The 125,509-nt window shown below is 33.7% G+C and overlaps 9 protein-coding genes and 1 pseudogene across 24 annotated transcripts; 7 read left to right on the top strand and 3 right to left on the bottom strand.

Moving 5' to 3' along the window:
- Positions 1–2,479: 2,479 nt before the first annotated feature.
- LOC100262551 (transketolase, chloroplastic) lies at positions 2,480–6,600 on the top strand. The gene is made up of 7 exons (XM_002280724.5): positions 2,480–3,086; positions 3,735–3,825; positions 3,923–4,028; positions 4,137–4,419; positions 4,638–4,786; positions 4,885–5,038; positions 5,210–6,600. The coding sequence occupies exons 1-7, from the start codon at positions 2,592–2,594 to the stop codon at positions 6,167–6,169; spliced, it is 2,238 nt and encodes a 745-aa protein (XP_002280760.1). The 5' UTR covers positions 2,480–2,591; the 3' UTR covers positions 6,170–6,600.
- A 12,858-nt stretch (positions 6,601–19,458) lies between these two features.
- Positions 19,459–25,243, top strand: LOC100257425 (3-phosphoshikimate 1-carboxyvinyltransferase 2-like; annotated as a pseudogene).
- Positions 25,244–29,792: 4,549 nt separating this feature from the next.
- Positions 29,793–34,839, top strand: LOC100232912 (5-enolpyruvylshikimate-3-phosphate synthase). The gene is made up of 8 exons (NM_001281247.1): positions 29,793–30,134; positions 30,847–31,091; positions 31,727–31,880; positions 32,799–33,013; positions 33,091–33,208; positions 33,478–33,688; positions 34,462–34,523; positions 34,621–34,839. The coding sequence occupies exons 1-8, from the start codon at positions 29,793–29,795 to the stop codon at positions 34,837–34,839; spliced, it is 1,566 nt and encodes a 521-aa protein (NP_001268176.1).
- Positions 34,840–37,511: 2,672 nt separating this feature from the next.
- LOC100247175 (UDP-glucuronate 4-epimerase 3) lies at positions 37,512–39,702 on the top strand. Its single transcript, XM_019225776.2, has one exon. The coding sequence runs from the start codon at positions 37,960–37,962 to the stop codon at positions 39,259–39,261; it is 1,302 nt and encodes a 433-aa protein (XP_019081321.1). The 5' UTR covers positions 37,512–37,959; the 3' UTR covers positions 39,262–39,702.
- A 3,828-nt stretch (positions 39,703–43,530) lies between these two features.
- LOC100242036 (UDP-glucuronate 4-epimerase 3) lies at positions 43,531–45,718 on the top strand. Its single transcript, XM_059743098.1, has 2 exons — positions 43,531–43,926; positions 44,025–45,718. Exon 2 carries the CDS (start codon positions 44,065–44,067, stop codon positions 45,346–45,348), a length of 1,284 nt encoding a protein of 427 aa, XP_059599081.1. The 5' UTR covers positions 43,531–43,926; positions 44,025–44,064; the 3' UTR covers positions 45,349–45,718.
- A 16,966-nt stretch (positions 45,719–62,684) lies between these two features.
- LOC100264319 (UDP-glucuronate 4-epimerase 3) lies at positions 62,685–64,603 on the top strand. The gene has a single exon (XM_002280971.4). It carries the CDS (start codon positions 63,087–63,089, stop codon positions 64,386–64,388), a length of 1,302 nt encoding a protein of 433 aa, XP_002281007.1. The 5' UTR covers positions 62,685–63,086; the 3' UTR covers positions 64,389–64,603.
- Positions 64,604–65,997: 1,394 nt separating this feature from the next.
- Positions 65,998–78,634, bottom strand: LOC100259142 (uncharacterized). 9 transcript variants are annotated; one of them, XM_010663371.3, is made up of 12 exons: positions 78,405–78,634; positions 77,227–77,316; positions 76,541–76,608; positions 76,390–76,467; positions 74,763–74,960; positions 72,969–73,185; positions 72,748–72,870; positions 70,103–70,320; positions 67,840–67,983; positions 67,226–67,443; positions 66,543–66,801; positions 65,998–66,378 (listed from the first exon to the last, which is right to left on the bottom strand). In XM_010663371.3, exons 6-12 carry the CDS (start codon positions 73,042–73,044, stop codon positions 66,250–66,252), a joined length of 1,167 nt encoding a protein of 388 aa, XP_010661673.1. In that variant the 5' UTR covers positions 73,045–73,185; positions 74,763–74,960; positions 76,390–76,467; positions 76,541–76,608; positions 77,227–77,316; positions 78,405–78,634; the 3' UTR covers positions 65,998–66,249. The 9 variants fall into 9 exon arrangements, with proteins under 9 accessions (XP_010661673.1, XP_059598942.1, XP_010661677.1 ...); XM_059742959.1 differs by having other exon boundaries at positions 76,552–76,608; XM_010663375.3 differs by lacking the exon at positions 76,390–76,467.
- Positions 78,635–79,929: 1,295 nt separating this feature from the next.
- Positions 79,930–91,385, bottom strand: LOC100245349 (uncharacterized). 7 transcript variants are annotated; one of them, XM_059742964.1, is made up of 14 exons: positions 91,172–91,385; positions 90,518–90,816; positions 90,353–90,433; positions 88,686–88,884; positions 86,868–87,084; positions 86,340–86,769; positions 85,847–85,963; positions 84,556–84,703; positions 83,420–83,509; positions 81,809–81,863; positions 81,570–81,692; positions 80,609–80,665; positions 80,345–80,480; positions 79,930–80,205 (listed from the first exon to the last, which is right to left on the bottom strand). In XM_059742964.1, the coding sequence occupies exons 6-13, from the start codon at positions 86,528–86,530 to the stop codon at positions 80,356–80,358; spliced, it is 906 nt and encodes a 301-aa protein (XP_059598947.1). In that variant the 5' UTR covers positions 86,531–86,769; positions 86,868–87,084; positions 88,686–88,884; positions 90,353–90,433; positions 90,518–90,816; positions 91,172–91,385; the 3' UTR covers positions 79,930–80,205; positions 80,345–80,355. The 7 variants fall into 7 exon arrangements, with proteins under 7 accessions (XP_059598947.1, XP_059598948.1, XP_059598949.1 ...); XM_059742965.1 differs by lacking the exon at positions 90,518–90,816 and adding an exon at positions 88,350–88,469; XM_059742966.1 differs by lacking the exon at positions 90,518–90,816 and adding an exon at positions 88,350–88,399.
- A 3,157-nt stretch (positions 91,386–94,542) lies between these two features.
- On the bottom strand, positions 94,543–101,909 carry LOC132252505 (uncharacterized). Of its 2 annotated transcripts, XM_010663366.3 has the most exons (9): positions 101,558–101,909; positions 101,067–101,180; positions 100,062–100,209; positions 98,107–98,196; positions 96,477–96,531; positions 96,238–96,360; positions 95,260–95,316; positions 94,997–95,132; positions 94,543–94,857 (listed from the first exon to the last, which is right to left on the bottom strand). In XM_010663366.3, exons 1-8 carry the CDS (start codon positions 101,737–101,739, stop codon positions 95,008–95,010), a joined length of 894 nt encoding a protein of 297 aa, XP_010661668.1. In that variant the 5' UTR covers positions 101,740–101,909; the 3' UTR covers positions 94,543–94,857; positions 94,997–95,007. The 2 variants fall into 2 exon arrangements, with proteins under 2 accessions (XP_010661668.1, XP_019081195.1); XM_019225650.2 differs by having other exon boundaries at positions 94,543–95,132.
- An 11,529-nt stretch (positions 101,910–113,438) lies between these two features.
- On the top strand, positions 113,439–116,522 carry LOC100267664 (scarecrow-like protein 27). Its single transcript, XM_010663377.3, has 2 exons — positions 113,439–113,738; positions 113,846–116,522. The coding sequence occupies exon 2, from the start codon at positions 113,910–113,912 to the stop codon at positions 116,160–116,162; it is 2,253 nt and encodes a 750-aa protein (XP_010661679.1). The 5' UTR covers positions 113,439–113,738; positions 113,846–113,909; the 3' UTR covers positions 116,163–116,522.
- Positions 116,523–125,509: the final 8,987 nt, after the last annotated feature.

Here is a 125,509-nt window from a genome sequence, read left to right as displayed (position 1 = left end):
AACAATAAGATTATAATACCCAGATTGAAGTAACCAAAAGCAATTTCAAAACCAGTTTTCAAAAAATAGTTTTCAAAAACAGTCCTTTATTGAGTTATAGAATAAAAGTTTTGGTAATTTGGAATGTCATCAATTAATTTTTTTGTATTTTCAAATATTTCTTAAAAATACTTTTTTTTATATATATTATTTTATATTCAATCATTTTTTAAAAAATACAAAAAAAATAGAAAATTAGTAAAAACAATTAAAATATGTTTTCAAAAAAGATCCTATTCAAAATAATTCTCAAAAACACATTTTGGGAACAGTTGATCTCCAAACATGTTTTTCACGTTTTTTGATTCTGAAAACATAGTGTTCTTAGGGAACCGTCTGTTGGTCTCTTATTATTTTTTTTTCTTTTGCTTCTAAAGTTCATGGGAACCTTTTCAAATGTTTGGGAAATTTACCTGTGGAACCAATCTTTGTTTAGAGATGACATTTCATATTCGTTACCACATAGTTTTTCCCTAGGGTTCTCAACTATTATTAATAATTATTTTTTGAGGATTGTTTTTGAAAACAATCCTTAACAACTATTTTTTTAAAACCGTTTCAGAAAACTTTTCCAAACGGTCCTAGCGTTTGAATGCAAATTAGAAAAAAGTGACTTAAAAGAAACACTTTTCAATTGGCATAATTTTGCAATTCCTTAAAAAATTTTCAAACCCTGGGCAAGTGCTTTCAAATCATATGAAATGTGTCTGAAGTCTGACTTTATTTTAAAAATACTTTTTGGAAGAAGTGTTTTTTAAAAGTGATTGTGAGAGATTCATATATATCAAGTATCTTTTAATAAAAAATTATACTTCAATTTTTTAAAGATATCTTTAAAATTTCATAAAAAATAAAAAATAAAAAATAAAAAATTGTTTTTTATATTTAAAGTATTGTGAAACCGATTCTAACTGGATTCCAACTCCGCTGCAGACATTTAAGAACTCATCTCATTTTTATGCATGTGTATATATTAGGCGGAGAAGAATGGAATCTGAGGATTTGGGTGAGGCTGGTTTTGGAGTTGTCTGCAATGCTGAGGTGGAGGTGTGTGTTGAAAACGAAAAGCCAAGGGAAATGGCATTAAAAAAGTAAATAGGTTGTGTTTTTGGGGTGGATAGATTATCATATTAATATTAAACGACAACGACAATGAGTCATGTACGTCAGATGGGCGGCCGCTATAACAACTAATTAATTGGGTAAAACATGGGGGATGAGTAGAGAGGGTTGAAATTCTGGAATGACATAAGCGATACACCTCCAAACATTTTTTTTAGCTAACTTTTGGAGTCAATTGTTTTGAACAAATCTTCAACTCAAAGGCTTGGCCTTTTGAGTCCTTGACCATGCCACCAACAACAAACTCTCGTCTCATTCTCTTCCACCAACCCACCACCCCACCACCTTTGCTTTTTCCAATCCTCCAACTCCATTTGGGTTCCATCTAAATATGCACCAAAATAAAAATAAAAATATAAGCTTTTAACATTGTCTGTTTTAGACCTAAAAGATTAAAAGGAGTTTATATTTATATAGCGATTCGATATGAGATGTTACAAATACCTCTTATGTGGACACAACGTGTCTCACAGGATTACGGGGTCAAACAGATGAACACCCCTAGGTTTGATAAACTCGATCCTCACATCGAGGTCGAAAATCGATTTTGATAAAATTTATAACAACTAGTTCTCAATCGTATCTACTTTGGACCCAAAAAAGCCCTAATGACTTTAAAAAGCATTTATAAGATTAAAAAAAATCTATATTTATATAACGTCAAAAACTTTATTCCTTATCCAATATAGCATGTCACAAAAAATCATTCTATCAAAAGTAAAAAAAATGAATGGGTCTTGACGTCTCTTGTGGAGAGAGCAATACCCATGTGACAATGTCATATTTTGTTTTTATTTGCTGCATGAAAACAATTTTGGCTGACCATGAGGGACTGTTTTGAAAGCAATTAGTGAGAGGTCACCCATAAATGAAAGTGGGACTTCGCCTTTTTGACGGGGTAGGTGAGCGAGTATGTAACATAATTTCCCTGGAATTTCTGTTATTAGTTATTACAACTTACAACCCACCCTTTCAATCCCTCTCTTTCAGCCAATACATTCCAAAATTCAAACAACATTAGCCTTATTTTATTTGGGTATTTTCGATATTATTAAAAAAAAAAGAAAAGAAAATTGTAAAATGTTAAATCATTGCATATATAATTTGGGTAGAAAAAAAAAAAACATTTGGCGTCATCATTGTATGGATTAAATTATTGATTGAAAAGTGTGGGGACGGACAGGCCAAAGAAATTGAAAAGGATGGAAATAGAATTAATTGATTGAGAATTAAAAAATTGAAAGGATTGCATCGCCTACTTTCGGTCAACGGTTCCGATGCATCTTTCTTTTGATCTAACGGTCAGATTCTGAGATGCGGACCTGGGAGTTGTTGGGTGTGTTGGACCCTCATAAATCTCGAGGAGGCACCTTTCGATCTTCTTCACAACTCGCTCTCACTTCTTTCTGTTTCTCTCTGTACAATCGACGATGGCTTCTTCGTCTTCTCTCTCCATTTCTCAAGCCATTGTCGCCGGAGCCCTCAACCACCGCGGCTCCACTAATTCCTCTGATCGCCTACCCCTGCGGTCATTCACTATTCCCACCTTCTCCGGCCTCAAATCCACCACCTCAGCTGCTTCATGCCCTTCTCGCCTCGGCTCAGCTCGGCGGAGGCTGTGCCGGAGATTGGCGGTGCAGGCTGCTTCGGTGGAGACCTTGGAGAAGACGGAAACTACCTTGATCGAGAAATCGGTGAACACCATCCGGTTTCTGGCCGTCGATTCGGTGGAGAAGGCGAACTCGGGTCACCCGGGTTTGCCAATGGGTTGTGCTCCAATGGGCCATGTTTTATACGATGAGTTCATGAAGTTTAACCCCAAGAACCCCTACTGGTTCAATCGTGATCGCTTTGTTCTCTCTGCCGGACATGGATGCATGCTTCAGTACGCTCTGCTTCACCTTGCTGGCTACGACAGTGTCAGGGTTTGTGCATTTCCTTAACTTTCTTTGGGAGCTTGCTCTGTATGTGTTCGGATCTTTATGTGGTTTTGCCAAAGTACGAATCAAAAATGGATCTCTGTTTTTTTGCCTATGGGGAAAATTTGCATTTTGTTTTTGGATCAGATTATGAAAAGCATTTTCCAACAAAATGCTTCAGAAAATTTGTTGGGCACTCTATCAATCTGAAGTAAAGTTGATAATTCTTCTGGGTTTTTATTCTAGGATTCTTTATATATTATTGTTTAGTATATATATATTTTTTTTTGGAAACACCGGTAAAGGATAGATAAGTAGTTGTTTGCTTTATGGACAACAAAGTAGCTTTTTTTAGAAACCAAAGCAAATGGGGTAGAATTTTTTAACTTTTCTTTTGATTGATGTACAAGTGATCCCATTTTCAGCAGTTTTTTTTCCTTTTTTGTTTCATACTGACTACAGTTCTCTCTCTACATGGGGATGAAGCAAATTGTTTGTGGTGGAAATGACGTTTTCTTCCCTTCTTATTTTAATTTTTGAGTTAGATGTGGTTATTTATTTATTTATTTATTTTTCTGAGCTTAGTTTTGTTGCTATGAGATCCATTTGAGGTGTCTTCGTTCCTGAAATTTTGTGTTTTGGATGAATTAATAGGAAGAAGACTTGAAAAGTTTCCGTCAATGGGGAAGCACAACACCTGGTCACCCAGAAAATTTTGAGACACCTGGTGTTGAAGTCACTACTGGTTAGATTCTAGTCTTGAATGTTAAATCTGTTTTGTTTGCTGAACCATACAACAGAGGCGTTGTTGTTCATCTGGGCACATCCTTCCCTTTGTGTAGGTCCTCTTGGTCAGGGTATTGCCAATGCTGTTGGCTTGGCTCTTGCGGAGAGGCACTTGGCTGCTCGATTCAACAAACCAGACAATGAGATTGTTGATCACTACACGTAAACAGCTTATCAAATGTTGTTGTGTTTTTCAGTGCTCTTTAGATAGATCTGAAATGTACGTATGCTCTTATATTGTTTGGCTCATTGGTATTGGCATTTCCTTAGATACGTGATACTGGGGGATGGTTGTCAAATGGAGGGTGTTGCACATGAAGCTTGTTCACTTGCTGGACATTGGGGTCTTGGGAAGCTGATAGCTTTGTATGATGATAACCACATCTCTATTGATGGTGACACTGAGATTGCTTTCACGGAGAATGTTGACTTACGTTTTGAGGCTCTTGGTTGGCATGTTATCTGGGTGAAGAATGGAAATACTGGCTATGATGAGATTCGTGCTGCCATCAAGGAAGCAAAGACTGTCAAAGACAAACCCACTTTAATCAAGGTCTAACAATTTTTACATACGCGTAACATTACGTTTCTGGAAAGCAACATTAAGGAGGGTTAACTTTTAAAGTAAAGACTTGGAACAATATAGTCTCTTTATAAGAAGAGATATGATTCTTCATTCAAGTTGTTTTTAGACACAATATTAAATTATTGGGTTTGTTCTCTTCCAAACCAGTGCTATCCTTTTGCTAACTTTTATATTACCTTTAACAGGTGACTACAACCATTGGTTATGGATCCCCAAACAAGTCAAACTCATACAGTGTACATGGAAGTGCACTAGGTCCTAAGGAGTTGGATGCCACAAGGAAGAACCTTCGATGGCCATATGAGCCTTTCCATGTACCCGAGGATGTCAAGAAGTAAGGGCATTAACAAAAGACATAAATTTTCTTGCTTCACTTCTTGGATTGAGCTTATGGATGATTGCTTGATGAATTGGTTTGCTTTTGTTCCTTAGGCATTGGAGCCGCCATGTCCCTGAAGGTGCAGCTCTGGAAGCTGAATGGAATGCCCAGTTTGCTGAATACGAACGCAAGTATAAAGAAGAAGCTGCAGTATTGAAGTCTCTCATCAATGGTGAATTACCTGCAGGTTGGGAGAAGGCACTTCCGGTAAGTAGTGATTTAATTGTTTCGGTTTTCTTTGCAATTTTATTTTTCATTTTTTAGTTTTATGGTCATTTGGAAATTTTGCATTTGGACATATTTGAAAATGTCAATACGGATGCTGTTATATATTGGAATATAGATGATTTTTAAGGTAATTTTCTTGCTTTGATATAGACGTATACTCCAGAGAGCCCAGCAGAAGCCACGAGAAATTCATCACAACAATGTCTAAATGCCCTTGCAAATGTTCTCCCTGGTCTGCTTGGTGGCAGTGCTGATCTTGCTTCCTCCAACCTGTCGGTGATGAAGCAGTTTGGGAACTTCCAAAAGGGCACACCAGAAGAGCGCAATGTCAGGTTTGGTGTTCGGGAGCATGGAATGGGAGCCATCTGCAATGGGATTGTCCTTCACTGCCCCGGCCTTATTCCATATTGTGCAACTTTCTTTGTTTTCACTGACTACTTGAGACCTGCCATGAGGATTTCTGCCTTGTGTGAAGCTGGAGTCATCTATGTTATGACACACGATTCAATTGGGCTTGGAGAAGATGGACCTACACATCAGCCTATAGAGCACTTGGCAAGTTTTCGGGCTATGCCCAACATTTTGATGCTTCGCCCTGCTGATGGGACTGAGACAGCTGCAGCTTACAAGATTGCAGTCCTTAACAGGAAGAGACCCTCAGTCCTTGCCCTTGGTCGGCGAGATGTCTCCCAGCTTCGTGGAACATCCATTGAGGGAGTTGAGAAGGGAGGTTACATCGTAACAGACAACTCTTCAGGCAACAAACCAGATGTTATATTGATTGGAACTGGTTCGGAATTGGAAATTGCTGCCAAAGCAGCTGATGAACTCAGAAAGGAAGGGAAAGCTGTCAGGGTTGTTTCCTTGGTTTGCTGGGCGCTTTTTGATGAACAATCAGATGCTTACAAGGAAAGTGTTTTGCCAGCAGCTGTATCAGCCCGGGTCAGCGTTGAAGCTGCATCAACATTTGGGTGGGAGAAGTTTGTTGGGAGCAAAGGGAAGTCAATTGGTATTGATCGGTTTGGGGCAAGTGCACCTGCACTAAAGTTGTACAAGGAGCTTGGCGTAACAGCAGAGGCTGTTATAGCGGCAGCTAAATCAATTTGCTAGAACTTTTTACTAGTGGCTGGTGCCACTCAAATGTTTGTTGGCCATTGGCATTTGGGTTCTGGTTTTGGAGGTTATAGTGAACAATCCCCTCTTAAGAGCTTTGGGTTGCTGCACACTGCCTTCTTGCCACGTAATAAACGCAGATAAAAATTTTCATCTGCTGCATTTATCTTCTTCAGTGGAGCAGCTGAGTCTGCAACCTGAATCTAGACTGTTCAATGAATTTGTACCACCTGCTAGACCTTTTTGAGTTTTTGTAATGTCATGTGGTTGTTTCTTTAGCCAGGTTTTGATTATCCTCCATCACAATGTCTTCTTTTAGTTTGAGTGTAGAGTCTATGATATTCCCTTTGTAATCCTAATAAATTATAGTTCTGTGATTGTAAAACTCGATTGAGCTTCTAAGTAAAGGGGATGCATTTGAATGTAAACTCAGTTCTTGACAACCCAGTTGCCTCTATGATGGTATTGTGTGAACAATTAGGTGTGCCAATGGGTAGGTGGGTTGGGCAAGGGTGTCAACTTACATTTTCACCAGAGTACGATTGGCTGGTGGTTTCAAGCCATTTCAAGAAAGGTTAGTGCAATCCATTATTCTTATCATTTTTGGGTTAGAGAGGCCCTACCAAAAAAGGAGGTAGGGCAAATTTAATTATGGGGAATGGGAGATATGGACCTACTAAGGATTATGTGGTTGTTAAAGCTTTCCACTCCACCCATCCACGTTGTCCTCTACTCACTGTTGCTTCCTTTCAGGAAGGTATGGTGGGCAACATGGAGGTTTGGTACACATCTTCCCTGATCTACATCTTCAATGCTGGTATGGTGGGCAACATGGAGGTTTGGTACACATCTTCCTTGATATACATCTACAATGCTTTTATTTTTCTGGGAAGCAGGAGGATTGAAGCTTAAGTTACGTCCACATTTTACAAAGAAAGATGGTAGCATTTTCGCATATGCTCTTTCACTCTCTGGGTATGGGCTAGCATTTTAGCATATGATCTTTCAGACTGGGTATGGGTGTGGATATGGGTAGGTGTCCCAATCTGCTATTTAAAGGCATTTGTGTCAAACCCTAGGGTCCCTTTCCAATATTTTTTAAAACAGTTACAAAGAGAAACTGTTTTTTCAAAACAGTTCCCAAAAGCAGTTTTCAATTATTTTCAGAAAAAAATATATATATTTGAAAACTCAAATATGAAAGAAAGTTTTTAATTTGTATCGGGTTTTCAATTTTTTCTTTTCATTTTACTTTCACCCCTATTAAAAACTCTTATTCAGCATGAAATGGACCACCTTTTTGACTGGTTGGAGGGGAACGCAAACAGCCTTGACATGGTCAGAGGGTTTTGGGTTTGGACCTTAAAATAACCTCACAGCTTGACCTGGGCTTTGTTAAAGATCCCAAAATCTGGGCCAGGCCTGAGACGAGGATTCAACCCATCCTCAAAATCATTCCCTCCCTTCACAATGGATGAACCAAAGTGGGCTTGGATTGAATTTGTTCTTCAACTTTTATATCGAAATCCTTCTCTTTGGACATATGTGAATGTCGCTGAACTAATATGTCAAGAACTATTTGAGTTTGCCTATCCAAATATATTCTAAATCTTTCAATCCATTTCTTGGGTATATACCACATTGGGCATTACCCTTCTTTTCTCTAATGCCAAGTGATTAACGGGAACTTGTCCAAAACTCCTCCTTTGCCTCATTGTTCTCTATTTTTGTGTGATCTTTTATATTGGATGGGATAAAAAATTTCAACACTATATATGTATGTACGAATTTTTCCTAATCATATAAACGTATTTCAAAGTCGCGAGAACCATTTAAATTCAAAGTGAATAATTTATATATGATTAGGAATAAATCATTATAAAATGGTATTAAAGTTAATCATCAATCCCATTGCGAGAGTTTATTTAACTTTATAAGACGTGTTTGCTTGTTTGATCTCATGATCCAACAAGACATAATGATGAGGATGAGATTGTGTTTTATATAAGAAATGATTGTGTTATTCCTTCCATTGGAGAAAAAGTTATTGAAATTATATATGTATATATGAGTTTTTTTTTTCTTTTTTTTTAAACTGTTGACACTTTTTAGGGCTTTTTAGATTCGAAACAGATAGTATTTAGATGATTGAGAATGAATGTTATATTATCAATGACTTATTAGGAGTGAAAAAGACTGGAAAAAAAAATTCCTATCACATAAAAGATAGAAAGGTCAATTTCCAATTGTTTTACTGGATCGAATTGGGATTCCTCAACTTAGGTGGTGTTTTTTTTTTTTTTTTTTTTTTTTGTACTTAATTTTAAGTAGAATTTAAAGCCAAATAGTATTTAATAATGTTAAATATTAAATTATTTGCTTTTTATATTTTATTTTTATTAAATATTAAGAAGTAAAAAAAAAAATTATTTTTAGTATTTAGAAAAAACTAAATATTTTGATTTTTTTTATCAATAAAAAATTTAAGAAATAACTAATAAGTTAATAAAAAGAAAAAAAAAAGGACAAAAAGTAAAAAAAAAAAAAAAAAAACTAACACCTTAGTTTATTAAAAAGAAAACAAATCATACATAGCCATTTGGTATTAACATTTCAGCCGGGAGCAAGAGCTGAAGAAGGGGCTGATTAATGTTCCATCACTCCACCAGAAAAGCTAAATGTGACAGCAATAGACATAAAAATCACAGATCAATGACCATGGCATTCTCCCTTGCTGCCTCCATCAAAGATCCAGGCTGCTTGTACTCAGAATATCACAACCTTGAAAAATCCCAAGTTGCACATGCTGCTTGGAGGTAGGTAACATGGGATGTCATGAAAGGTCAGGTCTTATTACCTGTATGGGAGCCAATTATTTTTCCAGTAAAATTTTTACATAATAAGTAATATATGGATTTAAATCATAAAAGTGTTTGAGAGTCTTTGTTAGTAATTTTAAGAAACATTTTTTTTTTTTACTAAAAAGTGTTTATGAAAAAAAAAAAAAGTTATTTGACAAATCTTGAGAAACACTTAAAAAAAAAGTCACTTATAATATTAAAAAATCAACTATAATGCTGTTAATTCTCCTAAAAATATTTATAAAAAAAACATTTTTATTAAAAATATTTTAAGTAGAAACGTGTCAAATCAACTCAAGATCATGTAGGGAAAAAGATTATTAAGTTTAAAAATAATATTGTTTTCCCTAAAAATTATGGCTGAATAGGGTGGTGTTTGGATAGAATTATCCGGTTTTTTTTGTTTGATAGACAAAATCCTCTGACTATAAAAATATGATAACTCTTATAAAATAAGTAAATACTTATCTTATATTTTTAAAATTTTTAAAAATTATAGAAATTCTTTAAAATTAAAAAACAAGGAATAGAATTACGATTCATTCTCCTTCCAAAAGTTAAAAAATTATTTTTTTTAACTCATTTTGGTTGAAAATTAAATTGTTTATAAAATATGGTCTATCGACTTTTAACAGTATTTTGATTGGGTGGGTTATTATCAAGGAGGGGCTATATATAGATATATTTTTTCCCTCTGCATTTTGAGTTACTTCTCATACTTATTCAAAAAAAATAAAAAAACATGATTTTGATGAATGATGTGATTGTCATGGGCTAGAATTTGTTGGTCAATTGGAATAGGGACTCCCCTAGGCCCAATAATAAGCATGGATTGTGAACCACGACTGGTCTACCTAATTCAGGAGGCGGTCTCTCACCAAACCACATGGCTTACTACATACCTACTCCCCCGTTCGAGTCGCACACCAAAACTCCAAGTCTAAACAGAGCCTCCACATCGTACCATGTGACTAAGCAGCATGGAGAATCCACTACATGGTCAGAAATTACAACTTTCTCAACCTTGTCATCGAGCACATCCTTTATCGCCTTGCGGAGACACTCAAACTTCTCCTTCAAAGCTTCCTACTTCTTTTTCTCATCCTCACTCTCATCAAATTTCAGTCCCTCATTGGTTGCAGGGACAAGCTTCTTCCCTCAAACTCTTTCAGATGCCCCACTGCATACTCATCAATGGCGTCAACCATGAATAAAAATTCATAACCTTTCTTCTTCAGCTTTTCAAGAAATGGAGAACTCTCAACAACCTTCTTGCTTTCTCCTGTGATATAATCCCCAAGACTGGTCAACTCATCTCCACTCTTGGTGGAGTGGGAGCACAGCCATTCAACAAGTTTACCTTTGTCCTAGGAATCCTCAACCTGTTCACACTTTCTGGGTGTTTTTAAAGCATATTTCTTAGATGCTCTGAACCTATTCCATGAATAAGGTGCTTATCCTCATTCACCTCCATAGCTCCATCAATTTCATTCATTTCAGGAACCATCCCTCCATTTATTTCTACCCATAATGGAGGATGGTAAGCAAACCATGCAATCATAGAGATGAAAAAGATAACCGAGATGTCTGGTAGAGGCTTGGGTATGGGTGGATAGCAGTGATTGAGAGAGCTTCCAGATGGTAAGGGCGTGGTATGGCTGTGACCCACGAGATGTGAGTGGCACAAACCCGACCATAAAGAAGTCCTCATTCATGGTGGCGGGATTCATATGCTGCAGGTGAACGAGATGGCCCCAATCCAACTTAGTCATTTTAAGACCTTTTTTAGTACGGTCTCGGGTGACTTGCTTCATGGTGGTTTGTTTCAGCTCCGACAGTGGTAGTAAAATAGGTAAAGATCATGCCCGCCAAAAACCTAAGCAATGCCCAGAATGCCAAGGCTCGAGTTACTGACATATTAAAAGCTGTTGAAGTGAATGAACCCAAAGTTGAGTTTTGTGCCATCTGCGGATCATCCGACTTGGCACCAACATCAGACGCCACCATCACCGTCGTCGCCTTCACCTTCTTCTTGGCCCCAAACTTCTGCTTCTGGGCTTCAGAACCGAGAACAGTAGTCGGAGTGGCAGCGACGTTGGATGAATTGGGAAGCTCCTTTAAGACCACACGCTTCTTGTTGGGTGGAAGTTGCAGTGAATCTAACACAGCCATGGCAGCAGTGACCCTCTTCTTGGCTGCCCTTGTGATCCGCACGCAGTTCTCTTGATCCGCCATAACCTCGTAGTTGGAGAATTTAGGTGGAAATGGGAAGGATGATGGTAGGAAACGAGTGGGGTAAGGTTGAAAAAATGAGGGTAACCCGCGGGTATGAAATGCATGGGTTATGATTAGTGGGATGGGTAGCGAAAGATTGTGAGAGAAATGGGTTTAGTGGGTATGAAAGATAGTGAAGTGGTAGTAGGTTTTGCAAAGGTTTGATGGGGAGGCCATGCATGGCCATGCAAAAGTGGGGGGAGTTGGTGGCTACATCTGCGTTCGCGTCCTTAGGCACCACATCACCCTTGTACATCACTCAGCAAGCTGCATACTTGCCATGGTGTGGGTCACATTTGGCCATTATAGACGGGGGCTCAAAGACACTGTTGGTGATCTCCACCACAAAAAGTTGTTCATGGTATGCCTTCTTAGAACTTAACTAATAGAGCTTGATTAATGACGGGAGAAGATCCCCGACAAGCTTTTATTTCAGATTCTACTAAAACACTCAGAGGAGAGTTGAAGTCATGCGTCTACATATAACCAATATCTGCCTATTAGGGTTGCTAGCAATACCATTTTTCTCAGAAATGTCCAAACCCTGGCAACTCTTTTCATATAACGCGTGCCTATTCACAATGGACTGCACCAATTTAACATTGCAACCAACTTGCCCACCATGAGGATCATTAGTCTGAGCTCCCCATTTCTATAAGCCTATAATGGAACAGGTTACCATGCTACATTCCCGAACCTTAAATCCTCATTATTATTGCCATATCCACCCAACTCCAAAATGATTCTGGGAACAAGCCATCACTCATATTCGGTTTCACAGAAGGACTTTCTTATCACATTCATATGACTCATTCCATCATGGCATAGAACTGAGATTTTCTTTGGCATCTAGAAATGGTCTCCCCAAAGGCCCTGATGCTAGATTCAACAAGGAACTATTAGAGAATTCATTACAATAGATTTTCTTTATATTTTCAAATTCTTGTAATTAGTTGTAACTTCCTATTTTTGTTGTAATTCCTTAATTCTAGGATTGTTTCCTATTTTTGTGTTTTAGGCTAATTTTAGGATTGTTTCTTATTTTTGTTGTAATCCCCTAATTCTAGGATTGTTTCCTATTTTGTGTTTTGGGTAGATTGTTTCTTATTTTTGTGTTTTAGATTTTGTGTATATATATTTATTCTTAATCAATGGAAAAGCCAAGCCATTGTTTCTCACAATAATCATCTCTCTACTTCAACATGGTATTAAGAGCATAATCTTCTTGGGTGTATTTTCTTCATTTTTCTTTTCCTTCTCCTCAATGGCTTTCGGTGCATCATTATCTTCCACCAACAATCCTATCACCATCCAAAACTCCCAAGATCCTTAACATCCCCTTCTTACAATCGATCTATCCAATATCACCAAATTGTCATCCACCAATTATCTCACATGGAGCATTCAAATTCAATCTCTTCTTGAAGGTTATGATCTTCATCATTTCATTGATGGCGCTCATACTCCACCACCATCTACAGTCACCGTCACTGGTGTTGCATCCTCAAATTTGGCATACACAACTAAGAAACGTCAGGATCGTCTCATCTTTAGCGCTCTCCTTGGTGCTATCTCCATTTCACTACAACCACTTATTGCCCGCACCACCACTTTCCTTGATGCATGGCAAACCTTAGCCAATACCTATGCCAAACCATCTCGTGGTCATATTAAACAATTGAAGGAACAATTAAAGCGATGTACCAAGGTCTCAAAATCAATTAGTGAATATATGTAGATGATAAAAACTCGTGCCGATGCACTTGCCCTTTTAGAGAAACCAGTTGATGATGAGGATCTTATTGATCGGGTTCTTGAAGGAATAAGTGATGAGTACAAATCCGTCATTGATGCAATTAATGTCCATGACACGTCAATTTCTTTTGTTGAGCTCCATGAGAAACTTCTCAACAAAGAAGCATCTCTTCAGACCGCTCAACCATTTCCTCTATACCAGCAACGAAAAATCCTACTGCCTTCTGGAATCGTCCAAATTGGCGTCCACCAGCCACCGTTCCACAACAACCAGGCCTTACCACTGCGTTTTCTCCTCATAATCAACGCCAACCCAAACACCTTATTTGGGTCGTTGTCAAGCATGCGGTATTTAAGGACACACTGCCAAGCGATGCCTGATGTTTCTGATGTTAACTAATCAACAATCCCCGACACCTCGTCCTTAAGGCACTCAGGGATATCACTCCTCCACACCCTGGCAACCACGAGTCAATCATGTTGTTCTCGGCAACACTACTACTTGGCTTCTGGATAGTGGAACATCTCATCATGTTATGTCTGACTTGAGCAATCTTTCTCTTCATAGCCCGTATCAAGGATTTGATGATATCATGATCGGCGATAGATCAGTCATTCCCATCACACATACCTGTTCTACCACCATACCTACTTCCTCTCGCACCTTTACTTTACAAAATGTCATTTGTGTCTCTTCCATGCAAAAGAACTTAATTTCAATTTATTAATTTTGCACTAATAACCATGTTTATGTTGAATTCTCACCCTTTGCCTTTCAAGTGAAGGATCTAAACACGGGGACAATCTTTTTGATGGGTGAACTTAAGGATGACGTATATGAGTGGTCAACTACATTCCCTTCTGTTACCTCTTCACCGTTGCTTGCATTTTCTAGTGTCAAGACCACTTCGTCTGAGTGACACTCTAGACTAGGTCATTCATCATTTACTATTATGAAAAATATTGTCTCTAAGTTTTTTTTTATCATTGTCTAGTCCGTTATCCTCTTCCACACATTATAATGCATGTTCATGTAATAAAAGTCATAAAATTCCATTTTCTTCTTCTACCTTAACCTCATCTCATCCGTTTGAACTTCTATTTTCTAATGTATGGACCTCTCCTGTTTCTTCTGTTGATAGTTTTCAATACTATGTTATTTTTGTTGATCATTATACACGATATATTTGGTATTATCCACTTAAATGGAAATCTCATGTGTATGATGTCTTTGTGTGCTTCAAGGCATTAGTCAAAAACCAATCTAAACACCGAATTGTTACCCTTTATTCAGATAATGGTGGCGAATATCAAGCCCTTGATAATTTTCTTTCCACCAATGGTATATCACATCTTACTATACCACCACATACACCTGAACATAATGGTTTTTCCAAACGACGTCATCGCCATATTGTTGAAACCGATCTATCTCTTCTCACTCATGCATCGATGCCTCTAACTTTTTGGACTTACGCCTTTGCCACTATTATATATCTCATCAACCGTATGCCCACACCCACACTACATCTCTCATTTCCTTTTGACAAACTCTTTGAGTCTCCACCCAACTACACTAAACTTCGGGTGTTCGGTTGCTTATGTTATCCGTGGCCTCGTCCTTATTCTCAACATAAACTTGTTTCTCGTTCCACTCCTTATGTTTTTCTTACTTACTCTTCAACACAAAGTGCCTATATCTGTCTTGATCTGTCCACCTCTAAAACCTATATTTCTCATCATGTCAAATTTCTTGAAAACACTTTTCCCTTTACCACTCACCAATCTCATCTAGCTCGTCCCACCCTACAACTCATTCCCAATTAGCTTCCACCGGTCTAAACTCTAACCATTTCAAATGGCTCACTCAATACGCCTCCACAAAGGGATTCCTCGTGTCAACATCCGTCCTAAAATGCCCAACCGGTCAATCGCCCCTCTTCACCAATCGACCGTTTACCACTAGAACCACACAATTCTAAGATCTCTTCTACTTCAACCACATCTCCATCCACCCATCAAAATACCCATCCCATGAACACTAGAGCTAAAAACAACATCCACAAACCCCTAACCAAGATGAATCTCATTGCTGTCATTTCTCAACCATCAGACATTGAGCCTCATACTATTAACCAAGCCCTCACCGATCCCAAATGGAGACAAGCCATGAATGATGAATTTGATGCTCTTGTTCGGAATGGAAATTGGGAGCTTGTTCCATCTACTTTTATGCAAAATCTTGTTGGATGTAAGTGGGTTTTTCGTATTAAACGGCTTCTTGATGGCTCTATTGATAGGTACAAAGCCAAATTAGTTGCCAAAGGTTTTCATCAAAGACCTAGCGTGGATTATCATGACACCTTTAGTCCAGTTATCAAACCGACAACAATACGGTTTGTTCTAAGCCTAGTAGTCAGTAAAGGCTGGCAATTGCGGCATTTGGATGTTAATAATGTCTTTCTTCAAGGCCATCTTTCCGAAGATGTCTACATGACACAACCTCCGGTATTTGTTGATAAAGACAATCCAACACATATGCAAATTAAAGAAGGCTATATATGGACTCAAGCAAGCCCCACGAGCTTGGTATCTTGAACTTCACCAATTCTTCATTAAGTCTAGGTTCACAAACTTTCATGTAGACACTTCTCTATTCATTCTTCACTCAGGTGACATTACTATATATTTACTTGTTTATGTAGATGACATTATTATCACAAGTACCAACACCAATATTATTCAGCACTACATTGATCTCCTAGCACAAAGATTTTCAATCAAGGATCTTGGCACCTTGTCCTACTTTCTTGGCATTGAGGTTCTTACCTCTCCATCTGGTGTGTTGCTTACTCAAAGGCGCTACATCTCTGATCTTCTTGCCTAGACAAAAATGTCTAGTGCAAAATTTGTTGCTACACCACTTGTTACAGATGGAAATCTCACACTTCATTTAGGTACAACTCTTACTAACTGCACAGAATATAGAACCCTTGTTGGCAGTCTACAGTATCTTTGCCTCACTCGCCTAGACATATCATATGTTGTTAACAAGCTATCCCAATTCATGCATCACCCGATGTCTGAACATTGGAATGCTGCAAAACGACTGCTTCGATATCTATATGGCACATTGACTCATGGATTATTTCTTCATAAGGCAAATACACTTTCTCTTCATGCCTTCTCAGATGCAGATTAGGTTGGCAACAAAGACGACTATACCTCTACGAGTGCTTATATTGTCTATCTTGGTCGTCATCCAATTTCTTGGTCATCCAAGAAACAACGTATAGTTGCTTGGTCATCCACAGAGGCTGAGTATCGATCAGTTGCCGCTACTACTTCAGAAATCAATTGGATTTGTTCCCTTCTCACATAGCTTGACGTCACTCTACCTACACCACCTGTTATTTATTGTGACAATGTTGGTGCCATCTATCTTTATTCTAATCCAATCTTTCATTCACGCATGAAACATGTGGCAATTGACTATCACTTTATTCGGGATCAAGTTCAATCAGGTGCTCTTCGTGTTACTCATGTTTCCTTAGCAGATCAACTTGCTAACGCTCTTATTAAACCGCTTCCACGAAGCCGCTTCCAAGAATTACGAGTCAAGATTGGCGTCTCCTCTAGAACTCCATCTTAAGGGGGCGTATTAGAGAATTCATTAACAATAGATTTTCTTTTTATTTTCCAATTCTTGTAATTAGTTGTAACTTCATATTTTTGTTGTAATTCCCTAATTATAGAATTGTTTCCTATTTTTGTGTTTTAGGTTTTATGTATATATATTCATTCTTAATAAATGGAAAAGTCAAGTCATTGTTCTCAATAATTCTCTCTCTACTTCAACAAGAACATTTCCTCAAAAGACCAAACAATATCAAGCTGTAGCAAATCGCTTCAATAGAGCTCCAATCTTTGACTTCTTCCACAATTGAATCTACTGGACTGACTTGAGCTTTCCCAGAAGCACCCCAACCAAGATGGCCAGCCTAGACATGATACCCAATACTCCAAAAATACCCTGACTAAGATGGCCAACCCAAACATGATAACCAATACTCCAAAAATACTAAAAACATAGGAGAAAATGAAGAAAAACAGAGCATGTACAAACAAAGATGATATTGTTAAACCTAGCTCCTTCATAAAGATCAATGGGTTGGATATAGGTGGAATCAAGAGGGAGCAAGAGCATGATTTTGATACATCAAGTTTAGGGAAGGAGCAGCAGAGCATCAGATATTTATAAGAGAAATAAAAAACACCAAAATAAAACCAAAACATAGCATGTCTATAAAGAGTAGATCTAACAAGGCAAACCAGTGGCCTAGTAGCTGTTAAAGGCTGGCATTACCAGGATCACTCCAGTTTCCTGATTGACTTGCCTCCTCAACTGAAGAAGATGCTTCCTTCCTTTGATCTGCAAAAAATGTCCGGATAGGGGGTCCAGACACACCCTCCGATGCCTTTGTTAGTTTTGCTCTCTAGCATATTGATATTTTTATGGGGTCCCTTTCCTTAGAAATGCTTACCTTGTTTGACTGTGTGGGGGCCTTTTATAGTGCCAGGAGCTTTGTCCATTTGAATGGTGGGAAGACTTTTTGGCTGTCATGATGGTGCTTAGAGGGTGACAAAGCCATCATTATCCTGTAGGCGGCTATCAGAGATTGCTGGAGGGATGGTTTTCCATCATCTTTGTCTTTTCACTCTACAGGCGGCACATGGCAGGTCATGGCAGGCCGCCTGAAGTGACCCAGTAAGGTCTTGTTGAGCATGCTTTTGGCAAAATGAGTAATGATTGACCGCGAAGTGTGGTCAAGAATCTTGTTTGAGATGTTAGCCACTGGATCCGGACAGAGGGTGTACGTACCGCATGTCAGTCCATGTGGTCGTCCAGACAGAGGGTTAGACGTGCCACGTGTCCAATGGAGGAGTGCCTTGTGAGGTCGCCACGTGTACGCTTAGGGATGGTCCCTACAGTAGCCATACCTGGAAAGCTCCCTTTAAGCAGAGAGTTGTTCTTCTTTAAGTTGTCTTGCCTCTCTTTGCTCCTCAGTTGACTCTCTGTTTTTGCTCTCAAAAACCGTTCTCTGTTTTTTCTCCCCCGATCCTTCTCTCCCCTCTCCCTAGCTGGTTTTCCTTTTTTTCTCTAAGCTATCCCTCTTCTTAGTTTTTCTTTTTTTGCTATCTTATCCTTGCTCCTTTTTATCGTCCCGCTTCAACACAACTCCTCTTTTTTTTTTTTTTTTTTTTCTCTTTCTTTTCTTGCAAGCTTCTACCGGCTACACTATTCACCCTTCAGCAAAGATGCCACCAAGGGTGAAAATATCGGTAATCACGGATATATCGGTAACTTGATTTTATGGATATATCGGAGAAATATTGACGGATATTTTGGAAAAAAAATTTGATAAGCAAAAAATTGATAAAAACTCATGAAAATGTAAAAAAAAAACCTCATATTAATGTAATTAAAAGTATAATAGACAATTTAAAGTTGTTTTGGTGAAGAATTTGATATATATATATATATATATAATATGATTTGCGATATTAAACATAATTATATTATGTCGGTTGTACTTATACACTCATTATGAAGTTTCATGAAAAACTTATTTTTAGTAAATATCAATAATTTATACATATTATCACATAACTTAAGGTTCAATTTGGACCATCAGATGCACTGGGTCCAAATTGAAATATCAATAAAATATTTTATTTGAGATTTAATTTCTAAAATTTTATTAAAAATGTATGGTAACAACTTTTTTTATTAACATTAATTTATTTAAATAATTAAAATTATTAATAATTTATCTTATCAAATTAATTTTAATTTATAAAATATCATCTATAAAAACCAAATTTTAATCCAGATTTAATCAAAATAAAGATGGATAATTAATAATTATTTATATAGAGAGAGGAAAATTGTTCTCATGATATGTTTCCTTTTTTTTTTTTTTTTTTTTTAATCTCTACTAAATCTAAAAATAAAAAGGGCCTCCCACTTCTCTCACTCGGTCATCAAGAAGCCCTTTTCTGAAGTTGCCCTCCAGACGAGAGAATCCCTAAAAAGGCCCTATTTTCCTCTGCCACTCTCAATCCTCCCAGGTACTAATCTAATCTTGTTATTTATTTTTATTTTTCTGCAACCCCGCTTGATTCCCAAGAAAATCCATCCCCCATTCGATTTCCGGGAAAATTCATCCTCGTTTGATTTCCGAGAAAATCCATGCAAAACCCCCAAGGAAAACCAGAAAGATTGCTGTTTTTTTTTTGCTTCCTGTGTTTTCTGGATCTGTTCTAGGGGTCGCTTTGCTTTTGTGCCATTGGATTTAAATTTCACAAACCCTAAATCCACGATTTTTGAGCCAGGCTAAAAAACACAATCTTTGCCTGCAAATCATGATCAGATTTTGTATCCTCTGCGCGGGCTGGACTGGTAGGAAATATCGGGAAATTTTCCGAAAAATCGGAAAAAAATAGGCGATACAAACCGAAAATTCGCCGATAAATTGCAGTGTCCGGCGATTTTTTGAAGATTTCGCCGATTTTTCGCCTGCATCCATTTTTCGGCGATTTTTTCGCCGATTTTCACCGAAATTTGGCGAAATTTCTCCCATCGACATTTCGCCCCCCTCTTTCTATCGCCGGCCACCGAAACCCGAAATTTCGGCCAAAAAATTGGAAACTTTCATCCGTGGTGAGTTGGCCATATGTCCCATGCAGCCTGCCTAGGGAAGCCGGTCCCCCACTCGTCCAAGGTGCTGCCGCTCCTCCCCGGGAACCATTAAAATGTAAAAAACAATGCAAACTCCAATGGTCTAAAAAAAAGGGGTCTACACCCATCTTATCAATACCCACTTTCATCAGAGCCCTCTAGTTTAGAGAGAGAAAAATGGCTCAAGTTACCAGAATTATCAGTGGTGGTGTCCAGAACGGCCCTCTCTTGCCCAATCTCTCCAAGCCTCACAAACCCACTCCTCCATTCACTACTCCCTTCTTGAGATCAGGGCCTAATGTTTCTTCTTTTTCTTTGAAGCATGAGAGGGCAGTTAGCAATTCGGTTGTTTCTGTTAGGGCCCCGTTTAGGGTTTCGGCCTCTGTTGCCACTAAGGAGAAGCTGTCGACGGTGCCGGAGATTGTCCTACAACCCATTAAAGAGATCTCCGGCACCATCACGTTGCCGGGTTCCAAGTCCCTTTCCAATCGGATTCTGCTTCTTGCTGCTCTCTCTGAGGTATGAGGATTGTATTCTTTTCTTGTTGGGTGAAGTTTTGATTTTCAATATATGATTTAGCTGATTTGGTTTTGTATTGGAAATTGGGTAGCATTACGATTTGCTTTGTGAATTGTGGCTATGTGAATTATTTACGTGTAGAGACTTCCTTTCAAATTCGATTGTGAATGATTGCTACTCTTGATGCAGTTTGTTCATATTTCTTAGCATCATATATTGAATGAAAGGCTGATTTTTTTTAAATAAAATGAAATATAGAACTGGGAAAATCTATGCATCTCTTTTTGAAATTGGAATGACGAATAATGCTTTTTCTAAGAAAAGATTGGTACCAAAGAAAGGTACTTGTGTCTGTAGTGTTGGAAATCAGGCTTTGAAGTAGATGAATTTGGAAAAATATGGATTTGTATGGGTGAAGGTATAAAACTTAACACTTTAGATTGATGTATAAACCTTAGAAAATGGTTGGTAAGCAAGTCATGAACTCTTTTGATGCACTATCTAAAAGAAATCATGTAGTTTCAGGAGAATATACTTGGAGTCTATAGCTATAGAATGTAGACTATTGTATGGGTGATTAACTGGTGTATCTCTCAAGCTGGAAGACATATTTTAGAACATCCAAGTTTATGGTCTTTGCTTTTGGTGGGGTGAATTTTCCATGTAGAATTCAGGTTCTAAAAACTTTTGATGTCAATTATCTTGTCAGGGAACTACTGTTGTGGACAATTTGTTGAATAGTGAAGATGTTCATTACATGCTCGGAGCACTGAGAACCCTTGGGCTACAAGTGGAAGAGCAAAGTGAAAATAAAAGAGTTATTGTGCAAGGTTGTGGGGGCCAATTTCCAGTGGGTAATGGATCAGTAGACCAAGTCCAACTTTTCCTAGGAAATTGTGCAACAGCAACGCGTGCATTGACAGCTGCAGTTACAGCTGCTGGTGGAAATGCAAGGTTTGTGAAATGTTTTATCATCCAACTTGTGCAAGCAAACTTAGGGATCACTCTTTTACAAAGAATTTTGGGTTGTTTTTTTCCAAGACAACCTTTTCTTGTTTTTCTATATATTTCTTCTGTTAAGCTTGGACTTTAGCTTGATTCAATTCTGATACTAAAATGAAATTGACCTACAATGACAAAAAAGGTTGACATTCTTGTCTTCATAAATCACTTCAACTAAGTAGGAAGCTACAAAGAATCCAAATTGTGCCATAGAAGTGGCACACATGTTCAGCATTGCTTTTTGATAATTTCAATTAGCTAGTTAGATCCTAAAGTTTCCAGATTAGGATATTATAATCAAGTTACTCAACAATGTCATCTGATTCATTTTTTAATTTTTCTTTATTTTACTTTTAAAACGTATGTGACAATAATGGATGCCAAAATTATGTGACACCTGCTTATCAAAGGGAAAAGAAAAAAAAAGGGAGGTACAATAAAAAGATTGGATTTTGATTGGATTCTGTAACTGTTGTGTTCATGCCACTCCCTGCTATTCTCTCCTCCTAGAGCTCCTCAACATCATCCACTCATTTATTTGTGTTACTCTTCAAGCTGACACCTCTATGCTATTTAATAACTTTTCAGCTATGTACTTGATGGGGTGCTGCGCATGAGAGAAAGACCAATTGGGGATCTAGTCACAGGTCTTAAGCAGCTCGGTGCAGACGTTAACTGCTTTCTTGGAACAAATTGCCCTCCTGTTTATGTTAATGGGAATGGAGGCCTTCCAGGAGGAAAGGTAATATTCATTTCACCTTTACACTGGCACTCTAGCATGCAATGGCATATGTTTTATTTCATTTTTTTTGGAATAATAAATTTTAGGTCTTACTCCAAAGTTGCACTTATATTTGCATATCCTGTTCTTGACTTTATGATTTTTCTAGCCATTATTTATGCACAATATCCTGGCAAGTTGAAGCATTTTGTCAACAAACGTGACCCACTTTTCTTTCTCTCATTTCAATTGTTTTTCATTTTTAAAAATGAAACTGTTAAAACCATGGAGGAACCAGCATTGAGTAAAATCTTTGAAATATTATTGTTGTTTTCAACCTCCATAAAATATTGTTCCAGCCATGGTGTCACCATAAGGAAATGTGTCATATGATATGTTTTAGTTTATAACTTTCACTTTCATGAAGCCTGTTTGGTTGAAAATGAAAAAAATTGTAAACAGATTATAAGCCTCTCTGGTTTCGAAAATGAAAGAGAAAAAGAAGAAGAAAGAAAAAGAAAAAAGAAAAATCATAGAAGACATGCTTATTGACACTTTTCCAAAACGTGTTGTAAAATTGAGATGTGATCATTTTTAGAAAATATAAGAACAAAAATTGTTTCACATTTTAAAAATGTAAGCACTTCATTTCAAAAAAGAATATTTCCATTGTTATTTATCATTCTAGAAAAGGAACAAGTTGCTGAAAAAACTGTTTGATACTAGAAAATATAATCGTCATCATTTTTCTTTTTCCTCTTTATCTTTATTTTTAATAGGTAATGCTTTGTGCAAAATGTATAAGACAACTAAACTTGGAAGACTTTACCTGTATGTTGTTGCTTTAGGCACCAAAAAGAGAAACAAAAAAAACAAAAAAGGGTTGATTGGCCTTTTGCTAATCAACCCCTGATTTGTCCACTCTCAACCCACTTTTTCTATATTTCTACTTGCAGGTGAAGCTCTCTGGATCAATTAGTAGTCAATACTTGACTGCTTTGCTTATGGCAGCTCCCTTGGCTCTAGGAGATGTGGAGATTGAGATTATTGATAGACTTATTTCCATTCCTTATGTTGAAATGACCTTGAAAGTGATGGAACGTTTTGGGGTTAGTGTAGAGCACGGTAATACATGGGACCGCCGATTCTTGATCCGAGGAGGTAAAAAATACAAGTCGGTTTTTTTTCTACATAGTTGCATGAGTTTGTGAAATCTAGTCCATTGAGAGTGATAGGTTGAAAATCCTTCTGGTCTCCTGGAAATCCTTTTGTTGAGGGTGATGCTTCAAGTGCTAGTTACTTCCTAGCCGGTGCTGCTGTAACTGGTGGGACTGTCACAGTTGAAGGCTGTGGGACAAGCAGCCTACAGGTAAACTAATACTAATTTTCCAACTTTCAAGTTATTCCCAAATTGCAATGTATGCTTTTATTTCTTCACCTGCTCTAATTTTACTATTGTGTTTTCTCCAATGTTTCCTAGTGCTTCTTGATTGATTCCCAGATTCCTGAACTCCTATTGACAGATGATTTCCAAATTTGGCTTTGTTTTTATGATTTAGATGAGTTTGGCTGTATCTGTATTATGTTCTCCTTAACCAAGTGAAGTCACATTTTCCCCTCAATTTTCCTTTTACTTAGGGGGATGTAAAATTTGCTGAGGTTCTTGAGCAAACGGGTGCAAAAGTTTCCTGGACGGAGAACAGTGTCACAGTCACAGGCCCACCCCGAGATTCTTCTGGAAGGAAACACTTACGTGCCATTGACGTCAACATGAACGAAATGCCAGATGTTGCCATCACTCTTGCTGTAGTTGCCCTTTATGCCGATGGGCCGACTGCCATAAGAGATGGTATGTTTTGCCTTTTGGTTGTGAAAGATGGGAATGTCGTTATTCAATTTGTTTTTGCCTATCACAAAAAAAAACTAACTATTTACTGGGCAAGTCAAAATTCCCATTCTTTGGGCCCCTGGACTTCTCAAATGTGTGTAGTTCATAGAAATGAACTGGTGTATACCATATGCTGGGTCCCTAGTTATGGGATTCCCATTTCTTGGAATCCTGTACTAAGATATGCGATTCCCATTACTTGGCCTCTATTACTTCGGAATTTGTGCATGGCACATAGATGATAGTGAATTGATTTCATTATGTCCTTGGAAATGGGAACGAGTTAGCCTCTACTATTGGTATTAAATGCAGTTTGATTTAGCATTTTGGCTGCAGAAATGGCAGTGAAGATAGCTGGTCTATACATTGAGAATCACGGAATCCCCATTTCTATCTGGAGTGGGGGGAGGTGGGGTGGGCATTTGGTGCTTAAAGTTTATGTAAAGGCATAAGAACAATGTAGCGACTACTGATTATCACAGGGGAATCAGAAACTTTACTGCAAACCCTTACCAATGTTTTAAAAAAGAAAGAAAAGAACATTTTCTTGCACTAAACTAAATGTTGGAAGGAAAACTTTCTTTCCCATTAGGATCAGCTGACTTGAAGTATTTCTTTTTTCATCAGAAAACAAAGATCTTATTAGGTAGATTATTGAATCCATTTTCTTAGAATTGCATGTGAACAAATCTGGTTAAAAACTCCTCCACTGATCTCTGTTCTCTTATTTAACAGTGGCTAGTTGGAGGGTGAAGGAGACCGAAAGGATGATTGCCATTTGCACAGAACTCAGGAAGGTCAGTTCCCAGCGGCATTTATATGCAATTTAAATTCCATAACCTTGTCTACTCTGTTGGCATTTTCCATACTGAGCCATTCAGTTTTAAATTTCAGCTGGGAGCAACAGTTGTAGAAGGGCCTGATTACTGTGTGATCACTCCACCAGAAAAACTAAACGTGACATCAATAGACACATACGACGATCACAGGATGGCCATGGCATTTTCTCTTGCTGCCTGTGCAGATGTTCCAGTAACCATCAAGGATCCTGGTTGCACCAAGGAAAAGCTTCCCTGACTACTTCGAAGTCCTCCACCGTTTTACCAAACATTGAAGTACCATCAACCTTTAAGCTATTAAAAAGAAAGACTATCACCACTGTGACAGCCACAGCAGTGGGAAATGGAAGCCACCCTTTTTTATTGCCTTGTATTCTTGTAATATTTTAAGATTTATGCCGGCCAGGGCTCATAGATGTTCCTGAGCTTGTAATTTTATTTTGAGTTAATGAGTAGCTTGGTTGTTTTAATCTCTTTGATGCCAGTGGAATTGAAGTCATATTGAATTGGATGGATCTTGAGAATAAGTTTTTCCATAGTTTTTTTTGTCTTTTATGGTGGGGATCTCAAGAATAACACAAACTTAATTTGTTCAACAATTGAGATTGTCACAGACTACTTTAAAATAGAAAATTTCCCAAATAAGTTCTCTCACTGCATCATCTTTGAAAAGCACCAAATATATCTTTTAATTACAAAAACTGAATAAGCTGGAAAGATTGTCACAGACTACCCATATGATCAAACTGTAATAAGCTGTTTGGTTGCTGACCAACTGGAGGAGAATAAAAACATAAAGGCTATGCTTGATTCTAGAAAAGTACCAGAAAAGATGTAAAGAAAAATGATTTTTTTTCATGTTTGGATGCCATGAAAAATAACAAAAAAAAAAAAAAAATCTGATATAATTAAAATTAGTATAAAATTTATCTATTTTGAAATTATTTAACTTTACGTAAAAGATGAAAAATAAATAAAATGAGTTTGAAAATAGATATCAAAATAATTTATCAACTTCAAATCTATAGTTTTAGTTTAGGTGACATTTTTGTATTTTGGATAGCACAATAACATAGAACATTGATTTCAGCTCTTATTTCCTTTTCTTTTTCCTCAGTTTCCCTGCATGCAAACAAAGTTGGAATACAGGATGGACATAACAGACCTAAGATACACATATTATTTCCCTGCATGCAAATATGAAATTATTTTTCACATTTTCATTTATTACTTGAAGCACTTCACACAAAATAATTAAAACGTCTATAATTTGTTTTAAAAATAATTTATTTTCAAAAAACTATTTTCTATTTTAAAAATGTTCATCAAATAATGAATAATTATATATAAATTTTATAACGTTGATTTCGTTTGATTTTTATCGGTTATGAGACTAGAAAAATCATATGACCTTTATGGTTATTAAAAACTTGAATTGATATGAACAGTTTTGATTGATTTGTATCGGATTTTCAATTTTTTCTTTTCATTTTACTTTCACCCCTATTAAAAACTCTTATTCAGCATGAAATGGGCCTTTTTGACTGGTTGGAGGGGAACGCAAACAGTCTTGATACGGTCAGAGGGTTTTGGGTTTGGACCTTAAAATAACCTCACAGCTTGACCTGGGCTTTGTTAAAGATCCCAAATTCTGGGCCAGGCCTGAGACGAGGATTCAGCCATCCTCAAAATCATTCCCTCCCTTCACAATGGATGAACCAAAGTGGGCTTGGATTGAATTTGTTCTTCAACTTTTATATCAAAATCCTTCTCTTTGGACATTTGTGAATGTCGCTGAACTAATATGTCAAGAACTATTTGAGTTGCCTATCCAAATATATTCTAAATCTTTCAATCCATTTCTTGGGTATATACCACATTGGCATTACTCTTCTTTCTGTAATGCTAAGTGATTGACGGGGACTTGTCTAAAACTCCTCCTTTGCCTCATTGTTCTCTATTTTTGTGCAATCTCTCATATTGGATGGAAGAAAAAATTTCGACACTATATATGTATGAACTTTTCCTAATCATATAGACATATTTTAAAGTTGTGAGAACCATTTAAATTCAAAGTAAATAATTTATACATGATTAGGAATAAATCATTATAAAATGGTATTAAAGTTAATCATCAATCCCATTGTGGGAGTTTGTTTAACATTATAGAGATGTTTGTTCGTTTGATCTTGTAATCCAACAAAACATAATGATGAGGTTGTATTTTATATAAGGAATGATTGTGTTATTCCTTCCAAATAAGAGAAAAAGTTATTGATACTATATATATATAAACTTTTTTTTGAATGTAAACACTTTTTAAAACTATTAGGGCTTTTTAGATTTGAAACAGATAGTATTTAGATGATTGAGAATGAATTTTATATTGTAAATGACTTATTAAGAGTGAAAAAGACTTGAAAAGAAGATTTCCTATCTACATGGAAGTTAGGAAAGTCAATTTCCAATTGTTTTGTATAGATCGAATTTCCAATTGTTTTATATAGATTGAATTGGGATTCCTCAAATTAGGTGGTGTTTTTTTTTTTTTAACTTAATTGTAAGTAGAACTTAAAGTTAAATAGTATTTAATAACGTTAAATATTAAATTATTTACTTTTTTATATTTTATTTTTATTAAATATTAAGAAGAAAAAAAGAAGTCATTTTTAGTTCCATCACTCCACCAGAAAAGCTAAATGTGACAGCAATAGACATATAAAATGATCACAGAGCATTCTCCCTTGCTGCCTCCACCAAAGATCCAGGCTGCTTGTACTCAGAAAAGCTTCCACACTACTTCAATCCTTTAACCTTGGAAGACAATGGAATATCACAACCTTGAAAAAGCCCAAGTTGCATATGCTGCTTGGAGATAGGTAACATGGGATGTTATGAAAGGTCAGGTCTTATTACCTATATAGAATCCAATTATTTTTCCAGGGATGCTGCTAAATTTTTTACATAATAAGTAATATATGGATTTAAATCATAATAGTGTTTGAGAGTCTGTTTGTTAGTAATTTTAAAAAGCCTTTTTTTTGTCTTTCTAAAAAGTGTTTTTAAAAAAAAAATTAACTATTTGACAAATCTTGAGAATACTTAAAAAGTTTTTTAAAAAAGTCACTAATAATATTAAAAAAAAACCACCTATAGTGCTTTCTATTCTCCTAAAAATATTTTTAAAGAAAATATTTTTATTAGAGATATTTAAGTAAAAACATGTCAAATCAACTCAAGATCGTGTAGGGAAAAAGATTATTAAGTTTAAAAACAATATTGTTGTCCCTAAAAATTATGGCTGAATAGGGTGGTGTTTGGACAAAATTCTTGAATTTTTTTGTTTATCAACCTTGGACTATAGAAAGATAATAACTCTTATACAAAAAAATAAATACTTATCTTGTATTGTCAAAAAATTTTAAAATTATAGAAATTCTTTAAAACTTGATTTTTTTAACTATTTTTAGCATCTTTAAGGCTCATATAAAATCCCTTTGCATTTTTTTGGACCATTTGAAAGATAAGAAATAGAATTGTCTTTGAAGATGATGTATTATCCTTTCAAAAGTTGAAAACTTATTTTCTTATTCTGGTCTAGGGATGACAACAGGGCGGGGTTGGGACAGGTCGCCTCCATCCCAACCCCGTCCCGTTTATTTGAAACAATTCTTATCTTCGTCTCATTTAAAAAATTAAACGGGGCGGGCAGGTATGATAAATTCTCATACCCGCCCCGTTTAACTTTTTTTTGAATTTTAATTTTTTTTTTAAAAAATTACTTTTAAAACTTTTAATTATATTAAAATAAATATATTTTATAAATAATTAAATTATTAAATTTTTTATAACTTATATTATTAAAAATATTTTATTATTATCTATATATTAAAAATAATAAAATAAAAAATAAATTAAATTAATTTTAAATTTTAAATTAAATTTAATTAAAATTTTAATTTTATATATAATCGGGACAGGGCGAGGCAATACCTGAACCAGCTTCCGGTTTTAAAAAAAAATCCCCAAACCTATTCCCAATTCGTTTATTAAAATTAAACATAGGACGAGGCGGAGCGGGTACCCGAAAAATCTCACCCCATTATCATCCCTATTATGGTTGAAAATTAAACTGTTTATAAAAGATGGTTCTTTACAGTTTTTTTATTGGGTGGGTTCTTATAAGGGGGCTGTATTATTATTATTTTTATATATCATTATGGAAAGCTTTTTATTTGTCTTAGTAGGGGGTGAGTATTTCTCTTTATATATATATATATATATATATATATATATATATATATGTACGTGCATTTTGAGTCGTTATTTTAGCGCTTTCAGAATCCAATACTTCTCATACTTATCAAAAACAAAAAAACAAACATGATTTTGATGAATGATGATGATTGTCATGGGCTAGAATTTGTTGGTCAATTGGAACAGGGACTCCCCTAGGCCCAATAATAAGAATGGATTGTGAACCACGACTGGTCTACCTAATTCAGGAGGCGGTCTCTCACCAAACCACATGGCTTATTATACCTACTCCCTGGGTCCCACCCCCGCCTACTCCCCCATTCGAGTCGCACACCAAACAGAGCCTCCACATTGTACCATGTCAATTTTGAAAAATTAAATTTATTTTAAATTAAAAAGAATAAAAAATAATTGCTTTCCCTTTTCTTTTATTTTTTTCCTCAGGAATGGAAAGGATGAAAGCATTTCTAAATGTGTAAAAATCTTATACTAAAATAATTAAAATTTGAGGATAAATGCAATTTTCAAATGAAGTAGAGTGAGTAAAACAATCAAGGGGTTGGTGGGAGAGAAGACGGTCTGCGTCAATAATTTTGATGGCTGCTGCCGAAGTTGGTTGGTGAGCTCTGAATCCTACCACCTCCACTTCCTCCTCCTTCTGCCTCAGGCTCAATACCAATACCCAAAACCCATCTTCATCAATACCCACTTTCATCAGAGCCCTCTAGTTTAGAGAGAAGTTGGTTTTCTAGAGTGAGAAAAATGGCTCAAGTTACCAGAATTGTCAGTGGTGGTGTCCAGAACAGCCCTCTCTTGCCCAATCTCTCCAAGCCTCACAAACCCACTCCTCCATTCACTACTCCCTTCTTGAGATCAGGGCCTAATGTTTCTTCTTTTTCTTTGAAGCATGAGAGGGCAGTTAGCAATTCGATTGTTTCTGTTAGGGCCCCGTTTAGGGTTTCGGCCTCTGTCGCCACTAAGGAGAAGCCGTCGACGGCGCCGGAGATTGTCCTGCAACCCATTAAAGAGATCTCCGGCACCATCACGTTGCCGGGTTCCAAGTCCCTTTCCAATCGGATTCTGCTTCTAGCTGCTCTCTCTGAGGTATGAGGATTGTATTCTTTTCTTGTTGGGTGAAGTTTTGATTTTCAATATATGATTTAGCTGATTTGGTTTTGTATTGGAAATTGGGTATCATTACGATTTGCTTTGTGAATTGTGGTTATGTGAATTATATACGTGTAGAGACGTCCTTTCAAATTCGATCGTGAATGATTGCTACTCTTGATGCAGCTTGTTCATATTTCTTAGCATCATATATTGAATGAAAGGCTGAATTTTTTTAAATAAAATGAAATATAGAACTGGGAAAATGTATGCATCTCTTTTTGAAATTAGAATGACGAATGATGGTTTTTCTAAGAAAAGATTGGTACCAAAGAAAGGTACTTATGTCTGTAGTGTTGGAAATCAGGCTTTGAAGTAAATGAATTTGGAAAAATATGGATTTGTATGGGTGAAGGTATAAAACTTAACACTTTAAATTGATGTATAAACCTTAGAAAATGGTTGGTAAGCAAGTCATGAACTCTTTTGATGTTGCACTATCTAAAATAAATCATGTAGTTTCAGGAGAATTTACCTGGAGTCTATAGCTATAGAATGTAGACTATTGTATGTGTGATTAACTGGTGTATCTCTCAAGCTGGAAGACATATTTTAGAACATCCGAGGTTATGGTCTTTGCTTTAGGTGGGGTGAATTTTCCATGTAGAATTCAGGTTCTAAAAACTTTTGATGTCAATTATCTTGTCAGGGAACTACTGTTGTGGACAATTTGTTAAATAGTGAAGATGTCCATTACATGCTCGGAGCACTGAGGACCCTTGGGCTACATGTGGAAGAGCAAAGTGAAAATAAAAGAGTTATTGTGCAAGGTTGTGGGGGCCAATTTCCAGCGGGAAATGGATCAGTAGGTGAAGTCCAACTTTTCCTAGGAAATGCTGGAACAGCAATGCGTCCATTGACAGCTGCAGTTACAGCTGCTGGTGGAAATGCAAGGTTTGTAAAATGTTTTATCATCCAACTTGTGCAAGCAAACATAGGGATCACTCTTTTACAAAAAAATTTGGGTTGTTTTTTTCCAAGACAACCTTTTCTTCTCCTTTCTATATATTTCTTCTGTTAAGCTTGGACTTTAGCTTGATTCAATTCTGATACTAAAATGAAATTGACCTACAATGACAACAAAGGTTGACATTCTTGTCTTCATAAATCACTTCAACTAAGTAGGAAGCTCCAAAGAATCCAAACTGTGCCATAGAAGTGGCACACATGTTCAGGATTGCTTTTTGATACTTTCAATTAGCTAGTTAGATCCTAAAGTTGCCAGATTGGGATATTATAATCAAGTTACTCAACAATGTCATCTGATTCATTTTTTATTTTTTCTTTATTTTACTTTTAAAACGTATGTGACAATAATGGATGCCAAAATTGTGTGACACCTGCTTATCAAAGGGAAAAAAAAAAAAGAGGTACAATAAAAAGATTGGATTCTGTAAGAGGATGCATCAACTGTTGTGTTCATGCCACTCCCTGCTATTCTCTCCTCCCAGAGCTCCTCAACATCATCCACTCATTTATTTGTGTTACTCTTCAAGCTGACACCTCTATACTAATTAATAACTTTTCAGCTATGTACTTGATGGGGTGCCGCGCATGAGAGAAAGACCAATTGGGGATCTAGTCACAGGTCTTAAGCAGCTCGGTGCAGACGTTAACTGCTTTCTCGGAACAAACTGCCCTCCTGTTCGTGTTAATGGGAATGGAGGCCTTCCAGGAGGAAAGGTAATATTCATTTCACCTTTACACTGGCACTCTAGCATGCAATGGCATATGTTTTATTTCATTTTTTTTTTGGAATAATAAATTTTAGGTCTTACTCCAAAGTTGCACTTATATTTGCATGTCCTGTTCTTGACTTTATGATTTTTCTAGCCATTATTTATGCACAATATCCTGGCAAGTTGAAGCATTTTGTCAACATATGTGACCCACTTTTCTTTCTCTCATTTCAATTGTTTTTCATTTTTAAAAATGAAACTGTCAAAACCATGGAGGAACCAGCATTGAGTACAATCTTTGAAATATTATTGTTGTTTTCAACCTCCATAAAATATTGTTCCAGCCATGGTGTCACCATAAGGAAATGTGTCATATGATATGTTTTAGTTTATAACTTTCACTTTCATGAAGCCTGTTTGGTTGAAAATGAAAAAAATTGTAAACAGATTATAAGCCTCTTTGGTTTTGAAAATGAAAGGGAAAAAGAAGAAGAAAGAAAAAGAAACAAGAAAAATCGTAGAAGACATGCTTATTGACACTTTTCCAAAAAGTGTTGTAAAATTGAGATGTGATCATTTTTAGAAAATATAAGAAAAAAAAAATTGTTTCACATTTTAAAAATGTAAGCACTTCATTTCAAAAAAGAATATTTCCATTGTTATTTATCATTCTAGAAAAGGAACAAGTTGCTGAAAAAACTGTTTGATACTAGAAAATATAATTGTCATCATTTTTCTTTTTCCTCTTTTTCTTTATTTTTAATAGGTAATGCCTTGTGCAAAATGTATAATACAACTAAACTTGGAAGACTTTACCTGTAGGTTGTTGCTTTAGGCACCAAAAAGAGATTGATTGGCCTTTTGCTAATCAACCCCTGATTTGTCCACTCTCAACCCACTTTTTCTATATTTCTACTTGCAGGTGAAGCTCTCTGGATCAATTAGTAGTCAATACTTGACTGCTTTGCTTATGGCAGCTCCCTTGGCTCTAGGAGATGTGGAGATTGAGATTATTGATAAACTTATTTCCATTCCTTATGTTGAAATGACCTTGAAATTGATGGAACGTTTTGGGGTTAGTGTAGAGCACAGTAATACATGGGACCGATTCTTGATCCGAGGAGGTCAAAAATACAAGTAGGTTTTTCTTCTACATAGTTGCATGAGTTTGTGAAATCTAGTCCATTGAGAGTGATAGGTTCAAAATCCTTCAGGTCTCCTGGAAATGCTTTTGTTGAGGGTGATGCTTCTAGTGCTAGTTACTTCCTAGCCGGTGCAGCTGTAACTGGTGGGACTGTCACAGTTGAAGGCTGTGGGACAAGCAGCCTACAGGTAAACTAATACTAATTTTCCAACTTTCAAGTTATTCCAGAATTGCAATGTATACTTTTATTTCTTCACCTGCTCTAATTTTACTATTGTGTTTTCTCCAATGTTTCCTAGTGCTTCTTGATTGATTCCTAGATTCCTGAACTCCTATTGACATATGATTTCCAAATTTGGCTTTGTTTTTATGATTTAGATGAGTTTGGCTGTATCTGTATTATGTTCTCCTTAACCAAGTGAAGTCACATTTTCCCCTCAATTTTCCTTTTACTTAGGGGGATGTAAAATTTGCTGAGGTTCTTGAGCAAATGGGTGCAAAAGTTTCCTGGATGGAGAACAGTGTCACAGTCACAGGCCCACCCCGAGATTCTTCTGGAAGGAAACACTTACGTGCCATTGACGTCAACATGAACAAGATGCCAGATGTTGCCATGACTCTTGCTGTAGTTGCCCTTTATGCTGATGGGCCGACTGCCATAAGAGATGGTATGTTTTGCCTTTTGGTTGTGAAAGATGGGAATGTCGTTATTCAATTTGTTTTTGCTTATCACAAAAAAACTAACTATTTACTGGGCAAGTCAAAATTCCCATTCTTTGGGCCCCTGGACTTCTCAAATGTGTGTAGTTCATAGAAATGAACTGGTGTATACCATATGCTGGATCCTAAGTTATGGGATTCCCATTTCTTGGAATCCTGTACTAAGATATGCAATTCCCATTACTTGGGCTCTATTACTTCAGAATTTGTGCATGGCACATAGATGATAGTGAATTGATTTCATTATGTCCTTGGAAATGGGAATGAGTTAGCCTCTACTATTGGTATTAAATGCAGTTTGATTTAGCATTTTGGCTGCAGAAATGGCAGTGAAAATAGCTGGTCTATACATTGAGAATCACGGAATCCCCATTTCTATCTGGGGTGGGGGGAGGTGGGGTGGGCATTTGGTGCTCACAGTTTATGTAATGGCATAAGAACAATGTAGGGACTAATGATTATCACAGGGGAATCAGAAACTTTACTGTAAACCCTTACCAATGTTTTAAAAAAGAAAGAAAAGAATATTTTATTGCACTAAACTAAAAGTTGGAAGGAAAACTTCCTTTCCCATTAGGATCGGCTGACTTGAAGTATTTCTTTTTTCATCAGAAAACAAAGATCTTATTAGGTAGATTATTGAATCCATTTTCTTAGAATTGCATGTGAACAAATCTGGTTAAAACTGCTCCACTGATCTCTTGGTTCTCTTATTTAACAGTGGCTAGTTGGAGAGTGAAGGAGACCGAAAGGATGATTGCCATTTGCACAGAACTCAGGAAGGTCAGTTTCCAGCGGCATTTATATGCAATTGAAATTCTATAACCTTGTCTACTCTGTAGGCATTTTCCATACTGAGCCATTCGGTTTTAAATTTCAGCTGGGAGCAACAGTTGAAGAAGGGCCTGATTACTGTGTGATCACTCCACCAGAAAAACTAAACGTGACATCAATAGACACATACGACGATCACAGGATGGCCATGGCATTTTCTCTTGCTGCCTGTGCAGATGTTCCAGTAACCATCAAGGATCCTGGTTGCACCCGGAAAACCTTCCCTGACTACTTCGAAGTCCTCCAGCGTTTTACCAAACATTGAAGTACCATCAACCTTTAAGCTAAAAAGAAAGACTCACCACTGTGACAACCACAGCAGTGGGAAATGGAAGCCACCCTTTTTTATTGCCTTGTATTCTTGTAATATTTTAAGATTTATGCTGGCCAGGGCTCATTGATGTTCCTGAGCTAGTAATTTTATTCTGAGTTAATGAGTAGTTTGGTTGTTTTAATCTCTTTGATGCCAGTGGAATTGAAGTCATATTGAATTGGATGGATCTTGAGAATAAGTTTTTCCATAGTTTTTTTTTTCTTTTCTACTGGGGATCTCAAGAATAACCCAAACTTAATTTGTTCAACAATTGAGATTGGTTCTTCAAAAGTACAAGATTATTAAAAGCCCATCCATGTTTTTCAGTGTGTTTTCGATATTTGTGAGGGCATGAACTTGATCTCATATCTGCTGAATGTATGGGTGAATTTACTGGCACTAGGGAACCATTTCACTATTATCACTAAGCAGCATTTCCAGGAAAGCCTCCTAATCTTAAGGGTGTCATGCCCAATGCATATTATTATATAAGATAATTTGTTCAGGTCCAGCCTATATTAACTAGCAAGGCATGGAACATGATGCCTGTGTATAAAGAAAGAACAGCAAGGACATGTCTCCCCTCACCTTTTCTATCAGTTTGTCACATGGTGCAGGTGGCACCTAGTCACAAATTTATTTCTTTTCCCTTCTTCTCAAAGTAGTTTATTCATTTATTTTCCAAGATGGAAAATAAGAGTTCAGGCCATACCATCCTCTCAAAGAACCAGTCTCAGAAGAAACAAAGCTATCCCTCTCAGTCAAAATTTGAGTGCCAAACGGTCAAAAATCATCTCATCCTCGTTTGGGTATCCTTTGACCCATTAAGGATGAAGGGTATGAAGGTTATTATGATGATGAGTCTAATATAGAGAAAGTGGGACACACACTATTGGGTATATTTTCCTTGAAAATTACTACTCTTCATTTTAAGAAACTAGGTGTTTGTGTCTCTAAAATAATTTCAAGTACAAACCCATATGATGCTAGCCTATAACATAAATTGAAATGTAAGGTATCTAATAAAGGGTCCTTGGAAAAAAAGGGATTTGCCTTCTTTCCAAGTTTGTTTTGCACTACTAGCACTCACTAAATGTGACTTTTCTCTCTCTCACATGCACTGTCTCCTCTTGTATTTACTCATCCCCTCTGCCCATATCTCTCTCACTCACACATCCACCCACAAAGAGACAAAAGGGTTAAAAAAAAGCCTCACACAAAATCCAAAAACAAAAAAGAGAAAAAGAAAACAGACAGCTTTTCCCTTCCAATACCATAGTAATAAATTTTAAAACAAATCCCCTAACTTCTTGAACCATTTTCCCTATTTTTTTCTACCATGTATAAGGTATAAAAAAAAACAAAAGGGAGAAAAAGTAAATAAATAGCCTTTTATTATTATTATTATTAGCTTGAAAACATAAAATTCTTTCAAGTTTCCTGCAGCATATTTCCACTTTTCTTTCTTTCCTGTGATCCCCACATTGTGTAATTGCCAACTGTTTTGTAGTTGAGTGAAGACCCTTTTTTTCATGATTGTTCTAACTCTGTGGATCCACCATTGTTGTCTACTTCTTTGTTGCAGTCCTTTGCCTACTTTAAAATAGAAAATTTCCCAAATAAGTTCTCTCACTGCATCATCTTTGAAAAGCACCAATATAGCATAGCTTAATACAAGTATAAATAAACATTCAAATTTAGCCATAACCATACTTTATATTAATCATTATAATGTGCACAAATGTCAAGCATTCATATTCCCCTTTAAATTGGAATAATTAAATAACATCCTTATCAAACATAATCATAATGTGGATAATCATTAGAATCACTTGGAAAAAACCACTTAAAAAATAGGTGTGAATGGTGATCACACAATAGTCTAATATATATACAATAGTCTTCTTGTTGTATGCTTTCAAATTTTAAAATTTATCCTCTTAGATGAATTATTAAACATTTAGCATTCTCTTGCACTTTACACTAATGACTTATTTTTAAAATTATCTTATCATTGGTATCTTTTAATTGCTTAAAATTCCACTACCCACATTCCCTCAAGAGTTCCAACAAAACCCATCTAAGATTTTTAAAAATTTTGTATTGCTCTTTTATAAAAAGGAAAGAAAAAAAACAAAGAACATAATTTAAGTGATTAATTTCAACTTTGACTAATTTATTTAGAGTTGATAGCTTGATCATCTTCATCATAATAAATAAGAAATTGGCGTGGAAATTCCAACTCCCAAATCCCCACAAATTTCTCCATTTTTAATGGTCGAAAAAAGTATAAATCCCTCCATTATTGGAGCTTCAAAATCTCATCCACACCCATCTTCATCACTCCTTCCCTAGGCAATAACCCCCACACAATCTATGTTAAATAAAGAGTGTTTAAAAATGGAGGTAGAAGAATTCAAGGCGTCTCAATCAATCAAAGTTGAAATTTTGAGAAAAAAAAAAAGAAAAATGAAAAAGAAAAGGGAATCTCATTTTTTTTTTTCTTTTGTTTTTTTCCTTTTTATTATGATTTAAAGGTAATGACAAAACCCTAGGTTGATATGAATAAATAAATATGAAAATATCTCTTGAATTTGACCCATTCCACGCTGTTTTAACTTTTTACAGTTCATTTTGAGTCTTCTAGATCTCCATTACTCCATATGAGTATTGGCTTCATAACAGAGAATCAGGTTTCTCTCTCTAAAAGCTGTCATTCTCTCCCTAGAAAATCACCATTTGCTTAATCATTCATTCACGATCAAGTTTCCATCTTTTCTCTGTAGAGCTACAAGCGCGTAAAAGTGACCACCGCCACCAACCAACCCTTCCAAGAAACCATAGGATTCCAAATATACATATGTGTGAACAATAACGTAAGAGAGGTCAAGGAGAACAAGCCCTTTTCTTTGATTTCTTTTTCTTCAACAGCAACACCAAGGATTTCTCAAGATTCATTCCTGAAACCCAAACCCTAGATTTCTCCTTTCCTCTAAATTTCACTCACATTCTGAGGAATCGCAAGAAAAGAAAATCTGGGTTTGTCTCAGGGTCCATTATTTTCTCTGGAAAATGTCTCAGCTCAAGCAAATGTCCCATCTTGACAACATCCCTTCTACCCCAGGAAAATTCAAGATGGAGAAGAGACTCAGGTGGCATTCCTCTCTTGCCAAGCTAACGTTTTGGTCCTTCGTCTTCTTGGGCTTGATTTTCATCTTTTTCTTCCTATCCCCGTCATCATCATCTCTGCCGTCCGACCCCTCCCGCCGGTCCCTCCGGACCTACAGTTGGGGCGGTCCTGCCTGGGAAAAGCGGGTCCGATCATCGGCCAAAGTGCGTGCTCGCAATGGGATCTCTGTGCTCGTCACCGGCGCTGCCGGATTCGTTGGAACCCACGTCTCCGCCGCACTCAAGCGCCGCGGCGATGGCGTTGTCGGGCTTGATAACTTCAATGACTACTATGATCCCTCCTTGAAACGTGCCCGGCAAGCTCTTCTTGAGCGTACCGGTGTGTTCATTGTGGAGGGTGATATAAACGATTCAGAGCTTCTCCGGAAGCTATTTGAGGTAGTTGCATTTACCCATGTAATGCATTTGGCCGCTCAGGCTGGTGTTCGGTATGCTATGGAAAATCCAAGTTCGTATGTTCATAGTAATATTGCTGGTCTTGTTAATCTTCTTGAAGTCTGTAAATCGGCGAATCCACAGCCTGCAATTGTGTGGGCTTCTTCGAGTTCAGTGTATGGACTCAATACAAAGGTACCCTTTTCCGAGAGAGATCGGACGGATCAGCCTGCCAGTCTCTATGCCGCCACCAAGAAGGCTGGCGAAGAGATTGCCCATACTTATAATCATATATATGGCCTTTCGCTTACTGGGTTGCGGTTCTTTACCGTTTATGGACCATGGGGAAGACCTGATATGGCGTATTTCTTTTTCACGAAGGATATTTTGAAAGGGAAATCGATTCGCATATTTGAGGCTCCAAATCATGGGACGGTTGCCCGGGATTTTACCTACATTGATGATATCGTGAAGGGATGTGTGGCAGCATTAGATACTGCGGAGAAGAGCACTGGTAGTGGTGGGAAGAAGAAGGGGCCAGCCCAATTGAGGGTTTTCAATTTGGGCAACACATCACCGGTTCCAGTCACGGATCTTGTGAGCATTTTGGAGAGACTCTTGAAGGTGAAGGCAAAAAGAACGATGATGAAGATGCCAAGGAATGGGGATGTGCAGTTTACCCATGCCAACATCAGCTTGGCTCAAAGGGAGCTCGGATACAAGCCCACAACAGATCTGCAAACAGGTTTGAAGAAATTTGTTAGGTGGTACATCAAATACTATTCAGCAGGGGAGAAGAGTGCTCAGTAAAAACATTCTTTGAACCGTGTGGTAGGATCCTTTGCATTCTTGTTCATTATGATTCTTATGATTGTTTTCAAGTCTCTCTGTTCTTTGCCCAATTATCAATTATTTTCTTTTCATATATCTACATGTTGTCGTATAAGGAGGGAGGATATTTTGTTGTTGGTGGATATTGTTTTCTGGGTACTTCGAGTCCTGAGCTGTATTGAAAGAAAACTTGAACCATCCTTTTCCTTTCCTTTTTGGGGTTTGGAAAGAGGGGTTGGAGTTGGAAGGTGGAAAGTGGGTGATGTAATTGTTGTAGTTTCAGCATTTTAGAATTAATGGCCAATAGATCATAATATGCTGATTGGTGGACATGTATCATCTCTGTGCAATTTGAATAAAATTAGCACATGATAACTTGATTTCTATTTTCTTCGTGGTTTAATTGAATATGTTGAAAAAGGTAGAGTGCATCAATAATTTCATTTGCCATGGCTAATCTCTTGAACCTTAAGAACCAGCCTACTTGTGAAATACAACTGCAGAAGGCCACAATCCCGTCTTTCCTGTTGGCTTCTTAAATGAATGATTACTGAACTGTTGCACTTCCCATTCTCACTTTCTTAAGATTTATCTGTTTTTTATCCAGACAAAATATGCTGACAAGTTGAAAGGTATTAGGAAGTATGATAATTTGGCTGTCCAATCATAGTTGTTTGGCAGAAGTTGTTTTGTTTAATTTCTGAATCAAATGATTGGTTATGAATAAAAGTTGGAGTTATTGATTTTGAGTTCAAATTAACTTTGCAATTATGGATTTGTTGAACTTCTGCAACTATGGATTTGTATATGTCCTTCTTTCACAACTTACACTGGTCTTGACCTGGTACCGACTTCTTCAAAAATTTTAGTTTTTCCCCTTGCCCTCAACAACCTTTTGTGGATGTAGCCTTAAGTGTTCTTGAAGGTTATTCTCAAATGGAGTATCAACAGCATGGAGTGATTGAAGGGGCTTATTTTGACTCTTCCTAGGTTGCTGTAATTATTTTGGTGTCAAAATTGAGTTACATGTATCTAGCCAACCCTTAATTGTCATATGGGATATGTGGTTTAGTCCTTTTTTCTCAGTGTCTCATGTTTTCTCATGTTTTCTTTTATAACATTTGAGTGCTTCCAGTTGTTTAGTAGCATATTTCATTCAGGAAATACTATAGAAATTTATAAATTCTTGTGTTTGTTACACAGAAAGGACAATTGTTGTACTGTGGTTAAGTATGACGAAGATAGAGCTCTAGTTGAGAGTTGCTCTGGACTACAGAGATGTATTCCTGGTTCTAATTTCTGCTTTGTAAACTGTGTGAACATGTAGAGGTTCTAAGTCATGGCTGATTTGGGGATGGTTTTTAAATCTTGAAGACTAGAAAGACATACACATGGTCTTCTATAATCCTTCTGGTGGGTATTTTTTTCTCTTTTTTGACATAAAATTCTAAATGACACCCTCCTATTCTGCAAGCTCGTCTGGGACAGCTTGTAGTCCTGTGTGTCCTTAATTGATTAATTTTGTGGAAGAAGATGGAACCTGATAGTTTGGTATACAGCCTTTAGGGTGGTGGGTTAGTTTTTGTGTAAGCATTTTTCTGGCAATATTGGTTAGAACAGGCTTTTAGGAATGGTGGGGGTATTCTCCTTACTAGATCTTTCTCCCTTACAATCTATATGGAACTGGTAGCTCCACATTCACTATTTTGGTGGCATGGCTGCATGAACCTTAGCTTTTTACCATGGAAAGTTGATAGAAAGTTTGAGATGTGATCATCGAAAGTTGCTTTCATGTCACAAGGTGAGGTGATTCCAAAGACAAACCAGGCGGCTTACCAAGGAGGCCGCCTCTTCTGCTGTGTTAATACAAACATATACATGGTATCACTCCTCTTAGTTGTATACGTTTAGAATCCTTTTGACATCATCTTTTTGTCTATGCATGTGCTCTGAACTTGTTCCTTCTGTCATTGGAATCTAATATCTCTTCACATCGGGCATATATTTTAGCAGCTACAAACAACCTATTTGATTTGTAATGTCCTAAACAACAGTGATGTTTGGGTTTGCATAAATCAGATTTCATTCCCATCGTGGAATATATTTGAAATGAAGGACAGATAAATGGGATGTTTCAATCCGGGAGGAAAAATCAATACATGGGTTGTTCAAAACACCAAGCTATAGAGTTAAAAAAAATAAAGAGAAATTGCTACTAAGAATACAATACTCCTATCAAGCACCATGAGAAATTCAAATGCTACTGTTCCTAGTTTTAAGTCTGGGCCGGTGACATCAGGCCACAAATAGTCCCTCTTCCTCTATTATGCCAAACCTATGAAGCACCCATAATGCAAGTATTTCTTACCAAATATTACTGTCAACTGAATTGCTATAAGACAATCCAGATGCTTAAGCTAAACCAAATGGACCGGTTTCATAAGGTTCTCCTACTCATATCTGAAATGTCAGAAGAAAAGGAAATGAAGAAAATTCCAAGATTCTAGTCTCTAGCATTAGGGGCTTCCTTGATTCTTTCCAGCATTCATGTATCTGGAACTGTGAACTTTCAGAACTTCTTGTAGAACAAGCTTTGCTTTGCACTCACTTGCACGTCATGATTCTTTAAGAGTGAAGAAACCAAATATAAGAATTTTCATTACTTGTTGCAATGCTATCAATGGAGAGGTGTTGCTGGTGATGGCTTGGTAATTAAATGCGTTTGTTGGTATTTGTAGTGGCTAGGAGGGATAGATAGTATACTCACAATGGAGGATAACATTAAGATTTTCATTAGGAAGAAAGAAAACCCTTATGAACCAAGTCTTGCGTGGACTAGGATATGGGTGCACACTATATGATTGCCATATATTGTTTGATGGAAAAGGATATTTGGAAAAATATCTTCTATGTATTGAAAATTGCACACATAAACTCATCTTTGAACTGCGCGAGGGTGCACCATTCCATTCTCCCTTAGAGAATTAGACATTCTCTTTTTGACACAGAGTACCTTATAATAAGAATGTGGATGAATGTATTCATGCTTTCTCATTGTGTGAGCCTTGAGGGTCATTATTTTTTACCTAAACTTCATGTCTTAATATGACTTTTTGACTATGATATGAGGTAGAATTATCACATTTTGTACTTGCTCCTCTAGGAGTAAATGACAGTGCTTGGAGCATTAATAGGGTCAAAAAAGTAAAATTTTAATTTTAAAAAAAAATACGTATATTAAAATATAAAATAATACTAATATATAAAAATATTTTAATCTTGAATATTTTAATAAAAAATAAAAAATTAATTACTAAATAATAGATTATAGAATGATTTTTAAGTAATACTGAACATGACAAATGTTTCATATTTTTTAATAACAATGTTGGAAACAATATATTTTTTATATACTTATCAAAATATAATATGTTTTCTTATTCGATATTTTATAAATTCAAATATATAACATACATTCTATTGGATATAATACCTTATGATATTATTATTTTTATTAATATCATATTTAATTAACAAGAATATTTTAGATTATACATATCTTTATAACAACTCGGTCTCAATATTAAATATGAATTATAGGTAATATTTTGTGTCTTATCTGTAATATATTATGATATTTACAAAGTGGGAATGTACAGGGAATGAGAGACAAATGAATATCTCTTTTTTTGGTAATTATTTTTTTAAAACAGTTTAAAAAAATAATTTTTAGGAATAGTTTTTAAATTTTATTTTTAATGTTTTATAGAATAAAAATTTATTTGAAAACTTAAAATAATTTTCATATACCGTATTTTGATTTTAATTATTTTATATATTTATATAATTATTATTTTTAAATAATTATTAAAATAAATAAATGAAAACAACTCAAAAATATTATGACATTAAAAAAAAAAGTATAATATTTTTTTATTATTAAAATAAATAAATAAATAAAGTAGAAAACTCTTCTTCAAATAGTTGCCAAACAAGGTTCATAATAACTTGAAATCTCATCCACACCATCTTCATCACGCGGAAGATAATAAGCCCCACACAAAATAATGTTAAATAAGGAGAGTTTAAAAATGGAGATGTCAAAAGTCATGGGCCCCTGTCAATTCAAAGTGGCAAAAAAAAAAAAGACAGATAGATTTGTCGTTTTACAACATTTGTCCATTGTTAAGTACTGTTTTTTTTTTTTTTTTTTGCTTTTTTTTGGTATGATTTTAAGCTCATAATGAAACCATTGCTTGATATAAAATATATAAACAAATCTCTCTTGAATCTGAGCTATTCCACACTGTTTTTGTAGTTGCTTTGACTCTCATTGATCCCAATCCACTACTTCATTTTAAATTCATCAAACACATTCATGTTTCTCTCCATTAAATTCTGTCATTTTCTCTCTAGAAAATCAGTATTTGCTTAATCATTGATTCACGATCATGTCTCCATCTTTCGTCTGTAGAACTATAAGCCCGAAATGTGACGACCACCACCAACCAATACTTCCAAGAAACTGCAAGATTCCATATGTGCATATGTATGCTCAGTAAGGTAGAGAGGTGAAGGAGGGCAAACCCTTTTCTTTTATTTCGTTTTCCTCAACAGCAACAGCAACAGCAAGAATTTCTCAAGGTTCATTACTGGAACCCAAACCCTAGATTTCTTCTTTCCTCTAAATTTCACTCGCATTGTGGGGAATCACAAGAAGAGAAAATCTGGGTTTGTTTCAGAGTCCATCATTTTCTCTGGAAAAAGTCTCAGCTCAAGCAAATGTCCCATCTTGACAATATCCCTTCCACCCCAGGTAAGTTCAAGATGGAGAAGAGACTCAGGTGGCACTCCTCTCTTGCCAAGCTCACATTTTGGTCCTTCGTCTTCTCGGGCTTGATTTTCATCGTTTTGTTCCTATCGCCGTCATCTTCATCTCTGCCGTCCGATCCTACCCGGCGGTCCCTACGGACCCACAGTTGGGGCGGTCCTGCCTGGGAAAAGCGGGTCCGATCATCGGCCAAAGTGCGCGCTCGCAATGGGATCTCTGTGCTCGTCACCGGCGCTGCCGGATTCGTCGGAACCCACGTCTCCGCCGCACTCAAGCGCCGTGGCGATGGCGTTATTGGGCTGGATAACTTCAATGACTACTATGATCCCTCCTTGAAACGTGCCCGACAAGCTCTTCTTGAGCGTACAGGTGTATTCATTGTCGAGGGTGATATCAATGATTCAAAGCTTCTCAAGAAACTATTCGAGGTAGTTGCATTTACCCATGTAATGCATTTGGCCGCTCAGGCTGGTGTTCGGTACGCAATGGAAAATCCAAGTTCATATGTTCATAGTAATATTGCTGGCCTTGTTAATCTTCTTGAAGTCTGTAAATCTGCGAATCCACAGCCTGCAATTGTGTGGGCTTCTTCGAGTTCAGTGTATGGACTCAATACAAAGGTACCCTTTTCCGAGAGAGATCGGACTGATCAGCCTGCCAGCCTGTATGCCGCCACCAAGAAGGCTGGCGAAGAGATTGCCCATACTTATAATCATATATATGGCCTTTCGCTTACTGGGTTGAGGTTCTTTACCGTTTACGGACCTTGGGGGAGGCCTGATATGGCGTATTTCTTTTTCACGCGGGATATTTTGAAGGAGAAATCGATTCCCATCTTTGAGGCACCAAATCGTGGTACGGTTGCCCGGGATTTTACCTACATTGATGATATCGTGAAGGGGTGTGTGGCAGCATTGGATACGGCGGAGAAGAGCACTGGTAGTGGAGGGAAGAAGAAGGGGCCAGCTCAATTGAGGATTTTCAATTTGGGCAACACATCACCAGTTCCAGTTACGGATCTTGTGAGCATTTTGGAGAGGCTCCTGAAGGTGAAGGCAAAAAGGAAGATGATAAAGATGCCAAGGAATGGGGATGTGCAGTTTACCCATGCCAACATCAGCTTGGCTCAAAGGGAGCTCGGGTATAAGCCCACAACAGATCTACAGACAGGCTTGAAAAAATTTGTTAGGTGGTATCTCAAGTACTATTCAGCTGGGGAGAAGAGTGCTTGGTAAAACATTCTTTCAATTGTGGTTTAGGATCCTTTGCATTCTTGTTCATTATGATTCTTATGATTGTTTTTAAGTCTCTCTGTTCTTTGCCCAATCATCAATTATTTTCTTTTCGTAAGGAGGGAGGATATTTTGTGGTTGGTGGATATTGTTTTCCTATTGCTTCTAAGTCCTAAGCTGTATCAGAAGAAAACTTGAACCCTCTTTTTCTTTTCCTTTTTTGGGGAGTTGGGAGGTGGAAGTTGAGGGATGTAATTTTCGTAGCTTCAGCATTTTAGATTTAATGGCCAATAGATCATATGGTGATTGGAGGACATGTACCATCTCTGTGCAATTTGAATAAAATTAGCACATGATAGCTCGATTTCTATTCTCTTTGCGGTTGGAACAGGTACAGTGCATCAACAATATCCATGTTTAATTTCATTTGCCATTGCTAATGTCTTAAACCTTCAGAACCATTCTACTTGTGACACTTAACTGCAAAAGCCCACAATTCTGCCTTTCCAGTTGGTTTCTTAAAATGAATGATAAATCTTACTAAACTGTCACACTTCCATTCGTAGTTCTTTCCTGACTTGAAGATTTATCTATTTTTTATCCATACAAAATATACTGAAAAGTTGAAAGGTATTAGGAAGTATGATAGTTTGGCTGTCCAATCAGAGTTGTTTGGCAGAATTTGTTCTCATTTTATTTCTAAATTGAATGATTGTTTATGAATGAAAGTTGGAGTTACTGATTCCAAGGTCGAATTAACCTTGCTAATGTGAATTTGTTGAACTTAGATTTGTTTATTTCATGTTATCTCGTGCTTTGATAACTTACACTGGTTCTGACTGGTGCTCTATGTGACCAACTTCTTCAAAAAAAGATTATTTTAGTTTTTACCCTTACCCTCGACTTTTCGTAGATGTAGACTTTAGTGTTCTCGAAGGTTATTCTTTAATGGAGTATCAACATCATGGAGTTATTGAAGGGCCTTATTTTGGCTCTTCCTAGGATGCTGTAATTATTTTGTTATGAAAATTGAGTTGCATCTATTTCTGCCAACCGTTTAGTGTCACATGGGATATTTTGTTTAGTCCTTATTGCTCAGAGTCTTATGTCCTCTTTTATAACATTGGAGTGCTTCCAGGTGTTTAGTAACATCTTTCATTCATGAAATACTAAAGAAATTTATAAATTTCTTGTGTTTGTTACACATCAACTACAATTGTCGTACTTTGGTTGGGTATGACAAAGATGGAGCCATAGGTAAGAGTTGCTCTGGACTATATGGAGATATGTGTTCCTGGTTCTAATCTCTGCAGTGTAAATTGTATAAACATATAGAGATTCTAAGTCATGGCTGATTTAGAGATGGTTTTCGAATGTTGAAGACTCGAAAGGTATGCACATCTATAATACTTTCTCATGTGTATTTTTTCTCATTTTTGACATAAATTTATTGATCATATGTCCTTCCATTCTGCTAATGTCCTTGATATTTTGTTAAAGATGATGGAACCTGATAGATTGGTATATTACTGCCTTCAATCATGGTGGGTTATAGTTTTCGTGTAGGCTTTCTAGCAATCTTGCGTTCACTTTGTTGCAGATTAGAACGGGCTTTTAGGAATGGGAGTGCATAAACAGGGTTTCACTCCTCTTAGTCATGTACTTGTAGAATCCTCTGAACTCTGTTCCTCCTGTTTTTGGAATTTACTATTTCGTCGCATTGGGCATATGTTTTAACAGCTACAAAACAACCAATTTGCTTTTTCTTGAACATGGTCTTTTTCTATGGGCTTGTTCCTCTCTGCAGATGATTTCACCTCATTATCATGCACGGCAAGTAAGTAGGGTTTGAAGGACCATTTGATTTGTAATGTTCTAAACAACAGTGACGTTGGTGTTTGCATATATATCAGATTTTACCAACCACAAAATTGATGGAGAAGATTCCCAGTAAGTCCTTGTGTACGAAATCACCTTTGCTGTCGACTGAATTGCAATAAGAACCAAATGGACCAATTCAAAAGTTCGTACTTGGTTCACCCACTCTTGTCTGGAATGTCAGAAGTGGAAAGAAGAAAATTCCAGGACACTAAGGGGGGTTTCCTTGATTCTTCCAAATGAACAACCGTGTCCAGTAAACAAAGCTTAAAGCACAGCCTATTGACCAAGGTCAATGTGAAAAATCGATTTTAGGAACTAATGTAAAGAACTTCACGTCAAAGGGCATGTCATGAAATTGACCAAATAGTAGTGAAGCAGAGTTTTGGGTCAAAATGTCCCATTTATATAAAAAAAAATATTGGATGTAACCATTTTATGAAATTTATGTTTAAATTAGTCTCTTTGATATTTGATGTTACATAGGAGGCATGTCATAAAAATATTTTTTTTTTTTTAATTTTAGTTAAAGTCTCAATTGGCAACTGAGATTTCACTTTTAAACTAAAGTCACAGTTGTTAATTGAGACTTTAATTTTTGAACTAAAGTCGTAATTGCTAATTGAGATTTCATTTTTTTAATTAAAGTCTCATTTGACGACTAAGACCTTATTTTTGAACTAAAGTCTCAATTGTCAACTGAGGTTTGAGTTATTTTTTTTTTTAAAATTTAATTAAAAACTATTAAATTATAATTTATTATTAAAATTTAGAATATATACTTTAATAATAAATTGTTTATATTTAAGCTTAAGAATCTAGTATTATGTCAACAAATATAAATTGATAAATAGAAGATATTATAAATCAATATTTTATTTATTAATAAATTTATATAACATATAAATAAGATATAAAATTATATAATTTATTAATTTAAGATATTTAATTTGTTGTTTTTTAAGATATTAATTTATTTATACTATGATAAATTTATTTTTATCGAAATAATAGTATACTCCTAAACCGCAGTTGCCAATTGAAGTTTCAGTTAATATTTTTTTTTTACTTTCAAATTTAATAAAAAAACTATTAAATTACAACTTATTATTGAAATTAAAAATATATACTTTAATAATAAATTATTTATATTTAAACTTAAAAATCTAGTATTACTTCAATAAACATAAATGATAAATATAATACAATAAAATAATAATCTTAAAATAATAAAATTATATGACATACAAATAAGTTATCAAATTTTATAATTTATTAATTTAAGATATTTAATTTGTTATTTTTTAAGATATTAATTTATTTGTATTATGACAAATTTATCTTTATCGAAATAATAGTATACTCTTAAGTTTTCATATATAGATTTTTTGATAAAATTAGTTAATGAAATTAATTAGAAAAAGTCTACTAAAAAATAAAAATTTTAGTAGTTTCATCAAAGTCACAAAAAATACTCACTAAACATTTATATGCTGGAAAAAAAAAAACACATATAATCTCATATGCCTCCACAAATAAAGAACCCATGGATAAATTTGATATAATACAAATAAATTAATATATTAAAAAAATAATAAATTAAATATCTTAAATGAATAAATTATACAATTTTATATCTTATTTATATGTTATATAAATTTATTATTTTAAGATTATTAATAAATAAAATATTCATTTATAATATCTTCTATCTATCAATTTATGTTTGTTGAAATAATATTAGATTCTTAAGTTTAAATATAAATAATTTATTATTAAAGTATATATTTTTTATTTCAATAATAAATTATTAGTTAATAATTTTTAATTAAATTTAAATTTAAAAACAAAATTAACTAAAGTCTCAATTGACAATTGCGGTTTTAGCTCAAAAATGAAGTCGTAGTTACCAATAGAGATTTCAGTTTAAAAATGAAGCATCAGTTGGCAACTACAGCTTCAGTTCAAAAATGAAGCCTCAGTTATCAATTGAGGTTTCAGTTAAAAAATAAAGTCACAATTGTCAATTGAGGCTTCACTTAAAAAATGAAGTCTCAGTTGTCAATTGAGACTTTAACTAAAATGATTAAAAAAAATATTTTTTGTGACTATGGACCCCGCATTTCGCACGATGCGTTCCCACTCAATGGTGCAACTCGCTTTTTAATTGATTTGGTGAAAATATGATTTTTAGAAAAGACTTGGAGTCGCCACTTATTTTTGTTTTATTTTTTTAAGGGAAAAACAAAATCCTAAGTGTAACTCTTGAAGAAAAAACAGGTCTATGAAAAATCGAGTCTAGGTCCAGGGGTAAGGCTACCTATTGGGAAGGTACGGTGGTGAGCCGTAGCACCCATCTAAGCCCCAAAAAACGGGTCTCTACTAAATAAGGTGAGGCAAGTGTGGCAATTGATAAGGAAATCGATGAATACTAATGAAATGATCGAATAATAAAATAAATCATACATAAGAATAAGCTCAGTGGGAGTGAAATCGTACCTTAGAAGCAAGTAATAATGCGCTATCATAGAAACATGGTTAGCTCAAGTATAAAATTATCACATGAATATCAAAGAGCAAGACAAAGATCAAGCAATATTCATTAAACATAACAATCGACAATCAGAAAAGAAAATTCATATGTAAGGCCCCCACCAAAGCCCAAATGATTTTGCATGAATTAATCCCACAAATTCCATTGTTTTGGAATTATGAAAATTGCATATTCATGCTTATTTAAAAAAATTAAGGAAAACAAAAGATTATTTGAAAATGAAAGAAAATTTGTGAATCTAAAATATTTGAAAAATGGAGTGGAATTAAAACTATTTGAATGAAAACTGGAGTTTTGAAATTTATTTGAAAATTGAAGTCTCGAAAATTAAATTTAAAAATTTGAATTTTGAAAAAATTATTTGAAAATGGGAGTTCTGAAAATTCAATTTGAAAATTGGAATTTTGAAAATGAGAGTTTTGAAAATTGGAAAATTAAATGTAAGGATTCAAATTTTGGAAATTAAATTTGAAAGAAATTGGAATTTTGAAAGTTATTTAAGAATTGGAGTTTTGAAAATTAAATTTAAGAATTGGGGTTTTGAAAATTAAATTTAAGAATTTGAGTTTTAGAAATTAAATGAAAATTGGAGTTTTGAAAATTAAACTTAAGAATTCGAATTTTGGAAATTAAATTTGAAAGAAATTGGCATTTTGAAAATTATTTGAGAATTAAAGTTTTGAAAATTAAATTTAAGAATTGGAATTTTGAAAATTATTTGAGAATGAAATTTTTAAAATTAAATTTGAAAGTTGGAGTTTTGGATAATTATTTGAAAATGGAATTTTGAAAGTTAAATTTAAGAATTGGAATTTTGGAAATTAAATTTGAAAGAAATTGGAATTTTAAAAATTATTTGAGAATTGGAGTTTTGAAAATTAAATTTAAGAATTGGAGTTTTGGAAATTAAAATTGAAAGAAAGTGGAATTTTAAAAATTATTTGAGAGTTGGAGTTTTGCAAAATAAATTTAAGAATTGGAATCTTTAAAAATTTAAATTTGGAAATTTGAACTTTGGAAAATTATTTGAAAAATGAAATTTTGAAAATTGGATTTGAAAATTGGAATTTTAGAAAAGTACTTGAAAATTGAAGTTTTGAAAATTAAAATTTGAAGAATTGTTTGAGAATTAAATTTAAAAAAAATAAATTTAAAAATCAGAATTTTGGGAAATTATTTTAAAATGGAAGTTTTAAAAAATTTTAAGTTGAAAATTGAAATTTTGGAAAATTATTTGAAGATTAAATTTAAAAGTGGGAATTTTGGAAAATTGAACTTTGATATAAAAAAAAAATGGAGAATTAAAATGGAAATGTGGGTTGCACCCGCATGATAGCGAATTGAAATCAATTTAAGTGGAGGAAATAGTGAGAAAAAAATAGGTTTGGTGGCCGTATGAGAAAATGGGAAGAATGGAAAATTGGAAATGAGCTAATAGTATTAGGACCCATCATTTAGTTGAGTTTTCCATGCTATGTTATGCCCATAGCCTCAATTGTGCCATTTCTAGGTGGAAAAACTCAGCTGAGCAAACCAAATTTTCCAACCGTCATCATGATGATAATAAGTCAAGAACTCAAAAACAAAGATGGGATTCCAAAACAAAGCAGAAATTCTCTAACCTACCATCACAAAATCCCAACAAAAACGAAACTCAGAAGATGTATAAATAAATAGAAAAATATCACCTTTTGAGAAGGAACCCAAATGGAAAAAAACCTGAGGAAACCCCACTGCATGTAATGACTTCTTCACAACTTCCTAATAAAAAACCATCAGACTCTCAACACCCAGATCTTTTCTCCCAGTCTCATCTTATCCTACACTTTACCTCTCCCTCCGGAATCCACTTCCACTCATTTTCATCCCCTCTCCTCCCTGGTTTCCATGCTCAGCTCACCCATTTTTTTATTTTTCTTCCAAGCTACCACCCGCATAAGTCCAACTCTCTCTTTTCCTCTCCCGAAAAGCTAGATCTCCACTTCTCATCTCTCTCAAGCTATTCACGTTTTCCAGCACTCCCCCCAACAGCTAACTCAACTCCCCTGTTTTTCTTCCAAGCTACTACTCTTATATTTCCTTTTCCCTTCTTTGCTCTAAAAAAAAACTCTCACCAAAAAGCTCTCTCAGCCTATTTCCTGCAGCTACGGTTCAAAAATGAAGACCCTCACTCCCCCCAATTGTCCCAAGAACCCACTCTCCAGATTTTTTCTTCCCCAAAAAAACTTCACCCAACTCTGTTTGTTTTTTCTTTCTCTCCCAACCGTCTCTGTTTCTTACAGCTCTCCCCCCCCCTCCGGAAAACTCACCAGTTTTTTCTTTGAAAAACTCTCCCCTCACCCGTTCCACTGCTCCCTATCTCATTCTCTGTCATCCGTTCAAAACCAATCCCATTTCAACCACCACCATGGCGAGATGGTGGTGTGTTCTTGGTCATGCGTCCCATGCATGTGGCTCCAAAGGAAACCGACCCCCACTCTAAATCATGCTGGCAGCAAAGTACTTCAAAAATAATAAAAAAGACTTACGCCAAAATGAGGGTCTACAGTGACAAAGCTCCTACTTGGTACCAAAATATCAATTTGAATATAAGTTTCATAAAGTGGTTATTTGAATATAAGTTTCATAAAGTGGTTATTTGAATATAAGTTTCATAAAGTGGTTAGATCCTATATATTTTTTTTAATAAATGGGTCATTTTGACCCAAAACTCAGTGAAGCACCACTTGTGTTTTACCGGAAAAGCTTGTGGTTTAGAAAATCTCTTTGCAACAAAGAAGGATGAGACTTTGGGACCCAAGCATCCATGCGCATGGAACTGTGAATTTTTAGTTGTTGCATTAAAGGCTTTGCCCTCCATTCACTTCCACACATGATTCTTTGATGTGCACGTTTATTTGAGTTTACAGCCAAAGTAGTATTTCTTTGGAAAAAAAAACCCAAACTAATCCAATTTTCAAACTATTTGCCAAAATACTCTTTTGAATCTACATCAGCAATCCACATCAACAAGCCATCTTCGTCAAACTTGTTTTTTTTACTTTGGAGACCCAATTTTTTCCCGAAATCAACAATCCAGAAAGTATTCTCTTTTCTACGGCTCCATTTTCTCTCTTCACCGGTTGCGGCTCCCACCAGTGGCTCCCACCAGCAGCTAGGTAAATTTTTTTCGGGTTCATGAGTTTTTTCCCACTCATTTTCCTTAGCTTTCTCACCAACCAAATAGAGGAAAACAAGTTGTTTTGAAAATTTTAAAAATCTCAAGTTGTTTTCAATTTCATAGCTATCCAAAAAACTTGAAAAACCCTTTCCTCCACCTTGTATTCCTTTTATCCTGGAACCCGAAAAACCCTAACCTTTGCCTCATTTTCCTCTCATCTCGGAATCCTGATAACTGTTGATCTGCCCATGATTCATCTTCATCGTGATCCAAAATATGGATTTCGGATTGGATGAAGGTGGGGGAGAGAGAGAGACTTGGAGAGGTTAAGGTTTTTTCGAATTGGGGTTTCGAAATGGAGAAAAAAAAAATTCTTTTTTCTATAAAAATGGAGTTAATATGTTGGAAATTAACATAGTTACAATGCATCAAGTGGCTATTAATTTTAGAAAAGAATATGTTTCAATGAGTTCCTCAAAATTGGGACAAATGGTCTATTGCTATCTGGCTTTGATTATACCTGGAATAATGATGATGTATTACAGGACAGGGCCACCCCTGATGAATTTGTGACTACACTATCATTTGGTTTATTATTTTCTGTTATCCCTGCACATGAAGTGTAAATTTTTCTTTTTAGCCAATTCCAATCACAAATTGGATGATGATAACTGTTGATGATGTTTTTTCCTTTTAACTTTTCTTGGATAAGTATGTGAAAGATGTTATTATGCCTTGGTTATTAAAATGAGAGTTTACTGACTGAAAGTTGAAGGGTTTGAAATTAAATATGGCCTTTAGCAGGGTGCTTAGGGGAAACCTATGAAATCCCAATATGGAATGGAAATACACTCCTGCTTAATGTATAGCTTAATGTACTGGTCTTTGCTTTACACTGATCAAAGCATGCTCTTCACATTAGTGCTAATTTTTCATATTTTTTGTGGCATATTTTACATGTTCAACTTTCTCAACCATTACTACTGGTCAATTACAGGTATTATGGGAACCATATACAACAGATTTGATTGCACATCTTCCGGCTATATGTCAGGCTGATGAAGAAATTTGGCGAACTATGTTACCTCTAATTTGCTTTGATATTATCGAGTGGCATAGACCAGAGCGAGTTTTACGCCAGTTTCGTATGCAACAAGGGATACCTCCACCTTGTTTGATAGATATGGAGCTACATTTAGTGGATAGGCGAGGACGACATCAGTACGATTGGGTCACATTCCATGCTCAGTATATTTCTCTTTGGGCTACTCGTTCTGAGCGTATTGCGACAGCACCACTTGCGATTACTACCATGTCTTTTTATGATCCATATATGCAGTGGTATCGACGTATCATGCGACGCCTGATCGCACCTGTTTTGCATAGAGATCATATGAGGTTCCATAGTGCAGCTTCTGCCACTGAGTTATTGGTGAAAGCATTTGAGATACAAAACCATTTTTTAATGAATGTTAAACTTAAATTATGTGCAAATGCCTCATGTTTCATTTTCTTATACAGATCACCGTCGTATCGCAGATGGCTATTTCAAATGATTTAGAGGAAACTCATTGAATTGCTATTGATGTTTTACGTGCTATAGGAGAGGACCATCATGTACACTCGACACATGAGCCATCCACATCTTCAGGGTCATCCATGAGAACACCATCATTGATTACGCCTGTTAGGGTACCACCCATTAGAGGTCGGGGGAGAGATGGTCGTCGAGCTGGTCACCGACATGTACCTTTGGCATCTACTTTGGTACAACCCTCACATCCACCAATCACATCTACCTTTCCTTTATTTCAGCCATCTGCATCATTAGAGTCGCCACTTTCTCCCCCTGATGTATCCATACCAGCCTATTCACCTCGACCCGAGACTACCATACCATCTACCCTTACCCCTGTTCAGCCATCTATATCATTGGATGCACCCCCACCTATTGCAGAGTCTATTGCACCCCCACCTGTTACAGAGTCTATTGCACCTCCACCTGTTATAGAGTCCATTGCATCTCTACCTTTTCTTCAGGGGACAGCTCATGCTACACGATTACATGTACTGGTACCTAGAGGACATCGAGCTCCACGTGTACGTCGAGTTCTACCTCCATCAGTTCCATCTATCTCAACAACTCATGTAGATGACGTGTCACAGTCTATAGAGATGGAGACTTTTCATATAGCACAGATGGATACAACAAATATGGCCATCTACCGTAGATGTTCACAACGAAAGAGAAAGATTCCATCATGTGGGACACATTGAGATAATTTTTCATGTTTGTAGAACTATTATACTTTGGTTTATACATTTAAGGTTATATAAAGTGTTAATTCAAATTAGTGATGTTATGTTATTCACATGTTTCCTTGATAATTTAAACAAATAAAACTCAAATGTATCCTAAAGTCTAAATGAAAGAAATTCTAACTAAATAAATTATTACAACCATTACCTATTTTTCTTTCATATAATTAAAAAATTATACATTTTAACCAAGACATAAGTTCAAATCATACTTAATAATAAATAACCTAAAATCATAATCATTGGCATTAATTTTCATATGAAAATATAAAATTTTAAAATAATATAAACAATTTCTTTAGTTATTTTAAATTTTAAAAATAATATGAATAAATAATTTTCTTTAGTTCATATGTGAAAATATTTGTAAAACAAATAAATATTTTATTTACCATAAATATATAAACTTTTATGGGAATGCATGTAGACCAAATTATTTTCTCAAATTTTCAAGGAAAATATGAAAAAATAAAGATAAAATATATATATATATATATATATATATATATATATATATATATATATATTTTAAAACAGTCATAATAAAAAAATTTGTGAGAAGCAAAGTTCTAAAATCCCATACTTTTTTACACATGAGTTCCCCTTAAAAATATTTGTGAAAATTACAACATAATTGTAATTTTGATAAAAAAAATATTTTAAAAATAATATTAAAATTACAACACCATTAAAATAGAGTATTGAAAATAATTGTAAAACCACAGTTGCTAACTGTGGTTTTATGGTTGTTTTGATAAAAAATATTTTTAAAATAATATTAAAATTACAATACCATTAAAACATGTGTGGATTAAAAATAATTGTAAAACCACAGTTACTAACTGTGGTTTTAAGGGAAATTGTAAAACCATAGTTTGTAACTGTGGTTTTAAGGATACTTCTTTTAAAACCATAGTTATAGTAACTATGATTTTATGGGTATTTTGATAATAAAAAATATTTTAAAAATAATATTAAAATTACAACACCATTAAAATAGATGTGGATTGAAAATAATTGTAAAACCACAGTTACTAACTGTGGTTTTATAGTTATTTTGATAAAAAATATTTTAAAAATAATATTAAAATTACAACACCATTAGTAAAACCACAGTTAGTAACGGTGGTTTTATGGTTGTTTTGATAAAAAAAATATTTTAAAAATAATATTAAAATTATAACACCATTAAAATAGGGACGAATTAAAAATAATTGTAAAACCACAGTTTGTAACTGTGTTTTAAGGATACTTCTTTTAAAACCACAGTTACTAACTATGGTTCTAAGATAAATTGTAAAACCACAGTTTGTAACTGTGGTTTTAAGGAAATTTCTGTAAGTTTTAAAACCACAGTCACCAACGGTGGTTTTTTACACTTAAAATCCATGTGGATGCTTACGTAGATAAAGAAGACTACTTTGACAAATATTTTGAAATGGATACTATTCTTATCATTTTTTTTTACAAATAAATTATTTTGGTCTTAAACTCCGTTTATTTCACTTGGTGTTTTCAAATCCAATCAATCAAGACAATTAGGGTATTAGAATTTTTTCTTTTTTATAAAAAAATTTGAAAAATGTATTTCACAATCAAAAATTGTTTTTTATTTTGAACATTGAACAAGATATTTTCAAAAACTATCTCTTAATTGTTTTTACTTGTTTTCATTTATTTTTTTAGAGTTATTTTAAAAATTAATTATAAAATATGTATATTAATTAAAAATAAAGTTTTAGACAAAAATTATTTTTAAAATATATTTAAAAATATTAAAAACATGTTGAAAATATTTCAAGTTCTGAATAAGTTTTTGTTTTAAAAAGCAGTTTTCAAAAACTATTTTTTAAAACTATTTTAAAAAATATTTATCAAATAGAACATTTTTTCTTTAAACTTTGCACTTCTTTTTCCACTAAAATCACCTATTTTGAATTATCAATTGATCCATCGTTATGGTAGACTAGATTTCATTCTTGTTTTTAAACCATTGAGTAGTGAAAATTATTCAACACATAGTAGAGCCATGGTTATGCCTCTTAAGTTCCAAGTAAAGAATTAGGTGTATTAATGGACCGACAAAAAAGCAACAATCCGCGATAGTTCACATTTCAATAAACTGCTTCGCTACAACAATATTTTTAACAATTATAACATTATGTTCAAACACACTAAATTTTACCATATTAAAAAGTTTTTTTTTTCCTCAATTTTTAAGGTGTCCAAATCCTTAAGTAGATTACCATTTTCAACTTTTAAAGCATGATAGAGGTGTGGACCCATGTTTTTCACGTGTGTTCTCATTCAACGACGAATCTCGCTTTAATTTACAAAAATAGTTTAAATATAAACATAAAAAATGTATAAAATCCAAAACTAATATTCAAATCCGAATTCAAACTTTAAATTAATATAATAAATTTTACCAATTAAAATGAGTCTAAATTAACAAATATAACTCAATAGAAATATCCCACATGCTATAGGTTTTAGCCCAAGATTTGTAAATTAATAATCAAAATGCAAGCACAATTAGAAGAAGGGGGGTTTGGGGTCTCTCACGTGGGGTATGGGGAGACAGAAGGGAAAAAATAAAAGCAAGCAAGAAAAAAAAGTAAAATAAAAAATAAATGAATAAAATATATAATATAATATAATATAAAATAACATAACATAACAAAAAATAAGATTTAAAGGGTATGAGTGAGCCAAAAAAATCAATTGTGATCGCATTTAAAATTTAAAGATAAAATTAGACTTAAAATTAAAGTAAAAATAAAATTAAAACAAATTTTAAAGTGTACAAAAGACCTTTTACAAACAATGCATCATAGGTAAAATGAATATCATCAAAATTAAACTTACTTTTATAATTTTGATTCATTTTAAAAAAGGGATCACAATATGAAACAGTCACAAATACAACATAAGTAACTAAATTATTTTTTACTTTACTTTTATAGGAATCAGGAATCATCACACTCACAATCATCAAACTTGGTATAATTTCAAGTCACTTGCATTGCTTTTTTACTATTTTAGGATTTAAATGTCATATGTGCTATTTTGCTACAGTTGAAGCATTCAAATTTCTTGCTTTTTAGACAAACCCTTCTCTTTTTCCATCTTTAATTTTTGGCCATTTCCCTTTTTTCAAGTTTGATTTTGTAAGAGATTTTTGTAAGCTTACATTATTTTTTAGCAAAAAAGGAAAGTTGGTCAAAAGATCAACATGGATCCTTTGGTTTGTCAAACTCATTACCTTCATTTATAAAAGCTTTTCGGACTACACACTTCGGGTTCTTATAATTAAGTAGAAATATCTCGCAAATTTGAAGAAACCCTACAAATTTATCAATTCTCATGAGTCAATATTCTTACTTTCCTATATGGTAGTTACCTTAGGTCAAAATTCCCGAGGGAGATACTCAAGAATTTTTCTTACTACCTTATATTTAAGGATTTTCACCTAGATCGAAACTAGAGTTGACAATATCACACAACTCAACATAGAAATCAAGAAAATTACATCATCTTGCATTCTAATCTATCAAACCTAATAGTTAACATTTTAATTTTGAACGAACTTCATCCTAAAAGTGCCCCTATAAGTAAAAGATGTTTTGAATATGCTAAATTTTACCGTGTAGAAGTCAAGGATAACATTGATAAAATAACTTAAAGATGATTTTGGATTTCACTTGCTTTGATGAATCCTCTTCACAATATATGTGAAATAATTTAGCAAAGGAAGCCAAATTGAAATTTGTAAAACAAGACAGGTAGAACATTTTAGAGTTAACCAATTCCAATGTGTGCACTAGGATCATGTTGACATATTAATATGATCAAGTTTTGTACTTGCTCTCATTAATAAACAATAGTGCTTGGAGCATTAATATGATTAAAAAAATTAAAATTTTAATTTGAAAAAGAAAAGAATTATAAAATGTGTAATAATATAATATGTAATATGTAGAAAACATTTTTATATATACGTCAATATAATTTAATATTTTTTATTTATAAAATTATAAAATTTTAATCATGAATATTATTAATATAGAAATAAGAAATAATTATTAAATGATAAATTATAAAATAATTTTTAAATGATAGTAAAGATGAAAAAGATTTTATATTTTTTAATAACAAACATTAACATATGATATATTTTTTATTTAAAAAATATCAAATATTAAAATTTAATATATTTTTCATTCTATTTCTTCTACAAACCATGCATAAACACGATGCAACATATCTCATTTGATAGTCCAATGTGCTAAGGAGTGAGAACAAATGGAAAGAAAACTACTCCATAATAAGAGGTCCAAGAAAAATCCCATCTGAAATTTCAATTTTTTTTATCATTTGACTAAAAAATTACTAAGACACGCATCTATATCTATTGAATTTCAAATGTAAGTTACTAAAAGTGTACAAAGCAATTCGGGGTTTTAAACAAAAATGTGAATACATGATATTAAAATAGATAAAATCAAGTATAAATAAATGAGTGTAGACCCCCTCTCGGGGAGGAGTTAGAGGCCATTTTATTTTTTGCTGATGACTATTCGGACCATCCCGGGATTTTAGCTGAAGGAGACGGCGAGATGGGACGTCTAGTAGTAGGCAGAATGGCTTGCCCAAGAAGGAAGAAAATATTATCTTAGAGGGGGGGGAATCAGGAGCGGCTGGGAGCTGGGTGAAAGAGAGGAAAACGGGTAGCAGTTGGGAGGTTTCTTTGAAGAGAAAAAAATCTGGAGAGCAGAACAGAGGAACGGGAAGAGAGAGAGAGAGGAGCTGGGAAAGAGGGGTTGAAAAAGGATTTTCAGCAAAAGGGATTTTCGGGATTCTCCAGGTGCGAATCAGAGTGCATATTTGACTGATTCGTGAGTTGCATTAACTGAGCTATAGTTCATTTCGTTTTCTTCATTTTGGTGTTGGAATTATTTTTGTCTCTGTTTATTTGAGTTTGATGCCCGAAATCATGCTTTTCGCTTCTGTTAATTCCACCCACCTTGGCCACGGATGTCGCCTGAAAATGGGTCTCTCCATCCATAACCAGTCATACCCAGAAATTTGAGCTCTGTTTCAAAAAAACTAGAAAATGGGCTTATCTACTGTGAAGGTCTCGCAAAGGCTGAAGCCAAAACAAATAAATAAATAAATTAAAAAAACAAAAGTCAACAAAGTAGTACACAACCCATTATAAAATATTGAAGCCTGCAGACAATGGACCCATTTTCTTTTTTTATTAAATGCTTTCATCTCTTTCTTAATTTCCACTTCACGTTTTCAAATAAAATTTTTAAAACTTAGGTTTTTAAATCTAATTTCCAAAATCTTAATTCTCAACTAATTTTTCAAAAATTCCAAATTGTTTTCAAATAAGTTTTAAAACTCCAATTTCCAAATTTAATTTCCGAAACTTTAATTCTCAAAATCTAATTTTCAAATCCAATTTTTCGGAATTCCAATTTTCACATTATTTAATTATTCATTATTATTATATCCATTTATTTGTTGATTCATTCATTTTTAAAAGAATTCCATTTTTAAATAATCCCTCAAAATTCCATTTTTCACATTTCTTTATCTAATCATTATTATTTTCGCTATTGTTATTATTTTATTCATCTTAATTATTTATTTTTGAAAATTCCAACTTTAAATAAATTCCAATTTTTAAATAATCCTTTAAAGTTCCGATTTCCAATTTCTTTAAAATCTAATTTCTAAAGTTCCCATTCTTAAATTTAATTTTCAAGACATCAATTCTCAAATCCTTTTAAAAATTCCAATTTCTTTCAAATTTAATCTCAAAAATTCAAATTCTTAAATTTAATTCCCAAGACTCCAATTTTCAAATAAATTTCAAGAAAATCTGGTTTTCTCTCCAACTGTTTTAATTCCATTAGGTTTCAAATAATCTTTTGTTCCTCTTGACTTTGCATAAGCATGAATGAACTTTTCATAATTCTTGAGTAATAGAATCTGTGATATTAATTCATGCAAAATAAACGGGCTTTGGTGGGGGCCCCACATACATGATTTTATGATTGATTGATTGATTGATCGATTGATTGATTTATTTGCCATGCGTGATTGATCTGCTATGTTCCGTGATATGTACATAATCAACCTGTGTTTGTCCACTAACCCTATTTTGTGATAGCGCGTTGTTGTTTGCTGAACAAGTACACATCCACTTCCACTTTGGTTATTCTCTATGCATATTCTGATTCTCATATGTGCATGATAGTTCCGGGTATCCATTGATTTCCTAATTAATTGCTATGATTGCTCCATTTTATTAGTAGAGACCCATTTTAGGGGCTTAGAGGGGTGCTACGGTCTTTACCGTACCTTCTTGATAAGTAACCTGACCCCCGAACCCGATCCGGTTTTTCACAGACCACCTTTTCCAAAGTAAGGAGTCACACTTAGGGTTTTTCTTTCTTATTTTGTTTACCCTTTTAAAAATAAAACAAAAATAAGTGGCGACTCCAAGTCATTTTTCCTAATCAATAAAATCAATTTTTCAAATAAAAGTCGAGTTCGCCATCGAGTGGGAAACGCATTGAGCCGAAAATGCGGGGGCCACAATGAGATTAAGGTATAAAGTAATAAAACCCGATATGAAATATAGATAAATAAGATTTGATGCAAAGTAATGAGTTTGGAGTAAAAAAAAATAAAAAAAAATTAAGATATAAACAAATGAGATGAAAATAAAATGGAATAAAACCAATCTATAAAGTAATAATATCTCATATTTGGTACAAATGAATTGGAGTCAAATACAAAAACCTAAGGAATGTTGATTGTTTTTTTAAGTGTCTTAAATACACAATAACACTATATTCTATGTTGAAAAAGAAATGCTTTGGTAAAAGACAAGAAAATAAAAACAAAATTTGATTGGGTACTTGCAACTTTGGTTAGTTGATTACAGTTGTAACCTTGAGCATCTTCATCATCATAAATGAAAAACTCCAAAGAAAATTCCCATTTCCAAATCCCCACAGATCTCTCTCCATTTTCAATGGTGAGAAAACTGTAAACCCCTCATTATTAGCGTCAAAATCTCATCCACACCATCTCCAAAAACTCCTTCCAAGGATAATAACCCCCACACGAACTAATGTTAAACAAAGAGGGTTTAAAAATGGAGAGATCAAAATTTAAGGCCTCCCAATCAATTTAAGGTGGGAAAAAAACTAGATAGTTAGATTCCCATTTTACTATATTCGTCCATTCTTTAATTTCTGTTTTTTTTTTTTTTTTTTTGCTATGATTTTAAGGTGATAATGAAAATATAAAATAAATAAATAAAAATCTATTGAATCTAACCCATTCCACACCGTTTTTAGACTTTTTACAATTGCTTTGACTCTTGTTGATCCCCGTTACTTCATTTTAAATTCATCAAACGCGTTAATGTCTCTCTCTACAATTCTGTCATTTTCTCTCTCTAGAAAATCAGTATTTGCTTAATTATTAATTCAAGATCATGTCTTCCTCTTCCGTCTGTAGAACTACAAGCCCTAAAAGTGACTACCACCACCAACCAATATTTCCAAGAAACTGTAAGATTCCATACATACATATGTAAGAACAATAAGGTAAGAGAGGCCAAGGAGAACAAACCCTTTTCTTTGATTTCTTTTTCCTCGACAGCAACACTAGGAATTTCTCAAGATTCATTCCTGAAACCCGAACCCTAGATTTCTCCTTTCCTCCAAATTTCACTCACATTCTGAGGATTCACAGGAAGAGAAAATCTGGGTTTGTTTCAGAGTCCTCCATTTTCTACGGAAAATGTCTCAGCTCAAGCAAATGTCCCATCTTGACAACATCCCTTCTACCCCAGGAAAGTTCAAGATGGAAAAGAGGCTCAGGTGGCACTCCTCTCTGGCCAAGCTCACATTTTGGTCCTTCGTTTTCTCGGGCTTGATTTTCATCTTTTTCTTCCGATCGCCGTCATCGTCATCTCTGCCTTCCGATTCCTCAATCCGGTCCTTCCGGTCCTACAGTTGGGGCGGTCCTGCCTGGGAAAAGCGGGTCCGATCATCGGCCAAAGTGCGCGCTCGCAATGGGATCTCTGTGCTCGTCACCGGCGCTGCCGGATTCGTTGGAACCCACGTCTCCGCCGCACTCAAGCGCCGCGGCGATGGCGTTGTCGGGCTTGATAACTTTAATGACTACTATGATCCGTCCTTGAAACGTGCCCGGCAAGCTCTTCTTGAGCGTACCGGTGTGTTCATTGTGGAGGGTGATATCAACGATTCAGAGCTTCTCAAGAAGCTATTTGACGTAGTTACATTTACCCATGTAATGCATTTGGCGGCTCAGGCTGGTGTTCGGTATGCAATGGAAAATCCAAGCTCCTATGTTCATAGTAATATTGCTGGTCTTGTTAATCTTCTTGAAGTCTGTAAATCCGCGAACCCACAGCCTGCAATTGTGTGGGCTTCTTCGAGTTCAGTGTATGGACTCAATACAAAAGTACCCTTCTCCGAGAGAGATCGGACGGATCAGCCTGCCAGTCTCTATGCCGCCACCAAGAAGGCTGGCGAGGAGATGGCCCATACTTACAATCATATATATGGTCTCTCGCTTACTGGGTTGCGGTTCTTTACCGTTTATGGACCTTGGGGGAGACCTGATATGGCATATTTCTTTTTCACGCGGGATATTTTGAAGGAGAAATCAATTCCTATCTTTGAGGCACCAAATCATGGCACAGTTGCCCGGGATTTTACCTACATTGATGATATTGTGAAGGGGTGTGTGGCAGCATTGGACACAGCGGAGAAGAGCACTGGTAGTGGAGGGAAGAAGAAGGGACCAGCCCAATTGAGGGTTTTCAATTTGGGCAACACATCGCCAGTCCCAGTTACGGATCTTGTGAACATTTTGGAGAGGCTGTTGAAGGTGAAGGCAAAAAGGAAGATGATAAAGATGCCAAGGAATGGGGATGTGCAGTTCACCCATGCCAACATCAGCCTGGCTCAAAGGGAGCTCGGGTATAAGCCCACAACAGATCTGCAGACAGGTTTGAAGAAATTTGTTAAGTGGTACCTCAATTACTATTCGGCTGGGAAGAAGACTGCTCATTAAAACATTCTTTCAATTGTGTGTAGCATCTTGTTCATTATGATTCTTGTGATTGTTTAAAGTCTCTCTGTTCTTTGCCCAATTATCATTTATGGTCTTGTTATATATTTACATGTCTGTATAAGTAGGATAGAAGGAGAAGTTCTGTGGTTGGTGGATATTGTTTTCTGACTACCTTCTGAGTCCTGAGCTATATCAAAACAAAACCACATTCATCATTTTCTTTTCTGGAGGGGCTGGGAGGTGGGGGATGTAATTTTTCTAGGTTCAGCATTGTAGAATTAATACCTAATAGATCATATGCTCATTGGTGGACGAGTACCATCTATGCGCAATTTCAATAAACTAGCACATAGTAGCTTGATTTCTATTCCCCTTGTAGCTTAATTGAATGTGTTGAAAAAGGGATGGTGCATCAACAATGTCCATGGCCACGGTCCCTCCGTTGGATTCTATTTCTTTAGATGAATGATAGATCTTAATGAATTGCTGCACTTCCATTCTCACTTTCTTTCCTAGCTTGAAAGATATATCTGAAAGCTGGTAGCCATTAGGATGAATGATAATTTGGCTGTCAAGTCAGAATTGTTTGGCAGGATTTGTTTTGTTTCTAAATGGAATGATTGTTTATGAAAGAGAAAGTTGGGAGTTATGGTGATTTAGGGGTTGAATTAAGATTGGAAAGGTAGGTTGTCGAACTTAGATTTGTTTATTTAATATTAAGTATTTCACAACTTACACCGATACTGACTGGTGTTGTTGGGGACCAACTTATTCGGAAAACCATATACCTCAACTTTTATAGGCTCAATTCATTGAAGGGGCTTGTGAGAATGGGCTTTTAGGTATTGGGGAGTATTAAGAGAGATACCTCTTCCTTACAATCTACAGGGTGGTTCCAGATTCGCAATTTTGGTGGCGTGGCTGCATAAACCTTATCTTATCACGTGAAAGCTGTATTTTACCTGGGAAAGTTGAGATAAAGATGAGAAGTGATTGTCGAAAGGTGCATGAATGTCAAAGACTCACAGGTGAGGGGTGATTCCAAAAGACCGATACCAGGCGGCTTACCAAGGAGGCCGCCTCCGCCCCTTGTGTTGTGTTAATACAACATATGGTTTCACGCCTCTGGGTTGTGTAAGATGAACTTCCACTTGGCATCATCTCTTCTTTGTCCATGCATGTGCATTCCATGACTGGACCCTAATTCTTCTGTCATTGAAATTTATGATTTCTTCTCATTCTGGACATACAGTTGGCATATATTTTAGCAGACACAGACAACCAATTTACTTCGACTTGACATGGTTTTGTTCTCTAAGCTTGTTTCTCAATGCTAACATGGGTTTTATTACGTATATCAGATTTTGCCAAACAGCTCCCCTCCATGAAATATAATTCAAATAAGGGAAATTTTAAGGGATGTTTCAATGTGTGAGGACAAATCAATACATGGGCTGTTGAAAATCCCCCAAGTTGTAGAGGAAAAAGGAGAAAAATCGCTACTAAGAAGAGACTTAGGGATTTTCAACAGCCCATTTGCTGATTCCAAAGCCATGAAGCACCCATCCCATAATGCAAGTATTCTAACCAAATCTCATGGAATGAGGCATGCTGAAACAGTTCAAAACATGATTATATTTTGTCAGTAAATGAATAAATATAATGTTGGTACCAGTTCCAAGTTTCCCAGTTTCATTTCCAAATTCATTCTGGTGGCCAGAACCAAATTTAATTTATAAAAACCAATTGGTAGGATTCAGCCGTGGGATTATTCCCAGTAACTCCTGTATGAAACCAGCTCTTCAGTCAACTGAATTGCTAGAAGACAATCCAGAAGCCAAGCTCAACCAAATGAACCAATTCAAAAGTCATACTTTGTTCTCCCACTCATTAAGATGAGGCATAACATATCTGAAATGTCAGAAGAGGAAATGAAGAAATTCCAAGACTCCAACATTAGGCGTTTCCTTGATCCTTTGAAATGAACAACCTGTGCACAGGAAACAAAGCCAGACGTAAATAAAAAATGATGCTCATAAAAACTTGCCATATATGTTAAAAAGGGATCAAACCCAAGGGATACCCAAAGATGATGTTCAAGCTCAGCTATTGACCAAGATCAATGTGAAAAAATGATTTGAAGAAATTATGTACCTTCACATCAAGGGGCATGCCATGAAATTGTCCAGCACCCTCTGGTGGTGTCCAATTGTAAATAGCACAAGGTAGAAAGAGCACTGAAGTACCACCAATATCTTCTAGAAAAGCTTGTGGTTTTGAAAATCTCTTTGTATCAAAATACGGATGAGACTTTACAACCCAGGCAAGAGCTAACTGATCTCCAAGCATCCGGGAAGCATTCATGAATCTAGAACTGTAAACTTTCAGTACTTCTTGCAGAAAAAGTTTTGCCCTGCACCCATTTTTGCACATCATTATTCTTTGAAAGTGAAGAAATCAATATAAATTTTTCATCACTTCTTGCAATGCTATCCATGGAACCATGTTTGTGAAGCATGAAGCCATGGTACAAGTGCCCTATGAGGGGTGTGGAAGGAAGCCCTCAAGTAAGTGGAAATGCCTTCACTTTTTTGGCTTCTGTGGTTGTGAGTTGAAGTGATACGTGCGAAGAGTGGGGGACAGTGATGGAATCTACACAAGTGAATGGAAGCACAAGTTTGTGTAGCTGACTCATACAATCATTTACATATCTTTGAGTTTCAAGTTTCTTGGTAACTAACTGAAAATTTTAGATTTCAAAAATGAAAGGAAAATAGTAACATAACTATAAACCTTAGAAGAGGAATAAAAGGGAAATAAAAACACAAATTACACACCTTAGAATCCCATCAGGGGTGCCCCTCACTGCTATAAATCCAGAATTCAGAGGTTGCTCTTTATTGTTCCGGAAGGTGAGAGCCACATGGAAATTTGGGTGGCTCTGAAATATCTGTCCTAAATCATCAACTACTGCTATATCTGAGTCAGTGAAGATGTAATGATTTATATGCCCATGACCCTGAGAATGCTCCTCAAGCTTTGTTTCTAAGAAGACCTGCACACAGAAAATCAATTAAACAAATGGCATTGTGAATTAACATTATTTTGTATAACAAAGTAGTTTCTCTCTAATATGACTGGATGATGATAAATTCTTTAAAAACCCTTGGATGCAAATGACATGAAGCTAAACATAAGAAAGCACAAAAACAAAATTTATTAATTACAAATCTCAATTCAAATATTAAAATAATCAAATAATGAGTGAGTGAGAGAGAATTCAATCACAGAGGAAAGACTAAACTATGTTTTGGAATTGGTCTTCTGAAACAAATAGATGCTAAAAAAGAAAAAAGAAAAAATGCAAACCTATGGAACACAGCTGAAGAACAATAGCAATTTACCAAAAATATAAGTATTCTACCCACTATACAATGCAATGTGCTCTTACAATGTAAGACCTGATTCTTTGAAGCATCAACTTGTCTCGTGAATATTCACCTTGAATGGGATAGATGGTAACCCTATCTCTGTGCAATGAAAACTCAGATGCTGGATCAGTAAGAATGATTACATTGCTTTGGGGCATTGTCGCCTGCAAACAATGAAATTCAGCATAACTATTTTGAAATGATTCCTGAATTGGCTAAAATTGCAATAAAAATACCACTCTAAGCTGACCGAAAAATGTGAGTCACTCTGGTACATATTAAGACCAAATCCTGCTGGTCCAACTTACTAACACAAATGAAAGCACTCGCAACATAATCAATCATTCTGTAATAGTTACAATAAATTTGATAAGTCTGCAAATAGTTACTATTCAAATCAGAGAAAACGAATGGACCATTCCACTTTATAAAACAGTAGCAATATGCACTCCACGAATACAGAAACAAGCTGCCTTCCAGGGTAATGAAACCCGCATGACAACAAAATCTGTTACTTATGCCAGCTTGTCTCACCCATAATGTATATAATTTCATCCATGATATGTATGGGAATTAAGATGATGTTATACGTATTTGTGATCTATCCATAACTTAATCCTCACTATCTTTTCTAATTCTTCACATTCTTTGTGATTTGCCCTTAAGGGAATGTAATGACCTACTTCCAACCATGTAGATATTGTCCACTCTAGACCCAATGAGCCTTCACGGTTTTAAAATGCATCTACATAGTTAAGAAAAGTCTATACATGTATGGCACTAGGAACTTCTTCTCTTATCAAATATGGGATATCATAAACACCCCTTTATGTAAACACAATGTCCTCATTGTGTTCTATAGGATTGCAAAGCTACTTGAACAAAAAAATACCCCTTACATTGTCAAACAAAGTCCTACATAGGTTCCAAAATCGTCTTTGATACCATTTGTAATGGTGCACTCCTTCCCGTATTGATATTGTTCGCTCTAGGCCCAATGGGCCCTCATAACTTTAAACACATCTACATAGTTAAGAAGAGTTCATATATATATATATACATATATATAAATTAAACTAAATTAATATTTCGTAGTTATGTAAATCATTAAAATTTTATCTTGAAAAATTGACTTTTGTTGTATGAATTCACTTTGAAAGAAATATCTCAAACTTTTGTTTAATTTGACTATTTGGTAATTTTTGCATGTTTTGCCTTTTTGTTGGATATACAAAATTGACAAAGTTACCCCTAGTCTTAGACTTGGGAGGGCATGGGTTCGAGTCACACAAACATCATGTTGTGCAAATGTCATAAAAAGCTTAGCCTATCCTCACTAAACACCAATTGGTTTTTAGATGATATCGTCAAAAAACTTGATCCAAGAATTGGTATTAAAGCCAAGCGTCATGGTTTAGGCCATGGGAGCATCATATTGGGGGAGGGATTATTGGAGCAAAACAATGCCACTCTTAAGCCCGAGAATGCATCAATGTCGGGGGCTAGGAAGGCTTCTCATTAGTTTAGTGTTTTTTTGGCCTTAAAACCTTTGTTTAGACATGTTGATTTGGATCATGCGTTATGTTTTAATTATCAACTTAAAATAAATTAGGATTTCATAGTTATATGAATCATTAAACTTCTATGGTGGAAAGATAGCTTGAACTCTATTAATTCACTCTGAAATAAATATTTCTAACTTTCATTCAGTTTAACTATTTGATCATTTTTGCATGTTTTACCTTTTTGTTAGATATGCAAAATTGACAAGGTTACCCCTAGCCTCGAGGCTTGGGGTGTTTATAGGGAATCTCCTTTTTTTGTCTTTATTCATTTCATTAAATTACTTATACCTAAAAAGGTGCATTGGCTTTCAACCAAGCCATTTAAATATGAAGTATAACTCTTAGCTAAGCTTATCATACCAACTACTAATACTTTGCAAGCAATTAGATGCATCATAATTGAAATGCAGACATTGAGAGAAATGGAGCATTTGGACACAAGAAATGTGAAAAACTCATATTTTTCATAGCACTTAAGGCACAGATCATATTTGAGTATGTGGTCATAACCCATGAATCACTTGTTGAAGAATAAATTCAAGAAAATCATAAATTTTCATATCCTTAGAAGTTAAATACTACAGCTTCAGCAAAAGACATAAAATATTTGGTGGTGTTCTTGTTCATATTCCTCATGATTATGATTTCTTGACGCGTGAACCTTAGATGTGATACTTTCCTCTTTGGCTATTCCATGGATTTTTTACTGAAGAATTACCTGAATGAAGTTAATGAATACATTCAAAATGGCCATCGATCTCTCCATCTTACTATATGAAGCATTCCCAACAGTAACCAAATCTGATGATCTACCATCCGCATGCAAAGCTAGTGAGGAGTTATAAATGGTAAAAACAGTTATTAAGGCAATGCTTTCTCCAAAGTTGGACTCATGGGAAGAGGTTGCAATGTGGGTCTTGTTCAAAGCTTTGGTTCCTGTTTAAAAAAAAAATGCAAAACATCAAATACACATAAGATGCATGTATGTAAATGGCAATAAATAGGAGAAATGAAGACATGAGTTAACTGCAATGAAGTATCCTACTATTAGATTTTAAAACAAACTTCAGCATGTCAATGAACACACCCTGCACAAAATCAAGCTTTCTTAAAAGAAGGGGAAAAGGAACTACTTATGCATGTAATTCCATTATTTATGGCCAAGGAAGTCAGCATACGGCCATGTAGAAGACATGGTAAACTTAGAATATGACATGGTAGAAACCCACATGTATAATATCCTGAAGTTATACAAAAGAATTCTCTGAACAACCCCAAGGATTCCCTTAATAAGAACCATTGAATCATCGCTTATTCTTTTCTCATTCAATAAAGAAATATAAATATAATAACTAAAAATCCATGGAAAGATTTGTCCCTAGATCAAAATAAGTATAAACAGGAGTTTGAAAGAAGAAAAATCTATTGATTTATAAATTCTAATTCCATCCTATCAAAAAATAAATAAATAAATTCTAATTCCTTAAAATTTGAAAATATTCTAGAGCAGGGTCACAAGGTCTGAATTCTCTAGTTCTCCAATCCTCACAGCAGCTGAAGGATAGTTTTAAGTCTCTGTTTATCTGGGCTCTTGTTTCACAATATGATCATTGCGCTCTTTGTACAATGCTGTATAAAATTTCTCTATACCTCACATGTAACTGGGGGTTGCACCTTCTTTTGAAATGGTTTATTATGGAAATCATCTCTGAGGCTTCTAACTATAATGGTGACCCCCTCTGAGGTTTTTAATTTATTGTTTTAAAGGTTATGTTCCTTGTTGCTCTTTTTGGGCTTCTTTTCATTCTTTTTTCACACCTACGAGAGAGATCAGAGGAAGTCAGCCCCCAAATGATTAGGGTTTTCTATAATTAGGAAGCCACTTCACCCAATTCTCCCTTCATCTGGAACTGCTGTAACTTGGTCTCATCATGTTATACTCACAGGGAAGGAAACACAGGCAGGTTATGCTTTACTAGCCCCCATTTTATCAACCTTCCCTGAAGTTTATTCACAAGTACCAGAAATATTCACCCCCTCCATCGGCTGTTAAATTATAGATTAAAGTTGTTGATGCCATGCCTGCTCTTTTCCCTTCAACCTTTCTCCAAAAATAAAAGATAAAAAAGTAAGCAAAAGATACACAGAGCAACCATGATACCATGGCTCTGCACAACCATGACTTTGCATAGTGAAGGAAAAATTAAAAGAAAAGAGAGAGAAGTCAATTGGCTTTGAACTAAAAAAAAATAAAAAGGTTTTTGATTGGATTAAATAAAGGGATAACCGATTAAAAGGGATGAAATCTTCCCCACCTTGGAAAACTAACCCTTCACCTTTTTTCAACCTAAAAAATACCCATTTGACAAAAATGTCCTCATCTTTTTCTTGCAAAAATAATCCTTTCTTTTAAAACACACATGTAAATAATGAAAATGTTGAAGGGTATTTATGTCAAAAATGGGTTACTCTTCAAGTTCAAAAATGGGGAAGGTTAGTTTTACAATTTTGGGATGTTTTCACCCTTTTTAATCAATTAATCCTTAAATAAATATCATAAAAGGGATTAGAGTTTTAAGAAAGAATAGTTTTGGGCAAGAAGAATGGAGTTTTGGAGAATTAGTTAGGAAATTTTGATCATTCAAAGAGCAAAATTTACAGGGTTAAGAAGACAAAACATTAGCAATAAATCAAAAACCTTGAGGAGTGTCTTTGTTATTGTTAAAAACCCTAAAGGAGGCTTCTGTAATTTACTCCTTTTCGATTTGAACCCTATTTATGTCCTAACCAAAATTACAATGAGACATTAGAGCCTATGGAGCCCTGAAATAGGCAATCATACATGGAAGGGGGGAGGGGAGCGGCTAACATGGACCTATAATGGTGATATCGAGTGCCACATGCAGGCCAAAAAAGGCCATCCAACATGACAACTTTTTGGGTAAAACAAAAGTCAAGAGTTTTAAAACAGCAGTGTCCTCTATGACCCACCAAATAGCAACTGTACTTCAGTTGCAATTCTTGAGTGTGAATCTTTTCTGGAAAATAATATGGGCCTTACACGGCTAATGAATAAATTTTCAGCTAGATAAACCATGAGCCTATTCTTAGTCAAAGCATTTGTGCATACCCATAGTACTTAAGGGAGTACAAGAGGGAATTAAAGGGGAGGATAATCACCATGTAGACAAGAAACTGACAAGTAATAAGAAAAATAAAATTTGATCCAAGTTTTAAAAAATGAGACAAAATGATGACCAAGGAATAAAAAGATCTTCAGAACTAAATATTATTCCCAAGTTCAACGAAATTCAAGTTTAAAGGCATCCAAATTAGTCTCTTGGAGAAGCATATTACACAAACCTTGGCATTGCAAACGATCATGCAAGCCCTGACCAGCAGCAGGCCCAAGAACCAGATGATCAAATTTCTTACTATGTTTTTTCTGTGAACCTTCTATAGTTGAGCTTTGATGCAATTCCAAAACTGAAAAATGCAGAGAAGTTATCTTTTAATTCTCAACTAATAAATGGATGGGGAAAAATACTTATGGTATGGCAAGTAGAAAATGTGGGAGTAATCACCAGACAAAAAATAAGGAATGAACAAAACGAAAGGGAGACAATAAAGGCGACGCCGCCATCCACTGCATACTCTCATCCCTAATGGATCTCTCTAAGAACCTCTTCATTCAGAAACCATAGCCAAGGCTATAAGCAGAGAAAAGAATATACAGAATATTCTCTTGCAACAGCAACAGCCTTTACTTTATGTTGACTGCACGCTGAAATAAATAATTCTCTGGACCAAAAAGGAAATCATCAAACAAGTTATCAAAGATATGAGTACTATAGTCATGTCTTGCTCATAAAACATTCTAGATTTGCAATTAGCTAGGCTACTGTTGTACAGCATTCACAAGAAAAAGTGGCATGAGATCTTTCAAAACGGACAATTGCTCCTCATCCAGTAAGATAGCAAACTCATTCCCATTCAAACAATATACTCCAAAATACTCCAGCACACTAAAATTGTTACCTAGAACCTTAACCATTTAAATCTTCTAGACCGGTTCAATTGCTAAAATACAAAAACTCCAGTAACATTGGCTCTGCAATGCATTATTTCCCTCATACAATGATACTATAAGATTTAGTTACCATTTTTATCCTATCTTTTTATCAGATGCAGTTTTCATCCTTGGTGAAAAGGAATTTAATGAATGTAAAGAAAAGGAAAGGAACTGAGCTCATTTCCTTTCTCCCCTTTGGAATTGTGGAAAAATTAAATAGGAAGACATTATACATCAACACTTTTTTTTTCTCCCAAATTTATACTATATATAAAAGTACAAAGAGTTCGTAGACTTTTTTCTTCCCAAAATAACCCTGTTACTTATTTCCCGTTATATTTCACATCCTTATTATTTAACTATAACTATCACAATCATTAATAAATTCACCTTAAAAATAGTATAAATCCACCTGTTTATTATTTATTGGCCATGACTGATAAAATCAAATTCATTTCATTTATTTTTCACTTTCAAGCACAAGAATTGTTTTATATATATAATTGTACAATATAATGTTCCTAGATAATTAATTTTATCAAAATTCTGCTTCAGCTGTAGTCCATAATAAAATCCTGGAATTCAAAATTTTCAACAATAGCATAGACAGGTTAAAAGTACTCAAAGAGAAACTCTAGCCCTCTATTTGGTTTCCAAGAAAATAGAGCAACAAAAGAAAACAACTTATTTCTCATCTTTTGCTTCCAAAAAGAAAAATAGAAAACGCCCCTCAGCATTGTGAATTTTCAGTGAAGTTAGCATGTTTCTGTATTTGAAAATTTTATGCTTCGGATCATTGTTGGTGAAAATTCAATTTTAATAACTTTTTTCATATTTGCTCTGTATCTAAACAAAGTCTATTTCTTATACAACACAACATTACCGACTAGAAACGACCGTTAACTAACAAAAATTTCCGTCCCAGCTGTTCCACGGCTGTTCAAAGAGAAACTTTAGAATTGAAACCTACCAGCAATAGCATATCCAACTTAAAAAGCACTGAGAGTGAAATCCAACCTTCTGTTTGGTTACCAAGAAAATAAAGAAAAACAACATTTTCATTACTATGATATCTCTCTCATTGTCTTTGCTGTCAAATTCAAAAACGAAACAAGAAAAAAAAATACTTGGATAAACGAAGCCAAAGAATATTATGAGTTTTAGGTAAAGTGCAAGTTACCATATTCTAGAACACTTTATGGTGAAAAGATTACGATTAAAAATTTTCTTTCATTTTCCCATTATTTCGATTGTGTGTGATGTAGAAGTCGATTGAATGAATTGGGAATAGATATTGGAAAAGTACCTTCAACTCAAACATCGCCTTAGACGCAGATCGGATCCCTTGAATTCAAAGATCGACAGAAACGCAGCGTTCTGAGAAGGATAATTGGATGCTTTTGTCTAGACTGACTGAGGGCCTAGGCTATGTGAGTTCACTCAGGTATGGGCCGGCCCAAGTTTTGAACTATTGGGCTGTAACTGGGCCGATCTTGATCAAATTCTACGAGTACAACAAAATCTAAGACGTGTTAACGAAAAAAGTTCAATTTTTTAACTTGTGTCATATCGGAAAAAGTCTTTTTATTTTTATCTCATAACTTATCTGATTCTCAATTATATTAAAATAAATCAAAACAAATCAATTATCATCCATTCAAACAAAATTTCTCTAATATTTCCAAACCATATTTCACATTCATCTAAATATTTATTAAAATCAATCATTTTAATTTATTTTAAAAATTAAAAATTAAGATTTAATGTTCTTAATTCTCCCATTTGAATTCTAAATTTGATGAATTAATCCTAATAATTGAACACAAATCACAACCCTAATTTTATAAATACAAATACACGCCACATGTAAATAAGTGAGTAATTAATGAAAGTCAAATAATCTTTCATTTTTTTCATAAGTCAAACATAATTATTGTAGTAAGTTAAATAATAATCTATATTAGCAATTGCATAATAAACTTATTTAACAAAATTTTAATTAATAATTAAATGTATATATTATTTTCGTTAAATTATATGTAAAACAATTATTTATGTTAGGTAATTCGATAGTTCTAAAATATATCTTAATTTCAATCTATTGATGTCAAAATGTATTTGAAATATTTTAAATGAGAACTTAATGGGAATTTCGTACTTTGTTAGATTTGGGTGAACATTCTAATTAAGAATTTAACTTTAATTAAGTTCATGTGATGATAGTCGAACCTAAATTAAGTCCTTTGTAAATTAAATTTAGTTATAGTATAAATTAGATGATCATTTTAATTGAGAATTTGACTTTAATTAAGTTCTTTTAATTTTTTCATATATTCTAACTTACCATAATTGCAAATTGGAAATATATATATATTACGTATATTAAACATTTTAATAAGTGAATTGAAAAAATAAAAAATAAATTTTTAAACAAATACTGAAAGACTATACTCACCCATTTCAGTATTTTTCCCATAATATGTTATCTCTCAAACACTATTAAACTTTATATGATGAAATTGAAAGTGTCTTATTGTATTATTTTAAATATCAATTTAGATTAATTAAAGCCAAACTTATTTGACATGAAGGACACGCCAAAGTGCACAATTTAATAAAAACGAAAAAAAATAAATTGTCTTTTTATTTATATATTTGAATATAAAAAGAAGTAACATTATTATAGTGACATAAAAATTTACCACTATATATATATATATATATCAAATAATTAATTAATAAGAGAAAATAATAATGTATTAAAAAATGAGACATAAAAGGAAAAAAGCTTACAAGTTGCAAGACACGAGCTGGTATGAAATCTATGGATTTAAATGAAAGGTTGTGGGCTTTCTTAGTAACTAAATATTTTCAACCATCCCACACAATCCATACTTTTTCCTCAATAAATCACAAAGCAAACCAGAACGTACCCAGTGATTAAAGATCTAATATGTGGAAAATTTGAGGTTTCTGATCTCAAGTTTAATGTAGGCGAAACCAAAATCAACCTACATGACCAAAAGAGGAGAATAGATTATTAGAATTTAACTAACAAGAACAAATAAAAATATGAAATATTACCATTTCCGCACCTTCATTTGATCGGTTGAAAGAGGCAAAGACCCGTTCAAAGCCACAAAATTAAGTGCCTGGAATAAGAACCCATTTGATTTGAAACCCAACAAGCATGCAGTGTTTGAAATATCGAAAATTTTCTGTGATATTTCTCCGAAATTTCGCTTATCGGCCGGCTCCGATACGATATTCGTCACCAATTGTCGGTCGATGGAAATTTCGGTAATTTTACGGGAATATCGCCGATCGGTATTTATCGGTATTTTTACCGATTTTTCGGGAAATTTCCCGACATTTCTTACCAGTCCAGCCTACGCACAGGATACAAAATCTGTCCAATTTTTTTTTTTTCTAGAAAAAAAAAAACATAAGATGTTATTTGGTAATCTGATCATGATTTGCAGGCAAGGGTTGTGTTTTTCAGCCTGGCTAAAAATCGTGGATTTAGGGTTCGTGAAATTTAAATCCAATGGCACAAAAGCAAAGAGACCCCTAGAACAGATCCAGAAAACACAGGGAGCAAAAAAAAAAGCAATTTTTTTGGTTTTCCTCGGGGGTTTTGCATGGATTGTCTCAGAAATCAAACGAGGATGAATTTTCCCGGAAATAAAATGGCGGATGGATTTTCTTGGGAATCAAACGGGGGTTGCAAAAAAAATAAAACAAATAAAATAACACGATGAGATTAGTACCTGCGAGGATTGAGAGTGGCAGAGGAAAATAGGGCCTTTTTAGGGATTCTCTCGTCTGGACGGCAACTTCAGACAAGGGCTTCTTGATGCCTGGAGTGACAGAAGTGAGTGGCCCTTTTCAGTTTTAGTAGTGAGAAAAAAAAAAAAGGGAAACAAATCATGAACGGTTCAACCATTGGACCACGCTACTCTTTGATAAAATATGTTCAATTTAAATTTGTTAAGATTTGTCATTAAAAAAAAAAACTAATCCTATTTTTATTATTTTAAATTATATATTAATTTATTAATAAAAATATAAAAATCAATATGATAAAATCAAATTCATTTTATTTATTTTTCACTTTCAAGCACAAGAATTGTTTTATATATATAATTGTACAATATAATGTTCCTAGATAATTAATTTTATCAAAATTCTGCTTCAGCTGTAGTCCATAATAAAATCCTGGAATTCAAAATTTTCAACAATAGCATAGACAGGTTAAAAGTACTCAAAGAGAAACTCTAGTCCTCTATTTGGTTTCCAAGAAAATAGAGCAACAAAAGAAAACAACTTATTTCTCATCTTTTGCTTCCAAAAAGAAAAATAGAAAACGCCCCTCAGCATTGTGAATTTTCAGTGAAGTTGGCATGTTTCTGTATTTGAAAATTTATGCTCCGGATCATTGTTGGTGAAAATTCAATTTTAATTGCTTTTTTCATATTTGCTCTGTATCTAAACAAAGTCTATTTCTTATACAACACAACATTACCGACTAGAAACGACCATTAACTAACAAAAATTTCCGTCCCATCTGTTCCACGGCTGTTCAAAGAGAAACTTTAGAATTGAAACCTACCAGCAATAGCATACCCAACTTAAAAAGCATTGAGAGTGAAATCTGACCCTCTGTTTGGTTACCAAGAAAATAAAGAAAAACCACATTTTCATTACTATGATATCTCTCTCACTGTCTTTGCTGTCAAAATCAAAAACGAAACAAGAAAAAAAAAAAATAGGATAAACGAAGCCAAAGAATATTATGAGTTTTAGGTAAAGTGCAATTTACCGTATTCTAGAACACTTGATGGCGAAAAGATTACGATTAAAAATTTTCTTTCATTTTCCCATTATTTCGATTGTGTGTGATGTAGAAGTCGATTCAATGAATTGGGAATAGATATTGGAAAAGTACCTTCAACTCAGACATCGCCTGAGACGCAGATCGGATCCCTTGAACTCAAAGATCGACAGCAACGCAGCGTTTTGAAAAGGGATAATTGGATGCTTTTGTCTGGACTGACTGAGGGCTTAGGCTACGTGAGTTCACTCAGGTATGGGCCGGCCCAAGTTTTGAACTATTGGGCTGTAACTGGGCCGATATTGATCAAATTCTACGAGTACGACAAAATCTAAGACGTGTTAACGAAAAAAGTTCAATTTTTTAACTTGTGTCTCATCGGAAAGAGTCTTTTTATTTTTATCTCATAACTTATCTAATTCTCAATTATATTAAAATAAATCAATTATCATCCATTCAAACAAAATTTCTCTAAAAATATCTTTTTTATTTATCTTATCATCCAAATCAATTGCTAACTAGACTCTTCATATAAATGTTTTATTTACATTTAGATATTTTATTATTATTATTATTTTATTTGAGTTTTTTTTAGAAACATTATAAAGTAGGAATTTGAAAATAAATAAATAAAAGAGTTTATTCTAGTATTAATAAATTAAAAATAAATTTATATTCTTCATAATAAATAAACCAATAATAAATTTGTATTTATTATATAATATTAATAACTGTTTAATCTAATAGAAAATAAAATTTATTAATAGAATTTTTCAGATATAAAATGTTTTACAATATAATTACACTTTGATGTATAGTATGAAAATAAATAAATAAATAAATATTTTATATTAAATAAATTAATCATAATTATATATTATTAAAATTATTATTAAATAAACAACCTTATGGCAATTATGATTAAATAAGACTTGTTTTGACAATCTCTTAAAATTCTAGGAAATAAATAAAATATTGACCATATTTAAATAGGATTTTTTTTCTTGCACAATATTTCCTAATAATTCTCCGAGAAAAAAAAAATCTCAAATATAATAATGATAATAATAAAATATCTAAAAGGAAATGAGAAATTATATAAAGTCTAATTTTTAATTAATTTGGATGGCATGATATAAAAGAGATATTTTTTTAAATAATTAGATGAATTTGTATTTTAAATTATTTTTAAATAAATGGATACAATATTATTTTAAAAAATTTTAAGTTATTTTTTTTCATATATTTTCATATCAGTAAATCAAATCCCACTTTTTCCTTAATGATAAGTAAGTTCACCTTTGGCTAAAAATCATTTGATATTGGCTAATAGGTTAAATTTCAACTAGCCGTCTACAAAATGTACTCCAGAATTTATAATAAATATATAAATCAGTCATTAGTCCAGAATTTTCACCTGGTGGTTAAGCGCCTTTTAAAGTGAACAAACCTTGACAGACTTCTGTCATTAGTCAGCAATTATTTAAAATCATTGATCAATGCAAATGATTTTCCAGGAAAAGGAGACTAGAAGGAAAATATATGATAGCTTCAAACTTGGGAATCAAAGGAAATACATGTCCCTGTCTCAGTGCAGTAGAGTAAGAATTGCAATAAATATATAAACAAGACAGTTCAGTAGTTAACAGTGAATACCATTTCTATGAAAGCCTTTTCATTTACAGCACAATCTTGGGTACTTTCGCAAACAAAATTTTCGAAGTGACATAAAAGTTGATGAATGTATCAGTTGCCTGCATCTGTTTGAATTTCACTTTGACAAATAAAGTAACAAACACATGGCAAAAACAGAGGATTTGAATGTGATTGCAGACTGCTAATGAAGCAAGAGAGGCTTATCCTGCTCAAAACTGGTCAAGAGACTTTTATTGAAGGGAATTTCTCATCTTCCATCCTTCAAATTTAAAATTCAACGTTAATAATAATGAATGGCACATTTTCTGTGGTTTCTGGTTTTAGATAAAAGAGAAGCCAGTATATTTTCATGGGAATGAAATGGTATCTCATGGTTGAAAAAAATGAACATTACTGACCTGATCTCCATTTAAAAGGGAATGGTTTGTCGATCTGGCCAAGATTCTATCTTTTCAAAGTACTTGACAGGCACAACACCATCAAAACCTTCGGTCAAGATGACCTTGTTGTCTGAAATGTAGAGCTTCATTCCATCTACAATTGAATTAGAGACGGGGAAAAAAGCATTAGTAGTGTTCTACATCTCTCATACTGTTACAAATAGGATTCATTCTGAACTCCTATAGGAGTTGGACCAACTCATTTTGAATTTAAGGGTATACCTTCCAAAGCTTTTCTGACATCAAGAAAGATCAGAAGATTAACATCTCGTCTCATACCTATAAGAATGGAAAAATACTGTAAACAGTAAGACGTCAACCAAAAACTAATGAAAAGAAGAGAGATATTCCTGTAGTTACATGATCAATCAAAGTCCAGCAGATATCTTCGTGATTCTCAGACACTATATAATACACAAGGAAGAAAAAAAACAAAAAGAAAGCACAAAACAAAAACAAAAACTTTTTTATTGAAACAGCATCCAGTGGGGGTAGAACCATTTAAGGACAAGATGAATCATGTGTTCAGACAAGAGCAAATTCTGACCTTCCAATACTTCAGATACCCAAGCTTGAAATTTTATATTTTATTTTTGTTTTTGTTATTATTTGTTTATGAAGCTTATCCACAAAGTGATATCCTTCTTTTACCAGAATGCAGAATATTCAATTTTAATTCCTTCCTTACAATTCAGTTATGTCCCAAATTGGTCATGAGAGCCCTAAAATCTAACTGCCCAAGGTTGAAAAATAAGTCTGGAATGCATAGATATCTGAAATTCCTTCAAGGAAATTCAAGCAACACTTTTTCCTTTCACTGACACTTCCCCTTTTGGGGAACAGACCAGGAGTTGATAGTTTCCATTTGAGGTCCCTATGCACCTCACTAAAAAGTTAAGACAACCACAATGGAATTTTCTGTAGATACAAAGATTAAAGGAGATGCCAAGATTAAAGGACCTGCCATCATAAACATTTGGGGAACCCACCTAGTAGCATTGATCTATCTATTCCCACCCCATCACACACCCTATTCCCCTCCTCTCTTCTTCTGGTTCGTTAATCATGCTGGAAAATAATACAAATGATTAAAGGATGCCAGAGGCAACAGCATTGGGATTGTTTCAGAAAACAGTATCACGAATGGTGAAATGATTACATAGAGATTTCTTGGATATCATACCACTAATTACTTCCCCATCCATTGGCAAGCCACATGAGAAGTGAACATGCAATCTCTTCATGTGTTTGAGACCAGACTCCAAAATTGATTCCAGATTCCTCTTATAGCTTCCATGGACACACACTACATATCACAGGGAAGCAAAAGATAGAAAAACAAAGACATACTAAAAATATAATATAGAACTCTTGAGATTCTAACTTCAAAATACAAAACAATTCATATGCAAATGTACATACCCGTAACTTCTTCAGCCGAAAGGATTGGTTTTAGTAAGCTTTCAGATTCAACTATCTGCTAAGTGCACATAAGAATCCATATGAATTGTTGATATCATGCAAACTTAATTAAATGCTCCATCCAACAATACAAAGCATGAACATATCAAAGAAGAAACATCAAGATTCCATGTTAGGCTAATAACATATGACCAAGAAAAAGAGCATCAATATTAACATATTGATAGATCAAGGTAAATAATTAAAATTTGTGTGATGTTATCATTCCAAACAAAACCAATCACTTTTTACGTCCCAATGTTCAAAATTTGATTTCCATGAAGATCATTTATTTATCAGTACACAGAAGCAAAATCCTAAGCATAAACATATAGTTCTAAAATTCTTCATTCAATTCATTTGATGATTAATTTGGTCAGATATGTGATAATCTAATCCAGTGAAATAAACAATTTTGACTAAATTAATTAAAACCAAGTATGATTTTCAAGTGAATCAATTGAACTGCTAAGAGCTTAAGATTAAAACTACTTATCTAGTACAGTATAATGGCATCAATTAAGACTAGACTGACTATGTAAGGACAATATCAAGGACTTGAAGATGAATGATTATTGAGAGGACCGCAACATTAGTAACTAACTAGTAGTATATGTACATTAAGAAAGTGCCTAGTACCTGACAGAGCAATTGTTGGGGCAACACTAGACATTTCAATAACCATGAATATAAATAAATCTATTTGTTCAAAGTAACTGTAAGTTAACAGGGTGGCATTTTTAAAATCAATGTTAAGAATTCCTAAAAGCTTGTGAGGGGAAGCTACCAGTGAGCATCTGTTTTGAATTTAGTTTTTGGGTTGTCTTTGCATTGACATCTGTTCTTTTAATCTTTTCACATTGGACACTTGGTCCTCATTTGTACATGGCTTATTTTCCCTATTTCTTTTTAATTTGGATTTGTTATAAAACAAAGTCTTGTTTCCTATTTAGAAAAAAGGTATTACAAAAGTTCTTTCAGAATTGGGCACTCAGATAAGGCGGTGTCCTCTTACTTAGGATTTTCTGCTGCATGGAAAAAAGTAGGTTGTTATGCAGAAGGGTGGGTCAGTGTTTTGTTTCAAACTTATGTTTAACATCCCTGTGACGGAAAATGGTTCTAAACTTATGATCTGATATGAGTTATAGTGAGTGCAACTCATGATTTTCCATTCTGAATGCAGCTTCACACACATAAAATGATAAAAACAGTCTGACACATGGAGCAAGCACAACAGATGAATTTTTTTTAACGGGTAAAGTAGGATAGCAAGCACACTTGAATGATGAGGCCAACTACCCTTCAATCATAACTAATTTGTAATCAACCAATGACCAACTGGTCAAGTACAGAGTCAAAGCTGAAACAAGTATTGAAAACAGTAGAAGAGATCCATAACAATGGAGTTCAATTAAAATTTATGAAAAATTTATAGGAAAGTTCAAAGGATAAGAAGGGACGTTTTCAAATCTATGGACACATGCTCACAATAAACTGTAAGCTAGTTTCAAACAATTTCTAGCAAACTATAAACCATATAAAAGAACAAATTTGGTTTAATAGAGGAATCACCGTTACTGTGTGCCCTTGGTTTGCCCGAATCAAAAGCTCCCCATTTTCTTCTAGGAGGCCAAATCGCTGCTTATTATCCTTCCTGACAGCCTTCAGAAAATGCATTAAATATACATTATGGGGGAGCAATTTATGTGAAATACAGAGGATTATGAAATAAATATGTTTATGTCAAAGCAGTTTATGTCAAATATAGAGGACCATTAAACAACAAGACTATGGGTATTAACATTATAAGTTTCAAATGCTGGACTCCGTTCCATGGAAACAGACATGGTATATAGACATGATATGCCAAGGATGAGCCAACAGAACAAATTTTTAAAAGGAGGTAAACATAGGCATGGGGAGCATGAATGTAGCTACACACACATCCTCCTCCTACCCCTCCTCTCTTATTATTCTTTTATTTCAATTATTACTTTATTTACAATTAAACATAACATTTATATTAAGAAAAAAGGGACTATGTCCCTATGTATTCATTGACCCTATGCACAAGTCTGACATGTGTCCAGGTGAACTAGACGAGTGCTCGACATGGAAATAACCCAGCCTTAGAAATTTCCATGTGTTAAAATCTGTGATGTAAAATTGGCTGGCAGAATAAATATACAGTATTAGGGATGGATTTCAAACCTCATTCAGTTATACTCACTTTGGTCCACTGAAAAAGAATGAAACATAGTCTCAACATAAGCAATATAGGATCAAACCTTTTACAACAGGTGGAAGGGAAAAGAAAAAAACAAACATAGAAAATAGAAGGACCAAATAAGGAATGCATGACAAATATGGGTAATATTGTAAAACACAGTTCACTTATGCCACATCTGTTTAGATTGAATAACAAATCAGGAAATGTGAAATTATGCAGGTAAATTAGACTTTGTTTAGTTAAGAGAAAATGAGTAACACTTGTGTCCAGCATGTTTTTGGAAAATGGCATCCCAAAAATAAATAATGAAGCCATGTTCCATCATTTTGAATAGGCATACAACTGTTATCATCAAAAAGCACATGACAATAGGAACTTTTACAGAATAACTCCTAGAATATATTTTAGCCAAACACAAACAGATAGCTAGTTAAATGGGGATAGAGAAAGAGATTTTAAAAGTATTTAAAAAACCAACCTCCCTAATATCATCAATTGTGTGCGATCTTAATGGGATATTGGCAAATGTTTTCATATTCAGCTTTAGCAAATCTTGAACTCTGACATACCCATCACTCCGCATATTCAAGTTTAACTCAGAAGCCATATGCCGTAATATACGAGTCCTGAGAATATCACATAGAACAAACTGCTAAGATAACATACACAATGAGTTGTCTTAAAATTCACTATTAACCTCAGCACTTCCTCTGAATGTTGAAAAACAAAAATATGACATGACAAGTTGGAATTCTGAACAGGCGGAGGTTGGAATGATGAAAGCAAGCTTCCAAGCTTTCATTTTCTTTTTCCTCCTATTTAACAGTAATCAAAAGGACCATGATGTTTGGCCATAGAGAAAAAGACAGAATGAGAAAACAAAATACACTTCTATATCTCAGTTGAAATCTGATAAAATCAAAATATTCATTGGAGAGTACATAATAAGAATAGAACCCAAGTATAAGTTGAGTTGGCTTTTGATTTTGCTAGAAACTGAAATAAGACAAGACTCAAAATCAAAATATTACTTCCTTCTTTTTTGGTCTTAGAATAAGGTGGTGTTTGTTTTTTTGGCTTTTTGTTGAAAGCAATTTGTTTTCAAAATTTAGGTTGTTTGTTTTTCTACTTTTTCATGACTTATTATAAACTTTTTACTAAATAGAAAAAGACAAAATATGTAGCTTTTTCTAAATAGAAAAAATAACATATTGGTTTTTCTTTACATTTTAATACTTAATAGAAATAAAATACTACAAAAACAAATAATTTAATATTTAACATTATTAAGTATTAAGGTTCTATTTAGAATTAAGTAAAAAAAAAAACAAACACCACCTAAGTTGTTTATAGATGAAGAACTTTACCTTTATTCAATTTTTTTGATTGGTTGGATTCTAGATGAGGGTGGTTAAGTTTTTTTGTTTCCCCTCTTTTTTTTTGGCTCTTGCCTTTAGGAGCCTTATACTCCCTGCATGCTTTGGGTTGGCCTTTGGGTGCCCTTTATTCCATATACTATCTTGCTGTGCTTTTACCTATCAAAAAAATATTACTTCCATCTTTTTTTTCCCTGGTTTTCTGACAAACCCAAAAGAAGGGTAAAAGAAAACAAAAGGATGCAAATAAAGCTCAATAGTTAAATATTTGTGGAATATCTTTTAATTTACAAGCACAAAAAATAAGCATGATTTACTTGAGAATTCACAGTTGAAACTCAACAACTGAGAGAATGAAATTGAAATAAAATTAGAAGGCTTAGTCATGCTTACAAGAGTCTCCCAAGAGCGTCAATTTTATCTTTGCCAGAACTGCCGCCGCCACCACCACCACGGCCTCTTGATCTTTCTCGATCATCCCTCATGGTCCCACCTCTTCCCCTACCACCACTACCACAAAAGTAAAAAAACCGCGTAAGCTAAATCGCCATCATCGACCCATTTGATTGGTGAGAAAGTTCAGGAAAAGAAAGGTTAAATTTTTGAATCTCAGATTTTTCACTTTAACACAACCAGTTGACTTTTTCGAATCGAATTTTTCATTTTCCAGAGAGAAAAAGCAACATAAAATGTAAAAGTCATATTCTTTTCCACAATTTTATCGGCAACCAAACAGAATACAAACAAAAGAATTAGGGCCTAACCGCGCCTGATACAGCTATTTAACTTAGTCCATTCGAGTCTTTCATTTTTTGAACATAAATTTCGATTCTTTTTGTTTCGGGAGTTTTCTTGGGAAAACAAACAGAGGGGAAGAAAGAATTACCTTCTACTGGAATGAGCAAAAGCAGAGAAGGAAGAGCTCTTAGCGCTATTGTTCTCCATTGAAACTAGGACGCCAAAACGAGTCAGCAGGGACAGCCCGGACAGGGATGATGGAGTGGGCGTGACAGGTGGCAGGCATACATAGCAGTAACGCAAAATTCGAATGCCATTACCAGTGACAGAAGCCCACATGGATCGGTGGGTGCAGTCCGGGGCTCGGAGCTGTATAGGCTATACTAGTATATTGAATTCTGCCATGGCGGTGAATCCGGTGATTGGTGTTTATGGGTGTTCTATCCAAAAATATCAAATCCAGAAATACTATCTAAGCCCAAGCCCACCAGCAGCAGGCCCAAGAACCAGATGACCAAATTTCTTACTATGTTTTTTCTGTGAACCTTCTATAGTTGAGCTTTGATGCAATTCCAAAACTGAAAAATGCAGAGAAGTTATCTTTTAATTCTCAACTAATAAATGGATGGGGAAAAATACTAATGGTATGGCAAGTAGAAAATGTTGGAGTAATCACCAGACAAAAAATAAGGAATGAACAAAACGAGAGGGAGACAATAAAGGCGACGCCGCCATCCACTGCATACTCTCATCCCTAATGGATCTCTCTAAGAACCTCTTCATTCAGAAACCATAGCCAAGGCTATAAGCAAAGAAAAGAATATACAGAATATTCTCTTGCTACAGCAACAGCCTTTACTTTATGTTGACTGCACGCAGAAATAAATAATTCTCTGGACCAAAAAGGAAATCATCAAACAAGTTATCAAAGATATGAGTACTATAGTCATGTCTTGCTCATAAAACATTCTAGATTTGCAATTAGCTAGGCTACTGTTGTACAGCATTCACAAGAAAAAGTTGCATGAGATCTTTCAAAACGGACAATTGCTCCTCATCCATTAAGATAGCAAACTCATTCCCAGTCAAACAATATACCCCAAAATACTCCAGCACACTAAAATTGTCACCTAGAACCTTAACCATTTAACTTCTTCTAGACTGGTTCAATTGCTAAAATACAAAAACTCCAGTAACATTGGCTCTGCAATGCATTATTTCCCTCATACAATGATACTATATGATTTAGTTACCATTTTTATCCTCTCTTTTTATCAGATGCAGTTTTCATCCTTGGTGAAAAGGAATTTAATGAATGTAAAGAAAAGGAAAGGAACTGAGCTCATTTCCTTTCTCCCCTTTGGAATTGTGGAAAAATTAAATAGGAAGACATTGTACATCAACACTTTTTTTTTCTCCCAAATTTATACTATATATACAAGTACAAAGAGTTCGTAGACTTTTTTCTTCCCAAAATAACCCTGTTAGATCACTTATTTCCCGTTATATTTCTCATCTTTATTATTTAACTATAACTATCACAATCATTAATAAAATCACCTTAAAAATAGTATAAATCCACCTGTTTATTATTTATCGGCCATGACTGATAAAATCAAATTCATTTCATTTATTTTTCACTTTCAAGCACAAGAATTGTTTTACATATATAATTGTACAATTATAATGTTCCTAGATAATTAATTTTATCAAAATTCTGCTTGAGCTGTAGTCCATAATAAAATCCTGGAATTCAAAATTTTCAACAACAGCATAGACAGGTTAAAAGCACTCAAAGAGAAACCCTAGCCCTCTATTTGGTTTCCAAGAAAATAGAGCAACAAAAGAAAACTTATTTCTCATCTTTTGCTTCCAAAAAGGAAAACATAAAACGCCCCTCAGCATTGTGAATTTTCAGTGAAGTTGGCATGTTTCTGTATTTGAAAATTTTATGATTCGGATCATTATTGTTGAGAATTCAATTTTAATTACTCTTTTCATATTTGCTCTGTATCTAAACAAAGTCTATTTCTTATACAACACAACATTACCGACTAGAACCGACCGTTAATCTAACAAAAATTTCCATCCCAGCTGTGATCCAAACTGGTAATAGTTCCACGGCTGTTCAAAGAGAAACTTTAGAATTGAAACCTACCAGCAATAGCATATCCAACTTAAAAAGCACTGAGAGCGAAATCCGACCTTCTGTTTGGTTACCAAGAAAATAAAGAAAAACCACATTTTCATTACTATGATATCTCTCTCATTGTCTTTGCTGTCAAATTCAATAACGAAACAAGAAAAAAAAATACTTGGATAAACGAACCCAAAGAATATTATGAGTTTTAGGTAAAGTGCAAGTTACCGTATTCTAGAACACTTGATGGCGAAAAGATTACGATTAAAAATTTTCTTTCATTTGCCCATTATTTCGATTGTGTGTGATGTAGAAGTCGATTCAATGAATTGGGAATAGATATTGGAAAAGTACCTTCAACTCAGACATCGCCTTAGACGCAGATCGGATCCCTTGAACTCAAAGATCAACAGAAACGCAGCGTTCTGAGAAGGGATAATTGGATGCTTTTGTTTGGACTGACTGAGGGCCTAGGCTATGTGAGTTCACTCAGGTATGGGCCGGCCCAAATTTTGAACTATTGGGCTGTAACTGGGCCGATCTTGATCAAATTCTACGAGTACGACAAAATCTAAGACGTGTTAACGAAAAAAGTTCAATTTTTTAACTTGTGTCTTATCGGAAAAAGTCTTTTTATTTTTATCTCATAACTTATCTAAATCTCAATTATATTAAAATAAATCAAAACAAATCAATTATCATCCATTCAAACAAAATTTCTCTAATATTTCCAAACCATATTTCACATTCATCTAAATATTTATTATAATCAATCATTTTAATTTATTTTGAAAATTAAAAATTAAGATTTAATGTTCTTAATTCTCCCATTTGAATTCTAAATTTGATGAATTAATCCTAATAATTGAACACAAATCACAACCCTAATTTTATAAATACAAATACACGCCACATGTAAATAAGTGAGTAATTAATGAAAGTCAAATAATCTTTCATTTTTTTCATAAGTCAAACATAATTACTGTAGTAAATTAAAAGTCGCGTTTTTCAATTCCCTTTATGTTCGAATGTTTGAGTAAATGCACTATAACCGTGTCAATTAGTGTTAACTATGTTTCATATCAAGGATTTACCCATGTCTTAAATAAATAATATTATTTATGTCAGGTAATTCGATAGTTCTAAAATATATCTTAATTTCAATCTATTGACATCAAAATGTTTTTGAAATATTTTAAATGAGAACTTAATGGGAATTTCGTACTTTGTTAGATTTGGGTGAACATTCTAATTAAGAATTTAACTTTAATTAAGTTCATGTGATGATAGTCGAACCTAAATTAAGTCCTTTGTAAATTAAATTTAGTTATAGTATAAATTAGATGATCATTTTAATTGAGAATTTGACTTTAATTAAGTTCTTTTAATTTTGTCATATATTCTAACTTACCATAATTGCAAATTGGAAATATATATATATATTATGTATATTAAACATTTTAATAAGTGAATTGAAAAAATAAAAAATAAATTTTTAAACAAATACTGAAAGACTATACTCACCCATTTCAGTATTTTTCCCATAATATGTTATCTCTCAAACACTATTAAACTTTATATGATGAAATTGAAAGTGTCTTATTGTATTATTTTAAATATCAATTTAGATTAATTAAAGCCAAACTTATTTGACATGAAGGACACGCCAAAGTGCACAATTTAATAAAAACGAAAAAAATAAATTGTCTTTTTATTTACATATTTCAATATAAAAAGAAGTAACATTATTATAGTAACTTAAAAATTTATCATTATATATATATATATATATATATATATATATATATATCAAATAATTAATTAATAAGAGAAAATAATAATATATTAAAAAATGAAACATAAAAAGAAAAAAGCTTACATGTTGCAAGGCACGAGCTGGTAGAAATCAAATCTATGGATTTAAGTGAAAGGTTATGGCTTTCCTTTGTAACTAAATATTTTCAACCATCACACAATCCACAATTTTTCCTCAATAAATCACAAAGCAAACCAGAACGTACCATGTGGAAAATTTGAGGTTTCTGATCTCAAGTTTAATTTAGGCGAAACCAAAATCAACATAATCTCGATTCAATGATGTTCTACATGACCAAAAGAGGAAAATAGATTATTAGAATTTAACAAACAAGAACAAATAAAAAGATGAAATATTACCATTTCCGCACCTTCATTTGATTGAAAGAGGCAAAGACCCATTCAAAGCCTCAAAATTATGTGCCTAAAGAAGAACCCATTTGATTTGAAACCCAGCAAGCATGCAGTGTTTGAAATATCGAAAAATTTTGGTGATATTTATCCGAAATTTCGCTTATCGGCCGACTCCGACACGATATTCGTCACCAATTGTCGATCGATGGAAATTTCGGTAATTTTACGGGAATATCGCCGATCGGTATTTTTACCGATTTTTCGGGAAATTTCCCGACATTTCTTACCAGTCCAGTCTACGCACAGGATACAAAATCTGTCCAATTTTTTTTAAAAAAAAAAAAAAAAACATAAGATGCTATTTGGTAATCTGATCATGATTTGCAGGCAAATGTTGTGTTTTTCATCGTGGCTCAAAAATCGTGGATTTAGGGTTCGTGAAATTTAAATCCAATGGCACAAAAGCAAAGAGACCCCTAGAACAGATCCAGAAAACACAGGGAGCAAAAAAAAAAAAAAACAATTTTTTTGGTTTTCCTCGGGGGTTTTGCATGGATTTTCTCGGAAATCAAACGAGGATGAATTTTCCCGGAAATAAAATGGGGGATGGATTTTCTTGGGAATTAAACGGGGGTTGCAAAAAAAATAAAATAACATGATTAGATTAGTACCTGCGAGGATTGAGAGTGGCAGAGGAGAATAGGGCCTTTTTAGGGATTCTCTCGTCTGGACGGGCAACTTCAGACAAGGGCTTCTTGATGCCAGTTACAGATTTAGTAGAGATTGGAAATAATAAAAAAATAAAAATAAAATAAAAAAAATAAAAAAAGGGAAACAAATCATAAAGAACAATTTTCCAGGGCTTTCGAACCCGTTCAACCATTGGACTACGCTACTCTTTGATAAAATATGTTCAATTTAAATTTGTTAAGATTTGTCATTAAAATAAAACCTAATCCTTTTTTTTAAAAAAATTATATATTAATCGATTAATAAAAATATAAAAATCAATTTATAATTTTTTTAATAAGTCTTTTTTTATATTATTTATATGATAATTAAATATAAAAATATTAATATTAAAAAAATGTATCATCATTTATTTCATATTATTAAATATATTTGAATTAAATAAATTATAATTTTAATAGTAAATGTATCATAATTTATCTCATTAATGTTATTCTAAAAAATTACTATCACTTCATTTTAAAATTTTTTATATTTATCCTTTGAATGTTTTTATTTTAAAATATAAAATTTTAAATTTATTTTAAAAAACTAAAATATAAATAATAATGATAATAATAAAGTTTTAATATTTTATAAATTAAAATTAATTTGAGAAGATAAATAATAAATTATATATTAAGACTAATATATCCTTGTATATAGATCTTTTTATTCGTAACAAAATCTATGTCAATTATATTTACAAAATAACTTTAAAATGTAAATTTTTATTTATTTATAGTTTTTTAGAGTTTTTCAAATATTTTCATAAATTTTAAATAATTTTTAATTTACCATAAAATTCATATATCCGTGTTTACCAATATTTCAAACCTTGCAAGCATGTTATTCCAAAACAATACGAATATGAATATGAATGTAAGAATCCAAAAAAACCCTAACCTACCTATTTCTACAATTTGAAAGTAAGAATAACACAAATGTTATTTCTAAACCCTAGCCTACCCATTTCAATAATATAAATAAAAAACTGAAATTAGAAAATACATTCAAGGTTTCAAAAAGAAATCCTCTACAATAGAAGCCAAATTAGAAAATCAAAATTCAATGACAATGAAAGGCTGATCAACTAGTTTTTAATTTTAATAATGACAATAAAAGGAATATTATGTTTAGATTAAGGTTTAGAACAAAGAGTTTCAAACTCTAAGCTCACAAAATGAATATTGGGTTTTGAAAAAATGAGGAGCGCTCTCTGTAAATACCACAAAGAATCTTGACAAGTAATTATAACATGACATCTTGACTTATAATCCATAAGTCATTTAAGATTATTTTACTAGATTTAAAATGATATATATGTTTAAAATCATACCTTGACTTTTGATCTTATGTCAAGCTAGCCCCATTATAAATAAGTTTATTGTTTTGAATTTACACATATGTCATTGTTGCCTATTAAAACAACATATAATGACATAAATTGCCTTTAAGTCAATAAAAAATTATGTCAATATTGGTCTTTTTTTCCTTGTAGTGCTTTTAAGTGCTCGGTAAATGAAACTTAATTATAATTTGTATATAAAAAACATTACCTAATATAACATACTCAAATGTTAGTAAGATTCATATTATTAACAATAAGGAAAAATAGGATTTGATTCATTAATATGAAAATATATAAAAAAAAATAACCTCAAAATTTTAAAATTAGTATTATATTTATCTATTTAAAAATAATTTGATTATTTTCTTTTAGATATTTTATTATTATTATTATTTTATTAAAGTTTCTTTTTTTTTTTTGTGTTTTTTTGTCTATAAACATTATAAAGTAAGAATTTGAAAAATATATATAAATAAATTAATCATAATTAAAACAATTATATAATATTAAAATGATTATTTAATAAACAACCTTATTACTTTTTTTGGTAATTATGATTAAATAGGATTTGTTTTGATAATATCTCTTCTTAAAATTATAGGAAACAAATAAAATATTAATCATATTTAAATAGGATATTTTTTTTACACAATATTTCCTAATAATTCTACGAGGTGTTTGTTTCTAGAGAAAAATAAATCTTAAATAATAAAATAATAATAATAATAATAAAATATTAAAAGAAAATGAAAAATCTATATAAAAGTGTCTAATTTTCAATTGATTTGGATCACATAACATAAAAAATATATTTTTAGAAATAATTAAATGATTTTGTATTTTAAATTATTTTTAAATAGATGAATAAAATACTATTTGAAAATTTTTGAAGTTATTTTTTTCATATATTTTCATATCAGTGGATGAAATCCCACTTTTCCCTTAATGATAAGTAAGTTCACCTTTGGCTAAAAATCATTTGATATTAGCTAATAGGTTAAATTTCAACAAGCCATCTACAAAATGTACTCCAGAATTTATAATAAAAATATAAATCAGTCATTATTCCAGAATTTTCACCTGGTGGTTAAGCGCCGGTTACAGTGAACTAACCTTGACAGACTTCTGTCATTAGTCAGCAATTATTTAAAATCAGAGATCAATGCAAATGATTTTTCAAGAAAAAGGTACTAAGAGTATATTTGTTGCTGTTTTTGAAAACAATTTTTGAGAATAATTTTTAAGAACAGTTTTTTGTATTTTTAGAAAAAAAAATTATGTTTGAAAAATAAATTCTAGAAAACAATTTTTGTTCTAAAAGAAAAACATCTTTTATTGAGTTAATAAAAAAACTTTTTAGAATAAGTAAATAAAAAACATGTTTAAAAGTTATTTTTTAATTAATAAAATATTTTCTTCAATTAACTTGATATTATAAATATATAAATAATTTTCATATGCACAATTCATTTAAATTAAATATATATATATATATATATATATATATATATATATATCATTTTGAAATTTTTATAACCAGTTATAATTTTTTTAAACAAATGATAACTTTGTAACCATGTGTAAGTATACTAATTTCAATAATTTAAAAAAGAAGAAAGAGTTTGCAGATGGGGATGAGGATGGGGGTGTGGTGGTTAGGTGAAACTTACCTTTGTGGAAATACAAAAATTAGCTAAGAAAATATAAAAAGAAGAAATAGAAAACTCGAAAAACAATTTATTCTATGAATAGTAAAAAAATAATGAAAACATCTTTTCATTATTATAAAAAAAAGTGGTTTTTGAGAACTCAGAAAACACACCATTTTCTCCAAACAAGTTTTTTGTATTTTCTGTTTTCAAGAACAGAAAACAGTTATTAAAAATAGGAACAAACATGCCCTAGAAGGAAAATATATGATAGCTTCAAACTTGGGAATCAAAGGAAATACATGCCCCTGTCTCAGTGCAATAGAGTAAGAATTCAAATAAATAAATAAACAAGACAGTTCTGTAATTAACAGTGAATACCATTTACATGAAAGCCTCTTCATTTACAGCACAATCTTGGGTACTTTCGAAGTGACATAAAAGTTGATGAATGTATCAGTTGCCTGCATCTGTTTGAATTTCACTTTGACAAATAAAGTAACAAACACATGGCGAAAACAGAGGATTTGAATGTGAAGGTTGCACACTGCTAATGAAGCAAGAGAGCCTTATCCTGCTCAAAACTGGTCAAGAGGTTTTTATCCAAGGGAATTTCTCATCTTCCATCCTTCAAATTTAAAATTCACCGCTAATAATAATGAATGGCACATTTTCTGTGGTTTCTGGTTTTAGATAAAAGAGAAGCCAGTACATTTTCATGGGAATGAAATGGTAGCTCATGGTTGAAAAAAATGAACATTACTGACCTGATCTCCATTTAAAAGGGAATGGTTTGTCGATCTGGCCAAGATTCTATCTTTTCAAAGTACTTGACAGGCACAACACCATCAAAACCTTCGGTCAAGATGACCTTGTTGTCTGAAATGTAGAGCTTCATTCCATCTACAATTGAATTAGAGACGGGGAAAAAGCATTAGTAGTGTTCTACATCTCTTATACTGTTACAGATAGGATTCATTCTGAACTCCTATAGGAGTTGGACCAATTCATTTTGAATTTAAAGGTATACCTTCCAAAGCTTTTCTGACATCAAGAAAGATCAGAAGATTAACATCACGTCTCATACCTATAAGTATGGAAAAATACTATAAACAGTAAGACGTCAGCCAAAAACTAATACAAAGAAGAGAGATATTCCTGGAGTTACATGATTTATCAAAGTCCAGCAGATATCTTCTTGATTCTCAGACACTATATAATACACAAGGAAGAAAAAAAAAAAAAATTTAAAAAATAAAAAGAAAGCACAAATCAAAAACAAAAACTTTTTTATTGAAATAGCATCCAGTGGGGGTAGAACCATTTAAGGACAAGATGAATCATGTGTTCAGACAAGAGCAAATTCTGACCTTCCAATAGTTCAGATACCCAAGCTCGAAATTTTATATTTTATTTTTGTTTTTGTTATTATTTGTTTATGAAGCTTATCCACAAAGTGATATCCTTCTTTTACCACAATGCAGAATATTCATTTTTAATTCCTTCCTCACAATTCAGTTATGTCCCAAATTGGTCATGAGAGCCCTAAAATCTAACTGCCCAAGGTTGAAAAATAAGTCTGGAATGCATAGATATCTGAAATTCCTTCAAGGAAATTCAAGCAACACTTTTTCCTTTCACTGACACTTTCCCCTTTTGGGGAACAGACCAGGAGCTGATAGTTTCCATTTGAGGTCCCTATGCACCTCACTAAAAGGTTAAGACAACCACAATGGAATTTTCTGTAGATACAAAGATTAAAGGAGATGCCAAGATTAAAGGACCTGCCATCATAAACATTTGGGGAACCCACCTAGTAGCATTGATCTATCTATTCCCACCCCATCACACACCCTATTCCCCTCCTCTCTTCTTCTGGTTCGTTAATCATGCTGGAAAATAATACAAATGATTAAAGGATGCCAGAGGCCACAGCATTGGGATTGTTTCAGAAAACAGTATCATGAATGGTAAAATGATTACATAGAGATTTCTTTGGATATCATACCACTAATTACTTCCCCATCCATTGGCAAGCCACATGAGAAGTGAACATGCAATCTCTTCATGCGTTTGAGACCAGACTCCAAAATTGATTCCAGATTCCTCTTATAGCTTCCATGGACACACACTACATATTACAGGGAAGCAAAATATAGAAAAACAAAGACATACTCAAAACATAATATAGAACTCTTGAGATTCTAACTTCAAAATACAAAAAAATTCATATGCAAATGTACATACCAGTAACTTCTTCAGCCGAAAGGATTGGTTTTAGCAAGCTTTCAGATTCAACTATCTGCTAAGTGCACATAAGAATCCATATGAATTGTTGATATCATGCAAACTTAATTAAATGCTCCATCCAACAATACAAAGCATGAACAAATCAAAGAAGAAACATCAAGATTCCATGTTAGGCTAATAACATATGACAAAGAAAAAGAGCATCAGTATTAACATATTGATAGATCAAGGTAAATAATTAAAATTTGTGCAATGTCATCATTCCAAACAAAACCAGTATCACTTTTTACGTCCCAATGTTCAAAATTTGATTTCTCTGAAGATAATTTATTTATCAGTACACAGAAGCAAAATCCTAAGTATAAACATATAGTTCTAAAATTCTTCATTCAATTCATTTGATGATTAATTCAGTCAGATATGTGATAATGTAATCCAGTGAAATAAACAATTTTGAGTGAATTAATTAAAACCAAGTATGATTTTCAAGTGAATCAATTAAACTGCTAAGAGCTTAAGATTAAAACTACTTATCTAGTTCAGTATAATGGCATCAATTAAGACTAGACTGACTACGTAAGGACAATATCAAGGACTTGAAGATGAATGATTATTGAGAGGACCGCAACATTAGTAACTAACTAGTAGTATATGTACATTAAGAAAGTGCCTAGTACCTGACAGAGCAATTGTAGGGACAACACTAGACATTTCAATAACCATGAAAATAAATAAATCTATTTGTTCAAAGTAAGTGTAAGTTAACAGGGTGGCATTTTTAAAATCAATGTTAAAAATTCCCAAAAGCTTCTGAGGGGAAGCTACCAGTGAGCATCTGTTTTGAATTTAGTTTTTGGGTTGCCTTTGCATTGACATCTATTCTTTTAATCTTTTCACATTGGACACTTGGTCCTCATTTGTACATGGTTGATTTTCCCTTTTTCTTTTTAATTTGGATCTGTTATAAAACAAAGTCTTGTTTCCTATTTAGAAAAAAGGTGTTACAAAAGTTCTTTCAGAATTGGGCACTCAGATAAGGCGGTGTCCTATTACTTAGGATTTTCTGCTGCATGGAAAAAAGTAGGTTGTTATGCAGAAGGGTGGGTCAGTGTTTTGTTTCAAACTTATATTTAACATCCCTGTGACGTAAAATGGTTCTAAACTTATGATCTGATATGAGTTATAGTGAGTACAACTCATGATTTTCCATTCTGAATGCAGCTTCACACACATAAAATGATAAAAATAGTCTGACACATGGAGCAAGCACAATAGATGAATTTTTTTTAACGGGTAAAGTAGGATAGCAAGCACACTTGAATGATGAGGCCAACTACCCTTCAATCATAACTAATTTGTAATCAACCAATAACCAACTGGTCAAGTACAGAGTCAAAGCTGAAATAAGTGTAGAAAACAGCATTGAACTTTACTGCCTAGAAGAGATCCATAACAATGGAGTTCAATTAAAATTTATGAAAAATTTATAGGAAAGTTCAAAGGATATGAAGGGATGTTTTCAAATCTATAGACACATGCTCACAATAAACTGTAAGCTAGTTTCAAACAATTTCTAGCAAACTATAAACCCTATAAAAGAACAAATTTGGTTTAATAGAGGAATCACCGTTACTGTGTGCCCTTGGTTTGCCCGAATCAAAAGCTCCCCATTTTCTTCTAGGAGGCTAAATCGCTGCTTATTATCCTTCCTGACAGCCTTTAGAAAATGCATTAAATATACATTATGGGGGAGCAATTTATGTGAAATACAGAGGACCTTGAAATAAATATGTTTATGTCAAAGCGGTTTATGCCAAATATAGAGGACCATTAAACAACAAGACTATGGGTATTAACATTATAAGTTTCAAATGCTGGACTACGTTCCATGGAAACAGACACAGGATATAGACATGATATGCCAAGTGTAGGGACCCCTCCCCTTGGGAAACACGTGGCACGCAGCTCATGGTGACGCGTGACACGTGTTATCAGCCGGACCATCATCATCTGGATTCCCCTAAGGATATGCATGGTGCAGTTATCCTATCCGGACCGCCTCAAGGAAAGGCAAACGACGTTTCAGCTTCTCTCCTATCCAAGGAAGAGCAAACGACGCTGGCAGAGCGTAGACATCCGGATAGTCTCCACAACACATCCGGATAATCAGCATGAGCCATCCGGATATAAATCGTCTGGATGGTCAATTAAAGTAAAACGAGTCTTACACGCAATCACAACAAGCAGCCATGGCCCACATCTTGTCACCTGCAGAGTGAGAAGACAAGATGAAGTGATAGCAAGTCACTTCCCACGATCATTCTACATGATCACCTACCACGATCTCTGACAGTCGCGTCACCTACCATGGTTCCTGACAGCCGCTCGTAGGGTGATGATGTCCCTGCTGCTACTTAATGTCATCATGACAACATAAAACATCTCCTCACCATTAATGAGAGGAACAGTACCCTTAAAGCTGTATATATAAGTCTTCACACGAAGAAGAACTCGGGCTCTCCCTCTCTGAGTAACCTCCTGATACCTAGTAAAAAGCCAACTGCCTCATATATCTTCCTCTCTTACCATGGCTAACAAAACCATCGGAGGGTGTGTCCGGACACCCTGTCCGGATGCCTTTTGCAGGTACAACCGCTGAATCAAGAACCCTTTGTGTGTTGAGAATCGCGTGTCCATCCATCTAGCAGCAACGTGGACCACCGGATACGCGAGGCGACAACACCAAGGATGAGCCAACAGAACAAATTCTTAAAAGGAGGTAAACATAGACATGGGGAGTATGAATGTAGCTACATACACATCCTCCTCCTACCCCTCCTCTCTTATTATTCTTTTATTTCAATTATTACTTTATTTACAATTAAACATAACATTTATATTAAGAAAAAAGGGACTATGTCCCTATGTATTCATAGGCCTTATGCACAAGTCTGACATGTTTCCAGGTGCACTAGAGGAGTGCTTGACATGGAAATAACCCAGCCTTAGAAATTTCCATGTGTTAAAATCTGTGATGTAAAATTGGCTGGCAGAATAAATATACAGTATTAGGGATGGATTTCAAACCTCATTCAGTTAGACTCACTTTGGTCCACTGAAAAAGAATGAAACATAGTCTCAACATAAGCAATATAGGATCAAACCTTTTACAACAGGTGGAAGGGAAAAAAAAAACAAACATAAGAAAATAGAAGGTCCAAATAATGAATGCATGACAAATATGGGTAATATTGTAAAACACAGTTCACTTATGCCACATCTGTTTAGATTGAATAACAAATCAGGAAATGTGAAATTATGCAGGTAAATTAGACTTTGTTTAGTTAAGAGAAAATGAGTAACACTTGTGTCCAACATGTTTTTGAAAATGGCATCCCAAAAATAAATAATGAAGCCTTGTTCCATCATTTTGAATAGGCATACAACTGTTATCAACAAAATGTACATGACAATAGGAACTTTTACAGAATAACTCCTAGAATATATTTTAGCCAAACACAAACAGATAGCTAGTTAAATGGGGACAGAGAAAGAGATTTTAAAAGTATTTAAAAAACCAACCTCCCTAATATCATCAATTGTGTGCGATCTTAATGGGATATTGGCAAATGTTTTCATATTCAGCTTTAGCAAATCTTCAACTCTGATATACCCATCGCTCCGCATATTCAAGTTTAACTCAGATGCCATATGCCGTAATATACGAGTCCTGAGAATATCACATAGAACAAACTGCTAAGATAACATACACAATGAGTTGTCTTAAAATTCACTATTAACCCCAGCACTTCCTCTGAATGTTGAAAAACAAAAATATGACATGACAAGTTGGAATTCTGAACAGGTGGAGGTTGGAATGATGAAAGCAAGCTTCCAAGCTTTCATTTTCTTTTTCCTCCTATTTAACAGTAATCAAAAGGACCATGATGTTTGGCCATAGAGAAAAAGACAGAATGAGAAAACAAAATACACTTCTATATCTCAGTTGAAATCTGATAAAATCAAAATATTCATTGGAGAGTACATAATAAGAATAGAACCCAAGTATAAGTTGAGTTGGCTTTTGATTTTGCTAGAAACTGAAATAAGACAAGACTCGAGATCAAAATATTACTTCCTTCTTTTTTGGTCTTAGACTAAGTTGTTTATAGATGAAGGACCTTTACCTTTATTCAATTTTTTTGATTGGTTGGATTCTAGATGAGGGTGGTTAAGTTTTTTGTTTCCCCTCTTCTTTTTTGCTCTTGCCTTTAGGAGCCTTATTCTCCCTGCATGCTTTGGGTCGGCCTTTGGGTGCCCTTTATTCTATATACTATCTTGCTGTGCTTTTACCTATCAAAAAAATATTACTTCCATCTTTTTTTTCCCTGGTTTTCTGACCAACCCAAAAGAAGGGTAAAAGAAAACAAAAGGATGCAAATAAAGCTCAATAGTTAAATATTTGTGGAATATCTTTTAATTTACAAGCACCAAAAATAAGCATAATTTACTTGAGAATTCACAGTTGAAACTCAACAACTGAGAGAATGAAATTGAAATAAAATTAGAAGGTTTAGTCATGCTTACAACAGTCTCCCAAGAGCGTCAATTTTATCTTTGCCAGAACCGCCACCACCACCACCACGGCCTCTTGATCTTTCTCGATCATCCCTCATGGTCCCACCTCTTCCCCTACCACCACTACCACAAAAGTAAAAATACCGCGTAAGCTAAATCACCATCATCGACCCGTTTGATTGGTGAGAAAGTTCAGGAAAAGAAAGGTTAAATTTTTGCATCTCAGATTTTTCACTTTAACACAACCAGTTGACTTTTTCGAATCGAATTTTTCATTTTCCAGAGAGAAAAAGCAACATAAAACATAAAAGTCATATTCTTTTCCACAATTTTATCGGCAACCAAACAGAATAGAAACAAAAGAATTAAGGCCTAACTGCGCCTAATACAGCTATTTAACTTAGTCCATTCGAGTCTTTCATTTTTTGAACATAAATTTCGATTCTTTTCGTTTCCGGGGTTTTCTTGGGAAACCAAACAGAGGGTAAGAAAAGAATTACCTTCTACTGGAATGAGCAAAAGCAGAGAAGGAAGAGCTCTTAGCGCTGTTGTTCTCCATTGAAACTAGGGCGCCAAAACGAGTCAGCAGGGACAGGGATGATGGAGTGGGCGTGACAGGTGGCAGGCATACATAGCAGTAACGCAAAAATCGAATGCCGTTACCGGTGACAGAAGCCCACATGGATCGGTGGGTGCAGTCCGGGGGTCGGAGCTGTATAGGCTATACTAGTATATTGAATTCTGCCATGGCGGTGAATCCGGTGATTGGTGTTTATGGGTGTTCTATCCAAAAATATCAAATCCAGAAATACTATCTAAGCCCAAGCCCACATGAAATCCAGGATAGTGTCAATCAAAGCCGCCCAACAGCAAAATCAAAGCCCAAAGTGAGTGTCTCAATAAAATTTTCGGAATTATCTATGATGAATCTTATGATTCAAATTATTTTTATATAGTATTAGACTCCTAAGGATTTTTAACATATAAATTTCACCTTAATAGTTTAGTACAAAAATTCTAAAGAAATTGATAAAAAAAAATAGAGCGGTTCAACTAAGATAGTTTTTAATCACTTAATTTTCTAAAAGATATGAGATATACGTTAAGTTCTTATTTGGTTAAAATGTACATGATTTATGTTGAGCTAAAAAAATGAATATTATCTTACCATTCATAAATTATATATTATCATGCCTATAACCAATGACACCATATATCATATTATGATGTAATAAATTATTGAACTTTCTAGACATTGATATCTGATGAGCATGATAACACATACACCTACAAGGTGTTTCGTGCATTTTTGTTTTGAGACTCCACACCACTCATGTTACCAGATGAGGTGTAACGACCCGCTCTCAACCATGTAATTATTGTTTGTTCTGGATCCAAAAAGGGTCATCACGACTTTAAAACATGTCGACAAGATTAAGGGGAATTCATACTTATATAACACTCCTATATCCCTATGCAGACATAATGTCCTCGTAGGTAATGTTCACTTTTAACCTAAACGAAGTCTCACAACTTTAAAACACATTTATAAAATTAAGATAAATTCATACTTATATAGCACTAAAAACTTTCCATCTTATCTGATGGGGGATGTCACGAGAGGTCTTAAGATGAAATTATGTTTTCTAATGTTAGGCTAAGGGTAGAGCCCAGAGTGGTAAGGTACGCTCTATTGTGCCTTTAATAGGATGACCAAGAGATGAACTCTTTGGTATTATGATTCGAGGTAGTGAGACCATAAAAACAATGTAGATGTAGGGGTTCATAAGTAGTAGGCTTTTGAATAGTTGTTTGATCGACCATAGATATGTCCATATTTATGATTACATGTTTTGCATCTCATACATTTTTCAAATGCTATTATAATTATTCTATGCTAGTTTCTAATTATATATATATAGATATGTTTTAGAATTGTCTTTGATATGGACTAACCATTATAACACTTGTATATTGTAACCATTCACCAGACCTTGTATTCACCTCGTAAATTTAATTTTTTTTTCCCAGGTAAGTAAGGACCTTTGTATTCTTATTAAGGAGATATAATCAGCTTTAAAGAGCTAGTCACTAGACAACTAGTCTTTGTTAGACTTGTGGAAAAACTTATTTTTATTATGTATTTTAGTTTAATTTAGTTATTATCAATCACATGGCTCATCTTGTATAACTTACTTATGCTACTACTGTTACATTTAATCATTGTTTTATTAATATTATCTAATTGAATTTCATTCCTTTCATACTCTATTTATTTGTTAGAATGATGATTTTATTCTAAGTAGGCCCCTATTAATATGGGTTGCTACACTAGTAATCTAATTATTCGCTGATCAAATGAAATAGAACAAACGAGAATTTTTCGTTTTCTCACAATAAATCATAAAAAACAAAAGAAAATCTTGTATGATGAATTTTTATTATAACAAGTACAAAAGTAAATAAAAACAACAAATTGTCTTATGTGTCCACTCAACGATAAACTATTGTAGATATTAGAGAATATCTTCCAACAATATTATCCAACACAAATGATCTCCTTCAACCCAATTCCAAATGTCTCATCTTTGATCTTTCAATTGATCTAAAATACATTCAAGACATAGTTTGATAGTGGTGATTATGAGGAGACCAAAAAATGTTTTACACTAAGGAATTGATTGATGCGGTTATAGAGTTTCAAATGGGTGAAGACTTTAATGAAATGGGCCTGGACTCACTGTAAAAGTGGGCTTAAAGAAATTAGCAAAATGGAAGCCCATAAACTAATAGAAGTCTTCCAAAAAAAAAACAAAAAAAGTTTGACACAAGACAAACCATCGGTCCCTTAATTCGCGTTGGTCTTGTTTGAGGTTTTTTTCAAATTTAGACAACTTTGGGTCGCTTTTAAGGAGTTTAATAAGGTTTTAGGTCATTAGGCTTCTTTTATATCTTTACGTTTGTCATGGTATGCAAAAAATAGTTAGGTGTGATTTGATTAAATTTTAATATTATATTTAATTAGCGAAGACGACTTAAAGTTAAATTGTACACAGAACTTAAAACTTATTATTTAAGTGAAAATTAATAAAACTAATTTTTTTTCTTAAACCGATAAATTGACATATTTGCCATCTTCAAAATATAAAATAATATTTTATTATTAAAAAATACATAAATAATATACTAGAATTGACATTATTGAAATGTCAAATAATATTCATAATTTTATTTAAGTCAAAATTAAAACTGAAAATTAAAGATCAATGGTCAATCCACTTAATAATTTTGATTGGCAAGTTGGTCTAGCGAATATTTCTTTAGAGATTCTTCAATACAACACCTATACTACCTATATTTTCCAATTGAATTGAACATGGAATGATATATGGAGTATTGTCATGGAAACTCTTCAACACTAAAGAGCAACAAGTGAAACTTTTGTCTTTCCTCGGAGGTTGATGAAAACAAGATTTTTATGCTCTAAGACACGTTAAAAAACGTTACACAAATAGTAGGACATCATTCAATTAGAGTAATTTCGTAAAATCATTCAATCTTGTAATCCAAACACGTGTAAGTCATGATATAGGAAAAAACCAAGATATCAATTTGATACCTACCAAAATTTCAATTTTCACCATTAAGATTACACAAACAAATTCAAGTAACTGAAAGAATGTACAAAATTTAGATTAGAAACAAAAAGTGAAATGAAGGTTTAAATGAATTAGATCAAGATATAAAACAATGAAACCAAAATGAATATATGACATAACTTGATTGATTGTACTTTTTGATAAATATCGATTCAATACTCTAAATGGACCCATAATATAAACCAATTCCAACCTTACGATTTGAAAATCAAACTTTGATGAAATTTCATTTACTCAATAAAGTAGAAAACATACAATCAACCAACTTAGAAACCATAACTTAACTAGCTAGAATCAACCTACAATGTGAAACAACTAATCTAACAACACATTTATAACTACTCTTTGTATGTATGCTTTCATATAAAACCTAGTATTGAGATTTCAATTCTCTCTTCATCGTCATCTAAGTCGAAGATTTTGGATGCAAATGGCTAATGGACCATCTCCTTTAATCCCATTTCTAGTACTAATCACTTTAGGAATAGTCATTTATAGACAAACCCTCCTAACAAGCGTTTTGATGATCTTGAACCTAGAGCAAACAATCTTTGATTTCGTTCTAGCAATTTCTCTTTTGGTCTTTCTAATGGCATATTTCATCATTGGATCAATCACTATTTCTCTTGTGTTGATGCTCATAGTCTACCTCGTTAGCAAAATGCTCCTTTGGCCGTTGATATTGATATTGATATCGATAATTCTCCTTGTCAACAACTATTTACCTCCATTGCAAGGGCTTCCACAAGGTCAAGAGATGGATGGAAGAAGTGAAGAAAGGGGGTGGGGGTTCATACTTCTTTCTTTCATCTTCCTTGTGCTCTACGGCTTGTTGTATGAAGGAGAGGGATATGACTTGGGAGTTGCACTGTTAGCTATTCTATTCTTCATCTTGTACAATATGTTGTATTAGTTCATATATTTGTTGTAAATACTTTCAAAGATTTTAGTCATTTCTCAGAAAAAAGCAGGAAAATGACAATTTTCCAGGAAAATCAGGACAGCCCATGGCCCAACCTGAATGTTACAACAGTTTGGGCTGTTGAGGTGGGCTTAGGTTGGGTTGATTCGTGCCCATTCTCACCATTGGCCACCCGAGCCTTCTGAATAAAGGACCAGGAAAGACTCATACCCAAATGGAAGAAACAAAATTTCTCAAAAAATATTCTCAACTTTGGGGAGGTTTGATCGAAGGCAAATGAAGTTACTACTCGAATTCATGTTAGTCACGCTCAAAAGTAACTAGACCCGATTACCTTCCAAACATGATCAAATTACTTTCTGAATTTGATGTGATTACTTTCCAATGCAATCAATTTACTTTGATAATGCGATCAAATTATTTTGGTGGGCTTGAATTGAGTTTTTATGATCCGAACTCAATTTGAGTTAAATCGTCAAGATTCGAATAATCTGAATTTGAAGAAGTAAATAAATATATGACTCAAATCGAGAATTTTAAATTAAAGGACGGATTAGATTCCTTTAAATTGAATATTTCTCAATTCAAATAATTATTTAAAAAAAATCACCTCATATGCCGTTAAACAAAAATCACCAACAAGATTGTCTTGTCCAAATATCACAACAAAACAAACTATAAATGTTTTTATAATTAATACATACATGCATACACAAATATAAACACGATATCTAATATTTGTTGACTTAAAAAAAGTCGTAAAAAACCGCATCCGCCAACAGATCACACATCATATTGAATACTTCAATCACAAAATAATAGACAAAAACATTCCAAAATTAAATAAAACAAAAGATGCTAACAATTATTTGTACCCAAATTAACCATGCATGTATATGTCTTGATTTCTCTCATCTTCTCTTATATTTTTTCTTGGTAGTAGTTGCAAAGGAACAAACCCGTGATCTCAATGTGACGGCACTGTGTCATGGGAGTCACCTAGTAGTAGTAGGCTTAACCTATGCATAATATTTTTTGTCATGGGGCATGTGATCCAATGAGAAATGGATTATTTTTCATGGATATATTAATGCCGGGGTGTCCCTATAAAACTAAGGAACAAGCTTATATTATTTTTTTGATAAGAATGATAATGTTTTGTTAAAGTCTCCCTTAGCTTTTTAGTGGGGAGAGAAGTGGGGGAGAGGCAATATGGTAGGTTTTCTCATGTGTTTTCTAATCATAAGGTGTAGTCATCAATAAAACAAATCAATGAGCTTTTATTACTTCATTAAAAGTCACAAAAGTCATATTTGCCTTCTAACATTATTACTTCTTTGAACTTTGTTACCAAGGTTTATAATAATTTTTATTTATTTATCATTTTTATAACTATGCTAACCGTCTTATAACAATGAACATCGGGTAAATTCAAGGTATTAATAGTGACGAAATTTAAACTCAGAACCATATGTCATTAAGATCATGTCCAATAGTCATTATGATCAACTGAATTACCTTATATATATATTTAAAACAATAATAATAATTTCTATATAAAATATCATAATTTTTATATAAAGAGAACGGACTTAACTTATATTCTTAGAAATTATTTTTAAAATTTGAAATAATAATTTTTTTAATATTTTAGTTTTTAAATGTCATTATCTTTTTATAAATAAAAAAGAAAAACATATCCAGATAACATCTAATTTGGATATTTTAAAAATATTTACCATCTCTTCTTGTCACTAAGCTTATGTTTAAATAGTATAATATTGCTATTATAAAAGTTTTTTTTTAATATGAATAATTTTGTATTATAATCAAGGTTCGCGACAAAAAATAATATTTTTTTAAATTTTATATTTAAGGCTTCTTAATTCAAATTTTCTTTTAATAAAATAATTCAATTCTTATTAATTTAAAACTAAAGTTTTAATTGTTTAAAAGTCAATCCAAATAGTAGCTAAAACAGATAAAAAGTTTGCACATGCCAAACCTAATAAAAATTCAAGTATTATGCATAAACAAATCTTATAACAAGTAATAGAAGTATAAACAAATGGATAATTATGTATAGTGTTTTTGTGTTTGTGGGTTGCTTGAGGAGAAGGGTGTCTTGAGAGGAGAGAAAGGAACATGCCACCATGCTTTTGAGACTTGAGACTTGGGAGGGAGGGAGGGAGATTGGATGAAATTTTTGAATAAAAAAAAAAACACTTGGACAAAGGAAGGGGAGAGAGAAAGAGAGAGAGAGAGAGAGGCAAAGAGGGTTTAAGATGGGTCACTTTCCACTTGATAGAGGGAGAGAGAGAGAGTTGTTGTTAGTGATCACATGGGAGACTCCATAAACTAAGCCTTCTCACTGACATGTCCAAATCATGGTTTTCCTAAACAATTCATGCCAGACCTATGCATGTCCCCTCTTCCTCCCCACATTAATACCCAATACTTCAATCTTGTCTACTCTACTCAACAACCCCACTTCCCCATTTCCCCTATTTGCCCTTTCCCTTTCCTAACATTGTCTTTACCCTACCCATCTTCTCCTTCCTTTCTTATAGGGAAAGTGACCCTTTTCAAGGGCACTCCCAAACCTTTACCAATCCAAGCATGTAACCCATTTTGGCCCCCCATACAAAACATGGCAAATTTGAAAGCAACCTTGAGATGAAAACATGTTAACCATGGGCCTTTGATGTTTTTGCAGTGTGGTATTCACACAACATGGAAAACCCATTACTTCTTTACTGGTGCCCTACACTTCTGTCCCACCCTTTAAATAGCTTGTTGCCAAATTATATGATTTGACTGATTGAAAGGCAGAGCCACCACAATTTGCTTCTCTGGGTTTCTTTGCAATTTCACTCTCCTCACCCCCTTCAAAATCTAAACCTTCCGCCTAAGTCACCCTCCATCTTTTGTAATTCTTAAACTCATTTGAGAGGTTTTTAATTTTTTAATTTTTTTTTTGGTGTCCCATAGAAAAGCAACCCTAAAATTCCCCCAAGGGTGAGGTAATAATTATTCCTTACTTGTTTAGGATGGTGTTCCAATGGTAGATGTCATTAATATTAATCCAAAGTTTAGCTTCAATATGAAGTCCAAGGGTACTCAAGTGTAAGAAAATTATTGAAAATTAAAGGATTGTGTTTTGTAAGAGAGGGGTAAGATAATAAACTAATGTTTGAAGTTCTAACTAGGAAGCCATTGATAGAGATAAAGAGAAACAAAAACAATTCTCTTCCAAGTTTGGTATAATAGCCTCAAACATTAGAGGACAAATGGATCATGTCCAAAAGGGTATTAGAGAACAATGGAAACTACACCATGTCCCCTTTTAGATTCACTTGCAAGATAACACACAAAAAGAATGTTGCTTTAACCTCCACAAGGGTTTTGAAACACAAGGTTCAAACTTTCATTCATGGGAAAAAATCCTTCTCAAATCATTTCCTATGACATAATTTTACTGCACTAGCATCTATGATATTGATCAAGCCATCAAGCCATAAAGACATGTTTAAATGATACTCAAGCTTTATAAGAACCCATGTTCCATTTTGAATACTTTATTTTTTTATTTTTATAACTTTAATGAGAAGTTTGGTCCAACTTATTCAAAAATAATATTGGTATTATAAAAGGTTTATTAAAAGTATATTTAGTTCCTAAAAAAATTAGGAAGAAAAATATAAAAATATAAAAAAATAAAAATATAAAAAAGATGTATAAGTCTTTCTCTTATTTAATTGTTTATAAAAAGTATTTTTTTTTTTGTTTCTTTCTGCATGCATGTGAAAACCCAAAAAAACTTCAAAAATAAATAAACAATTTTTTTTATTTAAAAAAAACAAAGCAAAGTCAATGAACAACTAAACATTTCTTGCTCATCAAGCCCTAAGAGTGCTGAACCCACAAACAAATAGTCCAATGATCAGATGGTGTAGAATTGCCAAAGTACAAAACCCATGATGCATGAGAGCACACTGGAGTCAACCCCTGAAGCTAATGAAATGGACAAAAGCAAGAAGAGTGTTGGTCCTGTTGGAGTAATAATAAATGAAACACCTCAATGTAAGAGGTGGTGGGTCTGTCCATGGACTTGTCCAATCAAATTCAGTGTATCCTTACTTTGTTTTCTTGCCTTTCTTTCATTCTTTAATGCAAAACTTTAAGAATGGATTTGTTTCCACTGCAATTTATATGGATCTTCTTAGGACCCTTTGTCTTTTGTTCTACAGGCACCATGGTTAATCAACCCACTATGGCTAAAACCCTTGTCATACTTTTTTATTTATTTTTATTTCTTATGGGTTCATCACAAGTTGGGAAAAAGGGTCGGATAACTACATCATCCATTTGCTTATTTGTGGGAAAATTGAAAGTATGGTACAAATGGATGTGCTAGTGGCTTCTTTCTTCCCCTTAATTCCTTTTTTTTTTTTTTTATCTTTTATTTTAAATAGAAAATTAGTAATCCAATTTTAAAGTTGTTAAGCATAAATGAAGTAATTTTTTTATTTACTTGTTAAAAGCAATACCGGTCTTCTAGTAAAATGCATTCACGAAGGAAAACCATTAAAAAAATTAAAAGTGGATCAAATATTTTTCTTATTTAGAGTCTGGTTTAAAGCGATTCTAGTTAAAAGAAAACCTTTTATTAGTAATGCTTTTAAATCGGATTGTTTAGTGTTTATATATAAACTAAAGAAGTATTTTGATATTATTTTCTATAATGCATCATATAACAAAAAATGATTTTTGAAAAATTGCTCACAAAGTGATTGATGAGAAATTGTTTAAGTGATTTTCAAGATTTTTTAAAAACTTCGTCAAACACTTAATTTTTGTGAAAAAAAAAAGCTTCTCAAATATTAGTAAATACTTTTAAGTCCTTTCAAAATTACTCTTAAATGGGTTTTTTTCTCGTACAAATTAAGATACAACATGAAAAATTCTACTTTGGAGGGCTTCTTATTACAAACATCAAAGACAATATTTAATGATATTTGGATAAAGTTCTTAATTAAATTAGGGTTGTAATTTTTTTTTGACATATTTATAATAAATGGGGAATTTAACATATATTTATTTAATCAAAATTTTCGAAGAAATACCAATATTGTCATCAATTTTAGTACAAATATTTAAAAAATACAATGATCTTTAGGGTTTTTTATTTTTTTATTTTATGGAGAAATTGATTTGGTAAACCATGTTTGGAAACCCTAATTTTGTGAATCTTGGGGCCTTCAAGAACCTCTTGATGGTGATGAGCATCCAAATGGGGCAGTATTCAATAATAATTTGCCTACTATTCTTAGAAAACCAGAGTAGCACATAGTAATAGAAGTGATATTTTTCAAGATCATGTTTGTCAATGTCTTTCTTTTCAAAACCAACCAATGCCGCCTAGCAAATGAATTCTTGTCGCCTTAAATAGAGTATCCTTAATCTTAGAAATCTTCATGATGTCAACACTTTCTAAAAGCTTGCCCAACCCTACTCTAAGACCCTAACCTTAATTTTCACTCACACTATCCCATGGTTAATGGTGACAAACTAATTGTTTATGTCCAAAAATTATTACCCTTACCCATGTTAGGATATTGTCATTTGTGACAAAAACAATATGGGAAAGGCTGGAAAGCAAAGTAAATAAATAAATAAAATAAAATAAAACAATGAAAAGATTTTATTTTTTTTAATTAGACTTTATTTTCGAAAATATTTTTGAAAAACGTTATCTATAAAACAAAAGCTTGTTTGCCAGATTTCTATGTTTTAAATATGATTTTAAAATAATTTTTATTTATAATGATTTATTTTTTTATATATGTATAATAAAAAGTAAATAAAAATAATTGAAAATAACTAAAATATGTTCTTAAAAACTACCTTATTTTATGTTTTTAAGAAAAAAAACTATTTTTCGATTTTATGATTATTATATATATTTTCTTGTTTCTTTTTCTAGAATAAGGCCTTGATAATCTTATTGAAAATTGTTTTTGGAATTTTTTTTTAAACTCAAAAACATTTCTAGTAAAGTTTTAATTGAAAATACGTTTTGAGATATTTTTATGAAAATAAGTTATTTATTAAAATACAATTTAAGATATTTTTAGTTATTTTTTTTTATAATATTTTGAACAATAATTAAAACTACATGGAATACTTTGAGAACTTTTATATAGTACTTTCATAGGAATTGTCGAGAAAATTATTTTTATTTTTTATTTTTAAGTTCTTGTGAGAATTATTCTTAATTTTATTTTAAAAATTATTTTAAATTTTTTAAAAATAATTCAAAAATCTTAGGTGATGTTTGTTTTTTTGACTGAATAAAATAAAAATATTGATATAAATCAATATAATTAAAGTAAACTTGTTATCGATAGGTTCAATTTACTTTTATTAATTGATATTAACGGTTTACTTTTAACTTAACAAAAAAAAAGATATTTTGAGTTTTTCTATTTAATAAAAAAAACAAACACCAACTTACTTATTTTGAAATAAAATAATGAATTTAATATATAAAAATTAATATTTATAATATATTTCATCCTTTTTATTTTTTATTTTATCATAGGTAAACCTCTATTTTTCTAATTGTCTATTAAGGACAAAATAACATTAATAAAAATGGCTCCATATTGTCTTTACAAATATAAATAAATTTTAAAAAGAAAATTATATTATAGGGAAATCAATTAATAATAGTATTATGATTTCATGGAAAATAATAAATTCTCTAGTATTTTAAAAATCATTAATCTTAACTTAAGAGTCACCCTCAAATTAAGGACGGTTATTAATGCCCAAATCTACCGCCACGCCAGCTGAATCAAATCCACAACATTTTGACATAAATGCCCTTCTCTTTTTAGTCGAGTGACCTCAATGCCCTTCAGAATAGACGAAAAAGACTAAAACGCCTCTACCATTTTAAAATGTCAAAAAAGTCCCTTGGTCGTCGTACTTTACTGCCTTTTACCACTTACTTTTTCGAAATAACAGTTACTTTTTTATCAAAAACCAAACTCTCGATCTCAGCCACTCATCTGCGCCTCTCCCCAAAAGATCTCATCCGTCAAATCCGTCTCGATATTTTAAACTCCAAAAAGCCTCTCATTATCTTGTGTCGTCAGATTCAGTTTCGAAATCCAGGCCAGCAGCGCGGAAATTACTCTGACGCCCTCCGTCTCTAATTAAACATTATGGGTACCGAGGGTTAATACAAGAAAAGCGTAAGGGTGTTATCGGAACACGACGCCATTTGGGCCAGTTCACCTTTCCCTCTCTGTATCGTTGGTCTCTGTTAAAAGAAAATAATAAAAGGAGCACTCGAATTTAACAACCTCACGCGCCTTCCCAGGAGCGTGATCTAAATTTTTTTTTAACTAATAATAATAATTTACTCCATGTTTATAAACTAAATAATCATTATGAGATTATTAGTTCTTAGTTTTTACACCAAGGCTTTATCATTTTTTTTTATCATTTTATGGTTATATTTATTAAAAGCCTGTTAATTTAAACATAGGATAAAAATGATAAAGTATGTAAATTATTCTATTTATTATATTTAAATTACTTTTTTTTCTTGGAGAGTAGTAGTCACGCGCCATGAAAGGGAATGATAGTGAATTGAGTGACAGAAACCCTAGCAGAGAGAGATAACTACGTCTACAGACAAGCCACACAAAATTAGAAAAAGAAAAAAAAGGAGAAAGATAAAAAAAATAAATAAAAAAATAAAAAAATAGGAGAGGAGAGAGAAAGAGAGAGAGAGGGGGGAGGGTAGAGAGAGAAAGAAGGGATGAAGAGCACTTTACTACTTTTTTATGTTGCACGCATCCATGGCAGAAAACAGAAGGCATACAGAGTACTACAAGGACACGAGAAGGGAAGAGAAGAAGCCAATCACACCAACACCCACCGAGTTTAACCCCAAGAGGAAGAAGAACAACAACTACTACAACATAACAGAAATGGGTTTCATCAATCATATCCAAAACAGTGCTTGAAATGGAGTACTGTAGGGGGAGAAGAACGAGAAGATGAAGGGAAAAAGAGCTGTTTCAGGTGTGTGGTGAAATGGGTCTGTAGAGCTCTGCATGCATTTCTTTGTGTTTTCTTGTATCAACTAATCCCGTCTCTTGTTTGTGGTGATTTTGGGGGAAACTGGACAGAGTTGGTGTGTGGGTGTTGGACAAGATTGAGTGGTTTTTCCTTTTTTCTTGTTTTTGGGTTTAGATGAAGGATATGCCCTTACCCTTGGAGTTAGAGGGGAAGGGGGTGTTTGAGATTTGTTTGAATTCTTTGCTGGAGAAGTGGAACAAAGAAGAGGAAGAAGGAGGTTGTTGTGTGGGCACTGAGCCTACCTCTGTCCTGGATACTAGAAGAAGCCCAAGTCCTCCTACATCCACCTCAACACTGTCTTCTTCTTGTGGTGGTGGTGGTTCAGATACGGCCGGCGTGGCGGCGGTTTCCGGAAACCCTTCTCAGAAATGGCCTCCGGCACAGCCGGACACCACAAGCTCCAATGCTGGAGTTGAACTCCACCCAATTCCCGCCTCTGTAGATCTCGGGGCCGGTGAAAAATGCGGTCTTGGAATGGAGGATTGGGAGAGTGTGTTGTCGGAGACGGCAGCCTCGCCCAGCCAAGAGCAGTCCATTCTCCGGTGGATCATGGGTGATGTCGAGGACCCATCAGTGGGCTTGAATAAACTGCTTCAATCTGGTGGAGGTGGCCCTCCTGATTTCGAATTCAGCAGTGGCTTTGGGGTTGTGGATCAGGGTTTTGGGTTTGAGCCATGTCTGGGTTCTGGGTCCTCCATGAATGCACCTTGTCCTGGTTTTCCTCCTACCAGCAACAGCGTCAATAGTATCAATCATGGGAGGATTGGTCCGGTTTCGAATCCGAACCAACCTAATTTCAAGATTCATAACCCTCAAAGCAACCCGAATTTTGCAAAATCGGGGAACAATCTTATGCCCATTTCGTTTAATCAGCAGCAACTGCAGCAGCAGCCGTTTGAAGCTTTGGATGAGAAGCCACAGATTTTAATTCCCCAGGTGCTTATAAACCAGCACCAGGCTCAACATACTCAAAACCCCGCTTTTTTCTTGCCATTGCCCTATGCCCAGCAAGAGCAGAACCTCCTCTTGCCGCCCCAGGCCAAGCGGCACAACACTGGGCCTATAGGGAGCATTGAACAGAATTGTCCGGTTCCAAAGGTTCCGTTTTCGGATTCAGGGCAGGAGCTGTTTGCTCGGCGACAGCAGCAGCAACAGCAGGCACAAGGGTTTCCTCAGCAGCTTCAGTTGCTTCCTCATCATCTTCAGCCAAGGCCGGCCATGGGAAGTAAGCCGAAAATGGTTGGGGAAGAAATGGGGCACCACCAGCAGTATCAACAGGTGATAATCGACCAGCTGTTCAAGGCCGCAGAGCTGGTCGAGACGGGGAATACAATACTCGCGCAAGGGATATTGGCGCGGCTCAATCACCAGCTCTCTCCAATTGGCAAGCCTTTTCAAAGAGCTGCTTTCTACTTCAAGGAGGCCCTGCAATTACTCCTCCATTCCAACAGCAATAACACCAACCCGTTGGCCACCTCGCCTCATTCTTCACCATTTAGCCTTATCTTCAAGATTGGAGCTTACAAATCCTTCTCAGAGATATCACCGCTCATTCAATTTGCCAATTTCACCTGCATTCAAGCCATCCTTGAAGCCTTGGAGGGCTTTGATCGAATCCACATAATCGATTTTGATATTGGATATGGTGGGCAATGGGCTTCGCTTATGCAGGAGCTTGCCTTGAGGAACGGTGGTGCCCCTTCTCTGAAAATCACTGCGTTTGCTTCTCTCTCCAACCATGATCAGCTTGAGCTTGGCCTCGCCAGAGAAAATCTAAACCACTTTGCTGGTGAAATTAACATGGCTTTTGAACTTGAAATTCTAAGCCTTGATTCTTTGAATTCATTACCCCTTCATCTCTCAGAGAATGAAGCAGTTGCTGTGAACCTCCCAGTTGGTTCTTTCTCGAATTACCCCTTACCCCTTCCTTTGGTACTTCGTGTTGTGAAGCAGCTCTCCCCAAAAATTATGGTTTCATTGGACCGAGGCTGTGACCGAACTGATCTTCCATACTCTCACCATATCCTTCACGCCTTTCAGTCTTACTTGGCCCTTCTCGAGTCCCTTGATGCTGTAAATGTGAACTCAGATGCCCTGCAAAAGATTGAAAGGTTCTTGCTTCAACCTGGCATTGAGAAAATCGTCCTGGGTCGCCACCGCTCCCCTGAGAAGACCCCACCTTGGAGGGCTCTTCTATTATCATCTGGGTTCTCCCCATTAACGTTCAGTAATTTCTCAGAGTCCCAAGCTGAGTGTTTGGTGAAGCGGACGCCTGTTCGGGGTTTCCACGTTGAGAAGAGACAATCTTCGCTTGTTCTCTGCTGGCAAAGAAAAGATCTCATCTCAGCTTCAGCTTGGAGGTGCTGAAGAGCAGCATTTTCACATTGGTTGTACCAATTCAATCCCATCCTGAAGGTGCCTCATAACTTACTGCTTTAGTCTCTGATCTTTTTGAATTATCTTGCATTACCCTTTGCTAATTGTCTATGTGGTTTAGGCAGATTGTTTCCAAGTAAAAACCAAACATTTTAGTAACTTGAGGGTCTAGTACAGTCCTCTTTCTTTCAGTCTTTCTATCATGGATATGAATATTTTCTGTTATGGTGTTCTTATGCTATTGTGCCAAGTAGTAGTAGTGGCTTCTGGTTAAGGTGGTGGTGGCTGTTTGTTGTACACTTGACAACAAGGCAAACAAGAAATGAAAACAACAACAATTTAACCCTTCAACATTTCAAGTCCCTGTGGCCTATGCTTTTGGATAATTTTTTCAGTTGCTAATTTTGATTGATGAACTCTCATATTATCACACCAGGAATTTGATCATTTGGGAAAATTGGCTTCAATTTATAAGTTGAAAATACCTGATTGCTGCTCGATTAATGACCCAATTTTATCAGCTGTAATTCCACAATTTGACTTTTGGATAATTTTTTCAGTTGCTAATTTTGATTGATGAACTCTCATATTATCACACCAGGAATTTGATCATTTGGGAAAATTGTCTTCAATTTATAAGTTGAAAATACCCGATTGCTGCTAGATTAATGACCCAATTTTATCAGCTGTAATTCCACAATTTGATCACCAAGACTGCAACAGCTGTGAATAAGTTGCGAACTATTCTCGATTTTCACCTTCCCTCGACCAAGAAAAGAAAAACAGGCATTTCTCTGATATTTCACAATACTCATGATTATTTTATATGGTTTCCCAAATTTTTCATCGTAATTTTCCTTTGAATTCTCCAATTTCCAGCAGCTGAATAGTTCCTTAATACTGATCTTTTCACCTTACCTTATGGTGTCTTGGTACCGAGTTCCAATCAAAGTGTCTCTTCACTTGTAGCTGTAACTTCATTAAGTATTAATAAGCATTCATGTTTAGAGCCACTTTGCTACATGGTTGCTACATGGTCGCTACATGGTCTTTTCTTATTCCTTCCATTTAATCCTTGTGTATGCATTTGAATTATTGCTGAAACCTGTGTTTTTAGAGATTAGACTGTAGTTTTATAACATTGGTAGAATAATTTGATCCAAATCCCATGTTTGAATTTTGATCAGAAATCTCATATCTAACCCTTCATTCTGCCTGCCCATCCGATTATAACTTCTCCCATTCTTGCTGACACATTTACTTCAGCTGGATCCTGACCCAATTTGGCCAGGCTCATGTAGTTTCCTTGAATATAGTAGTCATTCCCATTGTAGAAGAGCTTTCAAAACCCCACAGTTTAGGTTACAACAGTCCATCTTATTAGTAGAAAAATGGCATAAACCTCAAATGATTATGGTGATCTGGGTTCATAGATTTTGGGCATTGCAGGTCTCAATGATCAGATGTTGGCCTAAATTCCCTTGTAATACATGCACCTTGATAATTTTTCGAATAATTATTTATTTGGGTGGGTGCATTAGATTATTAATATCGTTATAATTTTTAATATATAGTTCAATTTCTAAACATATTTATGCATGCTAACACTTGTGTTATTATACATTGAATTTGCAGTTGTTTGGATAGGTTTTTTTATGCCTCCCCTAATCAAACCACATGGGTCTTGTACCATTGGAACCCCACATGATTAGTTTAAAACTCCCCCTCTTTTTCACCTTAGAAGCCCTTTGTTTATTACTTTATATTTAAGCATACTCTATTAAACTCATCATAATATTAAATGATTGATGCCATGTTGTGTATGTGAAAGAGAAAAGAGAGGTGTTTGGCTCTCATTATTATTAAATATTATTAGTACCATTATTATATAAAGGACAGCCAAATGAGTCGGCTACAATGACCTTATTAGAGGGCACAACCACCTTTTTATTAATGGGGTACCCTCTCTCAAGCTAAGGGCTGTGGTCCAATTTGAGGGGTGCCCTTTTTACCAGATGGGTCCCCCCTGAGCCCCCTCAATACTAAAAGGGGTGCCGTGAAACAGAGATGAAAATGATTCCATTTTTCAAGGGGTGGCACCCAAACACACCCTTGTGCTTAATTGGATTTGAAGGTTTGTGATTAAAATAAGAGGTGGGGGGTTTCTTTGAGAAAGGAGATTAGGGTCACAATGCAGATGGTGACAGACTGACAAAATTTTCTTTATTCCTCAACCCTCCCAAGGTTTCTTACCAATATGGGGTTGTGCTTTTGTGTAAAGGACTTACATCACAATTGCCATTTTAAAGAGTTTTAACATAGAAAAAAAAAATGAAAAATAGATATGAAATTGATAAATTAAATTTATTTTATTTATTTTAATTATTTAATATAAAGATTTAAAAAATGTGAAAATACATACGTTTTTAATTAATTTTAATTATTTCTTTGTATTATTTAATATAATCAAACATAAAAAAATAACTCTTTTAATATATATATTTTTCTTTTTCTTTTTTAGTATTTTTTAGAACCCAACATAGATGTAACCCTATCTCCAATATTTTACCAATTCTTCGTGATGAAAGGGGAAAATAAGTTTGAAACAAGAATAATGTAAGGATTGACTTCAAAGAAAAGGAAAGAGTCGGGTTTATTTGGTAATTATTTTGGAGAATAGCTTTATCTTTTAATTATTTTAACTTATTTTTTTAGAGTTATTTTAAAAAATAATTATGCAAACATATATATATATATATATATATATATATATATATATATATATATATATATATATATATATATATATATATATATATATAAAATGATTACAAATAAAATTTTAGATATAAAAATTATTTTTAAAACATATTTATAAATATTAAAAACAAGTTAAAGATATTTTAAATTCTCAAATATGTTTTTGTTATATAAAACATTAGAGAACAATTTAAACAAACCATTCTTCAAAATCAAAGAATAAACTTAAAAATTAATTAAATAAAACTTCCTAGAAACAATAAAAAAAATAAAATTAAAATTATAAGACTTTAGAAATTCATTTTAGAAAATTTTAAAATAAATTATTTTATTATTTTTATTTTTATTTTCATTGTTATACCTTTTATATTGTTATTTTTGTTAAAGGAAGGAAGAAATATTAATAGATTATAATTGTTTTATTACAAATCATTAAACCCATTAATCCATTATTTATATGATTAATTTTTTCCTTTATTAGATGATTATATATTTATAGATCAAATTTAACGGATAAACTAATATATTATATTGTAAACTAGTTTATATTTAAGTCTTATTTAACATTGTAAATAAATAGCAAATTTAACATTAAGGTATACATATTTGTAATCTAGTTTATATCTAAATCTTATTTAACAATGTAAATAAATAGCAAACTTAATGTGAATGTGATAAAGGTACACATATGCCAATAAGAATAAAAAGAATGTTATTAGTATATAGAAAATGTAAACAAAGTACTAAGATGCGGAAATTGTAAACTAAATGTAATTAAGGTAAATAAAACGCGATAAACATACAAAAAATATGACCAAAGTTATAAGACACAAAAATTATGAGTAGGGTATAAAGAATATGATTAAGGTATAAAGAAATGTTATTATAATATGAAAAATATAAGCAAGATATAAAAAATGTGATTAAGGTATGAAAAATGTAATTAAAATTTAAAATATGGATTAAAATATAAAAAATATTAGTAAAGTATGAAAAATATGATTAAAGTATTAATATTTAAAAAATATGACTAAAGTATAAAAAATGTGACTACAACATGAAAAATATGATCAATATTAATATATGAAAACTGTAATATTTGTGATATATCATATTGGATAGAGAAAAAAGTTTCTAATATTATATAATGAATTCTTTTTAATCTTGAGGACGTATTTTAAAATCGTGAAAATTTTATTGGGTTAAAGTGGATAATATCTATATAATTGGGTACATACCATTATAAATGGTATAGAGTCAGGGTCATGGCCTCAAGTCACAAGAGCGTCATGTTGGGGAGCAATAATGTCACTCTTAAGTTTGAGGATGGGTCACCCAAATGATGGCTCTTAGAATAGGTTCACGGGGTGTGATGTCAAATGTTATAAAAAGTTTAGTCCTTCATTGAGTATCAATTGGTTTTCAAATGAGATGGTCAAAACCTAATCTAAGAATTGATATAAGAGTTGATCCCCGACCACATTATGGGGGTTTGTTTGGCCTTATGAGGGGTATATGTTTGTTTGGTCCCACAATTCTATGAGACACAACGATGACATTATGTCTACATAGGGGAGTGATTGTGATATGTCACATCGGATAGGAGAAAAAATTTATGATATTATATAAATATGAACTCCTCTAAGAGTTAAATAGAGTATATTTAATTAATTTTCATCTTCTTATTTTACTTAACAAGTTACCAAATTGTATTAATAAAATATCTTCAAAATAAAAATTGATTGATTAAACATTGTAAATATATATTGATGATGAATATTTAAGTGAACTATTATAATTTAAATATATGGTAGGTTGGTTTATGATAAGGACCATTCTTCATATAAACTACAAAATTTGGGTAGTTGTTAAGGTTATATCACCCTAAGTCTTAATATAACTACCAAATTTATATCCAATTCATATGGATTTGGGGGATCCAATCATGGTTGAATTCAAAAATATCTTTTATCTAATTTTAATAAAACATTTTTATTATTCAAATGCTTTCTACGCTCTTGGAAAAAAAAAAAATTATTCCAAGATATTTCTTGATTATGAAAATGTAGCTAGTATGAATTTATGCTTCTTTATGTGTCTTTATCAAGAGAATTGTCTTAGGGGTGAATAAATTTGACATTTAAAATGTTTTAAATGTACAAAGTAGTGTTAAATTTTGAAAACAATTTTTGAGGATATTTAGGATATGTTTCGTAATGGTTTTCAAAAATAGTTTTATATTCTTCATAACAAAAAATTTAAAAAATATATTTGAAAATCAAAAACTATTTTTTATTTAAAATAGAGTGTTTTCAGATAATATTTTTTAAATCATTTTATACTGTTTTCACTTAATTTTTTATGATTATTTTAAAAAATAATTATACAAAATATAAAATGATTAAAAATAAAACACTAAATATAAAATTTATTTTTAAAATATTAAAAATAAATTAAAAATATTTTAAATTTTCAACTAAACATTTATTTTACAAAATATTATAAAAGAATTTTCAAAAACTTTGATGCTTTCGAAACTATTACCTATCAAGCCTTTAAATATTAGAATGAAACATAGGTTTACATTTCATAAGAAATATTCTTATTTTAATACAATATTTTTAAAATATGATTTTATAAATAATTACTTTGTATCTAACACTTTATTTTTTTTAAAAAATTGAAATATTTAATAATTTGGACATACAAACACAACCTTTTTTAAAAAAAATGAACTTTTCAACTAATCATCCTAAAAATCTGATGAGTTTATGTAAAATCATTATAAAATTTATAACAAAAAGTTCATAATTGTGATGTCATCATCGTCCGTACAGAGGCAAGCAGCGATAATCTGAGCGGCAAACGGCCTGATCCAACGATGAGAGGATTTCCTACAGTACATTTCAGCAGACCGAAGAAGCCCGTGCGGACTTTGAATTGTACACGTGGCAATCATGCAAATGAGGAGAGAAGAGTGGGACCAAAGATGGACGGCTGAGAAGGGTTGGATGGTGATGGATTGTCTCATGTGGGATGATGGAGGGTTGGGAAGAGTGAGGTGAAAATGACAAGAGATATCCTTAAAACCAAGTCGAGTGGGACCCAAGGAGAATTGAGTGGTCATAATCATGCGTAATGCCACGTGTACGGCTGATGCAGTGATAGATTTGACAAATTGGACGTACAGAAATGATATAATCCAAATCTACGGACGAAAGGGAACAGAAATGATGGGGCCCTCCACACTGTTCATCAACTGATGGGTCTCCATCAGTATCCTTCATTTTTCATCTCTTGGTTCACTTTTCACCCTTTGTTTCTTCGGGTTAAATTTGGATGAAGATATAAATAAATATTATTATAATATTAGATTATAAAAAGTATAAAATCATAAAATTCGAATTTATTAAATATATAACATAATCTTATTGATGATACATTTTTAGTATACCTAAAATACCCTTAATTGATGATTAATACTATACTATGTCACTGTAAAATGATAGAAAATAATTTTTAATTTGGGATAAAGTGGATTTAAAAAAAAAATTATATTTTTAATACTAAATTTATTTTTTAAAAGACTAATTCACTTTTTTGTTCATTGAAACTTTTATAAAATTTATTTTGACACAAATTACAATAATTTTAAAATTATTTTTGATCAAAAATTTAAAAAATATTTCATGAATTTCACATGAAATTTGGGATTAATTTCATTTACACCCATCAAGTTTAAATGCATCCCTCAAGTTTGATGTAAATACACTAAGCCAGTATTAGTTTCAAATTTCATCGATGATATATGTACACATCTATTTAAGATCTTGTTACCTAATTTTATTTTTTAAAAAATAAATAAAATAAATTTATAAAAATGTTATTTGGTAAATTTTGAAACCAGTGATATTTAGATGTATTTACCCTAATTCTAAGTGGGTTGAATTGTAATTAACCCGTTCAATTTGCCTGAACTTACAATGGTTTTTGAATTATTTTTTGATGCAATCATATTTTAAAAATTGTTGTACTCTTATAAAAAACAAACCAAAAAAGTGATGATACATAGAAAACAAAGAGGGATGATGGTTGCAATGGAAGGGGAGAAGGGCATGAAGAGAGTGAGTGGTGCATGGGCATGTTCATAATTGCTTCCACACAATGTTGAATGAGATTTTCATTGTTGTTGGCTCAATCAATATATGTTATGGGTTAGGGATCTTTTTGTTTGAAATGAGAGGCATAGCACTTGAGACCAAGATCATGACCCTGACACCCAGATTCTCTTCCCCTTGTTCTTTACAATAACTTGTGCCACTTTCTTTCTAACCCTCCCTTGTAAATATTTTTCAAACCCCAATTCAAGTTACTAGTGAGCAGTTCCCTTTTTTTCTGCCCTCCTCTCATGGCTACCATACACAACTTGAGATTCCAATTTCCTATCTTGGGAAACTTCTAAAGAAATGGGGGTTCAAGGTCTCAAGTGGTTTTCTTGGTGCCACAAGCAAATGATTTTCTTCTTTGGCGTGTCTCCCACATTGATTTCACCTTGGGTCACCCTCATTTCAAGCCTCAAAACAAGTACTCTAGATGGGGCAATACAAAACCCTCATGTTGGATGAGCCATTTCTTGGAATAGTGGAAATATTTCATTCAAAATTTGATTTTGTACTTTAAAAAAAATTAGTCATGAACTAATTATTTTTTCCTCTTAAAGATGATGAGGTATACAATGGTTAGCCCTAACTTGAACCCAATATTTTTTTTCTTTTTTCCCAAAAAAAATTAAAAAAAAAAGAACCATCTGCACATAGAGGAACAAGGCCAGAGATGGTCTTTTGACATAGTGAGTGAGGGATAAGTTTCACCAAAATGCTCAAGGACTATGATTGAGAAAAGTAAGGGCATATGGTGTAGGAACAAAGGGAATTTCCTTATCCATAAATGTGCTTTTAAAAGGGGAAATGAAGAGTCATTTTCAAACTCAAGGGGATGTCTTAAGTACACATACAAGAGCTGCAACCCTTGTCCTCCACAAAGTCGGTGCAACCCCACCTGAATTATTTTCTCTTTAGCTTCTGTTCTTTTCAATGCACAAACTTTTGTTATGAGGCCAAGGCCTCAATCTCAAAGACTGGTAACTGGTGAGTAAATTTCATCCACAATTTTCCCAAATGTGTTTCCACCAGGAATTTCCAGTCATTGCATAAAATTTGAAGTTAGGGTTCTTTGAGGAACATAATCATACAGTAGTGGAACATCCCAAATCTTCCAAGTGAGCAGTGACCTTTTGTACAGGGTCCAAATGAAGTTAACTTGCCCAATTGGGAGATTAAAGTGAAACAACAGGTGCAAATGAATGGAAAAGAGGCTTTCCCTAAGCCACTCGCAAGGCCATATTGAAACCCACACCCCACACCCTCCCCCCTCTTGGATGGACCTGCCATTGTTGCCTTTAGTCACCTCAAGAGTTGAAAGCAGATTCTAATATAGAGAAGGCACTACCCAAGCATCTTCTAGATATGCATAGAAACCACTTAAAAGTAGCACACTTTTTCATACTCTAAAAAAAATGACCCTTCCATGGAAAGTACAATGATAAACAACTTTTCATTAAGGAATTGAAGTAAGGCACTTTTGTCATGGAGAAGCCTCCTAGGAGTGAGGGGATTCAGTTTTTTGGACACAGATATGCTCCATGACCCAGACATTTTGCCAGCTTTTGCCTTGTTCAAAGTTGTAAAATGTTGGGGGGTAAGCCAACTGAGTGGGTCACTTGCTAAAGCCCTCCACTTCAATCCCCTCTCCCTATCTCAACCCACAATCATTTACTACCCTTCTCCTAATATCTTCTTGTGAATACAAAAAGCAAACCAACTTCATGGGTCCCCACTTCTACATCATGGTTAAAAAGCACTTTGGAAATGTTAAAAGAAACTAGCCTCTCCAATCCAATCACTCTCCTCAGTCAAACTATTCGTTCCTATTAAGACAAACCCTAATCCATTTTGGAAAATTTCAAAAAACCCACTTGTGAATTCACATATAATGAACAGTGTGCTATCACTTTTTTATCGGTTAAGCTATGTGTTCAAAAGAAAACAAAAATATTGGCGAAAAAGAAGGTTTGGAGTAAGGGTTGGATCCTCCTAACTCACATGGATAGACCCATGATTTTGTTCTCAAGAGGGGACAATCAAAGAGGTGATTAGATTAGATTAGATATTTTAGTGAAAAAAAGGAAGGGAAAGGGAAAATAAAGAAGGGAAAAGAGGGGAAGGGTAAAGCCAAAAACCGAGCATGTGGAGCATCCAAGGCAAATCACCAGATGGGCTAAAGAAAAGTAACAAAAAGAAAGGAAAAGGTGCTGTGAGGTGGAGAGGAGTGTGTGGTGTGTGGGGGATTGAAACAAATATACATGGGTGTGCGTGTTGCTACAAAAGTTGGGGTTGTCATCACACAATACAATACCCTTTTACTCTCTCTCTCTCTCTCCCTCTTTCTCTCTCTCTCAACTTTTGTAGATGCTTGCCCACCATATCTCCTCCAAACCTTCTTTAAGTTTCCTTCATTGT

Source organism: Vitis vinifera, chromosome 15 (assembly GCF_030704535.1).
Source record: "Vitis vinifera cultivar Pinot Noir 40024 chromosome 15, ASM3070453v1".
Lineage (NCBI taxonomy): Eukaryota > Viridiplantae > Streptophyta > Magnoliopsida > Vitales > Vitaceae > Vitis > Vitis vinifera.
Note: the sequence above shows the minus strand (reverse complement) of the source record. Positions and strands in the feature narration are given on the sequence as shown.

Bases quoted from the DNA above. Each gene is read 5' to 3' on its own strand.
- LOC100242036 (XM_059743098.1), top strand. From the start codon at position 44,065: ATGTCCCATCTTGACAATATCCCTTCCACCCCAGGTAAGTTCAAGATG.
- LOC100247175 (XM_019225776.2), top strand. From the start codon at position 37,960: ATGTCTCAGCTCAAGCAAATGTCCCATCTTGACAACATCCCTTCTACC.
- LOC100262551 (XM_002280724.5), top strand. From the start codon at position 2,592: ATGGCTTCTTCGTCTTCTCTCTCCATTTCTCAAGCCATTGTCGCCGGA. The intron at 3,826-3,922 runs GTTAGATTCTAG...CCCTTTGTGTAG, and splicing joins TGGTGTTGAAGTCACTACTG to GTCCTCTTGGTCAGGGTATT. The intron at 5,039-5,209 runs GTAAGTAGTGAT...GCTTTGATATAG, and splicing joins GTTGGGAGAAGGCACTTCCG to ACGTATACTCCAGAGAGCCC.
- LOC100267664 (XM_010663377.3), top strand. From the start codon at position 113,910: ATGAAGGATATGCCCTTACCCTTGGAGTTAGAGGGGAAGGGGGTGTTT.
- LOC132252505 (XM_019225650.2), bottom strand. From the start codon at position 101,739: ATGTGGGCTTCTGTCACCGGTAACGGCATTCGATTTTTGCGTTACTGC. The intron at 96,532-98,106 runs GTGATTCCTCTA...TGCACTTAGCAG, and splicing joins ACCAAGGGCACACAGTAACG to ATAGTTGAATCTGAAAGCTT. The intron at 95,317-96,237 runs GTATGATATCCA...CCATACTTATAG, and splicing joins GGATGGGGAAGTAATTAGTG to GTATGAGACGTGATGTTAAT.
- LOC100264319 (XM_002280971.4), top strand. From the start codon at position 63,087: ATGTCTCAGCTCAAGCAAATGTCCCATCTTGACAACATCCCTTCTACC.
- LOC100232912 (NM_001281247.1), top strand. From the start codon at position 29,793: ATGGCTCAAGTTACCAGAATTGTCAGTGGTGGTGTCCAGAACAGCCCT. The intron at 31,881-32,798 runs GTAATATTCATT...TTCTACTTGCAG, and splicing joins GAGGCCTTCCAGGAGGAAAG to GTGAAGCTCTCTGGATCAAT. The intron at 34,524-34,620 runs GTCAGTTTCCAG...TTTAAATTTCAG, and splicing joins TTTGCACAGAACTCAGGAAG to CTGGGAGCAACAGTTGAAGA.
- LOC100245349 (XM_059742964.1), bottom strand. From the start codon at position 86,530: ATGTGGGCTTCTGTCACTGGTAATGGCATTCGAATTTTGCGTTACTGC. The intron at 81,864-83,419 runs GTGATTCCTCTA...TGCACTTAGCAG, and splicing joins ACCAAGGGCACACAGTAACG to ATAGTTGAATCTGAAAGCTT. The intron at 80,666-81,569 runs GTATGATATCCA...CCATTCTTATAG, and splicing joins GGATGGGGAAGTAATTAGTG to GTATGAGACGAGATGTTAAT.
- LOC100259142 (XM_010663371.3), bottom strand. From the start codon at position 73,044: ATGAGAGTATGCAGTGGATGGCGGCGTCGCCTTTATTGTCTCCCTTTC. The intron at 67,444-67,839 runs GTAAGAGCACAT...TTCTGTGTGCAG, and splicing joins AAAGAATCAGGTCTTACATT to GTCTTCTTAGAAACAAAGCT. The intron at 66,802-67,225 runs GTGTGTAATTTG...AAATGGGTGCAG, and splicing joins ACCCCTGATGGGATTCTAAG to GGCAAAACTTTTTCTGCAAG.